The sequence below is a fragment of the Rhinopithecus roxellana genome, chromosome 15 (genome assembly GCF_007565055.1).
Source record: "Rhinopithecus roxellana isolate Shanxi Qingling chromosome 15, ASM756505v1, whole genome shotgun sequence".
NCBI classification, from domain to species: domain Eukaryota; kingdom Metazoa; phylum Chordata; class Mammalia; order Primates; family Cercopithecidae; genus Rhinopithecus; species Rhinopithecus roxellana.
Genome location: NC_044563.1, coordinates 41,579,527 through 41,723,705, shown reverse-complemented (window position 1 = coordinate 41,723,705; position 144,179 = coordinate 41,579,527). Strand labels below are relative to the sequence as shown.

General features: G+C 36.4%; 2 protein-coding genes, 1 long non-coding RNA gene and 1 other non-coding gene across 7 annotated transcripts; 2 read left to right on the top strand and 2 right to left on the bottom strand.

Moving 5' to 3' along the window:
- Positions 1 to 35,651: 35,651 nt before the first annotated feature.
- LOC115893755 lies at positions 35,652 to 35,722 on the top strand. Its single transcript, XR_004053810.1, has one exon. It is a non-coding gene; the product is annotated as a small nucleolar RNA SNORD56 (small nucleolar RNA).
- Positions 35,723 to 52,601: 16,879 nt separating this feature from the next.
- Positions 52,602 to 106,992, top strand: NAALAD2 (N-acetylated alpha-linked acidic dipeptidase 2). Of its 3 annotated transcripts, none has more exons than XM_030917573.1 (19): positions 52,602 to 52,821; positions 53,551 to 53,662; positions 64,490 to 64,676; positions 65,020 to 65,121; positions 66,498 to 66,623; positions 68,341 to 68,527; positions 73,034 to 73,127; positions 74,122 to 74,220; positions 78,121 to 78,206; positions 78,487 to 78,606; positions 78,712 to 78,794; positions 83,766 to 83,829; positions 84,905 to 84,972; positions 88,883 to 88,974; positions 91,034 to 91,124; positions 93,057 to 93,150; positions 96,692 to 96,773; positions 98,256 to 98,348; positions 105,662 to 106,992. In XM_030917573.1, exons 1-19 carry the CDS (start codon positions 52,740 to 52,742, stop codon positions 105,849 to 105,851), a joined length of 2,052 nt encoding a protein of 683 aa, XP_030773433.1. In that variant the 5' UTR covers positions 52,602 to 52,739; the 3' UTR covers positions 105,852 to 106,992. The 3 variants fall into 3 exon arrangements, with proteins under 3 accessions (XP_030773433.1, XP_010374965.1, XP_030773434.1); XM_010376663.2 differs by having other exon boundaries at positions 92,886 to 93,150; XM_030917574.1 differs by lacking the exons at positions 52,602 to 52,821; positions 53,551 to 53,662; positions 64,490 to 64,676; positions 65,020 to 65,121 and having other exon boundaries at positions 66,563 to 66,679; positions 92,886 to 93,150.
- Positions 74,986 to 95,411, bottom strand: LOC115893519. 2 transcript variants are annotated; one of them, XR_004053547.1, is made up of 5 exons: positions 94,909 to 95,411; positions 78,710 to 78,789; positions 77,629 to 77,660; positions 75,770 to 76,085; positions 74,986 to 75,175 (listed from the first exon to the last, which is right to left on the bottom strand). It is a non-coding gene; the product is annotated as an uncharacterized LOC115893519 (long non-coding RNA). The 2 variants fall into 2 exon arrangements; XR_004053548.1 differs by lacking the exons at positions 77,629 to 77,660; positions 78,710 to 78,789; positions 94,909 to 95,411 and having other exon boundaries at positions 75,770 to 75,882; positions 76,035 to 76,267.
- Positions 106,993 to 114,224: 7,232 nt separating the features above from the next.
- On the bottom strand, positions 114,225 to 137,455 carry CHORDC1 (cysteine and histidine rich domain containing 1). The gene is made up of 11 exons (XM_010356477.2): positions 136,987 to 137,455; positions 132,294 to 132,343; positions 129,239 to 129,295; positions 128,088 to 128,245; positions 125,306 to 125,409; positions 124,626 to 124,684; positions 120,377 to 120,447; positions 119,265 to 119,370; positions 117,117 to 117,236; positions 116,628 to 116,690; positions 114,225 to 116,363 (listed from the first exon to the last, which is right to left on the bottom strand). The coding sequence occupies exons 1-11, from the start codon at positions 137,048 to 137,050 to the stop codon at positions 116,217 to 116,219; spliced, it is 999 nt and encodes a 332-aa protein (XP_010354779.1). The 5' UTR covers positions 137,051 to 137,455; the 3' UTR covers positions 114,225 to 116,216.
- Positions 137,456 to 144,179: the final 6,724 nt, after the last annotated feature.

Genomic DNA, 144,179 nt, shown 5'->3' with positions numbered 1-144,179 from the left:
TTCAATTAAACATATTTTCATCATTGGTTTTCTTTGATGAGGCCAGTCATCAAATGAGGCCAGCCAATGTTACCTTTTTAAGTCTACGTAAAGTGACTTTATAAATCCCTTTTAATGATTCATCATTAAAAACCTGAAATATATTAATTACAATGTTGTTTTCTACTTTCATCTACAATAGTATATTTTGCATGAGTTTTAAAGTTAAAGACTTTTTTTAAAAAAAAGGCAGTATCTTTGAATGGTCATTTTTAGAGTTTCATGTTACCTTAGTTTTTTCCACTACCTCAACTTTTGCACCTTACATATACTCTCTTAGTTTCCCCATAAGCTGTATATAGTCAAATAATAAATGCAGCCTGTTGTGAGCCTCACCTCTCCACACCTCCTCCAACTCCTGAGTTTAACCCCTTTTTCCAGTAAATCGAGACAATCTATTCTTAAAACTTGACTGCAGATTTTATTTTTGGATATGTGTACAAAACAATAAAGATATTCCCTAACAAGGCAAACTGAATTCTTTCTGATGTATATATCAAATGATAGATCTCATTTACATAATTATATCTTTAAAAAGAAAAAAGAAAACAAAGTGCTTTGAGGAACAGTCTGTTTATAGATCTGATACTTTAATGTTTTCTTTTAAGTTTATGGATTTTTGACTTTAATAGTCTCAGCAAAAAGTCAAGGTTGGAGTAAACCACTGATTTATCAAAATTATTTTCATGTATGTTGTTTTATTTAATCTTTAGTTTACAATCTGGGAAAATGGACCTCAAAACATCAACAAATCTCAGTTATTAACCATCAAAAAGAATTCTCCCTCTTTCCTTTGTGTGTCTCCCATCTTTCCTTTGTTCTCTGCACAAGGAAGAGTTTGTGAGTCTGGTCTGACATAAATAAAGTTTAAGGATTCCTTTAAGAAATAGGCTAGAGCTACTCTGGATAGAGTACATAAAACCACCTAGCTTTAGTTCCATTTCCCTTTTGTCGTGAAGATCATTGACAAGGGTCCACAATAATATTAACTTTAGCTCTTTGGAATGTGCAGGTTGGTTAAGGCATTAATGCTTTCAATGAAGTTTACTTTTAATAAAGGTCTCCGTGACAATCGTCTTTCAAAAGTTATTCCCCAAAAATAATTTTAAAATAACTTTCCCTCGATGTCTGAAAAACGACTAAGTGGAGCTGGAGGAGGCTGCGAAAACTGCCGCCAAATAAGACAACAGTTGCAGTGCAATAATGAAGGCCCGGAAATGCTCTGGGGTAGCCTGGGGACCCAGAAGATGTCTGTGCGTGCGCCTTGCGCGGCTTTTTGAGCGTGGATCCTCACAGGTGATTTGTGCTTAGCTGTAGTTGGACGCTCAGTATCCTGGTCCCCAGATCCTAAAAGCCCTGTCATCCACAGTTCTGACAACGCATGCCTTCGTTTTCATTTTTGTGAGAAAAGGGAAACTATCAGAATTGACTTTTCCAGATTAGCATAGAAGAAACTAGGATGACAGAGTCAGTGATGAGATTAGATGTGGAAATATGAAACCGTTTTTTAGAAGAGAGTAGTTAGGCTGTGAACTTGTGAACACAACTAAGTATTCAGTAGCAACTAAAATGTGTCTCCATAACATTATTTTAAAGATGTGTATCTGATACCTGAAATTTGGGAGAACATTGTACTAATGTTCTCTAGCAAAAAAAAAACACAGCTGGAAAGAGGAAGGGAGGGAAGGTGAAGGAGGGAGAGATGGAATGAATTTGAGAGAAAGTGCTATTTAGACTAAGATAAAATACTACAGATTCCAAGACAAAGTGGTTAAGGTGAGTGTCAGGGAGCACAAATGGCAGAAAATACCACAGTAAACAGATTTACAATGGAATTGTTGGGTCTCACTTTTATTCCGTCAATGTTGTGGCCTCTAAGCATATCAGTGCTCTCCTTTGATCCATGTGCTAATTAACAACCAACACTCTGCCCCCCTCCCAGATTCTTTCGTCATTTAAAACCCAATCTAATTCTAAACCAGGTAGTCACTGTAACAAATGCAATCATCTAAGAATTTCAAAGACGTTTTTTGATGAATTAGTGAATTTAGCTTATTCTCAACAACAACAAAAATTATTTGAGCCTGGGCGCGGTGGCTCATGCCTGTAATCCCAGCACTTTGGGAGGCCGAGCCAGGTGGATCATGAGGTCAGGAAATCGAGACCATCCAGGCTAGCAAGATAAAATCCCGTCTCTACTACTAAAAAAAAAAAAAAAAAAAAAAAAAAAAAACAGTAGCTGGGCATGGTGGCGGGCGCCTGTAGTCCCAGCTACTCGGGAAGCTGAGGCAGGAGAATGGCGTGAACCCAGGAGGGGGAGCTTGCAGTGAGTCGAGATCACGCCAATGCACTCCAGTCTGGGCAACAGAGCGAGACTCCGTCTCAAAAAAAAAAAAAAAAAAAAAAAAAAAATTATTTGAGAGGACAGTTCCGTGGTACTTTCAACCATTTAAGCTCAAGTGCACACACAGACACAGATATAAACCTATATATATAATATATATATTTATGTATCTGAGTTGATTGCATGAATTAGAGTGGCTACTTGGATTAGGATTACACTGGGTTTTGCTGATGAAAGAATTCAGCAATTTTTCCAGTTATCCTGTAAATACATATATGAATATATTAACCCTGTAATTTTATTATTGCAGAAACTCCCTTAGATGTACTCAAGGATTATTGTATAGGGATGTATATTGCTGCACTTTTTCCAATCATAAAAGATAGAAAAATAAATATCTGGTAATATGGAAATAGTTTAGAAAACTAGAACGCATTTACTAAACATTATAAAAACAAACACCATCTAGATATATTAATATATTGATACTAACAGATTTTCTTTTATCTCTTACATAATTAGAATTACTATTATTTGCTAGTATTTTCATTATCATTTTATTATATTTATTTTTGAGATGGAGTCTTGCTCCGTTTCCCAGGCTGGAGTGGAATTGCAAGATCTCGGCTCACTGACCCCTCCGCCTCCTAGGTTCAAGTGATTCTCTTGCCTCAGCCTCCCAAGTAGCTGGGGTTATAGTCACACACCACTATGCCAAGCTAATTTTTGTATTTTTATTAGAAATGGGGTTTCACCATGTTGGCCAGGCTGGTCTTGAACTCCTGACCTCAAATGATCTGCCCTCCTTAGTCTCCCGAAATACTGGGATTACAGGTGTGATCCACTGCACCCAGCCTATTTTTATTATGGACATAGAAATAAAATTCTCTCTACAGAGGATATAAAATTAGTATTAAAAATATATTGGTCAAGTAAGTAATCTCTGTGTCCTTACTACCAATTTATTTAATTTAAAATGAAGTATATTTGTTGAACTGAGCAATATATGAAATCCTGAAATAAATAGCATATGTATTCTTACTCTAGGCAGAATTATCTAACAGATTAATCAGAAAAAATGAAATTGACTTAATGTTATACTTAGACATTTTCAGGGCATGTAGGCTAATTTATTCTTTTTCATTATAAAAAAATAGTAAATTTAAAGTTTCATTAAACAAGACCCCATGGTTTTCCAGATAATATATGTGTATATGTTCCCAACATGTCACCAATATATATCATTTAATAACCCTTCAACTCAACAAGATAAATACAATTTCTCTACTTAAAAATGGTTCCAAGCCAGGGATGGTGGGTCACACCTGTAATCCCAACAATTTGGGAAACCCGTTTTTGAGATTACAGGTGTGACCCACCATGCCTGGCCTGGAAGGCAGGGGAGGCAGGGAGATCCCTTGAGCCCATGAGTTGGAGACTAGCATGGACAACATGGCCAAACTCCATCTCTATTAAGAAAAAGATCTTTAAATCTACTTTTAAAAGATTTAAAAATTGGTTCACAAAATAAAAAGGCATTCAATGAAGGAAAAATTAAACAAAATATAAAGAGGATAACCTTTGAAGAGAAATAAAAGAAACAGCTAAGCAAGGAAAAAGAAGGGCTTAAATATATTACTAACCAAGAGCATCTAAAGAAAACACGGTTGTACAGTTTTGTGAAAAGTTAAAATAGTAACAATTTGGTTACTAATAATGGGTTTTATACAATTTACCCAGTGGTTTTCAAGGTATAATTTTTCATAAAAATTGTGTGGACTGAAAGGTTCTGTGTTTTAGAGATGGGCTAATATAAACCCGAGAATGAACCATAGATTCCTACATGAAACAGTAATCTTATCTTTTTATATTTATTTCCTTATACATTTGCATATCCTATTTGTCTTCCAGAGTCCTTAGCCTTAGAGATTGAGCTCCATGGATGACACCATCAGATCTCCCTTTCCTTCTGGTTTATAGTTGTGTTTAGTTATGGGGGAATCACAGAAGACTGGCAGGAGGAAGGATGATGAAGTCAGAGTCCTCATTTTCTAGACTCCTCCCTTACCTGGTAACTTGGGATCCTTAAAAAGTCATAACTTAAAAGACAATGGCAGTGTACCTTAAAAGAAGGTCAAAATTCCTATTAAAGGTCTACTTTATATGACTCCCTTCTAGTTCTCAGTAACCTCTAACTCTACTCAATCCTTTGGGTCTAGAGTAGGTAGAAGCATAAGTGTTGCTAGTCTTACTTTCTGCTCTATTCCTTAAAGTTTTTAAACCCAACACTTCTGAGTTCATAATCTGGATTCCAATGTAGGGAAAAGGCTAAGATCATGAGTCCCTTTAGAATACCTATGGCTACATTGGCAGGGGCTAGGAAAGAAGATAGGAAGTCTACTTCACATTACTCATTTCACTATTCTGTGCTATGAAACATAAATGTTAAATTGACAACAAACATTCAATTTTGGCAATAGATAGTGTAAGAAATGGATACTAAGCCAGATATGGAACAGTAAAGGACATGAATCTTCTGCCTACTGAATTCAGAGATTCACATAAAATAAAATATTCTGTTAACTCTGCTATGAAAATGTTTTGAGGCTGGAAATGGTGGCTCACAGGTTTAATCCCATTGCCTTGGGAGACAGAGACAGGAGGATGTTTTGAGTCCACAAGTTGGAGACCAGCCTGACCAGCAAAGGAAGACCATGTCTTTGCAAAAAATTAAAAAACAAACCTGGAATGGTAGTGCCTGCCTGTAGTGCTTGCTACTCAAGAGGCAAAGATGGAGGATGGTTTGACTCCATGAAGCTGAGGCTGTTGTGAGCTAGGAAACACCCACTGCACTATAGCCTGGGTGACAGAGCCAGACACCATTTCTAAGAGAAGAAATAAGAAAAGAAAAAAAAAAAAATGAAAAAAGTGTTTAAAATCTAGCATTCATGGTACTGCTTGTAATTGCTGCCTTCATTATTTTCTTATGGAATACAATCTCTTTGATTCTAATTTTTATAGGCTACTATCATGTTGCAGTGTTCAACAACTGAATGTTTCATTCATGAGAGAAATTAACCTCAAAATGTAGGCTGAACATCAGCTGAGCATACAAGCACCGAAGGAATCCTACATGTTTCTGTGGTTCTTGATAAGGCAATACATTGAAATATTTGAGGATATATGGAGTTGGTGACATGGAATTGATTCCTGACTCCCTCCCATATAGGAAATAGAACCAAAGAGAGATTATTTACCCTTTATGTGCTCATATATAAACTTGGGACAATTACATACATATTCCATATTTTCTGTGGGGATTATGGAAGATGTGGGTATGGAGATATCAAAGTATGTGGTACATCACAACCCATGTATCACATTGTTCCCTTCCATTTTCTAATGTATTTATCTTTGAACAAATAAACAAGGGATTTGAAGAGAAAATGACTGGGGTTTGCAGAAGAATATCTAATAAATGTGGTTTAAAAAAGACATAAAATTAAAAATACTTAAAAATAGTCTTGAACATTCAGAAGCCAGAAAGGAAAATATAATTTATAATTAAATTAATAATTTTTTATTAGCATGGATATAATTGTGCAGATGTCTCTCCATGTGAGCAAAAAAAAATAGCAATTAAAATTTCAATGAATTATAACTACTGTGTTTTAAATAATATTTAACATAGAATTGAATTTTCATTACAAAGTTAACATATTCAGAATGAAATAAACTTAGTTTTCTATACATATTAAGGAAGCAGAAATAGATCCCCAACTTCTGTACAAAAATTTTTTAAGGTGTTATGAAACCAAGATGAGGGAGAGAGTCTATTATCCCATTTTCAGAAATAGAATTGTTATTCAATAGGAATCTTTGTTGTATAGGAATATTTCAAGTGCTAGAATGGAAATAGACTCTCAGGTACAAAAAAAAAATAGACTTTTCATTGTAAAGGGAAGCAGTAGGAAATGAGAAAATATTCAAAATCAGTTAGGGAGCAAATCTTTATCCACATCATATTTTGTTCTTGGCCATACACACATCTCTAATGCCCATACCCATCTCTAATCCCTCTTGCGGCTGGGTTAGGACTTTTAGAACCTAAAAAATGCCAACTTTAAGGGGACTTACATTCTCATATTTGTTTCATGGTTTGAGACTCATGTAGGAAAATAAGTTGTGTCATTAATAATGCCACAGTAGAGAGAAGTAGGTGTAGAATTGAGAGCTCCTGATTTCCAATGCTCTAGCCATCACCTGCCTGAAGTTGACTGCTAGGATGAGTGAATAATGTGGTGCAAAAAGTGGTTGAAATGGAATTAGAAACTGCCCCTTTCCTTTTTTCTCCTTGCCCCAATTCTTTCCTGATACACATAGTCATCAGACCCTGTGATGGAATACCAGAGCCCCACCAGGGAGCCCCTGAATCTCAGCAGAGAATGTCCAGAGGGTCCAGTCCATGACAGAAGGGTTTGACTGGCTTCTCACTCTTGAGTGCAGGGCTGAGCCTCTAGTACTCTGCACATACCCAGGGCAGATCTCACCTCTGATAGGACACTTGGATTACCTCAATTTATTGAGTTACAAAATGTATATCCAGGGGGTGCAGTCTGTTGGTGATCTCGCACAGAAAACTTAGAAAGGACAAAGGAGTCCTACTTTTCTGTTTCTTAAATTTATGGCATATAACCTCTTGATGATTTTTCAATGTGTAAAATTGGCTAGGCTTAACTACAGAAAAACAAATGAGGGCAGCAGCCATTTTGTAGCATACACACATCTCCTTCTTAATGAAATGCTAACCTAGGCCCTGCTGGAAAGGTATTTTTCAGATGTAAGTGAAGGTTCTAACTATGAAACTAGGAAGTTTACTCAGATAAGTCTGACCTTCCCAGTGAAAGTCCTTTGAAGAAAGACTTAGACATTCCTTGAACAAGACTAAACAGTGAAAATGTCTCTATTTTTCCAGTTGCTCCCTATTGACTGTTCCATGACCACTGGGATCCACCCAGAAGAATTTTTTTTTTTGATTGACTATAACAGGGATCTTACACTTCCTTTGGAAGCATCCACAATTGAGTAAGCCAATTCCTTGTACTAAATCCATACATGAATCTCCCCAAGCATACATATATCTAATGAGTTCTGCTTTTGTCTTTGAACCTTGACTAATATAGGGCTGATAGATTTTTTTTTCACTGTTCCGACAGTTGTGACCATAAATCTTATGTTGTTGTTGTATTTCCTTCCTTCCTTCCTATTTCTCTCTTTCCTTCCTTCCTTCCTTCCTTCCTTCCTTCCTTCCTTCCTTCCTTCCTTCCTTCCTTCCTTCCTTCCTTCCTTCCCCTCTCTCTCTCTCTCTCTCTCTCTCTCTCTCTCTCTCTCTCTCTCTTTCTTTCTTTCTTTTTTTTTTTTTTGAGACGGAGTCTCGCTCTGTCGCCCAGGCTGGAGTGCAGTGGCCGGATCTCAGCTCACTGCAAGCTCCGCCTCCCGGGTTCCCGCCATTCTCCTGCCTCAGCCTCCCGAGTAGCTGGGACTACAGGCGCCACCACCTCGCCCGGCTAGTTTTTTGTATTTTTTAGTAGAGACTGGGTTTCACCGTGTTAGCCAGGATGGTCTCAATCTCCTGACCTCATGATCCACCTGGCTCGGCCTCCCAAAGTGCTGGGATTACAGGCTTGAGCCACCGCGCCCGGCCCTTTCTTTCTTTCTTTTTCTTTCTTTTTCTTTCTCCAGACAGAGTCTCACTCTGTCACCCGGGCTGGAGTGCAGTGACACGATCTCGGCTCACTGCAATGTCCGCCTTCAGATTTCAAGCAATTCTCCTGCATCAGCCTCCAAAGTAGGAGGCTTATCAAAGGATAACTTGAAGCCAGGAGCTAGAGCCTAGACTGGGCAACATAGCCATACCCTGTCTATAAGAAAAAATTTTAAAACAAATTAGCTAGTTGTGATGGCATAAGCCTCTAGTCTTTATTACTTCGGAAGCTAAAGTGGGAGGATTACTTGAGCCCTGGAATTCAAGGCTGCGGTGAGCTATGATTGTGTCACTGCACTCCAGAAGGAGAATTTCTCTAGAATAAATAAATAAATGTGCACTTAGAGGAATGTGTGTGTCTTGGAAGAAACTCAATAAACAGTATTAAGTGAATCTTAGTTAATTTCTATTATATGTTTACCCTGATAAAATTGATGTTATATATGCAGCATTCAGGGAGTGGTTTTTATAATGATAGTGTGAGGCTAATTTAATCAGTGGTGCAAAAGTGTGTGCTAAATATTGGATAAACGTAATTGTCTCTGTCTCCACCTTTCTGATACCCTAAATACCCCTAAAGAGGTGGGTGTGGTCTTCAACCATTCGTATAAAAGGATGTAGGGCCAGGCATGGTGGCTCACGCCTGTAACCCAGCACTTTGAGAGACCAAAGTGGGCAGATCACAAGGTCAGGAGTTTGAAACCAGCCTGGCCAATATGGTGAAACCCCGTCTCTACTAAAGATCAAAAAAAAAAAAAAAAAATTAGCAGAGCGTGGTGGTGCACGCCTGTAATCCCAGCTACTTGGGAGGCTGAGGCAGGAGAATCACTTGAACCCGGGAAGTGGAAGTTGCAGTGAGCCCAGATTGAACCATTGCCCTCCAGTCTGGGTGACAGGATGAGACTCCATCTCAAAAAAAAAAAAAAAGGATATAGAAGGGACAAGCCCATTTTTCTCCAGAGGATAAGGATAGCACTTAGAGTTAACTGCATTCAGCTGACCTCTGACAGCTAGTACTCAGTGAACGAGCTCCTGATCTTGAGGAGTACCTAACAGAATTTTTTTTTGAAGAATCACTGTGGAAAACATTCATAGAACCCTGAGGTGAGTGCAAATTATATGAAGAAAATTATTTCATTCTTCCTTTACAAAATAATAAATTAGAGTGTTAAAAAATGCCTAATTACCTTAAACCTATTTAATGCTATTATTTGTAACTCACATTATTGCTATACATTTTATAACATGAGGTTATTGTTGTTATTTAGTGTATTCCATAATTGTTCAATACATTTTTGAAGAATTTTAAATATCTAGTGTTTGTTGCAATAGATTTGTATGCATCATGAATATATAGAATTCACATTATAAAGCATTTATATGTAGGCATGTATATATATATATGTATGTGAGTGTGTGTGAGTGTGTAATACATGTATTAATATTGGTACATTTAATTAATTAAAAAGAGATAATTACTGAATACTGTAAACGTTGTGCTTTCATAACCTTAAGCTTTTAGACTTGATTTTAAATCACTAAGACAATGATGAGATTAAAATGGTGATACTACAGGAAATAAGAAGGCTCTCCAAAATATCCTAGCTTAGAAATCAAAACACAATTATTGAGTAGATAAATGTACAAGGCATAATTTGATACGTGATATTGGTTACCATTTAATTGTGGCTTAAATCAGATTAAACTATGAAAAATTCCTGGAAATAACACTGATGACCTCTGAAAAATATTTAGGACTCTAAGATTTTCACTTTTTACACTTAAATTCAGCAGTGTTTTTAAGTAAAAAAGAGTAAGGTAAAGGACTTCAAACTACCAGAGCAAAGATTACAGTTTGTATTAGTCAGGGTTCTCCAGAGAGACGGAATCATAGGACATATATGTAACTATATATATACACACACACACACAGAAAATACTTACCATTGTGTGAATACTATGCAGCCATAAAAAAGAATGAGGTCATGTCCTTTGTAGGGACATGGATGAAGCTGGAAACCATAATTCTCAGCAAACTATCACAAGGACAGAAAACCAAACACCGCATGTTCTCACTTATAGGTGGGAATTGAACAATGAGAATACTTGGACACAGGGTGGGGAACACCACACACCAGGATCTGTCATGTGTGGGGGGAGCGAAGAGGGATAGCATTAGGAGATATACCTAATGTAAATGACGAGTTAACGGGTGCAGCACACCAACATGGCACATGTATGCATATGTAACAAACCTGCACATTGTGCACATGTACCCTAGAATTTAAAGTATAATAAATAAACAAACAAATAAATAAATAAAAGAAAATACTTACCATTGTGTTACAATTGCCTATCGTATACCGTACAGCACATGCTGCACAGGTTTGTAGACTAGGAACAATATGCTATACTGTATACCATAGATGTGTAGTAGGCTATACCATCCAGGTTTATGTAAGTATAATTTACAATGTTCAAACAATAACAAAACTGCCAAATGCATTTCTCTGATCATATATCTGTCCTCATTCTACACATGACTTTACAGGGGAGGAAGTCTACTAGGGGAATTGGTTCCCTTGATTATGGAGTCTGAGAAATTGAACATAGGCTGTCGTTAAACTAGTGTCCTGGAGATACCAATATTCTGGCTGAGTTAGAATAAGCCTCAGGAGAGAGAGAAAAGTGTCTTCTCTCTGCCCTTTTTCTTCTATCTGAGTTACCAGCTGAGTGGATGGTGTCCACCCCCATTGAGGGCTGCTGTTCCACACTCAGCTCGCCAACTCCTATGCCTCTCTGGAAACACCTTCACAGACTCACCCAGAAATCATGCTTCACCAAATCTCCACGTACTAGTTAATCCAGTCAAGTCGACACGTAAAATTAACCATAATACCATAGAAATATAATTATGCATATTTCAGGTTTAAAAAACTGACCAAATGTCAGTTCAGCATTTGAGTAGCCCAAGGAAGAGGATAATTTAATCCATTAAAAAAAAACCCAATATATTTTATTACTTATTTTCTCTCCTAGTGAATCTAGATTGGTTTATTGCTGTCTTTTTGTTTATTTGGTCCATTGGTTTGTTTTGGGGTTGTTTTTGCTTTAAAGAGCTGGGCTTCTGGTTTCCTCTCTCTAGTAATACTGCATAGAGCCCTCTGACGATCTTCTCATATTTTGTTAGTCAGTGTAGGTTTCCTACTCCTCTCCCATAGTCATTCAGTAGTTAATTGAAACAGGAATAGGGACAACCATGATTTATTCCAGAACACTTAAGACTAAAACCCAAGTATCATATCCACATCCAGGGAATAGGTAATTGAATAGATTTGCATTATGTTATGGGCAGAAACTTGGAGTAGAAGGGGTTGTGAGTTATCTCGTCAGTAATGTCTGCTGTAAAGCCTCAAGACTCTCCTTGTATATGAATTTTTCATTTTTGTTACAGAGGAAATAGTTTGTTCCGCTTTAATGAGCACTGTTGAGAAGAAAATATAGCTATCACATATCACCACATGTTCACAGATTTTCACCAACCCAGACCCCAAAATGACATGCTGCTCTTTCTTTTTCATAAACATGAATTCTGGAATCTTGCAAGTCTTCCAGAGGGTACTCACCTGCCCCATCTGCATGAACTACTTCATATACCCGGTCACCATAGACTGTGGGCACACCTTTTGCAGGCCCTGTTTCTACCTCAACTGGCAAGACTTCCCAATTCTTGCTCAGTGCTTTGAATGCATAAAGACAACACAGCACAGAAACCTCAAAACTAACATTCGTGTGAAGAAGATGGCTTCCCTTGCCAGAAAAGCCAGTCTCTGGCTATTCCTGAGCTCTGAGGAGCAAATGTGTGGGACTCACAGGGAGATAAAGAAGATGTTCTGTGACGTGGTCAAGAGCCTGCTCTGTTTGCTGTGCTCCAGCTCTCAGGAGCACCGGATCACAGACACTGTCCCATTGAGTGGGCTGCTGAGGAACACTGAGTAAGTGATGTCTCTGAAGATCTACTTCTATACAGGACACATAAAATTCTTTTAAGTCTATTTCCTTGGAGATTGGATGATGCCATCTCTGTGTCCCTTTAAGCATCTCTGTTACAAGCTTCCTTAGCTTTAAACTTCAGATTTGACAAACATGAAGATAAACAAAGCAAACACTATTTTCTATGGGCTGATTTGTCTCATTCTGGGCCCCTTCGTATATCAAGATTGTGAATCATACTTTGTCTTCATTGGTGCTCCAAGTCATGGCTCTTTTGCAGGAGAAGCTTCTAAAGGAAATGCAGTCTTTATGGGAAAAAGCTTGTGAAAATCACAGAAACCTGAACGTGGAAACCACAAGAACCAGATGCTGGAAGGTTAGTCCTGTACTACTTTACCTTCTCCAAGAACTTATGGTGAACAAATGGGTGACTCTTAAAATAGGAACTTGATCTCAAACTGTAATGTTTCTGGAATTCAATAAAAAAGGAAAAAAACAGTTGAGAAAAAGTAACCTAATTTTTTATGTAGGATAGTGTGACTCTTTCATAGGATTTCTAACCAAACCACAGACGTAACCCAAGCATGCTCATCTGTTTCCATACAAACCTATAGCAATACACAAAAAATACTGGTTGGTGGCCATTTCACAGTGTTCCTCATGGGCTGCCTGGATAAATCTTGGGCACAAGAGTTTTTGAGCAGTCATGGAAGTTTCAAGTGAAACTTCTGAGGCTGGGTCAGCATGAATTTGAATCCTGGTGGGCAAGCATATTTGGAAATGTGAGTTAAATTTCAGGCAAAAGGAGGAAAAGTGCAGATTTAGAGAAAGCATGAAATTAAGTATCTCAACTCATTAGTATTGAATAATGCATATTCAGTATGTGAGAATTGTAGGCTTGTGTCTTGATGAAGACATAAATATGCTAGAAATATGGGAACTAGTATTTAATATCAGGAGAACTTTAAGGACTTGAGAAGAATTCTAGAAATGATTTTCTCTTTGTGGATGTTTATCTTGAGGGTATGATATCTAATAATAATTCATTAATTTATTCTAATATTAATTCATTGAAAAATATTTTACGAGTACCTAGAGTATGTCAAATATCAACTTAGGAAATTAAGAGTAAAGAAGAAAGAAAACATACAAATCTTACAATGGAAATGAGAGAAGCAAATGGTCACCATTCAGATATGTGAAGTACATGATGTGTTAGAGTATAGTAGTGTCTTTGGAGAATAAACAAGCAGGAAAGTATAAAAGGAGAACAGAGAACAGGGACTGGGGATGAGGGTTTCAGTTTTAAATAGGGTGGTCAGAAAAAAGGCTACTGGAAAAATTCACACTGTATGTATGATGTATACATACATCCTCCTGTTTGCTTTCCTCTTCTATATATACACACACACACAGAGATACATATATATATTCCTCATATATATCCCTATATACACATATACATATATATACATATACATGAGGGATATATATATATATATATATGTCAGTATATATATGAGAAATGCACATATATGTGAAAATAATTCTAGGTGGAGAAAACAGCATGTACAATAATATTTCACTTGTGTTTATTTTGGGGGTTGAGGAACCACAAAGAAGCCCATGTTGCAGATTAGGGTGAGTGTGGAAGAGAATGAATGAAACCTTATTAGAATATGTTATGCTGGGTGAAATGCACTGAGCTGACAATGCTAATCTGAGGTCATTTCATCATTTCTCATATAACGTTTTATATAATTTGCCCCAATTCTCAGAAGTAGAAATAACGGTTTTCTGTCTAGTGAATATAGCTCTATAGCTTAATTCTTAAGCAAAAACTTTGTTTTATTTCTAAAAAAGTGGTTTGGAAGAGAGAAATTCATTTTGACGTAACTACCTTAGAAAACTTTTTATCATTTTATCTTTAATCAAGTAAATGTAACTGGGCAAAAACAACTAGTTGATATTAAAGTGGAACAAAAGGAGAGGAATAAAATTTTGTAGAATCTAAGAATTGGCAAGACTGAGAATTAAAATATTGGATGTTCAGATTACTAAGAGGAATCAGTGAAATTCAAGAGAAGATAAATAAATAGGTTTCTATTTTGACTAACTAATTGTCACTGCAGGATTATGTGAGTTTAAGGATAGAAGTAACCAGAGCTGAATTTCAGAAGATGCCTGCATTTCTCCATGAAGAAGAGCATCATCAGTTGGAGAGGCTACAAAAGGAGGGCGAGGACATTTTTCAGCAACTCAATGACAGCAAAGCCAGAATTAAACAAAGGAGGAGGAAATTTTAACAGGAATGTACGCGGATCTGAAGCAAATTTGCCATAAAGCAGATGTGGAGCTACTCCAGGTATGGACTGACCATGGGTTATCAGGATGTGGAACATTCACACGCATGGATGTTTTTCTTCTCTCCTGAAATCTATCTCCCCCTTTACTTCCATGATTTGCTTCCAAAAACACATTTCCATAATCAATGCTAGTTTGTTGAGAGGTTACAGACTCTCCTAGTGATTCTACCAGTCAAAAGGTCCCTCCTACTTTATTTTTTTTTACTCTATTTTATTTATTTATTTATTCATTTATTTAATTATTTATTTTATTATACTCTAAGTTCCAGGGTACATGTGCACAATGTGCAGGTTTGTTACATATGTATACCTCCTACTTTAACCACCAGCAACAAACCTTTGTGGAATGGTAAGATAACAGCCCCCAAAATATTTCCCATCAAAAGTCAATGATATATTTAGGATTTTTGAAAGTATATAAAATAAGAAGTGATTCATTGACATTTAGGTTAATTTGGAGACACAGCATGATGGAGAAATTGGGGAATCTAGGATCGCCTTAGTATTATTTTGGGGTCCACTCATTTTGGTAACAGGGCTTAGGGAAGATGTCTGAGTAGCTTCTTTACGGTTACAGCAGAGCATAAACTCTGTGGGCCTCCTCTCCCTTCACTTGTAGAGAGAATGTCTTCAAGACTTAGATTATATCAGAACATTAATTCATGACATATGATAGACTGGGATTTTCATTAGAAAAGAAATAGAAAATGCTTTCCACAAGGAAAATAATATCTTCAGAAACTGCCTCCAAATCTCACACTGAACTTAGTGGAAGATGCATCTTGTGGAAAGCACTAAGCCTTTCTATTTTTTTTACAAGCTTTTGGAGACATATTACACAGGTGAGTGCGTACCAAGATTTTAGCAGATGCTCTTTCAGTTTCCACAAATATCAAGCAGGAACTTTGATACTGAAGGCATAATTGATTCAGATATTGATACTACCTTGTCCTGGTTGTACTTTCTCCATCTCCCAACCCATGTGGTCACCTATTTTGTTGCCATACTCAGTGATTTTATTAGGCAGTTCAATGAAAGTTCTGCAAAACCAAAAAACAAAAAAGGAAAGAAAACAAAAAGTAAACATATGAAAGAAGAATAAAGAAAGTGAGCATCTCTATTCTTAATTTCCTTTTTATTGCTCAAATGCCTTCATGCCTGAATATTTGAAAGAGAAAGTGTTACATTTGCTACATGGCTACCAAGTGAACAAGGGGAAGCCAGAGACAAAAGGGTAAAGTATTTTAGCAGTGAAAAGTGTTGATGATTTATTGTTCATATTTAATACATGATTCTGAAAAAATAGATGAAACAAACTATTCAGAATGTTAGAACTGTGTAGGCCTCCAGAAAAACTCAGCTATGAAAGGCAGCTCTCCCTGCCTGGAGCAAGTTTCAACACCCTGACCTTGAAAAGGAAGCAACAGATGCAGTGGTCTTCAAATAACGCCACTTTTCCGGACAGTGATTTCAGGGGAGCCTGGTGTGGTCTGGAACCAGAATTTCATCTTTGAATATTCTCCCAGCCTTAAGACTAATGATCCTTACTAATTTGGAGCAATAAGAAGAAAGATTAGATTGAATTCTCACTCATAGACTTTTCCGTCCTGCTTGAAAATCAGGCATTGTGAATAAGAATGAACTTGAGAAAGAAAGTGATAATTTTGGAATTAGCAAATGAGTGGGTTAAAGGGATTCTCATTAAATGTCTTTTAAATAAAAGTAGCGATTTTTATGTTTTTTTTTTTTTTTTTTTGCTGTAGATGTGGTAACATCATCTTTTCCTTGCAGGTATGAGTCCCTGCTACTGCAAGTGCTCGAGCCTGTGAATCCAGAGCTCAGTGCAGGGCCCATCACTGGACTGCTGGACAGGCTCAATGGATTCAGAGGTGAGTGTCAGCCCATTGGCGGAATTCCTTGAATGTATCATTCCTTGTTACAGTCATATGGGTAGTAGTTTACCCTGCATCAAATTTTTCTTTCTTTTCAGAAGTAAGTGAACAATATGGCTATGCAACCCTTTTATATCTGTGTTTCTATCTATAGTCCAATGTATAACATGAAGAGAAAAACAGTGAAAAACAAATATGTTCTGGGCTCACATGTATTGAGTTATATATTGGGTAAAATGGATGACATAAGAAATAAAAAATTGAATAAATGGAACAATGTTCAGATGGAAGCTTAATTATCCAATGTTACATAAAAATTTTATATTACTGTATTTTATTTGAATTGTTAAAAAACATATCTTTTAAGGAATAGAGTTCACTGGAGTTTGTTGGAGTATTGGTATTTTCTTACAATATATATATTATTCATATTATGTAAAAATTTGACTTAATGTGCAAAAAAGAAGAAATTATTTTGTAAATAAGAAGTAAAAACAGAAACAATAATTTCAGTTTAGTTACAACATGAAGAGCTATGTGTAAAATCTAAAAATCAGTTTCAGTCCACAGCTAGCAGGGAAGACCACAAAGTGACTGGTAAAATGTTTTTCAAAACTCTGCCTTAAGTTACCATTTATAATGTGGACATATGGACTTTTACACAGTTATTTAGAACAGTGCTTGAGTAAGTGAAAATCTTCACATTGTTGCCAAAATTATGTCAGGAGTATTGTCATGAGTCAACTAAAGATATTTCTCAGGTATTTCTTTATAGTAATACAAGAACATACTAATACAGCTAGGCAGAGGCCATCAGGACCAGCAACAGTCTGAGCTGGGTGAGAGATAAAGCTAAACTCTGAGCAGCAGCAGGAGCTGCCAGGGAGACAGAAAGGAAGGAAGGAGCCCTAAATTCCAGGATGTCTCCTTTAAATCTTTAAGAAGCTCAGCCACCATCTCTTTACCTGACTCCTCTGGGAAGGAGTTTCCCTAGGTTAAGCCATACAGCGATAGGACAGGAGATGCCATTTGGATCTAGGAGCAGAGGGCAGAGACTCAGCAGGAAGAGTGTCATTATGAAAAGGAGACAGATTGGAGCAGGTGCATAGGTTCACATGGTCAGCTATGGGTAGAGTCGGGTGTACACTTTCAGAAGCTACAATTCCCAAAAGTCTCCTGACTACAGCATCAGTGCACAGAGCCAGTGAAAAGGAGGAGGAGTGGGTCCAGGCAATTCAGGAAGAAGGAAAGTAACAGATGAATGGTTGCAGGAGGACACTTTTTCTGTCGAGGTCACTAGACAGAACATTGTCTCCACCTCTTAACGTCAGAAGCAAGCAATGGAGGGTGAAAGTGTTGTCTGGGTCCTGGGGGCAAAGGCAGTAGATAACTTCTCTGTCATGTCCTCCACAAGGGCCCGGTTCAGCCTCACAGGCCGAGAAGTCTTTTTGGTTCCCAAGTACTAGAGATGCTGCTATAAGGGACCCCCGAATTTCCTGCCTGCACCAGAGGCTGCCCAGCCTTTTCTTCCTGTTTTATATTTTCCCAGGAAGAACCTTGCCTGTACAATTACAAGGTTCTACGACTCTAAATTCCAACCTAGCCTTCCACATCATTTTGAAGGTGTACTATTATTTGTCAAAGTGGGATGATAGAAGATATGTGTGGACGTAAAATTAAATTGCTGACAAGGAAAAAAACTAAAATAAAAGAAAGAGAGAAAAAATATATGTATGTACAGTGGTCAGCTAGAAATATGCCTTTTAAATATTTGGCATGTGGTATGTGGGCCTCAATGTGTACTATTGCACTAGCTTCACAAACATTAAAGGATGTCTTTTAAAAGAAAAACCTCTTGCTCAAAGGTTAACAGTCAAAATAACCTGAGCAGCACAGGTACCAGTCATTAAGTGAAACCTTCCATCTTCCCAGAATAGTACCTCTTCCCAAGCCAGCTTCTTTGAAAATCACTTTTCTCTCTTTTACTATTTAGTTTATAAATTGCATAGTAACAATACAGAAACCACAATAGTAGAAAAAAAAATAAAGAATATTTTTAAATGAAAACTCACATCCTAACTCTACCAAAACATGAAAATTAAACCTGAATGCCTCCCCTTCCTGATATATTTTTCACCTAAATATTCAGTTCTTGGATTGCATTTTTTTTGGATTGAGAGGAAATTACTGCCTGGTCTCAAAATCCTCCATAATATATGTGTGTGTGTACGTGTGTGTTTGTGTGTGTGTGTGTGGTGAATGTATTTCTTTTTGTTCAGAGCAAAATTTTTTCAATATGTATATATATTTAGGCAGATTATGCTAGTAATTTTCTACAAATGTGCTTTTTAAAAAATAATCTTTAATTCAAAAAAATAATTATTCTTACCCAGTGGCCCACAATTGTTAAAAACACTACTAATGGAGCTGGGTATGGTGACACACACCTGTCATCCCAGCTACTTGGGAGACTGAGGCAAGGGTATTGCTTGAATCTGGGAATGTGAAACCATCCTGAGCACCATAGTGAGACCCCCATCTCAAAAATCGATCAATAATTAAAAAATAAAGTAAAACACAACTAATAGCTTTTTAAAAAATATTTCTTTTTTTTTTTTTTTTTTTTTGAGACGGAGTCTCGCTCTGTCGCCCGAGCTGGAGTGCAGTGGCCGGATCTCAGCTCACTGCAAGCTCCGCCTCCCGGTTTTACGCCATTCTCCTGCCTCAGCCTCCGGAGTAGCTGGGACTACAGGTGCCCGCCACCTCGCCCGGCTAGTTTTTTGTATTTTTTAGTAGAGACGGGGTTTCACCGTGTTAGCCAGGATGGTCTCGATCTCCTGACCTCGTGATCCGCCCGTCTCGGCCTCCCAAAGTGCTGGGATTACAGGCTTGAGCCACCGCGCCCGGCCTAAAAACTATTTCTTAATCAATTTTCCTAGCACCTTCCTTTCCTCAATGAAGTATAGAAATATGTGGTCAGGCACTGTGGCTCACACCTGTAATCCCGATAATTTGGGAAGCCAAGGCATGAGGATCAGTTGAGTCCAAGAGTTCAAGACCAGCCAGGGCAACATAATGAGATTCGATCTCTAAAAATAATTTTTTTCTTTAATTACCAGGGCATGATGGTGCATGCCTATAGCCCAGCTACTTGGAAGGCTGAGGTAGGAGAACTACTTGGGCCCAGGAGGTCAAGGCTGCAGTGAGCCATGGATACACCACTGTACTCCATACCTGGGACACAGAGTGAGACACAGTATCCAAAAAAAAAAAAAAAAAAAGTGTTTGTTTTAGAAAAAAACATTTGGTGAGGTTTGGGCTTAAAAATGTATTATTCTAAAATGTTCGTAAACATTCCCTAGTAATGATAAGATTAAAGTGATAAAGACAAACTTTGTTCCCGTGCAGTTCCGTCTCTCACCTTTCCGTAATGTCTGTCCCATCCAGCTTCCAAAGGAAATTATTTACAAAATAATGTCTGCATCCTGGGTCTATATTTCTGTTGCCTATGAGGAAAGCATTTAAGAACTGAGCCATCTTCAAGTCTTATACTTTGTGTATGGCTGTCATGTTTATGCAGGTTAAGTAAGTTTGTATGTCCTTTCTCTTATTAATCTGTGTATGGTCAGTTCATCTTCAGAGGGTGAAAGGGGAAGATTTTCACTTCACTCCTACTGTGACAGTCAACTACCTGTTTACTGATTCAATTTTTTAGTATATATCAATACTTTTACATACATTTACTTTTAAACAAAATTTTGCATCATTACACTTAAAATTCTACTTACCTTTTAAAAAGAAAATTAAAAATAAATTTAAAAATTATAAAATTTTAAATAAAAATAAAATAAATGACTTTTATAAAAATTAATCTGTGAAAAACACTATCAAGAGAATAAAAAGACAAGTCACAGACTGGAGGTAAATATTTACAAAAGCTATATCTGCTGAAGATATATTTGTTATCCAAAATGTATAAAGAACTCTCGGGACTCAATAATAAGAAAATAAATAGTCCAACACAAATGTAGAGATCTGAACAGACATTTCACCATAGAAGACAGATGGATGATAAATAAGCACATTGAAAGATGTTCAACATCATTCATCATTAGGGAAAGGCAAATTAAAACCACAATGAGATACTGCTACCTGCCTATTAGAATAGCTAAAATTTAAAAGACTGGCCATAGTAAACATTGGTGAGAACTCAGAGGAAGTGGAATGCTTATACGCTGCTGCTGGAAATATTAAGCAGTATAGCCACTGTGTCAGTTTCTTTAAAAGTTAAACATATCACACCACCTCGTCATTCAAATTCTGCTTATTTACCCAAGACAAATGAAAGCGTATGTCCAAACGGTTGGACAAACATTCATAGCAACTTTATTTGAAATAGCAAAAACAACTGGAAGCAAGCCAAATGTCCATCAAGATGTGAATAGATACACTAACTGTAGAATATCCATACAATAAAACTATTTTTTAACAATTATGGGGCAAAAAACAAAAAAACAAAGAATCTAACCTCTTGGTAAATACATTCACTATTAGGGTTTTTATAACAGAGAAGTCATTCTTTATTAATACTCTTGACTATGAAAATATTTCGATATCAATAATCTGCAAAATACAAATAAGCAAACAAAGGATACACAATTTTTTTTTTTTTTTTTTTTTTTTTTTTTTTTTTTTTTTTTTTTTTGAGACTGAGTCTTGCTCTGTCATGCACGCTGGAGTGCAGTGGCATGATCTTGGCTGGCTGCAAGCTTCCGCCTCCCAGGTTCAGGCCATTCTCCTGCCTCAGACTCCCAGGTAGCTGGGACTACAGGCGCCGACCTCCACGCCCGGCTAATTTTTTGTATTTTTAGTAGAGACGGGGTTTCACCATGTTAGCCAGGATGGCCGGATGGTCTCGATCTCCTGACCTCGTGATCTGCCCGCTTCGGCCTCTCAAAGTGCTGGGATTACAGGCGTGAGCCACCGCGCCCAGCCCCAGGACACACAGCTTTAAAAGCGCTCCTTGGTCTTACCCCAGTGCCAACCACCTAAAACCTCTCATTTTCCCCGAGTCATTTCTTCTGCCTCCAGGATGGAGGCACAGACTCTTGGCCTTGGGTCACGCACTGAGGACCATGCTGGGCTGCCATGGTCAGCGACGGACTCAGGTTCTCACCAGGAGCCCCAAGATAGGCTCCTGAAAAAAAAATGGTACCCATCAGGTTGCGCTTCCTGATTCTTGTCTCTGCTGGAAGGAGGAAATCAAGCCAAGAACATTGTCAGGAGAGAGATGAAAATGGGGCTCAGGTTTCTGTCTCTCGTGATGTCAGACAAGCCTTTGCGCTCCTTCTCCTTAGCCCTCATGGAATTGTTTGGTGTGCACACATCGAGATTCTGAGCTGGGTCCCCACTCTCTCTGCCCTTCTCTGGGACCAGATCCTGAACTCTCCAATCTAATGTTTCCCCCAATTTGCCCTTGCATTTATTTATCTGGATTACTGTCTGCCTGTCCCAAAGAATAAAAGCTTTATCACAGCAGGGACCTTGTTTAAAAAATAATAATAACAGGCCGGGCGCGGTGGCTCAAGCCTGTAATCCCAGCACTTTGGGAGGCCGAGGCGGGTGGATCACGAGGTCAGGAGATCGAGACCCTCCTGGCTAACACGGTGAAACCCCGTCTCTACTAAAAATACAAAAAACTAGCCGGCGCGGTGGCGGGCGCCTGTAGTCCCAGCTGCTCGGAGGCTGAGGCGGGAGAATGGCAGGAACCCGGGAGGCGGAGCTTGCAGTGAGCCGAGATCGCGCCACTGCACTCCAGCCTGGGCGACACAGCGAGACTCCGTCTCAAAATAATAATAATAATAATAACAGTTATATTTTTAGGATCCATGACACTGTCCAGCATATTGGTGGTATCTGATAAAAAATGTTTGTTGAATGAATGAACAAATATATTATTCACAATGTCACATTATCCTGAACTGACTAGAAAATTAAATATCTGATGTCAGTATTGGCGACATTATGAAGTAAATATAATTCTGATACAGTGCTGGTGAAAATCTAATAAGAGATGCTCATTTTAAAAAAATTTTCTTGTAGATTTGAAAATGTTTAATCTCCATGAACTAGTTGTATATCTGCAAGTTGTGTGTCTTTGGGTTAGGCAGAATAATTGCCCCCCCACCAAAGACAGCTACATCCCAGTCTTCAGATACGGTGAATATGCTAACTTACATGCCAAAAGAGACTTTGCAGATGTGATTACCATTAAGGGCATTGAAATGGGGAAATTATCTTGAATTATCTTGGTGAGTCCAATTTAGTCCCATAATTCCCTGAGAGTAGAGAATATTTTCTGGATGCAGGGATTCAGACAGATGGCAGTATGAGAAAGATGTGGCCTGCGATTACTGACTTTTATAGGGGGCCACAATCCAAGGAAAGCCAGTGACCTTTAGAAGCTGGGAATGACCCAAAGTTTACAACCAGAAAGAAAACCGAGGATCTCAATCCTACAACCACGAGGAACTGAATTCTGCCAACAACCCAGATTCTCTCTTAGAGCCTTCAGAAAGAAATGCAGCCTGCCAACATCTTGATGTTAGTTCAGTGAAAGCCATACCAGACTTCCAACCAAAACAACTCCAAGATAATAAGTTTGTGTGTGTTTTTTAAAACAGACTCAAATCTTTAAAAAAGTGTTCTTTTAAGCCAATCGGTTTGCAGTAAATTGTTATAGCAGGAATAGAAAACTGATACAAACCTAGAGAAAGTCTTATACATGTGCCCTATAAACACACAGCAGAATTTTTTTTTTTTTGAGATTATACATATATATGTGTGTATATATATAACTTACCATCTGTACATTTTTAGAGGACAGTTTAGTGGTGATAAATACATTTAAATTTGCTTTCGTCTTCCCACTCCCCTTGCTGGCCTCTAGCAACTACCAATTTGCTTTCTATCTTCATGAGATCCACTTTTTTACCACCCACATATGAGTGACAACATGCGATATTTGCCTTTCTGTGCCTGGCTCATTCCACATAACATAATGGCCTATGTTTATTACATTAAGTGAAATGGCCAGCGCCACCTATGTTGCTACAAATGACAGAATTTCATTCTTCTTTGTATCTGAGTAGTATTCCATTATGTATATACATGACTTTTAAAATATATTCATTTGTTGATGAGCACCTATATTGATTCCGTATTTTGGCTATTATGAATAGTGCTGCAATAAACATGGGCATGTAGAGATGTCTTTGATACATTGATTTCCTTTATTTTGGACATATATCCAGTAGTGAAATAGCTGGACCACATGGTAGTTCTATTTTTACTTTTTTGAAGAACTTCCATATTGTTCTCCATAGTGGCTTTATTAACATAGATTCCCACCAACGGTGTACTAGTGTTCCCCGTTCTCCACATCCTTGCCAGCATCTGTTATTGCCTGTCTTTTTGATACAAGCCATTTCAACCAAGGTGAGATGATACTGCACTGTGGTTTTGATTTGCATTTCTTTGATGATTAGTGATATTGAACATTTTTTCATCTTCCTATTGGCCATTTGTAGGTCTTCTTTTGAGAAATATCTGTTCAGATCTTTTGCCCATTTTTAAAAATTATATTTATTTATATATATATATTTTTTAACTATTTTTTTTTAGAAGCAAGATCTTGCTCTGTCACCCAAGCTAAAGGGCAGTGGCATAATCATAGCTCACTGTAACCTTAAACTCCTGGGATTAAGAAATCCTCCTACCCCAGCCTCTTCAGTAGCCCATTTTTCAATCAGATTTTTGTTTGTTTATTATTGAGTTGTTTGAGCTCCTTATATATTCTAGTTGTTAATCCTTCATCAGACAGATAGTTTGAAAATATTTTTTCCCATTCTGTGGTTGGCTTTTAACTTTGTTGATAGTTTCCTTTGCTTGAGGCCTTTTAGCTTGATATAATCCCATTGTCTATTTTTGCTTTTGTTGCCTGTGCTTCTGAGGTCTTACACAAAAAAATCTTTGCCCAGACCAATGTCCTGGAGCATTTCTCTTATGCTTTCTTTTAGTAACTTCATAGTTTCAGGTCTTAGATTCAAGTCTTTAATCCATTTTTATTTGATTTGATTTTTGTGTATGGTAAGAGGGGTTTAATTTTATCCATCTGCATATAGTTATTCAGTTTTCCCAGGATCATTTATTGAAAAGACTGTTCTTGACCAGTGTATGTTCTTGATGCCTTCGTCAGATATAAGTTGTAAATGTGTAGATTTATGTCTGTGATCTCTATTGTGTTCCATTGTCCTATGTGTCTGTTTTTATGCCAGTAGAAATGCATTTGCAATAATTAGTACAGAAAAGCTGAAACAATGAAATGACAAAAGTGAATTATACTGATATAATTCATGCTCACTAAATGCAATAGCATACAGCTAGGAAAAACAATGTAGTGCACACAGTAATTAAAATAAAACACAACTCAATACACACAGTGCTCACAGTGGCCATCATTAGAGTGTTGAAGAAGGGGATGTAGTCAGCTAAAGTTGCACAGGTGACTTCAAAAGTAATCATAAGTACTTATGATTACTTTTGGCTTAATTTCTTAAACCAAGACTGGAGACACAGGTGTTCATTATGTGCTTATTTTATATATATATATAAAATTTATAAGTATATTGTTTCTATTCAGTATTTAATAAAGCAAATCAATAGAAAAGGTTAAAAAGCAATGCACACATATTTCAAATATTTTTTGCTCCAAATTATATAAACAAATTATATAAAAACAAATAGTTATTGCCCTGGGCCTGGCAAGGTGGCTCACACCTCTAATCCTAGAACTTTAGGAGGCTGAGGCAGGAGGATAGCTTCAGCCCGAGAGGTCAAGGCTGAAGGGACCGTAATCGCACTGCTGCACTCCAGCCTAGGTGACAGAGCAAGACACTGTCTCAAGATAAAAATATAAAAATATAAATAAGTTAATAAACAAATAAATGTACGTTTATATATTAACTGATTTTATTAACTCTCTATATATCTATATATATAGTTGTTGTCTTGATCTATAATCAATCTTACAGTGCTTAAGGCATTGATACTGAGAACAGTTCTCCTAGGTATATGCTGTGTTTCTGGGGTGACATGATCCTCTCATCTGGCCTCTGTGAGCTTAATTCTATCTTACATTTACCCCACTCTTCAACAACAACTTGGGGAGGTTTTCCTAAATGTTCCTAGGTGAACTCAAACCTATGGCCCTCAACACTTTTCTAGGTAAAGCAAGCTCCTGACATTATTTGTGGATATCCTCTCATTAGAAGAAGGGGAAAGAGACCATCTCAAAATAATTCATTTAATATAGCTTTTCAGCATTAATTTTATTTTGATAAAGAGATACAAAGTAAACAACATTTCTTAAAAACTATAAACTTTCAAGCATTCTCACACTAAATCTAGCCCTGCTCACATGCCAGGGAAATATAAAGGTGATCTGTTTCTCAACCTGACCAGGATGCTACAGTAATTAAAAATAAATTCAATCCCTGGATCCCTCCCAAAGGGTGATTTCATATGGATCAAAGTGTATCTAGTCATCACATTCTGGAAAATTATTTGTATGGAAATAGACAAATTATCCAAAATATAATTGAAATAACAGCCTCTGGAAAGGGCCAAATATGACTCTTAATGATAAAACAGCTAAATCTAGGTCTGATGCTTATTCTGTGTGGACAACAATAGCAGAGCTATTGGCTGATTTGTGGGAAGCAAACACTGTTTTTGCAGAATTGTACATGATTTCAGTAGAAGGGCAAGGACATTTCAGTTGGGAACAGATTGCTTCATGGTAATGTGATCACTGTGTACCCAACAATGGCTCTTTCCTCCTAGCGTCAATGCAGATGTTATTGTCTCCTTAACTACTTTCATTTCTGTTTCTAACCATATAAAAAGTGTATTCTTTATATATCTGAAGTATATTCATACTAGTGGTGTAACATCTCCAGCCGTTTAAGTGTAAAAAGAGAAAACGTATGATGTGTTTACTCACTGTTTTATACTCTGCAATGCATGAAGAGAAGATCCTTTTATTCATTGTCTATACTTTTATTTTTAAACTTTCTGAAACATTTTATCTTATATCCAGCATAGAATTGAGTTTTGCTTGTGATTTAATCTGACAATTTTTTTCCTCTAATAAGAGAGTCAAGCCCACTTACTTTTATTGATAAATTGTATTTGGTTATATTTTGATTACAGCATGTTATCCTATGATCTATATACATATATCTGTCTTTTGCTGTCTTGATTGTTTTTATTGCTTTTGTTTTGATGTCGTGATATTCAGAAGAGTTAAATTTTTATTCTGATGGCTGCCTTATGTAATTTCATAAAATCATCTCTTTCTTTAGACAGTAGCTAATGTCTCTAAACTATGAATAATGGTATTAACTGTATTCCCTTTCTTGTCCTCCCTATGCGATCTTTCATCAGACAATTTGATATAATAATATTAACTTCGTTTCCCGTGGTGCCATTAAGTATGCCTACATTTCTATAAACAATATCCTTTGACTCCCAGGCATTACAGATGAGCAATCAGTAAAATCATTTGGCAGAATATCTTCATTTTCCTTTCCTTCCATTTTTCTTAGTTGTATCATTTCTATATTGCCAGAGCACCTACAGTTGAATTTCTTTCTGTCAGCTTTCTCCAGTATTTGTTTTTGTCTTTTATTTGAAGTTAAATATATTCCCTGCTCACTACAACACTGGGGGAAGGAAGGTTTTTGTTGTAGTTGCTGTGCTTGTACAGTTGCTTATTTAAAAACATTGGCGAAAACAAACAAAACCTGTATGTAGATGGAATGGAGAAAAGACAGCAAATGAGAGATAATGATGATGAGTGGGCTTATTCTAGACTGGGAGGGGTGCTACACTGAGTAGTGTCTCCAAGGCTGCAGGAAAGGATGGTTGATTGTGAGCAATTGGAGTTTCCACTGGAGGAGAGAAGTCCTGCCCTCAACAACCTGTGCAGAATCAGGAACTGGTAATGGTTCAGATCAACTTACAGACCCGGAGGTAGAAATTTAAGAAAACTCATTTAGCACCTAGTTTCCTAGAAAATACCAGCTACTATTTGCTGAGCATCTGTCAGTCTGTCTGTAGCATGGCAGATCTGAGTACAGGGGAGAATGGATTAGTAACAATGGGTCAGAAGATAATACAATATTCAACCAAAATTCCTTCTTTACATACACAGCACCTGGTATTTCCAGAACTAGAAGGTAAAGAATTATTTGTGCTTGAACTTGCAGAAAACTGCCTTTTCCCTTCTTCTCTTGCATCTTAACCTGGAGCTTCTCTTTTCTTGAGCCTTAGTGAACTTCCCAATTCAATTTATAATTGACTTCTGCAGTTTCTCCTTAGGACAGGGCTTTGTTTTGGGGATGGTTAATTTATAGGGTTCATAGGATACAGACCACTCACAGCACCTGCTTTTTGTCATCCTTACTCTCAGCTATGAGTTGAGGCCCAGGAAGCCTTCTGCCAGCCTCAGCTGCTGTTCTCAGATTAATCTGCTGAGTTCTTGTTGCCTAGTAGGAATCTCTGAATTTAGGAACATAGATGTTAGCATTTGTATTTCTAGGTTTTCCAGTTCCCAGGGCCATTAAAGATTATTTTCCTTTCCTTTCCTTCTTCCAGAAAAAGTTGGTGATGCCCCTGGGTCCCTGTGGTTTAACCTCACAAAAGGTTCATGATGACACCCTGTTACATTGTTTTGTCATAGTTAATACCTTGTTATCCCAGTTGCTCAGTCAGTTTTTGTGAGAGATTCAGGGATATTAATAAAACTGTGCTGCTGCTACTAACATCTTGCATAAAAGCCGTATTAATTAAAATGTTTATTTTGCATGTGATTTGAACTTATAATTTTTATTCAAAGTTTTTCAACAAAAATACGGAAAAGACCCCCCTTGTATTTGTAGCTTCACGCATTGCAACACTTTTTAGTGGAAAAATATATATATATGAGAACAACAGAAGTGATTTTAAAAGAATAAACCTACAATCCAGTAATTATAAAATGAAATACTATGCAGCTGTTAAGAATGAGGGAATCAATAAGAACTGTGTGGGGTAACTGTAAACTTCTAAAGTATATGCTCACATAACCATATTATCGTTAAAAAAAAATACAAGCATACTTACACACACCTTCAAGCAAAATGGGTACATGCATTTAAAAATATTTAAATTAAGTAAATGGTCCAATAATTTAACTTTGTACAATTCCATGTTCTCTGATTATTTTATATGCTAGAAACAGGCATTACTGTTTCATGTATTTCATTTGAAATAATTGTAGAGTCACATGAGGTTTAAGTTATAATACAGAGAGGTCACATATCCCTATTTTCTAATTGGCTATCTTATTTATTACTATTGAGTTTTGAGAATTCTTTACATATGCTAGATGTAAGTTCTTTGTCAGATAATGGTTTGCAAAGTATTTCTCCCAGTGTGTAATTCATTTTTTCAACCTCTTTACAGGGTCTAAGTTAAAAAAAAAAAAAAAAAGATGTTTATTTATTTTAATGAAGTCCAGTTTTATCACTTTTTCCTTTTGTGGATTTGATATCAAGCCTAAAAATTCTTTACCTAGCCTGAGGTCTCAAGAGTTTTCTTCTATTTTTAAAAGTTTAATGAATGAATGAATTTATTTATTTATTATTTTTGAGACGAGGTTTCTCTCAAGCTGTAGTGCAGTGGTGCCATCATTGCTCACTACAGCCACGAACTACTGAGCCTTCCATCTCAGCCACTTGAGTAGTAACTGGGATTACAGGCAAAAGCTACCATACACAACTTAAAGTTTTATAATGTTACATTTTACATTTAAGACTGTGATTTATGTGAGCTAAGTTTTATATAAAGTATAAATTTACGTCAATCTTAGTTTTTGTACCTATGAATGTCCAATTGCTCTAGTACCATTTGTTGAAAAAGATACCCTTCCTTTAAACTGTTTTTGCATCCTTGTTTAAAAAAAAAATCAGTTGAATATAGTGTGGTCTATCACCTTTTAATAAGATAAAAACATTAACACTCACCAGATAACAAAGTCTGGAAATTTTTTTAAAGCCAAACTTCTGAAAATAGAATTAAAACACCTTCATATGTCAAATTAGTCAATTTGCATAGGACTAATTCATTTAAATATATTTAAATACAAAATAATTCAAGCCACTAATGTGATAATCCAAGACTATAAATTTAAAGACTAATTATTAAGTCAAATTGCTGTATTCTATGTGTTAGAGTGAGTTCAGAAAGATCCATTGTATTACTGAATACGCACAAGTTTTAATTTCAGAGGATGAAACTGATATAGTACTGCCACCTTGTGGATACTCTCCTATTACAAGCGATTATAAAAAGCAATGAGGGTATGTTACATGTTCTAACAGATAACATTGTCTTTGTCGTTTTTATTATTATTATTACTACATTTTAAGTTCTGGGATACATGTACAGAACAAAGAGGTTTGTTACATAGGTATACACATGCCATTGTGCTTTGCTGCACCCATTAACCCGTCACCTACATTAGGTATTTTTCCTAATACTATCACTGCCCCAGCCCCCCACCCCCTGACAGGCCCCGATGTATGATGGTCCCCTCCCTGTGTTCATGTGTTCTCATTGTTCAACTCAAAAAAAATTTTAAAAAAAAGGAAGCATTTTCTGCTTTCCAATTTCTTAAATACGATGCAACTTTATGTTTAATTTAAATTAATGTATTTTAATTTTTGAGACAAGGTCTAGCTCTGTTGCCCAGGCTGGAGTGGAGTGGCATGAATATGGTTCAGTGAAACCTCCACCTGCCTGGCTCAGGTGATCCTCCTTCCTCAGCCTCCGGAGTAGCTAGGACCACAGGCATGCGCCATCATTGCCAGCTAATTTCTTTTTTATTTTTTGTAGACATGAGGTCTCACTTTGTTGTCCACACTGGTCTCAAACTCCTGGGCTCAAAGGATCCTCCTGCCATAGACTCCCAAAGTGCTGGGATTTATAGGTGTGAGCCATGGGCACCAGGCCTATGCAACTTTAGAGAAGTCTTTTTTTCTTTCATAAAAGTTGTAGATATTTTCTTTCATAAAAACAGTTGTAGATAGTTTCCTTATGGAATTTATTTGTGGCAATATATTTTAATAGATGGTTTAATTTGTTAAATAATTTGTCTCAGATAATAATAATTGATTAATATTAAAACTACAAACCAAGTAGGGTCTTCTTTTTCCATGAAAAATGAAAGTTGATTCTGATATTTACATAAACATTTTAAATATTCAAAGTATATAAATGTGAAGTCCTATCAAGTGTAATTAGACAAGAGAAAGAAATAAAGGGCATTCAAATTGGAAAGGAAGACATCAAATTGTTCGTCTTTGCAGATGACACCATCTTATATATAGGAAAACCTGAAGACTCTACCAGAAAACTTTTAGAACAAACAAATTCAGTGAAGTTGCAAGACACAAAACTAATACACAAAAGATGGTAGCATTTCTATATATGAACAACAAACTAGCTGAAAAAGAAATCAAGAAGCCAAACCCATTTACAATAGTTACCAAAAAAAAAAAAAAAAAAAAAAAAGCCTAGACATAAATGTAACCAAAAAGGTAAAATGAAAACTACAAAACACTGATGAAAGAAATTGAAGAGGATACAAACAAATGAAAAGACATGCATGCTTATGGATCAGAAATACTAATGTTGTTAAAGTAACAGTACTACTCAAAAGCAACCTACAGGTTCAATGCAATCTCTGTCAAAATACCAATGAACATTCTTCACAAAATAAAAAAAAAAAAATTCAAAGAGATTGTATGGAATCAAAAAAGACCCTGAATAGCCAAAGCAATCCTAAGCAAAAAGAACTAGGCTGGACATATCATGCTACCAGACCTCAGAATATACTATAAAGTTGTAGTAACCAAAACATCATGGTATTGGCATAAAAACAGGCACATAAACCTATGAAATAGAATAAAGAACCCAGAAAACCCACATATCTCAGCCAACTGATTTTTTAATTATACTTTAAGTTCTAGGGTACATGTGCACAACAAAGATACCAGATGCCAAGAACACTCACTGAGGAAAGGATAGTCTCTTCAATAAATAGTGCTGGGAAAACTGGATATCCATATGCAGAAGAATGAAACTAGACCCCTGCCTCTCACCCTATACAAAAATCAACTCGAAGTGTCTCAAATACCCAAATATAACACCCAAAATGGTAAAGCTGCTAGAAGAAAACATAGGGGAGATTCCTCAGGACATTGGTCTGGGAAAAGATTTTATGAATAAGACATCAAAAGCACAGGCAACAAAAGAAAAAATAAATCGGATCACATTGAGCTAAAAAGCTTCTGCACAGTAAAGGAAATAATAAAGTAAGTGAAAAGACAACGTACAGAAGGGGAGAAAATATAAACTACTCATCTGGCAGGAAACTAATATCAAGAATATGCAAGGAATTCAAACAAATCAACAGCAAAGAAACCCAACAAACTAATTAAATATAAGCAAATGCTCTGAACAGACATTTCTCAAAAGAAGACATACAAATCACCAACAAATATATGAAAAAATGTTCAACACCACTAATCAGCAGGAAAACGCTAATCAAAGCCACAATGAGGCATCATCTCACCCCAGTTAGGATGGCCATTATAGAAGATATAAAAATAACAAATACTGGCAAAGATGTGAAGAAAAGGGACTTTCTTCTTCTTTTTTTTTTTTTTTTTTTTTTTTTTTTGAGTCTCACTCTCTGTCCACGGTGGAGTGCAGTGGAGGTGTAATCTGGCTCCCTCTGCCTTTAGGTTTCAAATAGTTCCCCTGCCTCTGCCTCCTGAGTAGCTGGGGAAAAAGTAACTAATATACACTGTTGGTAGGAATGTAAATTAGTGCAGCCACTATGGAGAACAGTATTGAAACCCCTCAAGCAATCCCATTACTGGGAATTTATCCAAAGGAAAGAAAAGCATTATATTGGAGTGACATCTGCATCCCCATGCTTTTTGCAACACTATTCATAATAGCCGAGATATGGAATCAACCTAGGTTTCCAACAACAGATGAATGGATTTTAAACATGTGGTATATATACACCAAGGAATAATATTTAGCCATAAATAAATAAATAAAATCCTGTCATTCTCAGCAACATAGATTGAACTGAAGGATATTATGTTAAGCAAAATAAGCCAGAAATATACATGATCTGATCACCATCTACATATATTGAAACATCCCCATATAGCCATGAATATGCATAATTTTTTTTCAATGACCTGCTCTCATTCTTCTTCTTTTTTTTTTTTTTTTTTAGTTATACTTTAAGTTCTAGGGTACATGTGTACAACATGCAGGTTTGTTACATATATATACATGTGCCATGTTGGTGTGCTGCACCCATTAACTCGTCATTTACATTATGTTATCTCCTCCCCTCTACCCCACCCCACAATAGGACCCAGTGTGTGATGCTCCCCTTCCTGTGTCCAAGTGATCTCATTGTTCAATTCCCACCTATGAGTGAGAACATGTGGTGTTTGGTTTTCTGTTCTTGCGAGAGTTTGCTGAGAATGATGGTTTCCAGCTGCATCCATGTCCCTACAAAGGACATGAACTCATCCTTTTTTATAGCTGCATAGTATTCCATGGTGTATATGTGCCACATTTTCTTAATCCAGTCTGTCACTGATGGACATTTGGGTTGATTCCAAGTCTTTACTATTGTGAATAGTGCCACAATAAACATACGTGTGCATGTGTCTTCAGAGCAGCATGACTTATAATCCTTTGGGTATATACCCGGTAATGGGATGGCTGGGTCAAATGGTATTTCTAGTTCTAGATCCTTGAGGAATCGCCACACTGTTTTCCACAATCGTTGAACTAGTTTACAATCCCACCAACAGTGTAAAAGTGTTCCTATTTCTCCACATCCTCCCCAGCACCTGTTGTTTCCTGATTTTTTAATGATTGCCATTATAACTGGTGTGAGATGGTATCTCATTGTGGTTTTGATTTGCATCTCTCTGATGGCCAGTGATGATGAGCATTTTTTCATGTGTCTGTTGGCTGTATGAATGTCTTCTTTTGAGAAGTGTCTGTTCATATCCTTTGCCCACTTTTTGATGGTTTCTTTTTCTTGTAAATTTGATTGAGTTCTTTATAGGTTCTGGATATGTGCCCTTTGTTAGATGAGTAGATTGCAAAAATTTTCTCCCATTCTGTAGGTTGCCTGTTCACTCTGATGGTAGTTTCTTTTGCTGAATATGCATAATTTTATTTGTCAACTTAAAAAGAAAAAACATAATCTTAAAGAATGCATTTGAAGAACTTGTACTCAAGAAACCAACTTATTTTAGAACTTGAGTCTCCTTGGAATTTGTGTTTTCTAGAACAATACTTCTCCAAATTAAAGCAAATTTAGGCTGGGCATGGTGGCTCATGCCTGTAATCTCAGCACTTTGGGAGGCCGAGGCGGGCGGATCACCTGAGGTCAGGAATTCAAGACCAGCTGACCCAACATGGTGAAACCCTGTCTACTAAAAATACAAAAATTAGCTGGACGTGACGGCATGCACCTATAATCCCAGCTACTTTGGAGGCCGAGGCAGGATAATTGCTTGAACCGGAGAGGTGGAAGTTGCAGTGAGCCAAGATTGCACCACTGTGGGGAAAAGAGAGGTCAGCCTGTTACTGTGTTATTATAGAAAGAAGTTAAGTTTAAGAGACTCCATTTGGCTCTGTATTTGAGATGCTGTTAATCTGTGACCCTACCCCCAATCTTGTCCTTACAAGAGACATCGCTGTGGTAATTAAGGTTTAAAGGATTTGGGGCTGTAAGGAATGTGCTTTGTTAAACAAATGCCTAAAGGCTGCTTGTGGTTAAAGGCCATCACCATTCTCTTAAATCTCAGTAAAAGAAAAACATCTGTCTCCTGCCCGTCCCTGGGAAATGGAACATCTCCGTGTATCTGTATGTCTTACTGCTGATTTACTCCCTTATCTTTTGAGCAATAAATACTGAGGGAACTCAGAGACCGGTGCCGGTGTGGGTCCTCTGTAAGCTGAGCACTGGCCCCCTGGGCCCCGCTTTTCTTTCTCTATACTTTGTCTCTGTGTCTTATTTCTTTTCTCAAGTCTCTCATTCCAGCTAATGAGAAGCACCCACAGGTGTGGAGGGGCAGGCCATCCCTTCACACCACTGTACTCCAGCCTGGGCAACACAGCAAGACTCTGTCTCAAAAAAAAAAAGTGAATTTAGGTCACTTTGGTATTGTGTCAAAATGTAGACTCTTTTAAAGTAAATCTAAAGAATTTAGATGTAGTTGAAGCTTGCAATCTGTTCTTAATTTTTTAAATAAAAATAAAATATTCAGATTTAGAGTAAATCTAAAGTGAGGCCTGAAGCTGCTCCCAGGTGATACTGAGGCTACTCATTTTTGCCCCGATTTTGAGTCACAAGGTTCTAAATTAGTGGTTTGAAGTCCTACATGTGTAATCACTTGGGGAGCTCAATTAACACCCAGCAACAGACTAATTATTAATAAATCAGAATCTTCAGGATTAGGCTTCAATCTTTTTTTTTTTTTTTTTTTTTTTTGAGACGGAGTCTCCCACTGTCTACCAGACTGGAGTGCAGTGGTGAGATCTAGGCTCACTGCAAGCTCCGCCTCCCGGGTTCACGCCATTCTCCTGCCTCAGCCTCCCCATTAGCTGGGACTACAGGCGCCCGCCACCACGCCCGGCTAATTTTTTGTATTCTTAGTAGAGACAGGGTTCCACCGCGTTAGCTAGATGGTCTCGATCTCCTGACCTCATGATCCGCCCACCTCAGCCTCCCAAAGTGCTGGGATTACAGGCGTGAGCCACCGCGCGGGTCAATCATTGGCATTTTTAAAGGCCCCAGGTGATTCTAATGCGAGGTCTTTACAAACTTCTTGTAAGTTAAAAACTATAAAGTGTAAAATTGTCTTTGCCTCCCTTTTGGAAACCACAAATGAATGTCGAAGTTGGAACAGAGGTAGTAAGCAAACAAAAATGAACTTCACAATACCCATCTAAAGGTCATTGATAGGCATTTGTGTACAACTTGACCTACCTGACTTTTAAGGTCAGTTTGCTCAGATTATTATTAAGAATAAAGTTTGCTACAATGATGGCAATATTTTTCGTCGACAACAGTTCACCCAGTGAGTGCTGATACCGTGGGTCTGAGTGAAGCTGAGGGTGGAGGAAATACAAGGCCAGGGAGTGGGATAGTTTGGCCCTTCAAGGACTGTCAAGGACTGGGTGGGGCGGGGCAAAAAGAATAAAGAAAAAAGTCCACCTTCTGAGTACAGCAAAGCAAAGTGTTCTCAGCCAATCCAAGTGGCACCTGTAAATACATATCTAGAGAAAACAGGATTAAAGAAGTGGCTCTTTTGTGTAGGAAGGTAAGAAGTTTCCAGATATTCGTACTGAGTAGGAATCAAGATTTCTGCGTAGAGGTGCTGGAAGAAAATCAGCGTCTTGTCCAGGAAAAATAAAGAAAAGATCTCCGAATTTTTCTGCTTGAATTCTTTGAACTCAAAGTTGTAATTTAGTCTTTAAACATAATAGTGAGTCATAATATTGCCTATGTATAAGAGGAAGAAAATGTTTTACTTATCTTTCCAAAGGGGAAAACGTGGCTCATATAGAAGCCTCGACTTCCAACTAACGTGTCATGTTGCTTAGCCTCAAATCCATTCCACTAAAATATAAGTGTGTGCTGTAAGTAGAAAGCGGAAGGATGGTTACCAGAGGCTGGGGTGGGCGAAGGGGAGGAAGGGAGTGGGCGCTGTTGATCAAAGGGTACAAAGTTTCAGATACAGGAGGATCTATTTTTTGAGATCTATTGCACAGCAGAGTGACTGTAGGCAATAATAATGTACTACATACTTCAAAATAATAGTAAATTTCAAGTTTCACCATAAAAAATGATGGATTATTCTCACTCATAGGTGGGAATTGAACAATGAGAACACTTGGATACAGGATGGGGAAGATTACACAGCGGGGCCTGTCGTGGGGTGGGGGAGGGGGAGGGATAACATTACGAGACATACCCAATGTAAATGAGGAGTTAATGGATGCAGCACACCAACATGGCACATGTATACATATGTAACAAACCTGCACGTTGTGCACATGTACCCTAGAACTTAAAGTATAATAATAATAAAAAAAAAAAGATGGGTTAAGTGAGGTGATGGATATGTTCATTAGCTTGCTTTAATCATGCCACATTATATATGTATATATATATATACACACAGACACACACACATCAGATTGTACCTTATAAAGGTATATAATTATGGTTTGTCAATCAAAAATATTTATATAAATTTTAAAAATATCTGTATGCTAATAGAGATATTACAATCAGTGCCCATAGAGGAAGAAGGAGGATGTTGGATGAGTCTATTTTCTTTTGATCCAAGTGACTCTGCATGAAGCTTTAAAAAGTCAATTACCTCTTTTCCAATTTTCTAAATAGCTTTGTTGAGGTATAGGTGACATACAATAAACTCCACATATTTAAAACTGCACAATTTGAGACGTTTTGACATACATAAATATACATGTGTAAGACCACCACCGTAATCAAGACAATAAACATCAATCACCTAAAAACTTCCTTGTGCCACTTTTTGTTTTGTTTAAGATGGGGTCTTGTCATGTTGCCCAGGCTGTTCCTGGGTGCAAGTAATCGTCCTGCCTCAGCCTCCCACAATGCTGGGGATTACAGGCATGAGCTACTGCGCTCAGCCTCCTTATGCCACTTCGTAATCTCACCCTCCTGACCTTCCCTGCTGCTCCTCTCCAAGCAACCACTGATCTGCTTTCTGTCACTATAGATAAGTTTGCACTGTCTAGAATTTTATATAAATGGGTCATAGAGTATACACTTGTTGTTTTTGCCTGGCTTCTTTCACTCAATATTTGTTATGAGATTTGTCCTTGTTATGTGCATACATTTTTATTGCAAAATAGTGTTTGATTGAGTGACTATATCAGTTTGTTTAACCTTTTATAGTAATTGTTAATGGAAATCTTTGTTGTTTCCAGTTTAAGGGTATAATTGCTTGTTTGTTTGTTTGTTTGTTTTGAGATGAAGCCTCACTCTGTCGCCCAGGCTGGAGTGCAATGGCATGATCTCGGCTCACTGCAACTTCTGCCTCCTAGGTTCAAGAGATTGTCCTGCCTCAGCCTCCCGAGTAGCTGGGATTACAGGTGTGCACCACCCCGCTGGGCTAATTTTTGTATTTTTAATGGAGACAGGGTTTCATCATGTTGGCCAGGCTGATCTCAAACTCCTGGCCTCAGGTGATCCACCCTCCTCAGCCTCTCAAAGTGCTAGCTGGCATGAGCCACCGAGCCCGGCCTGAGGGTATAATTTTTTAAAAGTTTCTGTGAACACTGATATATAAGCCTTTATATGGACATATGCTTTTGTTTCTCTTGGGTAATACCTAGGAATGAAATGGCTGGACCATCTGCCTGTTTTCTGACAGCATCCAATTAGAGTAAACCCCTTCTTTCTTAGACATTCACTCATCTCCCAACCAAAGGGTAAGTCCCATAATAGGTTCCTTTTAACATCCTATTCATCCTATTACTGAGACACCCATCGGTTTCTCTGGGTATGTATTCTCCTTGTAGCAGGCCAGGCACGGTGACTCATACCAGTAGTTCCAGCACTTTAGGAGACCGAGGTGGGCGGATCACTTAAGGTCAGGAGCTGGAGACCAGCCTGGCCAACATGATGAAACCCCGTCTCTACTAAAAATACAAAAATTAACCCAGTGTCATGGTAGGCACCTGTAATCCCAGCTACTAGGGAGGCTGAGGCAAGAGAATTGCTTGAACCTGGGAGGAGGAGGTTGCAGTGAGCCGAGGTCCTGCCATTGCACTCCAGGCTGGGTGACAAAGTGAGACTCCATTTAAAAAAAAAGAAATAAAACAGAAAAAACAAAGTTGTAGCAAATCTAATTAATTACGAGTGTGTTTCTAGAGGTCTTTGCCTGTAATTATTGTCTAGAGTTTTTTTCTATTTTACTTAAATCATCTGGTATATTGGCATAAAGTTCTTCAAAGTATTTTCTTACTACTATTTTAGTATCTGTAAAATGTACAACCATATCACCTTTTTCATTCCTGATATTGATAATTTGTGTCTTCTCTTTATTTCCTTATCAGTTTTACTAATGGTTCATCAAGTTTATTGATCTTCTCAAAGACCAGTAGGTTTTGGGTTTATTGATCTCAATTGTTTTTGTTTTCTGTATCACTGAATTATGCTAAGATTATTACTTCTGTGATTCTGCATACTTTAGCTTGAATTTCTATTCTTTTTCTAGTTCTTATGCTAAAATGTGAAGTTATTGATTTTAGATCCTTTTTTTCTTTTCTAATATTTGGCTTTTAGTGCTAAAAATTTCCCTCTCAAGTACTGCTTTACTTGCATTCCATACATTTTTGTATGTTGTGTTTTCACTTTAAAACACTTCCTAATTTCTCTTTAGATATCCTCTCTGAGTCATAGGCTATTTAAAATACGTTATTTAGTTTCCAAATAATTGGGAATTTTTCAAATATCTTTCTATTACTGATTTCTAATTTAATTCCATTGTGCTCAGAAAATGTATTTTGTGTAATTTGAACCATTTCAAACTCAGTTACTTCTGTGCCCCAGAATATGAACTATCCTGTTAAATGCTTTCTGTAATGTTGAAAAAAAATGCATGATCTGCTGTCGTTGGTTGACAGTATTGCGCCATCTTATATGTTTCTATTGATTTTATATCTACTTTTTCTATCAACTGTTGACAGAGAAGTTTAAAAATCCACTATAATTAGGAACGTGTTCAAGTCTTCTTGCAGTTCTATCAGTGTCTGCTTTATGTATATTGAAAGTTTGTTAGTAGGTGCATAAATGTTTAGGATTGTTATGTCCACTTAATGAGTTGATCACTTTATGATTCCAAAATGACCTAATTTTATCACTGCTAATATTCTTTGCTCTTAAATATACTTCCTCTAATGTATTAATAATTACTCTTGCTTTTTTCACTGGTGTTTTCAAGTTACATCTTTTTTTCTATTCTTTTCCTTTTAACCAATTTGTCTTTACAGTTAAAGTTCATTTCTTATATGGCATATATAACTGTGTCATTTGTATCTTGTTCTTCTTAACCTGGCTTTTTATTGGAATGTTTACATCATGTACCTTTAATGTGATTATTGGTATGGTAAAGTTTAATTCTATCTTCTTGCTATTTGTTTTCTTTTTTCTTTCTTTTTGTGTGTTTTTTAAATGTGGTTTTTTGTTTGTTTGTTTTGTTTTGTTTTTTTGTCCTGACCATGGCGAGCACAGCTATTTGTTTTCTATTTGTTACAAGTATTATTTTCCTCTTGTTCTTCTTTTGGATTGAATATTTTATGATTAAATTTTATCTACTTTTTTGCTTGTTAGCTGTATGCTTTGTTATTTTAGTGACTGCTTTAGGATATATATCTTTAAATTATCACTTTACCTATGAGTAATATTATACCACTTCATGTATAGTATAAGCATTTTATAATAATATACATCCATTTCTTATCTACATGTATATTGCGATAATGTACATCTATTTCTTGTCTACATTCAGTACAATAATATACATTCATTTCTTAAATCATATGGGTAAGATATTTGCTGACTTAATACATACAGCACAAAAGACTAGAGAAATTCGGCCGGGCGCGGTGGCTCAAGCCTGTAATCCCAGCACTTCGGGAGGCCGAGACGGGCGGATCACGAGGTCAGGAGATCGAGACCATCCTGGCTAATACGGTGAAACCCTGTCTCTACTTAAAAATACAAAAAACTAGCCTGGCGACGAGGCGGGCCCCTGTAGTGCCAGCTACTCCGGAGGCTGAGGCAGGAGAACGGCGTAAATCCGGGAGGCGGAGCTTGCAGTGAGCTGAGATCCGGCCACTGCACCCCAGCCTGGGTGGCAGAGCAAGAATCCGTCTCAAAAAAAAAAAAAAAAAAAAAAAGACTAGAGAAATTCAAAGAATGATAATTGAGGGTAGCTGCCTCTAACAGCAAAGGGTATCCCAAAGAAGGATATAAATAGACTAAAGTCTCTGAATTATCATTCATTAACATTCTAAAACTTTGCGACTGACATCCTCCTTTTCCCTCACACAAATTCTTATTTCTTGCAAGTGAAGGGCTGAGGTTGTTATAAACAAATGCCAAATTTGTTTCTGTCACTTGACAAACTGCAAGGGTGGTTGAATCCAGGTTTTGGAGTCTCTTAACTGAAAGTCTGAGCACTGATTTTAAAAGAGCGAGATACCAAACACTGGAATGTGAACATACAGAGGTACTTGCAGGATTTAGAGTCCAGCTTTCCAGTCTGTGTGGCCCCTCCTTTCCCTGAGGAAAACGAGCCTCCTAGACTCATTCAAAGGAATTTTCCTACTTCTAAAGAAAACATCCATAGTCTTCATAACTCACTGTCTCTCCAAATAGTAACCAGGTTAAAATGGAAGCAAACCCAAGAAGACTTTTTCCATAGCATATCCTTATAAACAATGCTTACACATTGAAAGAATTACAGATTTTAGCAATTTATATTGGCAACTATCTTGCAAATGCATGGATTATAGATTCTGGTGATACATGACAAAAATGAAACTTTTGGATTAGGGTGAATTTACCAATGTAATGTGTTTACCAGACATTGTATGTTCAAGGTGCTAGCTCAGGTATCTGGAAGTAGTCTTAGTTAATTGATCATCATTGGTCTTTGTATGTACTTCTTGATTCACAAAAATCTAACCTTATAGAACAGTGGAATGCTTTTTGGTGACTCATACACAGTAACATTTTCTAATTTAAAACAAAAACAGAATCTCACTCTGTCATCCAGGCTGGAGTGCAATGGCACAATCTCAGCTCACTGCAACCTCCACCTCCTGGGTTTAAGCGATTCTCCTGCCTCAGCCTCCTGTGTAGCTGGGATTAGAGGTGCCCACCACCACACCCAGCTAATTTTTGTATTTTTAATAGAGATGGGGTTTTGCCATCTTTGCCAGGCTGGTCTTTAACTCCTGACCTCATGATCCACCCACCTCGGTCTCCCATAGTGCTGAGATTACAGGCATGAGCCACCACGCTCAGCCTACAGTAATGTTTTCTAGACAACATTTTGTGAGTTTGAAGGGCTGTCCTGAAGGACACTTTATGAACTGAGCAGCAACTAATACACATGTAGTGCCATTTCTCCCACAACCAGAATATATATCTCAGGAAACCAAGCATGGAAAAAAGGTAGTACTTCTCATGATTACATTTGATGATCCACTTGTAGTCCCCACAATTCTGGACTCTGATGATTTAGAGGTTCCAGCCCCTACAGAGCAGATGTTTCTATCAGGGAAAATAAAAGTTACATAGATATGGCGTTTAAAGCTCCAATCTGGGTCTCTTAAGCCTCTCATGCCACTGAACAGAAAACAACACTATATGCAGAAAATGAGTTTACTGTTGGCTGGGGTGGAAAATTCTCATGGTAAGAAAGAACTGAGATTCTTGTCATGAGGAGATAAAGAAGAGTTACCATTAAACTGAGATAATAATCTAAATCACCTCCTCAAACCTACATTCAATGCAAAAGGTTCACTGAGGTTACTAAACAAGAGGGTACAACAAGGGCTCAGGTCCCTTTGAAATGAAGGTAAATAATTCTGAATAGCTGAGATACTTGCTGAAAGCAAAGGGAATATGGGAGAAAAGTGGTAGAAGGAAGTTATAAGTGACTTTATAATGAAATGCTGAAACAAAAACTATAATCTCATCTGTCTCATTTCTTACTGTAACATGTATATATTCTTACAGTTTATCTTAAATTTCTTTTGTCCCTCCCTATTATATATATAAATTTTTTAATTTTATTATTATTTTTTTAATGGAGATGGCATCTCACCATGTTGCCTAGGCTGGACTCAAACTCCTTGGCTCAAGCCTCAGCCCCCAAAGTAGCTGGGACTATAGGTATGAGCCACCATCTTGGCTAAATTTTTAGTTTTAAGAGACAGGGTCTCACTTTGTTGCCCAGGCTGGAGTGCAGTCACATGATCATGGCTCACTGCAGTCTCCAACTCCTGGACTCATGCAATCCTCCTGCCTCAGCCTCTTAAGTAGCTGGAATTACAGGCACGAGTCACTGAACCCAGCCTCCTATTGCATATAGGTGTAAACAGGATGTGAAAGTAGTAGTTAGCTTTTCAGTTTTGTCCATAGGATGTGACAACTGAGATGGAATCATGACAGAAGAAGAAGAATGAGCATCAACTAGAAAGCTAGATTTGCAGCTGGATGCAATAACCATAAGACTTTGGGTCGATTTGTCCCATTGTGTAAAAGCAACTATAAAAGTAATAGTTATCTTCATTTCTGAAGAAAGGTTTGATTCAACAGCTCTAGAATTGTCCTGAGACTTCACTTCTAACAAGTTGCCAGGTAATATTGATGCTGTTGTGTGGGGACCTCACTTTGCGAACCAGTGCTCTAAATAATACTCTAATGCATTTTTTTTCTTGTCTGTTTAGAGAAATGATGAGTGTAGCCCTGTTTCCTAAATGTGAAAATTACAAAATACCACTAGGAATGTGTTTTTTGTAAGTTTATTGGAAGATCAATGAGTACAGATATTGGGTGGGCAAAAAAAAAGAGACTATAATTGTTTGCTGGTGTATTTTTGACTGTACAGCATTTGAACACCCTTTCTATGTTTGTGGAATGTTCTGCTGTGTGATTCTTCATGGTCTCAGAGAATCTATACAGTCTAGACATCTGTTTTCCCTGCCCCTGGTGCTAGAGGACAGGCGCATGATCCTCACTGTTTCTATGGTGATGGTGATCACAGGGATCGTCTCTAAAACAAGGAGTGCCATCCAGTGTCCCGCTGCCACAGTCACACCAGCCTCACCAGATTGTTCCTCTGTCATCATTTTTGCCATAGTTATGGTTGACTGGACCACTTTAAAAAAAAAAAAAAAAATTCGCTAATCTTGCCAGAGATTCTATGAGCTACTATTTCTTTTCTGTTCAAGTTAGAGTAATGTATATTACTTGCAAAATAGAAGCCAACAGAAACCAAAGCGCAGGCCAAAAATGATATAGATTACACACAATACAGTTTACAATGGAGTCATTTTAATGATAGGCAAAACACCCTTTCACTTAGGTGAAATGTCACTTCCCAATGCTTACAGATCAAGTATCCAAAGATTTTTTTAAAGAGGAGGGTAAAAAAGAATCACCTTCCTCTAAATTCTTTACTCATAGACGAGTCTTAAATTTGGTTTCACCAAAACTAATCAAATGGGATAAAAGTATAAAATGCAGGAAAGCTGACTGTCTAATAGGTTAGAGTCTTTCTCTCATTGTATTTTACTGAGTGGGAGGTGGGATCTCCTCAATGAACTGTAAAGACAGACTCTTCTCTAAACAATATATAAAGTGCAATGTTTTGATGTTGTAACACCAGTTTTGTAGTATACCTGCTCACCATGCCAAAGATGACAACGGGTAGGACAAAAATAATAGTCCTAGAGTCCCTGTATCCTTCACTGTTGACTAAAGTTAAATGCTTTTTAAATCTTTTTGAAGAAAAATTTTTAACAGTGTTTTCATTTGACTATAATTATCCTCTGATTATTATACATTTAAAACTCTGCTTTATATATTTAGCTTGAGGGGATTTTATCCCATTTCTCAATATGGCAGTAAAAAAGAATTCTATGAAATAGTCCAATAAAATGTTTATCCTATATATTTAAGGTGTGCAACATGGTGTTTTGATATATGTATACATAATGAAATGGCCACAACAGTCCAACAAATTAAACTACCTATGACCTGCCATAATTACTTGTGTGAGTGCGTGTGTGTGTGTGTGTGTGTGTATGGTGAGAGCACCTGAAGTCTACCCTCAACAAATGTTTAGATGCAATACAATATTATTAACTACAGTCGTCATGCTGTACATTAGATCTCTAGATTAATTTATCCTATAAAACTGCAATTTTCTACCCCTTGACCTACTACTTTCCATTTCCTCCTCCTTCCTGCTCCTGAAAACCACCATTCCTCTATTTCTATGTGTTTGACTTGTTTTAGATTCCACATAAAAGTAAGCTCATGCAGTATTTTCCTTTCTGTATCTGGTTTATTTCACCTAGCATAATGTTTTCCAGATTCTGGGCCCTTTTTATGAAAAGAGATTTTAAGGAGAAGTAAAACAAAAGTTTGTGTTTGTTAGAGACTTAGTTTTGTTGTAGACAGATGACTTGTGTGTGTTTTGGGAATTAGAATAGGTAGCTGGGTCTAGTTTTGGTCTTTGTGAAGGCCAGAGACCATTCACTGAACCAGCTATTTTCCATTTTCTTGGGCCCCACCACGATTCTCTTACTCTCTGTGTCTTCTTTAATATTTTTTACCTTTGTATTAGTCCATTTTCATGCTGCCAATAAAGACATACCCAAGACTGGGAAGAAAAAGAGGTTTAATTGGACTTATACTTCCACATGGCTGGGGAGGCCTCAGAATCATGGAGGGAGGCAAAAGGCACTTCTTACATGGTGGCAGCAAGAGAAAATGAGGAAGAAGCAAAAGCAGAAAGCCCTGATAAACCCATCAGATCTGAGACTTATTCACTATCACAAGAATAGCACAAGAAAGACCAGCCCCCATGATTCAATTACCTCCCCCTGGGTCCCTTCCGCAACATGTGGGAATTCTAGGAGATAGAATTCAAGTTGAGATTTGGATGAAGACACAGCCAAACCGTATCATTCCACCCCTAGTCTCTCCAAATCTCAATTCTTGACTTCTGTGCAACTGCAGGCTCAACATCACATGGAAGCTGTCAAGGCTGGAGGGTGGAAGCCTCCATAGACACAGTCTGTGCTCATGTTGGCCTCTTTCAGCCACAGCTGGAGTGGCTGGGACACAGGGCACCAAGTCCCTAGGCTGCACACAGCACGGGGACCCTGGGCCCAGCCCACAAAAATCGCGTTTTCCTCCTGAGCCTCGGGGCCTGTGATGGGAGGGGCTGCTGGGAAGTTCTCTGACATGGCCTGGAGATATTTTCCCTATGGTCTTGGGAATTAACATTAGGCATCTTGCTACTTATGCAAATTTCTGCAGCTGACTTGAATTTGTCCCCTGAAAATGGGTTTTTCTTTTCTATCACATTGTCATGCTGCAAATTTTCCAAACTTTTATGCTCTGCTTGCCTTATAAAACTGAATGCCTTTTAACAACACTTAAGTCACCTCTTGAATGCTTTGCTGCTTAGAAATTCCTTCCACTAGATACCCTAAATCATGTCTCTCAAGTTCAAAGTTCCATAAATCTCTAGGGCAGGGGCAAAATGCCATCTGTCTCTGATAAAACATGACAAGAGTCACCTTTGCTCCAGTTCCCAATCAGTTCTTTTTTTTTTTTTTTTTTTTTTTTTTTTTTTTTTTTTTTGAGACGGAGTCTCGCTCTGTCTCCCAGGCTGGAGTGCAGTGGCCGGATCTCAGCTCACTGCAAGCTCCGCCTCCCGGGTTCACGCCATTCTCCCGCCTCAGCCTCCGGAGTAGCTGGGACTACAGGCGCCCGCCACCTCGCCCGGCTAGTGTTTTGTATTTTTAGTAGAGACGGGGTTTCACCGTGTTAGCCAGGATGGTCTCGATCTTCTGACCTCGTGATCCGCCCGTCTCGGCCTCCCAAAGTGCTGGGATTACAGGCTTGAGCCACCGCGCCCGGCCCAATCAGTTCTTCATCTCCATCTGAGACCACCTCAGCCTGGATTTTATTGTCCATATTGCTATCGGCATTTTGGACAAAGTCTCTAGGAAGTTCCAAACTTTCCCACATTTTCCTGTCTTCTTCTGAGCGCTCCAGACTGTTCCAGTCTCTGCCTGTTACCCAGTTCCAAAGTTAATTCCACGCTTTTGGGTATCTTTTCAGCAGCGCCCCACTCTACTGGTACCAATTTACTGTATTAGTCCGTTTGCATGCTGCTGATAAAAACATACCTGAGACTGGAAAGAAAAAGAGGTGTAATTGGACTTACAGTTCCATGTGACTGGGGAGGACTCAGAATCATGGCAGGAGGTGGAAAGCAGCAGCATGGCAGCGGCAAGAGAAAATGAGGAGGAAGCAAAAGCGGAAACCCCTGATAAACCCATCAGATCTCGTGAGACTTACTATCATCAGAATAGCACGGGAAAGACTGGCCCCCAGGATTCAATTACCTCCCCCTGGGTCCCTCCCATAACATGTGGGAATTCTGGGAGATACAATTCAAGTTGAGATTTGGGTGGGGACATGGTCAAATCATATCAACGTGTAAAAACCAGTGTGCCATAACTTCATCACTAGATGATCTGAAAAACTCCTTTCACTCATTCACTAATAGCCTTGCTTGTCTGAGCCTAAGAAAAATAATTTTGCATGGAAGGTGGGATAGTAGTGAACAGTGCTGGCAAATGTTTGGCAGCCTTTCTCAGAGTGGTCTGAGACTTAGCAGGAAATGAATGCTCAAGCATCCCAAATACTGCCAATACGGTTTAGGGAACTATGAGGTTATGGATATGGCTTGCAGAATAGGGATTATATTCCTCTTGTTATGAATTAGACGTCCTTGGTCAGGTTAGCTGGTCAAGAAAAGTAACCAGTTAATAAAAATAATTCTCTTTTAAAACAACAAATGAATTTCAACTCACCACAATAAAAATATGAAATAATTTTAGTTTCTCCAATAGTTACCTCCAATTGTAAAATTGTTAAACACCCCCTTCTTGCTAATTTACTTTGTTAGGGATCCTTGAAAAATACTATAGAAGACTGGGGCTTTCTTAGCCATTTGCCATATAACAAAGCCTCCTTTATCTACAGTCATATGAATATATTACATTTATCACTAGGAGGGCTTAGTGCCACACGCCCTCCCTTTGGGTTTGTCTGTTTCTTTATGATGCTGGTGATCTTTATTGATTTTGTGGTTGCCTGGTCTCCATGTATTTGGCTTGCATGTATTTCCTTGGTGCAGTTTTCCTTTTGAGGGGAGGTGAGATTCAAAAGCTAGATCATGTGGGTTTTTGGTAGCCACTTTAATGAGTCTAAATTTGGGGGAAATTGGAGTATTTTTTAATTTATATTTTTCTTTTTCCTCAGAGATCCTTGTTCTAATAAATTTTGTTTTTTAAGTTTAAAGACAGGGCTTTGGAAAATTTTAAGTTATAACGTGATCTGAATATTGCCTTAAGAAGGACATTCTATTGAGTCAAAGATGGTCTGCAAAGGTGGAGAAAGAGAACCCAATTAAAAGGCTTTACATGAGAGGTTATTGTGGCTAAGATTAGAATAATGCTGGCGAAGATGGTAAGCAGCTAGATTCAAAATACGTTTTGATTGCAGAGCCAATAGAACATACTAAAGAATTCTATGTGAGGTGTGAAAGAAAATGAGGAGTGAAGTGCCAAAGAATGGGCACACTCAAATTCTACAATGTAGCCATTAAAACCACTGGAGAAAGTAGGAGGATAGCTTGGTGGGGACAATGATGAAAAAAAGGAAGCAAATTATATAATCAGATGGAAGTGACTTCAGAAGAAAATGCACAGGGAATAATGGTGGCAAAGCAAAGATCTGTCCTTTCTCTCTGACCCCATGAGTCAATGGAGAGGCAAGAAAAGGAAATGTCCATTTAACTGGTTTTCAGAAAAAAAGTGGTATCAAGTGAAAATAGGTGTCAGAAAAGAGGGGGTAGAAAAAGATATGTTAGAGAGAGGATTCTAAATATAAAGGGATTTATTCACAATAAAGTGATACTAAAGGGATGCAGGGACCGCAGCTGTAAATGAGGCTATAGGATGAGAGTTGGTGAAGGAATAGCACTGGAGGTACCCTAATCATGGCACTATTAGTTAAAGCTATTATGGAAAATAGCTTGAAGGCGCATGTTAATGATAAGGGGTGAGCAATGTTGAGTCAGAAAATCTGATTTAAAGGCCAAGTTATACAACTTACCAGTGTCAAGCTTCCAACTAGAATGTTAGCATGATAGAAGGCATATTCTACATTGATGAGAAGGTATGGATGGTCTATTTTACACATTAACCTGGTAGGTCTTTTCTAATTTCTACATTTATTGTTGAGTAGAGTAATTATGACATCAGAAGGAAATCATCCAATCATGGTTTCTGCTTTTCTTTTAAAATTTCTTCTCACTTTTAGTAGTCTTTCACCTCTTCTCACTATCTAGACTTCTTCCTATGTCTCACCTCTCCTCTGTTATATAGGTTCTAGTATATTGTTTAATGTACTAATTTTTTAACATCTTATTTTATGTTTGAAGCTAATTTTTGACAATTTTGGAACCCAGAATCTTAAAAATACTTATCCACAGTGGCTCATGTCTGTCATCTCAGCACTTTGAGAGACCACTTTGGGAGGATTGCTTGAGCCCAGGAGTTTGAGACCAGCCAAAGCAACATAGTGAGACCCCATCCTATAAAAGAGAAAAGAAACACATACCCAACTGGAATGTAATTCTTGTGCTGAATCACCGCTATCATAACATCAACTATTCACATTTTTGAAAGTGAGCATTGCTTTCTGGATGACCACAACATCATGTGGGCCTATTAGCATTTCCCTAGTAATGCCACCTTGTGACATCACTAAAGGCATAATGTCTGTATCTACACAGTGAGCCTCTCATATGCAGCTCATATGCAGAATAAGGCAACATTTTCAAGCAAAACATGAAATTTTGTGGCACAGCACCTGGTGAGACTGTGGGTTTGACAAATATCTCACCAATTTATCATCAAGTTAAACATTATTCTTTTTTATTAAAGCTTAATAATTAAAGCTTAATTCTGCAAGTGAAATTTATATATACTTCTTTATTAGTACATATATGACACTTTGTTTTCAAACCTTGCCATAACCCATTTGAAGGAACTTAAGCTTTGGAGTTACAAAATTGCCTCTGCTGACAGAGAAGAGGAGGAAAAAATGCTTAGATAAGAGCAATTTAACTTGAATGGAGGAAGTGGTGAGTTTTGTCGTGTTAGAGGCTCACTGAATCATGAGCAGGTCAAATGTGCCAAATAGCTTCATTGAGAGACTGGTTTTCAACACTAAAAGTTTTTATATACCATTAGCTTTGATGGAGAAATTGAAAAGGATTGCCCACGTCAAGTGTTGCTTTGTTAAGTGTGCTTTGCAAAGTAGAAGTATCTGCCAAGATGGTAATAATTAGGAATTACTTTTTGATAGCAGCCTTCTGTTACAAATGTAATTAACATAGAATTTTGAATGCTTGCAGTGTCTATATTGACGAAAGGCCAAAGACTTGTTGAGCCAGCTAACTGGGCTTTTTACAATGGCTGGTCAAGATTGCAGATGCCGCCTACAGAGACAAAAGTCATATTTGAGGTAACATTGCTCATTCTTGGAACTCTTTACATTTAATTTTTTATTCAATATTTGCCTTCTCATTGAATTATAGGCTTCATAAAAACAAGGATCATATTCTTGGAATTTTGCATAATGTGTGGCATGTTATAGCCTCTCAATAAATGTTGGTTAAATGAATAATCTAATTTTAATTTAGGAAGATTATTCAAACTGGCAAACTGTGTTAAATAATGCATTGATTTCTTCTATTACTCAAACTTCAATTAGCAATCAAAACACAAAATGAGAAGGAAAAAATAAATTTAATAAACAGCTTGGCAACTTTATTTGTTAGTTTCTACCTTCTCTTTCTTCAATAAATCTTTTCCTGGAGATAATTTTGATCTGCCTCTTGAGGGCTATGTAGTCCACAGAGAATGGTCCCATGGGTAGCAAATAGAAAAAGCCAAGAGTCTAAATTGACAAATTACACAATCAATCCCCAAAATGTTTATATGTACAAAAATAACATTTGCTATTGTTTGAGACCTTTGTGTGTCACCTGTTAAATACTGGAGAGTTATTAAAATCCCAGTATTATTTCATAATGCAACACATAAAAATAATTCTGAGTGGTCTTGGAAGATGTTTCTTAAGCCATATTTGAGGGGTTTAGTTACTTCACTGGATACTGACCCTTTTGAATAATTCTATTCTAATTCCCTATATATGCTGTTGTGTGTATGCATATAAGGGGGCAACAAACTTACTTTGTTATGAAAATGTTTTTTGAAAGATATTTCTCTCTAAAATAGAAAACATTGGAGGAATCAGTCAAAGAACGTCTAACGGGCTAGTAGCTAAAAAAGCTAAAGTTAGTTAGGACTTAAATTGCATGCCAACATTTAAAAATCAATAGTTCATTAAGGAGGTTTGCTTCCAAGTTAAATATCAGGTGTGCTACAAAAGTTTCAAGAAATAAGTCATTAGGCATACCTATCAACAATTATGTTCAATTCGTAGCCATTCATTACAATGACAAAAAAAAAAATTATGTCCCAGAAAAATAAATTTGACTCTTCCAGTCACTTGTTAGGAGCAAAGGTGCATTACCTAAAGCTATCAGGGCTGCAGATAATGCTGTGAAGTTTATCCTAGATATCCTACCGTCTTTGAAATCAACTCAGCAATTTTGTTTTGGCTGAAAAAACTACTTTTAGTTAGATACGTGAAGCCAATCATAAATTCCTAAAATTTTTCTCTGAGGTGAGATGGTTGATGCAGGCTATTTACGATGGCCACGATTTTGCAAACCCATATTTAAAGAGAAATGCTTCATGAATGTAATATGGTGAGGACAGGGGAATGACAGGGGCCATTGTTAATGCAGGGGAAAAGCTTCCCTTTCACCCTCTGAAGTTTTGCTGGAAAATCAACTCACAAAACGCAGACTATTAGGAAAAAAGACTTACAAATTTATTGAACAACATAGCATAAGGGAATCATAGTAGAATGATTACCCAATAGCCCAACAGGTACAGATGATAATATACGCATCTTTTTAGAGGAAAGGAAGATGGGAATGTTTGTATAATTTTAGGAGGGTAGTAAATGAATTTCAGGGGAATTCAATGGGCTTGAAGAATATACAATGGCCTGGGACAAAGTCTGTTGGCCCTACAGAGCAGACAACGGTTTGTAACAAAAGTCTGCCAGTTGTGTTGACAGACTGCAGTCCTTCTTCCTGTGAGTTCGGTTAATTAAAACTCAGGAAAGAAACTGTTTTTTCGTTTGTTTACTTGTTTTATCCTTTAATAGTTCTGGACTTTAGGCAGATAAGGGAACTTTAGAGAGTAGCTTTATTCTGTGCTTTGGAAGAGACAAAGGATTGAGAGGGAAGCGCTGGAAGAGAGGGGTATGGCCAGAGAGACCGGCTAGCTTCTTCAGTTTAGCATCTCAAAGCACCATATTTTGGGATATTGGTGTCTGAGCCTCAGCATTAAGAACCTACTCTCAGTAACTACTGGCAGTGCAAGGTCCTTTCAATGACTACTTTTAGTAATGTGAACCCAAAATATTCCAGTGAGGTAGGTAAAAACCTCACTTAAATGAGTGGAAACAGAATTACAGAAATGTGGAGTTTTGTTTAAGTAAAGGGGAACAACAGAACGCAATCCCATCGATTTTGATGCTGACAGTGATTGAGGTATTAGTGGTGTTAAAAGCTTTAACAGCGGAGCACCCAGGACCAGAAATTCTTCCCAAGTTTGACGAGTGGGAAATTACAGCAGAGAATCTGGAAGAGGAATAACCAAGAGGTCAGGAAAAGCAATACTTAAATTCACTTCTGAGCCGAAATTGGGCATTTTGGGGGATGGGCGTGGCAAACAGCAGTCGAGTTCTTTGGAAAATAATTAGGGACATTTTCAGCAGCTCCCGCCACCTACTATGTCCGGGTTACTGCGGGATCCACAGAATGGAAGTTGCCCGCCAACAGGAAGAATGCCTCCTCCCTCTGCAGGGCCTCCTCTCTCCCCTCCAGGGCCCCTGGGGACCACAGGCACCCGGAGGAGCTCGGCGCTGCCTTGTTTTCCTTGTCTCGGGACTGGCGGGGAGGGCGGAGGCGAGGCCTTGCGAAGGTCAGCGGAGGCCACCCCGCGCTCACAGGCTCCTGCCCGCGCGCTCTCTGTTTCTCTGCAGCCCCGAGGCTCGCGAAGGTAGTAGGCGCCCCAAGCTCAGCCCTCAAGAAGCCATGGCGAAGTCCAGGGGCCATCTATACCTTTGGATGTGCTTGACTGCTGCGCTGGCATCTTTCCTGGTGGGGTTTATGGTGGGTAAGTGAACGAAACACTTTCCCCTTACTCCGGGGCTCGTGACTCTGCAGAGATAAAGGGAGAAATCCTGGAGCTGGAAGGGACTGGGCTGTGCGCTAGCTCTGACCCACTGGGCTAGATATGATAAACTCTGCAAATTTCAGCAAAACTAGAAACCAGACGGAATGTATTTTGAGGTTCCTAATAGACAAAATGTGCTTGAAATTCAAATTTATTAAATGTTCACTGAGTTCACTAAAGACAACCTAGAGCTGTCACTATCTGCAGGGATGAAAAAAATTATTTTATTTCCAAGCAACATTAGTGAGTCAAAACTGTCAACTAATGCGGGCAGCGCTAAAAGCAAAGCAAAACAAAACGAAACAAAACAAAACAAAACAAAAACGCTGCTCTGTATTTAAATAAATATGTGTGGAATATTCCCTATGTGTCAGGGACTAGATACTCAGGGAAGAACAAGAAAAGCTATGCCTTCATGCATAACGTGAGAAAATGAAAGAGCTTCCCTTAAATAAAACTCCTTTTAAGCATCTCAAAATTATATTGCGTATCAGAATTTATAGGTTTTCTGCATTTAATATGAACATTATTTTTTAAAACCCACCATGATCTATTTGTCAGATAAAGACTTTTTGGGGGAAAGGAGAGAGGGATGGCTTCTAGTTTTAATAAAGTCAAAGTGATTTTGTGGATGTTTGTGTATGTTTGTGTATTTTTTTTTTCCCTCAGGCTGGTTTATTAAGCCTTTCAAAGAATCAACCACTTCTGTGCGCTATCATCAAAGTATAAGGTGGGAACTAGTATCCGAAATGAAAGCTGAAAACATCAAATCATTTCTTCGGTGAGTTTTTTTTTTTTTTTTTTTTTTTTTTTTTTTTTTTTACATATTTGATCTTAAAACTCATGTTTAAAATATCACAGTGAGAAGCATATTATAACTGGTTATATTCATGAGGACAGTGTTCTCTGTGTGAAATTACAAAATTGGTCATCAACTTATGTTTATGTGTGTGTTTTTTTTTAATGTCTCTTTAAACCACTCTTGGGGTGAAATCTGTTAGAATGTTATAAAAGTAGGTCTTTCTTCCCTAACTTTACATAACAAAAAGTATCTGGTTGGCTTATTGAGAGATGTTTCAACTTCATGTAACTTTGGATCTAACTGAATGTTATTCTTTGTTCATCAGTGCCTGGGTTTTAATCAGCAATTTTTTAGCTACCATATTCTGTCAGAGAAAGTTAGATACTGGTTGACTAAGTGATTTAGTGGAAAAGTGATCCAAGTGTCTGATTCTGTCTGCCAAAAGTTAAACCTTTATCCCATCTTGCAGGTATAAGTTTGTTATTGACAAATAAGACAAAATGAAACCAGAAAGAGTCATTGCAAATCCTCTAGCTTCTAACCATGAAAAACAGTGGAAATCGGGGGAGTGATCGTAAACTCCTTAAGAACAATGGCCATAGTATTTATTTCTGTATTCAGACTCTTTCAATCAGTGTTTTTTTAAAAATCAGCATTAGTGAAGTGTAATTTACATAAAAGAAACTGCATCCCTATGAACCCTACAATTTGAGCGTTGTGACAGATGTATGCTATACTGAACAAACCGCCTCCTCCATCATGCTACAAAAATATTCCATTATGCCCTTTGCAGTTTATTCCCCACCCCCCTCCATCTCTGGCACTAGGCAATCACTAATACATTTTATGTCACTGGAGATTCATTTGCATTTTCTAGAATCTTATTTAAATGGAATCATATAGTACATGCTCTTTTGTATCCAGCTTCTTTTACTCAGAATAATGATTTTGAGATTCATCTAGATTGTTGCATGTATTAGTAGTTCATTATTTTTATTGCTGACTAGAATTCCATTGTATGGATATACTGCAATGTGTAGTTGATGGAAATTTGAGTTGATTATAGTTTTTGACTATTGTGAATAAAGCTGCTGTGAACAGATGTTTACAAGTCTTTCTGTGGATATGTGGTTTTATTTCTCTAGAAATGATTGAGTTTGATGATAAGTATAAGTTTAACTTTTTAAGAAAATGCCTAAGATAAGTGAAAATGGTTGCATCATTTTGCATTTCTACCCCAAAGTAAGGAAATCAGTATTCCAAAGAGATATGTGCACTCTGATGTTTATCACAGCAGTATTCACAATAGCCAAGATACCGAATCAGCTTGATGATCAACTTCCATCAACAAATATTATGGTGTATATACAGGATGGATTATTACTCAGCATAAAAAAGAAAAAAATCCTATCATCTGTAGAAACATGAATGGAACTAAATGTCATTATGTTAAGTGAAATAAGCCAGGCACAGAAAGATACATATTGCATGATCTAACTCATATGTGGGAGCTAAAAAAAATTGATCTCATGGAGATAGAGAATAGACTGATGGTTACCAGAAACTGGAAGGGCAGTGAGGAGGGTGGACAATACTGAGAGGTTGGTTCAATGGGTACAAAAATATAGTTAGATAGAAGGAATAAGATCTAGTATTACATAGCACAATAGGGCAACTATAATTAACAATAATTTATCATATATTTCAAAATAACTAGAGTGCACTTGAAATGTTCCGAACTCAAAGAAATGATAAATGTTTGAGGTGATAGATATCCTAATTACCCTGATTTGATCATTACTTATTGTATGTTTGTATCAAGATATCACATATACCCTATACATATGTACAAGTAGTAGGTAGCCATAAAATTTAAAAATAAAGAAATAAATTTAGAAGTCTATTCACAGCTTTGGCTTATTTTCTATTTAGATATATGTTGTTTTCCCCCTGTGGAGTTTTTTGTTTGTTGTTGTTGTTGTTTTGAGACAGAATCTCACTTCATCACCCAGGCTGGAGTACAGTGGTGTGATCTCAACTCACTGCAACCTCCATGTCCTAGGCTCAAGGGGTTCTCCCACCTCAGCCTCCTAAGTAGCTGGGACTACAGACATGCATCACCCCATGCAGCTAATTTTTTAATTTTTATTTATTTGTTTTTTTTTTGTTGTTGTTGTGATTGGTAGAGACAGGGTCTCATTATTTTGCCCAGGCTGGTCTCGAACTCCTGAGCTCAAGTGACCCACCCACCTCACCCTCTCAGAGTGCTAGGATTATAAGCATGAGCCACCATTCCCAATCCCCCTATGGAGTTTTTAGAGTTCTTTATATGGAGTGGACTCTTGAATAATGTGGGCATAGTGTGCTGACCCCTCCATGCAGTCAAAAATCCACATATAACTTTTAACTCCCCCAAAACTTAACTATTAATAGCCTACTAGTGACCTTAGCAATAACATAGACAATTAACATGTATTTTGTATATGTATTATATGCTGTATCCTTACAATAAAGTAAGCTAGAAAAAATAAAATTATATTAAGCAAATCATAAGAAAGAGAAAAAACATTTACTATTCATTAAGTGAATGTAGATTTTCATAAAGGTCTTCCCACAGTCTTCATATTGAGTAGGCTGAGGAGGAGGAGGAAGAGAAGGGTTTGGTCTTGCTGTCTGGAGGATGGCAGAGGCAGAGAAGGTAGAGAAGGGGAGGCAGGAAAGGCAGTCACATTCCATTTAATTCTTAGACATCATGTCTGGTTTTTACTTTTTCTTTTCTCTAAACATATTTTTATACACTACCAGTTCTTCTTCCAGAATTTGCTTTAGTTTTAGTGCCCGTATCGTATAAAGGACCTTTTTGTAAAAGAAGTCAAAAGCAGTCTTTAATAATGTAAAACCTTCTGCCAGATTGTCTAATGTCATCTTGTTTTCTGGCATTGCTTCTTCTGTCTTCTTCCTCATCATCTGGTACTGGTTTAGAAGTACTCATCTCCATCAAATCATCTTCTGTTAATTTTTCTGGTGTCTGTTACCTTTGAATTTTTCCAAGATTACTAACATGAAACTCTTCATCCCTCAACCTGTTTTTACTTTTTTTTTTTTTTTTTTTTGCCATATTCACAATCTCTTTCTTTTTTTTTTTTTTTTTTTTTGAGACGGAGTCTCGCTCTGTCGCCCAGGCTGGAGTGCAGTGGCCGGATCTCAGCTCACTGCAAGCTCCGCCTCCCGGGTTTACGCCATTCTCCCGCCTCAGCCTCCCGAATAGCTGGGAGGCGCCCGCCACCTCGCCCGGCTAGTTTTTGTATTTTTTAGTAGAGACGGGGTTTCACCGTGTTGGCCAGGATGGTCTCGATCTCCTGACCTCGTGATCCGCCCGTCTCGGCCTCCCAAAGTGCTGGGATTACAGGCTTGAGCCACCGCGCCCGGCCCACAATCTCTTTCATGATTACCTTATTTGGTTCTGTCATCAATCCCGTGAAGTCATGTACAAAATCTGCACACAGTTTGCTTTAGCAGGAATTTATTGTATTGGGCTTGATGGCTTTCACAGCATTTTCTATAACAATGATGGCATCTTCAACGGTTTTAATTCTTTCAGAATTTCATGATGTTCTATTGGGGTTCTCTTCCATAGGGCTGACAATCCTTTCAATAGAGTGCAATGAGCCTTAAAGATTCTTATTATGACGCCTTGATCTAGGGGGCAAATTAGACAGATGTGTTTAGGGGCAAGTAGACTACTTGATCTCAGGGTTTCTGGGTAGCCAGAGGTGTCTTCCAATACCAAAAGAACTTTAAAAGGCAGTCCCTTCCCGGCAAGGTATTTCATGACTGCAGGAACAAAGTATGGGTGGAATCAATCTAGAACATGGGTTTCTGTTGTCCAGGCCTTCTTGTTGTACAACCAAAACGCTGAAAGCTGGTGTTTATCTTTTCCCTTCAAGGCTTGGGGGTTAGCAGCTTCATAGATAAGGGCAGTCCTTATCATAAACCCAACTGCATTTGCACAAAACAGTAGAATTCCCCTATCCCTTCCTGCCTTAAATCTCAGTGCTTACATCTCTTCCTTAGTCATAAATATCCTTTGTAGCATCCCCCTCCACCCCCAGAATAGGGTACTTTCATTTGCATTAAAAAACCTGTTCAGGCAGATATCCTTTCTCCTCAGTAATTTTCTTCATGTCATCTGAGAACTTGTCTACTGCCTCTTGGTGAGCAGAAGCTGCTCCTCCTTTAAAAGTTAAACTTCTTTCTAAATTTATCAAACCATCTTTTGCAGGCATAGGATTCTCCACCTTTACCTTTCTTTTGCTTTAAATTATCATAGAATGACTTTTCTTTTTCTCAAATCACATTAATTAGAGTCTATAGATATGCCTTTGTTATAGCAATCCTATACCCACATAAAAGCTACATTTTCAATACAAGAGAAAAAGGTAATTTGCAAAAGTACAAGGTTTTCACACTTGTTGGCACAGCTGCCATGACTGCTTCACAAATTATTCCTTTTTTTTTTTTTTTTTTAACATTAGTCCTTATGCTGGATTTATCTTGAAAACGGAGGGCAATCACAGCTGCAGACCTCAATCTATGGTATACCAAGCAGTTCATCTTTTTCTTATAATGTTTCATTAATGGCGCTTTGTATGGATCCCATGGTGTTATTCAAGGTTTACAGTGTTGTAGTAAACATGGTGAGAACTACATGAGAACCATGAGACATCATTTTTTTTAAAACTTCCACAAGCCATTTACTGGAGAAAGAAACTGTTCATGTAGTGATGGTTAGGGAGATGATTAGCATCACACAGTGGTTTAAGCAGATAGTCACCGCAGGAGCTCACTGCAAGAGCAATAAGCTGTGGCTACAAAAGTATTACTGTAGTACACAATGTATTACAGTTAATTTTACATAATTATGATTTTATATTGTATCTTTATGTTTGTTTACATTTCTGTAGACTGCAAATGGCACCATGTAGTCTGTAAGTGTATGAATATGTTTTGATACATTTTAACTTTTTATAATAGATTAATGTTATTTTAAAATAGTAAATGATAAAATAGATATTATTTGCATGTACTTCACGCATTCATGACAAACCTCTTCTTACTTTTTAAATATTTCTAGGCTATGTGGTTCGTTTATGAGTTTTTTTAAAATTGCTGCAAATCTCAAAAAAAAATTCCAATATATTTATTGGAAAAAAAATCATATAGAAGTGGACCCATGCTGTTCAAACCTATGTCGTTTCAAGGGTCAACTCTACTCTAGATATAAGTCTTTTGTTGGAAATGCAATGAACAAATATTTTTTTCCAGTCTATAATTTGTCTGTTTGTCCACCCTTATTTGCAGATCAGAAGTTAAAACCTTATTTTGATGAGGTTTGATTTATCAATTTTTCTCTTTTGGATCATGCTTTTGGGTTCATATCTAAGAACTCTTTGATCTGGCCTTTGACCAATTTTGTCTTCTTTTTTCCCCCAAAGGTTTAGAATTTACCTTTTACATTAAAGTTTCTGAACTATTTTGAGTTATTTTGCGCATAAGGAAAGGTTTAGGTTGAGTTTATTCTTTTGCTTAAGAATGTCCAGTTGCTCTATCACCATTTGTTAAAATGTTATCCTTCTTTCATTTAATTGCTTTTGCATCTTTGTTAAAAATTGATGGGGCTTATTTGTGTGAGTCTATTTCTAGATTCTCTCTTCCATAGAGACAGAGTCTTATTCTGTTTCTGAGTTTTATATTCTGCCCTATTGATCCAGTACCGTGCTGTCCTGATTATTAAAGTGATATAGTAGATTTTAACAAAACATAGAATGATTCCTCTTACCTTATTCTTTTAAACTATTATTGTAGCTATACTATATCCCTTACCTTTTCATTTAAAATATATAATAAACACATATTTGTCTAAAAACTATTGGTGGAGTTTTGATAGGAATTACATTAATCCTATAGAGCAATTTGGGAATTATTGACATTTTTGCTATGTCCAGTCTTCTATTACATGAACATGGTATGTTTCCAATTGTAGATCATCTTTCTTTTATCAGCATTTAGTAATTTGCATTAAGCAGATGCTTTATATGCTTTGTTAGATTTACATCTAAGTATTTCATTTTCTTTGGAGCAAATGCAAATTTGCAAATTTGTTTTAATTTCACTTTCCACATACTCTGTTGTTAGCATATAGAAATACAGTTGTGTTTGTGTATTGATATTGCATCCTGTGACCTTGCTGAACTCTAAGAAGGTTTTGTTTGTTTGTTTGTTTTGATTTTGGGGGTGTTTTCTGAGACAGTCTTGCCATATTTCCCAGGCTGGTTTCAAACTTCTGGGGTGAAGCGATCCTCCCACGTTGGCCTCCCAAATTTCTGGGATTACAAGTGTGAGCCACTGGACTTGGCTGGAAGGTGGGAAAGAATTTGGTTTGTTTTTGTTTGTTTGTTTTGGTTTGTTTCTTGTAGATTCATTGGAATTTTCTATGTAGACAATAATGTCATCTTCAAAAAGGGAACGTTTCATTTCTTTTTACTTTCTAATCTGTGTGCCTTTTACTTTTTTAAGAAAAGTTGCCTCTTTGTGCTGACTGGAACTTCCATTACTCTGTTGAATAAGAGTAGTAAGAATGGACATTCTTTTCTTTTTTCTGGTCTTAAGGAGAAAGATTTAGTTTCACCATTAAGTATGGCGTAGCTGTCGGTATTTTGTTGATGCTCTTTGTCAAGAAAGCTCCCCTCTATTCCAAGACTGCTGAGGGTTTTTTTCATGAATGGGTGTTGAATTTTGTCAAGTGCGTTTTCTGTATCGATTCATATGATCATATTATTCATATTATTTTTTCTCTTTTAGCTGGTCGTTAGGGTAATTCCTTTATTTCTTTACTAATTTGGGAGGGGGTCAGATTTAATCCAGAGGTATGTTATAGTTTTCTCCACGAATGCGAAGTTGTCTATTTGTCCCATTAATTTGGTCACTTTTTGCTCTATGTATTCTGAGGCTCATTCATTAGGCATATACACATGGATGTTGTTACGTCTTCAAAACAGAATGACCTTGTATTTTTATGAAATGTGCTTCATTATCTTTAGTAATAATGTTTTGTTGTTTTTTTTTTAGTAATAACGTTTTAAAATCTATTTTATTTCATATGGATGGAGCCATGTCAGCCTTCTAATACTTATGTTTATATAGGATGTCTTCTTCCATCTACTTACTTTTAACTATCAATTTCATTAGAATTAAAATGTACCCTCTATAGAGAGAACACAATTGTTATTTGCTGTTTTATCCATTTTTGTAATCTTAATTTAAGTACGCCCTCTGTGGGCAACATATAATAGATATTTGCTTTTCTGTCCACTCTGGTAATCTCCGCCTTGTGAGTGTTTAGTCCATTAACATATAATATAGTTATTGATAGATATAATTAAACTTAAGTCTGCCACTTTATGGTTTGTTTTCTGTTTTCTTTCTGTACTTTTACTCATTTTCTGACTTTTTGATAGTGGGGAAAATATATGAAATTTTATTTTATTTCAATTTATCTTTTGGCTATACCTCTTTGGCTATACTTTTTAGTGGATACTCTAAAGGTTATATTACACATATATAATGTTTCACTGTATGCTTAAATTTACTACTGTCACTTAATATAAAATGGAGAAACTCACATTTCTGTATGTCCATTTACTCTCTCCTCCACCATCCTTTATAAAGTAGCTGTCATATGTATCATACATACATGAAATATAAACCTCAAAAAATGCTATATTAATGTTATATTTTTTCTTCGAACATTTATATGTATAAGATAAGAATCGCTTGCACCTGGGAGGCAGCGGTTGCAGTAAGCCGAGATCGTACCACTGCACTCCAGCCTGGGCAAAAAAAGCAAAACTCCATCTGGAAAAACAAATTTAAAGAAAGAAAAGAAAGACAAGGAGGTCAGGGAAACATTCAGGGAAGGTGCTGAAGATATAGGCTAATTGTTGATTGCAGATCTAAAGGGTTAATGAAAACAGCAGAAGAGTTTAGAAGGCAAAGGAGGGCTTGAAGATTGAGTTAAAGGGCTTAAATGTGGGAACAATTTTATTTCTCCCAGCCACTTTCTTATTAACAGAGCCTCAACTGTGCGTGTTCTCCCTCCCTCAGGAGGGTATGTGTTCAGTAAAGGTTACCTTCCTCCGAGCCCAGGAATCTCTTGATTGGTTTGAAAAGGGGTAAATGACCCTATTTTGCCTAATGAAATGGGAGAAAAACTTAGCTAAGATCTTCTACAAAAATGTTCCTTTGTTAAACACAAAAGAAGGAATAGTTATTCTAGTTTGTACTTGTTTCTCCTGAAGTTACTGGGTGAATATGTATGCCTGGAGCTGTAATGCCCATCTTGGGACCATACGGAGAAATTCTGATATAAAATAAAGGATGTTATACCTTTCTACTCTTGTTCTGTACTTCTCTATTTCATTTCAGGGGGTTCTTGAAAATATGGGAGGCAAAAAAGTTCATGGCTAATCCTTCCTCCTAATTTAAATAAATATTTTTTTTCTAATTACAAGAATCATATCTGCTCTTTGTAGAAACTAAAATAATGAATTGTATAAATTAGAAATTAAATGTCTCTGTTTTGCTTTTTTATTCCTATACATATAAAATAACTTCCATCTGAACACATATGTACTTTTAAAAAATAAATATAGTAAGAAATTAAACATCTGATACGTTCAGTTTTCATTTTATGATATAGAGAAGGACATCTTCTCAGAGAAGATGATGCTTGAAGAGTCCTTATGGATGATTAATAGTTTGGAGATAAGAAAGGAGAATGATTAGAAGTGGTAATAGAGGGAGAGTCAGGTAGATGGGACAATATTTTTGGCTGAGATAAGACATTGTGCAAAAGTATTAAAGATCTAAAAGGTATTAAAGATCATAATCATTTTATGAGAAAAGTAAGTATACTCAGTGACAGAGAGCAGAAAAGTTTATAAGAGAGTGATGGGAAATTAATCTGAAAAGACAGAAGAGAGGACCTAACCTAAAAGTGCTTTAGATGCCGTGTTAGAGTGTGAACTTTTTTTTTTTTTTTTTTTTTTTGAGACGGAGTCTCGCTCTGCCGCCCAGGCTGGAGTGCAGTGGCCAGATCTCAGCTCACTGCAAGCTCCGCCTCCCGGGTTCACGCCATTCTCCTGCCTCAGCCTCCGGAGTAGCTGGGACTACAGGCGCCCGCCACCTCGCCCGGCTAGTTTTTTGTATTTTTTTAGTAGAGACGGGGTTTCACCGTATTAGCCAGGATGGTCTCGATCTCCTGACCTCGTGATCCGCCCGTCTCGGCCTCCCAAAGTGCTGGGATTACAGGCTTGAGCCACCGCGCCGGCCTTGAACTTTCTAATGCAGGGTACAGGGAGTTGTAGAAGAATTTTAAACACATGGGTCATAAGAGCAGATGAATTATTTAGAAATATCACTATTTCTCAAGATCAGATAACTAAAATTTTGGATTCCAGTTCCAGCATTTATAATTTTAGGTGTAAAATTATGAGTAGATTATTCAGCCACTCTGTCAGTATCCTCATTTGCAAAATGGGGATGATGAAAGAAGGATTGTGATGATTAAATGAGAAAACACGTATGAAAGTGACTGTAGAGTGCTTGTCATACAGCAGGTTTTCAATACATGTTAATTTCCCTCTACTGCCATATATTTTGTGGCTGTCGTCTGGTTAACTAAAAAAAAAAAAAAAAAAAAAAAAAAAATTAAAAAGTGTTTATTTTTGTTCTACTGATGGTGGGAGACTTTAATTTTCTTTTCTTTTCTTTTCTTTCTTTTTTTTTTTTTTTTTTTTTGTGACATAATCTTACTATGTCACCCAGGCTGGAGTGCATTGGCATGATCTCGGCTCACTGCAACCTCCGTCTCCCAGATTCAAGCAATTCTCCTGCCTTGGCCTCCCAAGTAGCTGGGATTACAAGCACCCGCCACGACGCCTGGCTAATTTTTTGTATTTTTGGTAGAGATAGGGTTTCACCATGTTGGCCAGGCTGGTCTTGAACTCCTGACCTCAGTTGATCCACTCTCCTCAGCCTCCCAAAGTGCCGGGATCACAGGTGTCAGCCACCACCCCTGGCCAGGGACTTTAAAAATATTATTCACCCCAAGTAAAATAAATCTTACTAAGAACTAAGTTTGTGAGGTCACATAAATGTTACAACTCATTTACATCCAGAACCAAGAGAACACTGCCCAAATTAAATTCAGCAAGCCTGTACTTTTTGGGTAAAAGTCAAGAACTAAGCACTAAGGGGATATTAAAAATAAAAATGCATGTACTTTGACATCAATGAGATAAATAAGCAACTGCATACATGATACAATCAACAGTAGAAATATATAAGTTAAACATGGAAGTGCCCAAGTGGTCCCTGCGAGATATTAAGATCTAATTTTTTTCCCAAAATGTCTCTGTTCTCTGACAAGCAGCAAAAAGGAACATTATTAGTACAGGAGTATGACATTCTTCCAGAGTGTCTTCTCATAGCTGAGCCTTTGCTGATTGTGTCTACCATGAAATGTGTTCTTTTCTGAGGAAGCATAATATGAAAACTGCAGTTGTATACAAATAACTTAAAAATTGGCCTGTCTAGAAACTGGTAACATTAGCTAAGTTTCTTTTATCTGTCATATAGGAACAATAACTTAATGCCCAAAGCATAAGTAGTGCATTTAGAGTAGTTTTTAGGCACATCATCTGAGCATAGTCTTTAACTCCCTCCTATACTTTATTTTCATTTTAGTTCTTTTACAAAGCTTCCTCATCTGGCAGGAACAGAACAAAATTTCTTGCTTGCCAAGGAAATCCAAACCCAGTGGAAGAAATTTGGACTAGATTCAGCCAAGTTAGTTCATTATGATGTCCTCTTATCTTACCCTAATGAGACAAATGCCAACTATATATCGATTGTGGATGAACATGAAACTGAGGTATGTGAAATTGTTGGTACTTTTTATGTTTTACAATCTGACCATTTTATGTGGATTGCAATGTAGGGTCAAGTAAAAGTAGAAATTTGTTAAGAGTGAATTATTCAGTATCCATTATGTGTTTGACATGGTGTTAAGTCCTGAGGCCAGTTTCTATTATTAGGAAGACAATAATAATGATAAGGCCCTTTCTCATTGTTGTCAGTGTAATTTATCTATTTAATTATAGAACCCAGTTCCAGGATGCTTAATCTGAAGTATATACTTGGAGGCAAAATGAATTATATCTTAATAATAATCTGGATTTTTTCTCTCCAACTTGACATGTTCTAATTCTTGCTAGATTTTCAAAACGTCATACTTCGAACCAACACCAGATGGCTACGAGAATGTTACAAATATTGTTCCACCATATAATGCTTTCTCAGCCCAAGGCATGCCAGAGGTAAAATAAAATACATTTGTAATCCAAGTCTTTAAATGATTCTTTTGCTATATAAAATCTGTATAGAGGACTAAAATAAAGGAAATTAGGTGAATCATACATGCTGATCCATTGTTTGATATTCAGTACTATGAAAACCTCATCCCCCAATTAAAAAAAATTGTAATAAAATAGAAAAGAACACCTGAGAAAAAAGAAACAAAACAAATACATTAAAAACTGATCCTGCTGAAGCAGATGCCACTCTTTGAAATAACAAAGAAACTGCTGAACATGCTTTTAATTCAGTGAGGTAGTAGGTGTTTTTTGTTTGTTTTTTGTTTTGTTTTGCTTTGTCTTTTGAGATGGAGTTTCGCTGTTGTCACCCAGGCTGGAGTGCAGTGGTGCAATCTCAGCTTACTGCAACCTCTGCCTCCCGAGTTCAAGCAATTATCTTGCCTCAGCCTCCTAAGTAGCTGGGACCACAGGCGCGCGCTGCTATGCTCGGCTAATTTTGTATTTTTTGTTTTAGTGGAGACGGGGTTTCTCTATGTTGTTCAGGCTAGTCTCGAACTCCCAACCTCAGGTGATCCGCTCGCCTCAGCCTCCCAAAGTGCTGGGATTACAGATGTGAGCCACTGTGCCCAGCCGGCGGTAGGTGTTTTTACAAGCTTCTTTCCATTGTTAATAGTTTGAATTTTTTATGGATTCATAGATAGGATTTTATAGATCATACCACAGAGGTTCTTAAGGTAATGCAATGGTTGGAAAGTAAATAAATATAGTTAGGATCTTTAAAATGACATTTATTTACTCTATTCCCTATGGCTTAGTATACACTGATAATTTCTTCAACACAGGATACACTATTTAAATACGTATGGCTGGGTGCGGTGGCTCACACCTGTAACCCCAGCACTTTGGGAGGCTGAGGGGGGCAGATCATTGGAGGTCAGGAGTTCAAGACCAGACTGGCCAACATGGTGAAACCCCATCTCTACTGTTAAAAAATACAGAAATTATCTGGGCATGGTGGCGCATGTCTGTAATGACAGCTACTCTGGTCGCTGAGGCAGAATCGCTTGAACTTAGGAGGTGGAGGAGGTTGCAGTTAGCCGAGACAGTGCCACTGCACTTCAGCCTGAACGACAGAGTGAAATTCCGTCTCAAGTATAATAAATAAATAAGTAAGTCTTATACATTGTCATTTTTTAAAACCTTTTCAGGATTTTAAAAGATTTTCTGACGACTTCTGCATAATTACCGTGGGTCTGTTTATTATTCCCCAAATAAAGAAAGGAAACACTTTTGATGATGTAGTATTGTGAAGCAAACTTATTTTTTGGTTTTTTTCCTTGAATTTTAGCAGCATTATATATATTTTCTTTTCCCTATAGGGAGATCTTGTATATGTGAACTATGCTCGCACTGAAGACTTTTTCAAACTAGAAAGAGAGATGGGCATCAACTGTACTGGGAAGATTGTTATTGCAAGATATGGAAAAATCTTCAGAGGAAATAAAGTACAGCATTATTTGTTTTTCTACAGAGAATGAGAGGATATATATATTCTGTAAATGTAAATGACCAATTTGCTTCTCAGTTTCCAAATTGCTTTCAAACATTTCCTTTCTTTTTTTTTTTTTTCCTATTTGCCATGGGTACACAGAAACTCATGTTTTTATGTTTTCTCACATACCTGGAAAAGAAAAGTATTTTTTAATCATTTTTGTTACAAAAGTAATATTTGCTTTTTGAAATTTAATTGAAGGAAATTTATGTAAAGTAAAAAATGAAGAGCTCCCCTGCATTACCCACTTCTTATCCAGATATAATCAATTTTAATAGCTTTTGTCAAATCTAATTATGTGAAATATAAATACATCTGTCCCTATATGCCCATTTTACACATATTTATTGATTACCTTTTACATTGTATATTACAAGACTTAATTTTTTTCATTCAGCCAAGACTCATATTCTTCATGTCCGCACATTGAGAGTTATGTAATACATTGGTTAAGAGTATAGAACCCTAGATCCGTATCACTTGGGTTCTGATCCTATTCTTTCTAGATCTTTTACTGTTACTTAACGTATTAAGTAACAGTAAGCATGTTAAGTTAAGCATGTTACTTAACTTCTCTGTTGCAAAGTTTCCTCATATATAAAATGCGAATGCCAATAATAGCACCAATTTCATAGAGTCCTTATTGAATGACTTTGTTTGAAAGCACTTAGGATAGTGGCTGGTACTTAGTAATTTCTATATAACTTCTTATTAATTACTTCACTATTTTGAATGATGGCATCGTATTTCACAGAATTAACATGCAATTTATTTAACCATTCCACTACTGATGATGTTGTCTTATTTTGAATTTGTTACTACTACAAATAATTTAATTGTGAACATCCTTGTCAATATATGCTTCAGAAATTTGTGTGAAGATTATTGTAGTATAGATTCATATAAATTAAATGGCTAAATAATAGTGTATATTCTTTCAAAATTTTGATAGACATCATCAATTTTCCTTCAAAAAGTTGTGACAGATTATACTCTTAGTGATGTAACAGGGTGCTCTCTGAATATTGGAATGCATTTTTATGAATCAAGACTGTTATCCATCTTCTGCTACAATACTTTTGGTGAAGAAGAATTTAGTATCTCACAGGGTACATTTTCCTATTCTTGGCCAGTTTGAATTGTTAGAAAGATGTTTACAAAAACCCTGGGCCATTTTTCGCAAAATATGACTGCTCTGCATACAATTTTAAATCAGTTTAGTTCCATAAATATTTGTAGAATGCTTACTCTATGATGTGTAAGATTTTAGAGTAGTTTAAAATTAAGAAGACATGGTTCATGTTTTCAAAAACATCCTGAGCCTAATAGGGGAGATAGACATTTAAAAGATATTTTAATACATTATGAGCTATCCTATAATATAGAAAATGTAGAACTACAAAGAAGGAACATTAATTCTACAGTTGCGGGTTATAATAGGAATGTTTCACAGAAGAAATGATAACTTGTTTAGAATTCCATGGAATAATGGAAGTCTGTTAGGTCTAACAGGTGGGAAATTCTGTTCAAAGCCAAGAGAACTGAATGTGTAATTGTATGATAAAAGGCAGTGTCTAAAGATCCTTCCATTATTAAATTAATGTCTTTCTTATATGAATAAGCCAACCATTTGCTATATCTGCATTATGAATTGCACATTGCCCCTGCAGGTTAAAAATGCCATGTTAGCAGGAGCCATAGGAATCATCCTGTACTCAGATCCGGCTGACTACTTTGCTCCTGAGGTCCAGCCATATCCCAAAGGATGGAATCTTCCTGGAACTGCAGCCCAGAGAGGAAATGTGTTAAATTTGAATGGTGCTGGTGACCCACTCACTCCAGGCTATCCAGCAAAAGGTGAGGGATGAGCCTATCAGTCCACTAATTTTGCAAAAATACTCCTTGCCCTTTTAAAAGGAGGAAAAGCAAGCATGTTCAGAATAATATTAAACTAAAATTGAGTACACTTATATCATTTTGGATTACTGCTGCTAGGGATTTTAAAACATTTTTTCTTGTATTATTTTAAATTTTCATGCGATGTCGGCATGGGGAGTAAACTCATACTCTCCTTCTTCCTTTATTAGAGTTCAGAAATACTGATCCTCATACCTAAAGTAATGCTCCTTTTAACAAATGACAATTTAGGTTCCCTGAATTACCAGTGGATTGTATTCTTCTTCATACATACATTTCTCTTTAAAAAAAAAAATGAGTTTTTGTATTATTTAAAACATAAAATTTGAAGTTTTACATACGTGAAATGACCTCTACAATCAAAATAATGAACATATCTATTATCCCAAAAAAGCTTCTTCTCGTCTTTTTATATTCTCACCCTCTCAATTCTTCCTTCCCACTTCATGCCAATCCCTAGGCAACCATTCCTCTTGCTTTCTGCTGTCAGCATGATTATTTTGAGATGTGTTCACGTTGGCATCTTTGTCAATAGTTTTTCTTTCTTTTGCTGAGTAGTATTCCCTTGAATGGCTATACCGCAGTGTACTCCTTTACTTGTAGGTGGACATTTGGATTGCTTTCAGTGTGGGGACTATTGCACATAAAGGTACCATGAACAGTTGTTGTACAAGACCTTGTATGTATGTGTTCTCTTATTTCTCTTTGGGAAATATTTGGAAGTGAAATGCCTGAATACTATGGTTAGTTGGATATTTAACTTTCACAGAAATTTTTAAATTGTTCTCTGAAGTTGTTTCATTTTATATTTCAACAGTAATGTATGAGCGTTCTATTTGCTATGTCCTCACTCATATTTAGTATGTCAATCTTTTCAATTCTACATTCTAACAGATGTGTACAATTTCCAGGTTACAACGCTTCTATTTTTCAAAACGTTGTGCCTAATTTTGGTCTTTTCCATGTGAGTTTTAGAACTAATTTACAATTTTCACCAAAAAGCCTCCTGGGAGTTTGATTGAGATTGAATGAAATATATAAATCAACTTGGGGAGAATTGGCAATATTTGGGAGAATTGAATTAACAATATTTACTTTTCTGATCCATAAATAAAATGTAACTTTGTAATCTTTAATTTCTTTCAGCAAAGTTTTATGGTTTCACTGTATGAATCATGCATACCTTTTGTCAGATGTATCCACAAACATTTCATAGTTTTATGCTATTGCAAAGTCTCAATTCCAACTTTTCATTACTAGGAAATGAAAACATTGTTCTATTTCTAGAAGAAATACATTGGTCTTGTATCCTGCAAACTTGTTAAACCCATCAATTCTGCTAGTTTTTGTAGCTTCTATCAGCATTTTTACATACATGATTATGTCATCTGCAAACGAAGATAATTTTTCTTGGTTTTCAGTCTACATGCCGTTCCTTCCTCTCTCTCTCTCTCTCTCTCTCTCTCTCTTTCTTCTTTTTGCCTTATTGTACTGGCTAGAACCTCCAGGACATTTTTTTTTTCTTTCTTCTTTTTATATACATTTTATAGAGGTACTCCAGTACAATATTGAATAGAAGTTGTTACAACAGACATACTTGCTTTTTACTTCTGTTCCAACAGGGAAGTATCCACTCTTTCTCTGTTAAATATTATGCTAGCTCTAGGTTTTTCATAGATTCCTTTTGTCACACTGAGGAAATTTACTTCTATCCTAATATACTGGGCGTTTTTATTAGAAATGTATATAAGATTTTGCCAAATGTTTTTTTCTATGTACATAGAGATGATCATATGTTATTATTTACTTTTGTCAAATTATATGATTGTTTTTAATGTTAATCCAACCCTGTCATCCTAAAATAAATCCAATTTGTTGACAATGTATTATCCTTTTACATACTGTTGAATTTTTGATATATTTTTCTTAAGAATGTTTCTGTCTATGGTCATAAGGGATGTTAAGCTGTAGATTTAGTTTCTTGTAATATCTTTATGTCATTTGGTATCAGAGAAATGCTGGCCTCTTAGAATGAGTTGGGAATCATTTCATCTTCACTTTTTTGCAAGAGCTTATAAAGAATGGGTTCAATGTTGTCTATAAATACTTGGTAGAATTCTCCAGGGATCTATCTGTGCCTGAAGTTTTTTATGTAGAACTGTTTTTTCACTACAAATTGAATTTCTTTTATATATAATCTATTTATTCTCAAGTCAGTCTTGGTAGTTTGCATTTTTACAAAGATTTTTGTCCATTTCATCTAACTTGTTGAATTTATGAGCATAGAGTGGTTTATAATATTTTCTTACTATTCTTCTGTCTGCAGGTATTAGAGTGATATTCTCTCCTTTATTCCTGATGTTAGCAATTTAGTCTTTTCTCCTTTTGTCCTGATCTGTCTTGTTGGAAGTTTGTTAGTTTTATTGATCTCAGATAACCAGGTTTGGGTTTCATTGATTATCTTTACTATTGTTTTTGTTTTCTATTTCTTTTTTTAAATTTAAATAGAGATAGCTCTTGCTATGCTACCCTGGCCAGTCTCAAACTCCTTGACTCAAGCAATCCTCCTGACTTGGCCTCCCAAAGTGCTGGGATTACACACATGAGCCATCAGGAACCCAGCCAGTTTCTATTTCTTAGATTTCTGCTGTGATATTTACCATGTCCTTTCTCCTGCTTATTCTGGCCTTTATTTGTTCTTTTTCTAGTTTCTGAAAGTGGAAACTGATGTCATTTGTCGGAAACTTAACTTTTTTTCTAAGATGGATTATTTAGTGCTATACCTCTCTCTATACGCACTACTTTAGCTTCATCCTACAGATTTTAATATATTGTAGTTTTACTTTATTTTAGAGACAAGATCCCACTCTGTCACCTTGTCTGTCACCCAGGCTGGAGTGCAGTGGTCCAACCACAGCTCACTGTAACCGCAAACTCCCAAGCTCAAGTGATTCTCCTGCCTGAGCCTCCCTAGTAGCTGGAACTATAGGCATGTACCACCATGCCCAGTTAATTTTTTAATGTTTGCTTTTAGAGATGGGTCTTGTTGTGCTGCCTAGGCTGAGTGTTTTTATTTTTATTTGGTTCCAAATACTTTCTAATTTCCCTTTTCATTTCTACTGTGACCCATGGTTTATTTATAAAGGTGTTATTTAATTTTAAAATATTTGAGGATGTTCTAGGTATCTTTCTAATATTGATTTCTAATTTAATTCCACTGAGGTTGCAGAACATACTGAGAATTTACTGAGACATGTTTTATGGCCCAGATATGGTCTATCTAATATGTATTCTATTTGCACTTGAAAATAATGCATATTCTGCTTTTGGTTGGAGTATTCTGTAAATGTCAATTAGGTCAAATTAGTTAATAGTGTTATGAAAGTCTTATATGCTTACTGATTTACTACCTAATCATATTGTTAAAATTTTTGTTTCAGCAGTCAATTATCTCATGAAGCTACTTACCTAATAAAAATCTCATGATAGAACTATTATTTTACATATTTTATTATTTTTAAAGTGTTTCATTTACATAAAATAAGGTGAATAAAAAATAAGGTGTTTCAGGCATGAAGGTAAATTTGGTCCCTTTAACTCTATCTTGGCTGAAAGCCACAGTTCCAATGAGGTTTTAGGGCTGGCAATAATTTTCAGTCTTCCTTAAATGATAATATATTACATTACTATTTGAATAAGATGTTTCTCATTTATTCCCAAGATTGCATATGTTCTCTTGGGTTTTTTCCCAATTACTTATAGTTTCAGAATCTGGGACACATTTTCTAAGCATCTTGTTAATAACGTTTCTCTGAGAAAGATTCAAAAGATCCTTGAGGAAATAAAATATTCTTGTAAAGGTCAAGAAAATTATGTGAAATGTCAAAACAAATTTGGAAAACTGTCATCTCTATAATTAACATTACCTTAAAATGTAAATGATTTATTGAATAAGATGTATAGGTAAAACAATTATCTGACTTTGGGGGAACTTTTATTATTTATTATTTATTAATTAATTAATTAATTTTTTTTTTTTTTTGAGACGGAGTCTTGCTCTGTCACCAGGCTAGAGTGAAGTGGCCTGATGTTGGCTCATTGCAACCTCTCCCTCCTGGGTTAAAGCAATTCTCCTGCCTCAGCCTCCCAAGTAGCTGGGACTATAGGTGTGCACCACCACTCCTGGCTCATTTTTGTATTTTTAGTAGAGACAGAGTTTCACCATGTTGGCCAAGATGGTCTCTATCTCTTGACCTCATGATCTGCCCACCTTGGCCTCCCAAAGTGCTGGGATTACAGATGTGAGCCACCATGCCCGGCCGGGAACTTTTAATTTTGGCATAATTGCAAATGTATAGCAAATCTGCAATGGTAATGCAAAACATCCCTGTATATCTCTTGCTCAGATTTTTAAATTGTTTTCATTTTATGCATTTGATTTTTTAGAATACACTTTCAGACTTGATGTTGAAGAAGGAGTGGGAATCCCCAAAATACCTGTACATCCTATTGGATATAATGATGCAGAAATATTATTACGGTATAGTTTTCTTGTTGGATATGAGATTAAGATATTTTGCACTAGGTGTCTATTTTCTCATCAAAAACCAACATGGCATTCTTATGTTAAACATAAAGGTTTATAACTAAATTACTCCTAAAATAGGTATAACAGAGTATATTATCTTTTTATGTCATAAAAGTAGTCATTTGGTGACTAAGAAATAAAAATAAAATAGCTCTCTGTTTGCTGCAGATGAAATTCTCAAATACAAAACGATGTCCAAAGATAATTCTGATTTGAGATTTTTCAAGCAATTGAATTTTCATAGGTATTCATTAGATATTTATATTCAATGTGTATTATAAGAATATGACAATGCCCCCCACTTACTAGAGGTATGACCTTGGACCAGTTGCTTAAACTTTCTCTGACTCAGTTTCTTCATTTGTAAGATGAAGCTAGTAACTGTTTCTCCTTGATAGTGTTATTATGAGATCATATGTGTAAAATACTTAGCACCATATTTAGAATATAGTAAACAATTATTGTATTCTATAACTGATATTTCTTTACATATCTTTCAACTGCCGTTTTTAAATGCCTGTATGAGTATTACAACTTAATAACTGTTTGAGTGCCTACTATGTAATCAGCAGCTTCTTTACAAATTAGTTTATTCTCCTTAATGGAGTCATTAATTTCCTATATTTAGGATTTCTTGGATTCAGTGAATCCCCACATAAATAATTAAGGTCAAAAATAAGGAGATGGGCTTCCCATTTGCCATCACTATTTTATTTTTTCTCTTTGCTCTTATCACTAACATATTACATATTTTACGTATTGATTTCAGTATGGCTCTCTCACTAGAATATGAGCCCCACAAAGTGGGGACTTTTTGATAGTACCTGGCACAAATGACAAATATTTGTGTTATATATGAATGAAATATTGTCATCAAATTTTATAATTTCTCCTTAGAAATGGTGATAGTCAGCCTTTTTCTGTCACTTTCATTTTACTTTGACAGCCACTTGGGAGGAATCGCTCCACCAGATGAGAGCTGGAAGGGAGCCCTTAATGTGAGTTACAGTATCGGACCTGGCTTTACAGGGAGTAATTCTTCCAGGTAATTTTGCGTTACTTTAATAGTCTGAAAAAGTTTTATATTTTTAATGGAAACATGTCAAGATAACTGTTCTGCCAGGGATAATTTGCTTATCTCTTTTTCTCTTTTTCATTACTAAACAATTAACAATTTTACATTACTTAAGAAGTACTTACAAAATGAAATATTGAATTATTTCACTAGTAATATCATAATATTAGTTTCACAGAATCTCAAAAATTACTACATTTGAATTCTAAGTTTTAACATTTCAAAGATTTTTCAAAATTCTCTCTTCACCTAGTTTCTAAAATCGTTTTTCAAATGACTTTCAAAGTGATATACATGTGAAAAACTAGGTGAAGGTGCTGGGTGGGGTGGCTCACGCTTGTAATCCCAGCATTTGGGAGGCCGAGGCAGGCAGATCACCTGAGGTCGGGAGTTCAAGACCAGCCTGGTCAAAGTGGAGAAACCTCTTTTCTACTAAAAATACAAAAATTAGCCAGGCGTGGTTGTACATGCCTGTAATCCCAGCTACTTGGGAGGTTGCGGTGAGCCGAGATGCGCCATTGCACTCGAGCCTGGGCAACAAGACTGAAACTCCATCTCAAAAAAAAAAAAAAAAAAAAGAAAAACCTAGGTGAACTTAAGGGAGAAGGAAAGATGAAGAGAGAAGGGAGCCAAAGTTTATAGATCACTTACTGTGTGCGTTAAATGAGTTCAAATGGATAAATCACATAGCTACTATAAGGCTCAATAGAATTAATATTACAATTATTATTGTTATTAAAACATGATAACACTCTTCTAGAAGAGATGTGATCACAAATTGCGTGTTTATTGAGCTTAGTCTTACAGAAAGAGAAAAAGTTTACCACTGGGTCAAGGCAGGCAAGAAATGCCAACTAGAGAAATCAGCTTGTACAGAGTTGTTGAACAGCATGACATGATCAGAACTTCAAGAAGTTTGATTTGCCTGAAATGTGATGGGAGAGAAAAATGTAATACTGATAAATCAGAGTGCATATAACCATTTTTATTAAACCAAAAGTATTAAATCAGTCTTGTTTGTTAACAATTTACCCTTAACTATGTGAATTTGGATTCTCAGAATATTTTTTTAGTTTCTGTAGGATTTCTTTTATTCCAGAAATTTTAAAGTATTAGAAGTCCAATTTCCTTGTTTTAAAATAAGTTTATAAATGTTTGATTTATATGTGTTTATCTCTATAACTCAATCAGTGCAGTGTTCTTTTAATTTAAGAGACTTTATTATCTCATTTGTTTATACCCTCCAGAGAAAGGAAAACATAACTTACTCAATGAAGGGTAAAGCCCTTTCTGATTTATAAGCAGAAACTTATGAACAGAGAAAACATATAACTTCAGTTCTATACTTTTAGTCACAATTAAAGAGTAAACTCAAAAACATAAACATTCCTAGGTCTAGATACAAAACAGCCATGCTCCTTCACTGTGAGCACGAAATTCTCTATTGGTTAGAACTCAGAATGGACAAATACACAAACAACAACAACAAAACTAAAAACTGGATTCTCTCATGTCTCACCTCACAGAGATCTCGATAATCCATTAATCCATTTACAGATATTATCAAGTGACAAGACATAAAGGCAAACTCCAAATCATTGCTGCCACCAATGAGGAATAACTTAATCTGCCCTGAGCAATGCAGAAACATAAAACACAACATCAGTAGAGAAAAATAAAGCTAGAGATACAGAGTATCAGCAAAGTTAAATTTCTACTGTTGCTTGGAATTTACATGTGAGAGCCAAAAGAAGATATGAAGAATTGGTTTAAGCTGCCCATACCTGGTTCTGCAAAATGAATCCATTGTACTTCAAAGTGGAACCTCCAAAAATCTTCCGCAGTGAGGAAGGGAACACAAACATTCACTAGACAGATTGTACATTTCAGTGGATTTGAATTATTTGCATTACTTTCATGTTTCTACAAGTTAACTTCTTTCTCTGGCTCAAGCCTGTAATCCCAGCACTTTGGGAGGCCGAGACGGGCGGATCACAAGGTCAGGAGATCGAGACCATCCTGGCTAACACTGTGAAACCCCGTCTCTACTAAAAAATACAAAAAAACTAGCCGGGCGAGGTGGCGGGCGCCTGTAGTCCCAGCTACTCGGGAGGCTGAGGCAGGAGAATGGCGTGAACCCGGGAGGCGGAGCTTGCAGTGAGCTGAGATCCGGCCACTGCACTCCAGCCTGGGCAACAGAGCGAGACTCCGTCTCAAAAAAAAAAAAAAAAAAAAAAAAAAAAAAAAAAAAACAAAGCTGTAAAATAGTCTAGTTAAGAACACTGACAGGTAAAGGTGACCATAATGGATGAGCCAAAGTTTTTCCCAATTTTTCCTTACAGGATTATATTCATTTATTTCACGAATATTTGTTGAGCATTTCCTATGCCCTGGGCACCATTCTGGGTTCTGGTGATTCCTCAGTGAACAAAGCAGGCAAAAAATCTCCCTGTGGAGACTCCATTCTGGAGTTGTTTATTTGAACCATGATAAAGTAATAATAGGACAAATAAATATTCTTCTGGAGCTCGAAAATACTAAAAACGAGAAAGACATAGGTTTAAAGACGGAGATGTGGTTCTTTGAGAATCTTAGCAGATAGCCTATGTTTTTGTTTAGACTAATATCAATTTTTTTCATTCCTCATATGTTGCATTTTTCTTTACTTGATTTTCTTCTTTTAATGACACAATACCAATGAATTTGGGTTTCTTACTAATCATATATCTAAGGCCCATATTTTTAGAAACACATGCTAAACAATATTTCTTCTCTTCTGCTATTAATTTTCATCTGTCAGTAGGAAAAAGAAATCATTTACTTAATGCCTTAAAATGAAAAAAAAAAAAAAATACCCATCGATTAGTTTTCCTCTGAGGTAATCTCAGTTGAATATTGCAAATGGATTAAATATCAGAAGCACAGTATATTTTTGGTGGGGGTGGGGGAAGCCAGAATTTGTTCTTAACAATATACAAGTTTCAGGGTCTTATTCGTTTTTCCATCACAAACTAGAAACAACTGCGGTCTCCCTACCCTTAGAATAAACAATGATTAATTTTGTTCTCTTGGGGAATAGTAGTATTTTCCCATGTCATCTTGGATACATAAAATGTGTGTGACACTTTTTTTTTTCTGTCTGGCTGAGCCTGATTGTATTTTCCCTTGTTTCCTAATTCAGTTGATTGTAACTCATGAATGAATATTTAAAAGCCTGACCCAAATCAGAATCAACAATCATGGCCTAGAAACATTTCATTATGTAGTTGTGCATTTTAGCAGGAGCTTCCCAAATTCTCATTTAACAACAGAATTTGTTATGTTTTTTATAGGTGGCACTAAGCCAGCTCTTAAACTTAAACTCTTAAACTTACTTACCATTTCCACAATCATGTAGAAAATTACTGAACCTAGAATTTAATATAAATATAAACAGATACATTGAAATAATAAGCTTATAACTTCTTTCTTTATTACATAATGGGCTGTCTTCTTTGTTTTCATAATTAACTGGGGTATATTTTTACATTTTAGAATAAATATTGAAGACATTTTGAATAATAGAATATTTTGAATTTTAAATAGATAACAATTTAGCTATGAGAAAATAACATAAAATAGACAGCTTTTAAAATTTGGCTTCAAGGCGCATACTTAGGTGCTTAGAGGTAAATTTGCATAATGTCTGTACTTTACTTGCAAATGCTTCAACAGTGTTAACAATTATTGAATTTAGGTGGTAGAGATTATGAGAATCCATTATGCTATTGCATATATAAAGCACTATTATGAAGATAGTTTTTTATAATGAAACACTGTAAAAAAACATAATTTTCTATACTAAGTAATTTATTCCTTTTAAAATTCTAGGAAGGTTAGAATGCATGTTCATAACATCAATAAAATTACAAGGATTTACAATGTAATTGGAACTATCAGAGGATCTGTGGAACCTGGTGAGTCAGATAATTTTTTTTAAAACATTTTGTTTTTACAAAAATTAAAGAGTAAGTAAAGATAAATTGTAGGCAACAATTGATGTGGGTTTTTTTGGCTGATTTGAAACTACTAAATTTTGAGAAAAACTGGTACAAGCCTAAAAGAAGATTTTACTTTAGTGTTTCTTGTCTTCTATAGAGGAAACTCAAGCAAGATAATTTTTATTTTAAAAACATAAATCACAAATATTTATAATGTATTCAAAGTTGTAGATTTTTTGAACATATTATTTTCCAGACAGGTATGTTATTCTGGGAGGTCACCGGGACTCCTGGGTATTTGGAGCTATTGACCCAACCAGTGGGGCTGCTGTTTTGCAAGAAATTGCCCGGAGTTTTGGAAAACTGATGAGTAAAGGTAAACAACCTTTCTTTCCTAGATGATGACAAAAAGTGACTTGCTTAATTTTCTTTTATTATTTAGGCAGTTGTACCTAACCACCTGTGTTAACAATACTTACAGGCTGGAGACCTAGAAGAACTATCATTTTTGCCAGCTGGGATGCAGAAGAATTTGGACTTCTGGGTTCCACAGAATGGGCTGAGGTAAATAAGACAAAGAAGGTTCTTATTATTTTTTCTTTTGGTCAACAGGGAACAAATATGTATGTATCTCAGGATGATCAAAAATACATTCCAGGCTGGGCGCGGTGGCTCAAGCCTGTAATCCCAGCACTTTGGGAGGCCGAGACGGGCGGATCACGAGGTCAGGAGATCGAGACCATCCTGGCTAACACGGTGAAACCCTGTCTCTACTAAAAATACAAAAAACTAGCCGGGCGAGGTGGCGGGCGCCTGTAGTCCCAGCTACTCCGGAGGCTGAGGCAGGAGAATGGTGTAAACCCGGGAGGCGGAGCTTGCAGTGAGCTGAGATCCGGCCACTGCACTCCAGCCTGGGAGACAGAGCCAGACTCCGTCTCAAAAAAAAAAAAAAAAAAAAAAAAACATTCCATTACCTAATATGGTTTTGATTTGGAGAATGACTCAAGAGAATTTAAGAAGTAGTTTGTTTTTACTTTCACATCACTTTGGCAATAACCTCTCATGACTAGGCTACAAACAAATGTATTGTGTCTGGTCAAAATATTTTAGTTGCCATTTGTATTTGTTTTATTAAAAAATACGTAAAATCACTAAGCTCAGAAAATAATCAAAATTAGCAAGATGTTTCTGATAAGAGAATTAACATATCTAAAAACTGATACAGATGCTTAGAGCTAATTTTCAAGTTTTTGAAGTTTCTGTAGAGTTCTTCCATCTGACAAAATATAAGATGTTCTATTAAGATGGCCATATTTTGACTATATTTTCACATTTACAGATTCCATATAAAATGGCAACCATAAGTATACTTTAGCATTTACAACAGATAGGTGCTTCATTGTTAAGTATAAAGTGATAATTCTGTGAATTGAATTACTTTAATAAATTGACCTGTTTTACAATTTCAGAGGTAGGTTTTTTTTTTTCACATATGATTGATTGTCATTTGTCACTGACTCTTAATTATTTATATTTAAGTGTCTCTCCTAGGGCCCTTTTCTTTCAACTTCTTCCTTTAGTCTCTCTGTCAAGTAATCTCTAAGTTCCTAAATGTAAAAGGTAAGCACATACTTTTTTTAACTTTTATTTTAAGTTCAGGGGTACAAGCGCAGGTATGTTCCATAGGTAAACTGTGTCATGGGATTTTGCCATGCTGTTCAACAACTCTGTACAAGCTGATTTCTCTAGTTGGCATATCCTGCCTGCCTTGACCCAGTGGTAAACTTTTACTCTTTCTGTAAGACTAAGTTCAATAAACACACAATTTGTGATCACATCTCTTCTAGAAGAGTGTTATCATGTATTAATAGCAATAATAATTGCAATATTAATTCTTTTGAGCTTTACAGTAGCTTTGTGATTTGCCCATTTTAACTCATTTAACCCACACAGTAAGTGATCAATAAATGTTGGCTCCCTTCTCTCTTCATCTTTACTTCTCCCCTAACTTCACCTAGTTTTTCACATGTATATCATTTTTAAAGTTATTTGAAAAACTATTTTAAAAACTAGGTGAAGAGAGAATTTTGAAAAATCTGGTTTGAAATGTTAAACCTATAACTCAAATGTAGTAATTTTTGAGACTCTATGAAACTAATATTGTGATATTACTAGTGAAAGATTATTTCCTCACCCAGGTATTAAGCCCAGTACCCACTAGTTATTTTTCCTGACCCTCTCCCTTCTCCCACCTTCCACCCTTTGAAAGTCCCTAGTGTGTGTTGTTCCCCTCTACGTTTCCATGTGTTCTCATCATTTAGCTCCCACTTACAAGGGAGAACATGTGATATTTATTTTTCTGTTTCAGCATGAGTTTGCCAAGGATAATGGTCTTCAGCTCCATCCATGTCCCTGCAAAGGACAGTCTCATTCGTTTTTATGACTGTCTAGTATTCCAAGGTGTACATGTACCACATTTTCTTTATCAAGTCTGTCATTGATGGATATTTAGGTTGAATTCATGTCTTTGCTATTATGAATAGTGCTGCAATGAACATATGTGTGTATGTGTCTTTATATAGAATGACATATTCCTTTGGTTATATACCCAGTAATGAGATTGCTGGGTCCAATGGTATTTCTAGGTAGGTGCACTACATAAGTATTTACCTTCCCTCCTCCATCTGCTATTTATCATTTATAAGTACAGATTTTATAGAGCTGTTTTAAAATATGGTGTACCTGTCTTGCCCTTGTGTTTAGTTTTAAAAGTGCTTTCCGGCCGGGCGCGGTGGCTCACGCCTGTAATCCCAGCACTTTGGGGGGCCGAGACGGGCGGATCACGAGGTCAAGAGATCGAGACCTTCCTGGCTAACACGGTGAAACCCCGTCTCTACTAAAAATACAAAAAAAAAAAAAAAAAAAAATTAGCCGGGCATGGCGGCGGGCGCCGGTAGTCCCAGCTACTCAGGAGGCTGAGGCAGGAGAATGGCGTCAACCCGGGAGGCGGAGCTTGCAGTGAGCCGAGATTGCGCCACTGCACTCCAGCCTGGGCGACAGAACGAGACTCAGTCTCAAAAAAAAAAAAAAAGGACTTTCCTCCTAACTCATTTTCTCTTACATTAGTTTAAAATACTATGATAGGAATAATATGAATTAAACAAATATAGAGGGGGTAAAAATCCCACTCATAGTTACTTGTCTGGTATCACTTATCCTTTGTTGATTACATTTACACTGCACATTGTTATTTTCACATTGGTATTATTAATATGCATTTTGAAACGATAACATTAACTTGATGAATCAAATTTTATTAGTTCAGGTCATTATCTTTTTCCTCCTGCCCCTATGGTGCGTGAGGTCATTTGCTTTTAGAAACATGTGATTTAGAAACGTGATTTCTTGTGATACATATACAAACACATATAAACACATGCATCTGTTTTTTAAATTTTTCAGCAGCTGAACATAAAGAAATCTAATATATAAAATAATAAAAATGCTTTGCATTAATTTATAAACATGTGCATCAAAAGGCAATTGCAATACACTTTTCCAGTTTTGTGCCAGGTTTTTGATTATATTCAGTAGCATGCTTACCTTCTTTAAATACACATGAGGAATCTTCTTCATTTTTGCTATAAATCTGTTATAATGTAAATTCTGATTTTATATTTCTCTGTAATGGAGTCAACTATCACCTGGCCGATGCAGGCCAGTGCAAATAGGTAAAGTTTTTTTTGTGTGCCATAACCACACACAGCTTTAGATGTTTTTGCTAAAACATATTTTTTTTTTTTTTTTTTTTTTTGAGACGGAGTCTCGCTCTAGCCCGGGCTGGAGTGCAGTGGCCAGATCTCAGCTCACTGCAAGCTCCGCCTCCCGGGTTTACGCCATTCTCCTGCCTCAGCCTCCTGAGCAGCTGGGACTACAGGCGCCCGCCACCTCGCCCGGCTAGTTTTTTGTATTTTTTAGTAGAGACGGGGTTTCACCGTGTTAGCCAGGATGGTCTCGATCTCCTGACCTTGTGATCCGCCCATCTCGGCCTCCCAAAGTGCTGGGATTACAGGCTTGAGCCACCGCGCCCGGCCAAAACATATTTTATAAAGCTAACAAGCTAGAGAGAGAGGTGGAGGGCTCTCAGCATGTTCCTCTCTGTGTGTAAGTGCATTAGTCTTGCTTTATCTTTCTTGAATCTGTGTCTCTGTGTGTGTGTGTGTGTGTGTGTGTGTGTGTGTGTGTGTGAGAGAGAGAGAGAGCAAGAGAGCAAAAGAGAGAGTCTTGTTTTTGTCCTTATGTGTGCCTCCTCTCTAATTTTTTGTATTTGTTTTTTGTTCTTTCACTTCTCCATATACATAGTAAATATAAACAAATGGAAATTTTCTATGTCTTACTTTTGGAATGATAAATTTACTTGGGTATCCCCTCTATAAATGGATCTCAAACTTCAATGTATGCAAAAGTCAATTGCCAGTTATATCTATTAGAAAATACAGATTTCCAGGCCGGGCGCGGTGGCTCAAGCCTGTAATCCCAGCACTTTGGGAGGCCGAGATGGGCGGATCACAAGGTCAGGAGATCGAGACCATCCTGGCTAACACGGTGAAACCCCGTCTCTACTAAAAAATACAAAAAACTAGCCGGGCGAGGTGGCGGGCGCCTGTAGTCCCAGCTACTCGGGAGGCTGAGGCAGGAGAATGGCGTGAACCCGGGAGGCGGAGCTTGCAGTGAGCTGAGATCTGGCCAGTGCACTCCAGCTTGGGTGACAGAGCGAGACTCCGTCTCAAAAAAAAAAAAAAAAGAAAGAAAATACAGATTTCCAGCCCGGCGCAGTGGCTCATGCCTGTAATCTCAGCACTTTGGGAGGCTGAGGTGAGCAGATCACCTGAGGTCAGGAGTTCAAGACCAGCCTGGCCAACATGGTGAAACCTCGTCTCTACTAAAAATACAAAAATTAGCCAGGCATCGTGGCACACACCTGTAATCCCGGGTACTGGGGAGGCTGAGGCAGGAGAATTGTTTGAACCTGGGAGGCAGTGGTTGCAGTGAGCTGAGATTGTCCCACTGCACTCCAGCCTGGGCAACAGAGTGAGACTCTGTCTCAAAAATAAAATAAAATAATAAAATACAGATTTCCAGGCCCCACTTTTAGCCTCACTGTGAGTTCTGATTCAGTAGATCTAGAGCAGGGCCCGAGAATATGGTAGCCACATCCCTGCATATTCTGATGCAGGGAATCAAGGAACCACACTTTGAAAATATTTTCTTTTTCCTTAGGGCTCTCTGCTATTTCTGTAAACAGTAGCTATTGCTTCAGAGTATCCTTAATTCTTATATTAATTGCATAATTGTTGTTGTTAACCAACTGGTTTTCTGCATTTTCTCAGAAATTATGGTCACAGATGGACATAGCTATTTAATTCTGAAAGATACTTGTAAACCACTATTCCACAAAATTAATTTGCTTATTTTGTTGACATTTTCACAACTGTAAGTAATGTGAATTAAGCAACAACTTTGCTTCAACTGTAGGAGAATGTCAAAATACTCCAGGAAAGAAGCATTGCTTATATCAACTCAGATTCATCTATAGAAGGTAAATTTTATTTCAATTTGAAGTAAAATTTTCAGAAAGGAAATTTTATTTCAAGCAACTTTTATTTATTGTTGAGTAGTTTACCATCTATTAAGCCTATAAATTCTAACTTATTAGGCACCTCAGATATCCCCTTCCTATGAGATGCCTCAGTAATACCTTTATTTTTCATTTTACCACAGAGAAAATAATTAGGATTCATATGAATTGATAATCATTCATAACTAAGCTATTGCTTTTAATTTCTTTGATATATTTACTATTTGTTTATATTAAATTACCACTTAAAACTCTAGTATTAACCACATATTTTCACAATGAAGCTATTAATAGAATTTGGCTAAAACAGTTCAGAAGAAAGATTGTACAGAATATTCTGTCTAGAAATATTTCCTGTATTCGTTGTAACAAATTTGAAGTAAGTGTACTCACTCCTTTTGAACTACAAACTCCCTTTCAATATGGCTCAGGATCCCCTGAGCCCAGGAGTGTAAGAGAGACCCTGACTCTCAAAGAAAGAAAGAAAAAAGAAAGAAAGAAAAAAAATGATCTGGATTGTCTAGCCCAACAGGATATGATTTCTGATTAGCACTACTATGGAGACAGTATGATTCAGAAAATGAAGAGATTTCTGTCTCTAGGCTTTCACTGTATTGTGATTATTTCTAAATAAATGTCAGAACATAATAATTACTGATATGGCTTTGTCTAATATCTTGATATATACTATTGCATAGAATGAAACAAGTAAAAAATTAATGCTACAGACTTACAACTTCCTTTGCCAAAATGCCCCTAAGAAATGCTGCCATAAGGATGACCCTTATAATCACTGTGAGAGCTGCTGCCTTAGCAACCAAAGTCCACCAAGACCTTCTTCTATTCAAAATATGTGGGGCAGCCTCTCTTGCTCCTGAAGAACTAGTTCCACCCTGTTTTATTCTTTGGGAATAAAATCTTTGATTTGAAGATCATTATATCTTGTTTAAAATTAGAAAATAAAGTTAGAATTAAACATAAATGGAATTTCATTTAGAAGTATGAAGTAATGTTCTGTGTCTTATTTATTTTTCAGGCAATTATACTCTCAGAGTTGACTGTACACCCCTTCTTTACCAATTAGTGTATAAACTGACAAAAGAGGTATATAAGGAGATGTGTCTTCATATGTTTTCTTTTGAATGGATAAATGAATAACATGTGTTCCCCCCTAAATGAATGGTACTTATTTTTAAGCTGGTGAGAGAACATGATTGAATCATATAAACAAGTCAAAACAGAATCTTTAATATGCCATTTACCTATACAACATAAGAAGATATTATCACCAGCTTCTTTGTTCTAGTAATAGTTCTTATTAATAATTGTGTAAACAGTTGTAACATGTATTTATCTGGCAGAGGTATTTGATATAGCAGAAAGAACACTGAGCTGGAATAGAAAAGCGTATGGTTCAAAAACTGTCTTAGCTACTCTTTCATTCATTCAACAAATATTCATTGAGTGGTCACTATATGTCAGGCTCTATAAAATGAATTATAGCAGCAATAGTGATAAAGGGACAAGGTCACTGAATTCGAACACTCTGTAATCTAGAGAGGACACAGACTGGTAAATGAGGAATTAGAGTTCACTGGAATATTTGATACTATGTATGATGGAGAACAGTTATGGAATAGAGGATATTAAATCCTGGGGCTGGGGGAAGTTGAGGAGCATAAGAGGAGGTTTGCAGAGTCACTGATGCTTCTGTCAAATGAAGGGATGTAGAAGGGAGAGGACATTCTAAGCAGAGGACACAGTATCTAAAAAAGATGTGGAAGTATAAAAGAATATATTTCCTGATCTGAAGGGAGCTCAGCATGACCCAGCCAAAGGCGTTGGTGGGAAAGATGGTAAGAAATGGATTATAATCAATGGGCCAAGGAGTTCAGAAATCTGTTATGGAGAAATCATCAAAGAATTTCTAACAAGGTTGTTCATTGTTTTATGTCAGTGTAGTAAATACATTAAGTAGTTGTAAGTCTAAAGGCAAAAATGGAAATAATTCTGCAGGCTTGCTAATCTCCCAGTAATTTATACATATTAAATGAGTTATAGAATTTTAAAAACTCTAAAATATAAAGCACTCTAAATCTCTAAAACTTATATAATCTACTCATTTAATATCTGTGAACATCATTTAAATAGTTCCTTGCCAAAGAATTTACCCGTGGAAATGTTTGCTTCAAGGTCAGCCTTAGATAGCAATACGAAGTAGGTATCATTTCTCTCCGGGTACTATTAATATTTCCTGCCTTAATCTTACCCTCACTTTTTACTGTTCATGTCTTTAAAAACTAGTTTTCCAAATGAAACTCCTCTCATTTTCCTCATCACAATGCTGTCACCATCTTGGGTAGCTGATGTCTTTGATCCTTTCATTGGAATGTTCCATAAAAACATCTTATCTAAAAGCAAGTTGAAAAGAAAATCTTTACTGAGAGAACCCTTTTTGGAGCAGGAATTTATGATTTGTGCTGTCCTAGAGAGATGATCCCTGCCCTTGATGTCAGGAATGATAAGAATTTGGTGGTTGATAAGGGAGAAGTTGACGTCTATGCCCCTTTGTACAAAGATAAATGCTTATCTATGGGCATACTAAGACCCAGTAGACAAAGGAGACTTGTTTTTACTCTCCTGTAAACTGATTATTACAATTTTATTAATCCCTAGTGCGTGTTAGCACAAATAGTCAAGCCATATTGGTGATGTGAGGATAGGGTAGGGATGAGAGACAAGGCTGAGCTTGGAGGGAAGGGCAGCTGCTTGATGGAGCAAGAAATGGGGCAAAGTGTTGCTAAATAAGAGGAGGGCTATCAATTCCGACAGTGCATATAGCTGAGGTAAGACTGATCTAGCTGAGTGTGGTGGCACATGCCTATAGTTCCAACTGAGGCAGTAGGATCACCTGAGCCCAGGAGTGTAAGCCATAGAGAGACCCTGACTCAAAAAAAAACAAAAGAAGGAAAGGAAAGAAGAAGAAAGAAAGAAAGAGAGGGGGGGGGGAGAGAGAGAGAAAGAAAGAGGGAAAGAAGAAAGAAAAAAGAAGGAAAGAAAAAGAAAGAGAGAGGAAGGAAGGAAGGAAGGAAGGAAGGAAGGAAGGAAGGAAGGAAGGAAGGAAGGAAGGAAGGAAGGAAGGAAAGAAGGAAGGAAAGAAAAGAAAGAAAAGAAAACTGACCCGGATTGTCTAGGCCAATGGGACATGACTTCTGATTAGCACTACTATGGAGACAGTATGATTCAGAAAATGAAGACGAGTTTACTGGGAATTCAATTCAAGCAGGATCTAGGAACCGGAACAGAATCTCTCTAACCATTGCAAATTGGCAGGAGCAGAGTAGAGAGCAGAACCCAGTCAGCTGGCTAGAAATGAGCAGAACATCTCTGCAGCTGCCTCATGTTGGTAGGGAAGGGTGTGGAGTGCCAAGACTATTTCTAAGCTGTGGACCCTCTATGCAGTGATAAAGTTTCATCTCATTCATGCTAAGCTAAGGGCAAGTGACCACTTCCCAGCCCTACCATTACTCTATGGAAAGGGGAGTTACCTTCTACTTGAAGGGAGATGAGGGCTTGTGTTATCAGTAAACACAACACATTCATGCCTCTAAATAAGTGGGATGAGATTGAAACAGGGAAATTGTTCAAAAACATGTGCCAATAGCCAACGTCTTTATTAAATCCTCTTAAATTTAATTGCCATTTTCTCAGAAAGGTCTTACCTGGAGACATATCTATCTCTCATCCCCACATCTCTTTATAGCACTTTGATATTTTCTTTTGAACTGCTTATTATATTACAAAATTTGTTTGGTGTGTGTATCCCCAATTAGATTTCATTGTGAGGTCCCAAAGGGTAGAGACTATGTCTCCATTTCCGCATCTCCTTTCTGAGTTCAGTCCTTAATAAATATCTATAGAAACATTTTTAAGAATAGTGAAACAGAAGTTAGAATAACCAACTCTATCTAAAGGCCAGAGAAAATATCAGATGTTTATGTTCAGAAAGTTACCATTATCCCCATTTTCACAGGTGAGAAGACTAAGGTTCAAAGAGGGGAAGCAACACACCAAGTTATAATGCTTTCACTGTTACTTAAGTAGGGTCTGCCTTAGGTCTATTTTTGAGCAAATCAGGGTTATAAACAAACAAGCAAACAAAATATAGTCAATATGTGTAGTAGTCTAGATTTAAAATAGATGAATTTGACTCCACAGTCCACAGTCCACAATGTTTTCACCACATGGCTCTGCTCTTCTTAGAGTGTCAAAAGACAAGGCAAGTATAAGTTTGTAAATGTACATTTAATGAAAGGAATAAAAATATGACACTTGTGATATTATGTTGGTGCTCAACATGATGAACACCACACACATACACACACACACACATACACGAGCTCTTAAAATTCCCAAGTAGAAATCTGAGGTTATATAGAGTTTTTTAAAAAAAAATCCATAAAATTTTAACTTTGTTTAAACATAATAAGACTGTCTAAAAGAATAGTCCTGGCACTAACCCCTGCTGCCCTACAAAACCAAGACTTATAGGTTAAGAAGCTGAGCTTGAAATTATGTCACCTCTATTGTTCTGAGACCTCTTTGTAGGTCTTCTTAGGCAAAAATAATTTACAAAAGCAAATGTTATATCTGAAGTTTTCTCCAATGTCTTCCCACAAATCTAAGCTGCCAAACATTAAAATGGCATTTGTAAAAATTTTAAGTTCTATTTAAAAGTTTACCAAAATAAGTAGGAAATTATATCTTAGGTATATGGCAAAATTACCAACACAGGTAGGCATCATGAATAAAAAATAATTTGGGCTAGATTTATTTCTTGCCATTTGCAAAAAGATAATTTTTCTATAAATAAACATATATATACATGTGTATAAATATATATGTACATATGTCATTAAAAGTAGAAGTTGATGACAAATAATATATAGTTTTATTTTGGCATAAATGTAGTTGCTTCTACCCCTCATTTCCACTATTTGATTTCTCTTTCTAGATCCCTAGCCCTGATGATGGGTTTGAGAGTAAATCACTGTATGAAAGCTGGTTGGAAAAAGATCCTTCACCTGAAAATAAAAATTTGCCTAGGTAAGTTACTGGTGTGCACCTTTTCTACCGTAGGATAAATTATAAATTCCCCTCTGCCTCTTGTTTCTCCAAACATGAAATTCTCAAGCATTTCATTAATAATTTGAATCAGAAAGGATACTAACGAATTCCTGGCTGAGCACGGTAGCTCACGCCAGTAATCCTAGCACTTTGGGAAGCCAAGTCTGGTGGATCACCTGAGGTCAGGTATTCGAGACCAGCCTGGCCAAGATGGCAAAACCCTGTCTCTACTAAAAATACAAAATTAGCTGAGTGTGGTAGTAGGCGCTTGTAATCACAGTCACTCAGGAGGCTGAGGCAGGAAAATTGCTTGAATCCAGGAGGAAGAGGTTGCAGTGAGCCAAGATCGTGCCATTGCATTCCAACCTGGGCAACAAGAGTGAAACTCCGTCTCAAAAAAAAAAAAAAAATTCTTCTGTCTAGTTTTGTTTTGCTGATTAGCCAGCATGTGAAATCTTTCAGCCTGTATTAGAGCACAAATAGACCTAGTTTTGCAAATTTTTAGTCGAAATAGTTTCACTACATTATTAGCCATTAGTTGGCATTCTTGCATAAAATTTCATTTAGTTATGTATTAGGCGTGTTAATATGTAATATAACTTCAGATGATAATGATGAAATAAAAGACAAATGCTAGATTATTTGCTTGTACATTTATTAAGGAGCATTATCAATAAACACCAAATTGTGTCTTTACCTGTGATTTAGAATTTATATAAATATTATTTTATTTTTTACGTCTTCTCATTCATGCTATAGCAGCTTTCTTAAATTTATTTTATATTTATTTGTTCTTATTTTCTTTTTTCTAAACATTATGGAATAAAAAGTTTGTATTTTTTTTCTACTGCAATGCCATTTCTAATACAGACTGAGCATTCCTAACTCAAAAATATGAAATCTTAAGTGCTCCAAAATCCAAAACTTTTTGAGCACCAACATGATGTCACAAGTGGAGAATTCAACACATTATAGTACTTAACACAAACTTTGTTTCATTCACAAAATTACTTAAAATATTATGTAAAATTAAGTTCAGCCTATGCATATAAGATATATATGAAATATAAATGAATTTTCTGTTTAAACTTGGGCCCCATCCCCAAGATATCTCATTGTATATATGTAAATATTCATAGTCTGAAAAAAATCTGAAGTCCAAAATACTTCTGGTCCCAAGCATTCCATGTGGGATACTCAACATGTACAAGCAAATAATAGTAACAGTTTATAGCTTTATTCCTCATTTCAAATTGGTCTTGTGAAAGTTTGAATGTGGGTCCATTATAAAAGTTTCACATGCCAATTCAACAAAAATAGTAAAATACAAAAATGATTTTTAAAATATTGAAGAGGTCAGTCTCAAAAACACATCTACTAATCTAATAGTTTGGAAATGTATAGTTATGTTATAAATGCACATGCAATTCTATATTCTGTTTTCATGACTTACCATTATTTTACTAAAAATTTTTCATGTCTTACATCTTATTTATGTATATGCATCTATATGTGAGAGATAGATCAACAGATAGAGGTTTCCTAATCATATGAAAAGAAATAAATTATAATTAGATTTATTTCTAAAATGAAATAAGGCACATTTAGATACTTCATGATTTTAAAAGTAGATTTTTTTGTGGCAATTTTCTTACTAGATGATAGTTCTCTGAGGGCAGGGCCCATGTCTTCGTTGTTTTCCCCTCTAAACAAAAATGTAAACGCTGAAAATATGATGGAGGGCATCATCACCAGATGCAGTCTTTGGTGGCACAGCCCAATTCTTGTTATAGGTTGGTGCAAAAGTATTTGCAGTTTTTGCCATTACTTTTAATTTTACAGCAATTTTCCTGCAGATTACGGGAAATGTCTTGAGGGTGGTTGACCTTTTCTAAATTCTTGTAAATGTAACATTTAATTCCTTGCTATTCTTGGGACAGGATTCCTTGTCCCATCTATTTAAACTTTGTATCATTTACCTGTTTATGCGTGTGTGTGTGTGTGTGTGTGTGTGTGTGTGTGTGTGTATTGCATCTAGAATCAATAAGCTGGGATCTGGAAGTGACTTTGAAGCTTATTTTCAGAGACTTGGAATTGCTTCAGGCAGAGCCCGTTACACTAAGAATAAGGTAAGCCATTTTATCATTTTGAATATATAACATTTCATCTACAGTCCTTTGGCAAAGAATGTCACTGAGTTGTTTGGCACCAGACACCTGGTGGATGTGGCCTGGGAAGAGTTCCCAAGGATGGAGATAGACTGCATGTCCCTTTCCAGATGAACAAGGAAGTAATTTGAGTAATTTTGTGAAAATTTTATTGTTAGGGTTAATCAAATAAACGGTAATTCACAGAGTAATGCCAGACACTTAGCTGGGTATCAGAACCAAGTAGTCACATCCTTTCCCTGATTTGTCAGAAAACTCTCATTCTCTAGACTAGTCTTGCAGGCTCTGATGTACTTTCCATGAGGAAGAACGCAGTTGAACATATTTTGGTCAAGAGGAGCATTAGGGTAAGATTCATTATGGTCGGTAGCTCCTCTTCATATTCCCACTTCTGCCTGTCACCTGAGTCAAGGGCTCTTGGTTGGGAAATACAGCAAGTTTCTCTTTTAACTTGATCCCCTTTTTTTGCTCTGCACTGACTGGTTTCACCTCTGTCACACAGATATCCTGATGATATGCAAGTACTTGGATATAACCAATATATACCATGTTTGCTCATCAATGTTATAAATTATTTCATAAACCAAATTGAAGATTACAGTAGCAGACACAGATTTGTCATAGATTTTAATCAATCTTCAAATCATAATTGCAATACACCTAAATTTTGCTTGCCCATTATATGTATATCACTTGCAAATCTGACTATTCAGAATACAATAAAGAACAAAGAAATAAAAGTAACTCCAGAGTAACCCAAAATAGATAGATAAACTCAGAATACTAACATTCATTACACTTAATACATAAAAGATATGTTTTAACTCTTTTTCAAGGCCTGTTCACTTTTATACTCTGTCTTCTGTAATTGGATCAAAGTTATCTAGTTTCTAAGACCACTTTAGATTAGAAGCAGACAATTAGATAGAAGGAGAAGGACTGATACGGGGATTGCTTTTTAATGATACTAAAAGCAGGAAGAATGATAGCCCTATAACAAGATGGCAAATGGTAAAAACTAAAATTACAATAGGCAAACCGAAGAACTAAAAAGAATATTTATACAGGATACTACTATGTAATAATTCATATTCATAATGGTACCTTTAATTATGTAATAAAGTTTAGATGACATTTAGATATACACTGTTTGGGAAGGAAGGGAAGTTACTTTAATAAATCATCCTTAAGTTGTATACTTAGCTGGCCAGAACCTTTTTTTAACCAATCGATAGGTAACTTTGAACTATGCTGAGGCGCAATTTGAATATATATTCCCTAATTTTAGTTATCGAAGATACAAGAAGAATGTTCAATGTGTAGCATTTTGAATGAAGTTTATATAAATTATAAAACAAATAATGAGAAAAAAATTAAAATCAGTGAATATTTGGCTATAGTATTTTTGTTATTAGCATTTTGCCTCATTGTGATAAAACTCAGGGTGTAATAAGGTTGTATTTTTTCTTTTTCATTTTTCTTTTTCTTTTGGATTTTTAGTAGAGAAAGGGTTTCTCCATGTTGCCCAGGCTGGTCTTGAACTCCTGAGCTCAGGCAATCCTCCTGCCTCGGCCTACCAAAGTGCTAGGATTACAGATGTGAGCCACCACGGCTGGCTGGTTGTATTTTTTCTATAGTTATTTTTATGCTTACATAAAAATTAATTATGACGTGAATATGTAATGTTTATTTATACTTGCCTCCCTCCACTTTTTTTTTCAGAAAACAGATAAGTACAGCAGCTACCCAGTGTACCACACAATTTATGAGACATTTGAATTGGTAGAGAAATTTTATGACCCCACATTTAAAAAACAACGTTGTGTGGCTCAATTACGAGGAGCACTGGTATATGAGCTTGTGGACTCTAAAATCATTCCTTTCAATATTCAGGACTATGCAGAAGCTTTGAAAAACTATGCAACAACTATCTATAATCTTTCTAAGAAACATGACCAACAACTGAGTGACTATGGAGTATCATTTGGTAAGAAATAGTTGGGCAGATATTTTACAATCTTCAATTTAGAGCTTTAAAATATTATCTCCTATGATGATCAATGCATATTGTTTCATCCTAGAATACATATTTGCCTTACTTATTTTGACTTCTACACAAAAACTTTAAACAAACACTTATTAAAGAATCTGATTTAATCTGGCATGTATAGAATGAATCCATTATGGCTATTACCACAAACATTGGGATGGTAAACATTTTTCGTGTATTATGGCCTTTAAAAACATTTTTACTGGTGAGGCGCGGTGGTTCACGCCTGTAATCCCAGCACTTTGGGAGGCCAAGGCGGGCGGATCACGAGGTCAGGAGATCGAGACCATCCTGGCTAACACGGTGAAACCCCGTCTCTACCAAAAACACAAAAAATTAGCCGGGCGTGGTGGTGGGCGCCTGTAGTCCCAGCTACTCGGGAGGCTGAGGCAGGAGAATGGTGGGAACCCAGGAGGCGGAACTTGCAATAAGCTGAGATGGCACTACTGCACTCCAGCCTGGGCGACAGAGGTAGACTCTGTCTCCAAAAAAAAAAAAAAAAAAAAAAAAAAAAAAAAAAATTTACTGTCATAGAAACAATATTAGAAAAATGTAACATTATGTGTAAAAGATTGAGAAGTAGAGAAAGCCACAAATTCTATTACATACATATTTTTAATTATCAACAAAGTGATTATTACTGCATACATCTTTTAGTGTTTGTCTATATGAAACTTTTTTTTACATGGTTATAAGCATTCTTTCCTTTTATTAATGACTGTTCAGTGGTTGCTCTTCTGCACTGTGCATCTCCTATACAGCAAGGATGAATCATAATGTAGTGTATGTAGTAGCATTGAGGATTGAGTTTGGAAGCGGTTTGCCTGGTTCAGATACTAGCTTTATCATTTCTTCATTGTGTGACCTTGGGAAAGTTACTTAACTTCTCTATGTGTTAGCTTTCATACAATGAAAAGATAAAAAAGAACATATCAACATATCATGTTTCAGAAATCATTGTGGAGATTCAGTTTGATAGTATATAGAAGCTGTGGTGGGTGGCACTTACTGTTCATTAAATGTTACCTATTATTACTGTTTTATTACAACCATTGTCTTTCATTATTCTGGGGGCACATATTTTAGTATATACCCAAATTATCAAATATGCACTGAGTTTCTTCTGTGTACCAAGTACTATGTTATTACCTGGGAGATATAAGTGTGTACAAGGCTTGGTCATAGTTCTAAGGAAGCTTAAAGTCTAACGTGGGGAAGAAGGTAATATGTAGATAATAGGTTATTATGGGGATATGTAGAGAGTACTATAAGAACGCAGAGAATGGGTATGGAATAGTAAGGACTTCTGAATATTATTATATAAAGGATTAGTAAAATTTATATAATATTATTATAGAAAGGATTAGCAATTACAGCAAGTCTAGAAAAAAATGGTCTAGAAAAAAAATTAAGTAAATAAAGTGTGTTTATATCAATACAATTGGAGTAGCTTTGCAATGATGGGGGAAATAAGGAGAGATAAAACCAGAGAAATAAGCAGATCTTACAGCAAAATGGACATTTGTAGTTCTGTGACTATTCAGCAGCCAGTTGTCTTCCTAAACGCCTTGATTTCCTTTTGGTGAATGATGTCTCATCAGTTTTTATAAGTCAGGGTCCAATTAAGAGACAGAAACTACACAGTTACAGTGGAAGGGCTCGCTTTATACAAGGTTAATTCCTCTACCTACTTACCTTCTTAGAGGCCTGGTTTGATCTGTTAATGCCTTTCTCTGTCATATTTTCAAAAATCACCATTACTATTGGTGACTATCCATTAGATTAATTCTTCTTACAGCTTTTCTATTTCAAAAACATTTCTTCTGCCTGATGTGCTCCACTTCCTTCACAAGCAAAATTCTTCATTTAGTGCCAGGCAAAAACAGTTCCTGAGAAAATGTATTAGTGTAGGAATGAAGGTATGATTAATGAATGAATGAATAGATAAATGGATACATAATCTACACTGTCTATAGTTTTTTTTAACCTCTCACTAGCCAATCCACTGTACTGTCTTATGTCCTTTCTACTCTAGAAAAATTGCTCTTGTCAATGTCCTCATTGACATGTGTCACTAATCCCAGGGACACGTTTCAGTTATGTGTCTTGACTTCTGTCCTGCATTTAAAATTTAAAATGCTGTCTTCAGCATTCTTTTCTCATAGTTTCTATTGCATCTGTTATTGCATTATTTAGTTTGAACATGGCTTAAAAACAACAATTAAAACTTAAGGAAAATCTAGGACCAAAAGACTAGGACTAAAATCTAGGACTAAAATCTGGGACTAAAAAGGTTTTTAAAAATACTGAATATACTTATACCGAATGTACCACTTACTAGCTAAAGCATTTAGAGTTCAGGATTTCTATTAGGTCAGACCTAATAGAAATTAAGTAATAGAAATAGAAATAGAAATCCTTTCCATTAGGTGTTACCTAATAGAAATCCTGAGCTGTAAGTGCTTTATCTATAAAATAAATATCGTTATCTCCTGGTTTGCTTGCACCACAGGATTGATGCAAGCAACAAATCAATAATGTATGTTTAAAGTCCTGTGTAGCAAATATGGAATATAATAAATACATTATTGTAATAAAAATATAATATACAGTCACCCCTCTATATCAGTGAGTTCTGCATCCACATATTCAACCAACTGCAAGCCAAAAAAATCAGAAAAAAAAATCCACTAAGTTTCAAAAAAGCAAAACTTGAATTTGAATTTGTTGTGCTCTGAGTACTACATTGAATCCACATGAATGAAGTGATATATAGACATTTTATTAGGCATTATAAGTAACCTAGAGATGATTTAAAGTATAGGGGAGGATGTATGTAGGTAACAGGCAAATACTACGCCATTTTATATTAGGGAGTTGCTTCCATGGAATACGGTATCAGCAGGGGATCCTGGAACCCAGGCCCCACTGATACTGAGGTATGACAATACTGAGAACCTAATTACTTTTCGTAGAAGCATTGTGCATTAAAGAAGAGTTTGACAAGACCAAATCTGATCCTCTTTCTCAGTATCTGGATATATGTTTGTCACAGGTTGCCTGTTGAACAAGATCTCAAATGCACTGTCTGAAAACAAGAATTGATATTTTTTTTGCCCTGTAGTAATTACAGAATCATACCTTAGCATAGCTGTATCCAGTGTCTAGCATCTAGTTGTTGTCCCAATGAATGAATGAATGAATGAATGAATTCTGGATTTCTGGTAAACTATGGGTTAACGAGTTATTTATGTCCTAGATTTTTGAAAGTTATTTTAAGAAACAATTTTACCATTTTTTGTTTTCATACAATATTTCTTTGTTATATTCTACTAATTTTCATGGATCTGCAAGAAGACTCAGTAGAAAAATGGCTTCGACATTTATGTGGTTATATCAATCTGGAATAGGGAGGGTGGGAAAGCGAACCTCTGAAATATGAGCTAATTTCTCTTCTGCTTTTCTATTTTTAAAAAAGACTCCTTATTTTCTGCCGTGAAAAACTTCTCAGAGGCTGCTTCAGGTTTTCATAAACGACTTATACAAGTTGATCTTAACAAGTAAGTTTCAAATCCCTACTTTAAAAAAAAAAGCAATCTGGTTACTAGAATGAACTGTTTTCATTCATATTAGCATTAACTTCTAAATCACTGCTATTCAAATTATAGTATGCAAATCATAGCAGCAGTAAATGGGAACTTATTAGAAAGGCAGGCTATCAGACCTCAACCGAGACATGCTGAATCAGAATTCATTTTAACTACCACCCCTGCCCCCCCCCAATGATTTATACTAACAGTGAAGTTTGGGTAGCACTGCTCTGAATGGTAGACTAAAAACTCATCCCAAAGAGACAAGGGCCAAAAGGACCTGTCATTAGGAGTTTGCATGATGAAAATTCTAACTATAGCTGTAAATTCATAGCTTTATGAGTTTAAGTGCGTTTGTAATATATTTTACAAGTCCTTTGTTCAGTACTCCTATGTACCCGTTTAGAAATTCTTTTTTCATTGATGAGTTTTTTTTGCATTTTATTTAATTTCTTGCCACTTTCAGATTGAAAATAGTTTCAAAGTATATTCAAAGTAAATACCATGTAACAAGCATAAATTTATCCACAAACGTGTCCATGTCACATTTGTGTTTTTCAGACGTAATCAGAATAAACTTTGCCACTTCCCATATTGGAAGAAAGCGATAAGTAGTTTTTTTTTTTTTTTTTTTTTTTTTTGAGACAGAGTCTCGCTCTGTCGCCCGGGCTGGAATGCAGTGGCCGGATCTCAGCTCACTGCAAGCTCCGCCTCCCGGGTTTACGCCATTCTCCTGCCTCAGCCTCCCGAGTAGCTGGGACTACAGGCGCCCGCCACCTCGCCCGGCTAGTTTTTTGTATTTTTTAGTAGAGACGGGGTTTCACCGTGTTAGCCAGGATGGTCTCGATCTCCTGACCTCGTGATCCGCCCGTCTCGGTCTCCCAAAGTGCTGGGATTAGTTTTAAGGGACCTCATTCTCCTTCGGATTGTAGGGGAGCCCAGGGAACTTATTCAGCTCCCCAAAGGGGTAGTCTGAGTGTGAAAAGGGATTCCCTACCCATTGCATGCAGCTATCTCTTATGTTTCTTACAGACTTCTGAAACCTTCATTCACTCTTTGTTGTCCAGCCTTTATCTGCTCCTTTCTTCCGCAGTAGAACTGAATGACTTATCAGGAATAACTTGATAGCTCACTTTGTCTACCTTTCCAGGAGGCCTGGCTATCCTCCTAGAAGGAAGTATAGAATGTCTTTGAGTTCTTTTTGATTAGTGTGTGATCTAGAAAAATATAACAAACGATTTCCCATTAGGTCTCTCTGCTGACTGTAAATATTAGAAGGATGACCCTATTGTTTGTAGCTCACCATGTAAAGTATTACTGTGTTAATATTCATTTTGTTAAAAATTGATCAATTTTAGAAATGTATTTTCCCAAGCCTTGTTTTTATTTAATATTATTTTGAAACACGATTCTGCGGTTTGGGTTATAATTATGTGTATGTTCTTCTCAAAGTCCCATTGCAGTGAGAATGATGAATGACCAATTGATGCTCCTGGAAAGAGCATTCATCGATCCTCTTGGTTTACCAGGAAAGCCGTTCTATAGGTAAGGAAACAACAGCTGCCAAATACATCACTTTGACCAAAACCAGCATACCTAAAGTTGGCTTTAAACTAATGCCGTTAGATGGGTGAAAGACAAATATGTATACTCCAGGGAATTTGGGTAAGATTGTACATCTGATAATAGTATAATACATATTAGAAAAATAAATTTCATATTGTTTATTGCTTTGCTGTGAGTGAAAATGGTAAAGGCTAGTTGAAAAAGAACTCTAACAAAATCTTCAAACTGTAGAATCTTAAAGGGAAGTTTAGAGCTCATCTAGTTCAACCTTCTACATAAATGCTTTTTATAGAATCTCAGATAAACAGTTATCCAGTCTTGGAATCTTTTAGTGATGAGAAGCTTACTACTTCATGAGGAAGCCCATTTCACTTTATGAAAGGTCTAATTATTAGAAAGTTTTCTCCATAAAGATTTAACATCTATTTTCCTCTTTGAGTTTGTTCTATTAAAGTCAAATAAGTCTAGTTCTATTTCCATATAATATTTTAGGTTTTTGAGATGGTTCTCAACGATGGTTAGATTTCATTTTTCAGCTTTATGATGGTGCAAAGGCAATACACACTAATTAGAAATCATACTTCAAGTACCCATAAACCACTCTGGTTTTCATATTCAGTGTAGTATTCAGTAAATTTACATGATATTCAACAATTCATTATAGAATAGGCTTTGCGTTAATTTTGCCCACCTGTAGGCTAATGTAAGTGTTCTGAGCACACTTCAGGTAGGCAAGGCCAAGCTATGATCTTTGGTAGGTTAGGTATATTAAATGCATTTTTGACTTGTGATATTTTCAGTTTATGATGGTTTTATCAGAAAACAACTCATCGTTAAATCACGAAGCCTCGGTATCCTATTTCCTTTCTGTATCTCTACATCATGTTCTCTTTCAGTATCTTGGCTGCATCCTTTTGGATGATCTCTATTTTCTCAAGGTCCTTCTTAAACAGTGGTTCTCTGGTGGAAATTATAAAGGTCCTAGCATTCAAAGCCAGAAACTCTATATTGTATTTTCTATATTCTAGTTCACTTGCAGATGGGTGATATAGAGCAAGTAACTTCTAGGGTTTTCCCATCCGAATTAAGATGATGATAATTGGCTGGGCGCGGTGGCTCAAGCCTGTAGTCCCAGCACTTTGGGAGGCCTAGACGGGCGGATCACGAGATCAGGAGATCGAGACCATCCTGGCTAACACGGTGAAACCCCGTCTCTACTAAAAAATACAAAAAAAAAAAAAAAAAAAAACAAAAACAAAAAAAACAAAAACAAAAAACTAGCCGGGCGAGGTGGCGGACGTCTGTAGTCCCAGCTACTCAGGAGGCTGAGGCAGGAGAATGGTGTGAACCCGGGAGGCAGAGCTTGCAGTGAGCTGAGATCCGGCCACTGCAGTCCAGCCTGGGCCACAGAGCGAGACGCCATCTCAAAAAAAATAAAATAAAATAAAATAAAAAGATGACGATAACTGCTACTTTGCAAAGCTATTTATCATCAAATAATACGCAAAAAAAAAAGGTCTATATGTTACCTTTCCTATAAATGTTAATGATTAATATTAACATTTAGATAATTACAAGCACAGGCTTTTAGAACCCAGCTCTGCCATGTACTTCATGTCACCTGGAAAAATTATTTCTCTAAGCCTCAGATCCCTCAGCTACTAAGTGGAGATTATAATTGCTTTTACCCAATAGGCCTGTAGATTTAAGGCATGTAGAAGATTTAGCTCAAGAGGGATGCACTCAATAAATGGCAGCTATTTTTATAAATAATAAATAAGAACACAAATGTGTTTCTTCATTGATACAAATGAAATAGCAATGATCAGTTATTTATAAGAATCAAACAGAAGCCAAAAGCAATATCTACAGTGTTCGTTAGTCCTCTCAGTTGTTATTAGTCTCTCTTTATATATTTTTTATTTATAAGAAAAAGATCTCTATTTTGTCATTATTTTAAAAACTCAGGCTCTATAGAAGCACATAGAATAAAAAGGACCAGTGCTTCTTCAGCATTCCCCCCTACTCCCTACACCCAGTTCTGTTATTCTCTTCAGAGAAACTCAATGTTAAGAGTTTGGTGTAAATTTTAATGCATTTATATACATGTTTATATATGTAGTCAGCCCTCTGTATCTGTGAGTTCCACATCTGTGGATTCATCAACTGCAGATAGAATATATTTGAAAAAAAAAAATGAATGGTTGTGTCTGTACTGATTTACAGACCTTTTTTGGGTCATTTGTTTACCTAAATATAGTAAACAACTATTTACATAGCATTTACATTGTATTAGGTGCTGTAAACAATCTAGAGCTGATTTAAAGTATCTGGGAGGACTTGTATAGGTTATATGCAAATAGTAAGCCATTTTATATAAGGGACTTGAGCATCCTTAAATTCTGGTATCCAAGGGGGATCCTGGAACCAATCCCCCATGGATACTGAGGAGTTACTGTATATAGTTCCATATATACTCATATATACATAATACATTTATACTATATATTGCAAATATTTGCATAAAAATGTACACAACACACACATATAAACATTTATAGTTACATAAACATTTATATTTACATATATTCATATAAATTTACATACTCATTTATATTTACATGTATAAATATGTAAACTGTTTATGTCTACATAAATAATGTATGGGACCATACATTATTTTATAATTTTATTTTTTTTCCGTAAGAATATATCTTAGGCTAGGCAAGGTGGCTCACACTTGTAATCCCAGCGCTTTGAGAGGCCGAGACAGGAGGATTGCTTGAAGCTGGGAGCTCAAGACTAGCCTGGGTAACACAGCGAGACCCTGTTTCTACAAAAAATTTTTTAAAGTAGCTGGTGTGGTGGTGCATGCAATCCTAGCTGCTTGGGAGGGTAAGGCAGGGGGACTGCTTGAACACAGGAGCTCAATGTTACAGGAGCTAGGACCATGCCATTGCACTCCAGACTGGAGGATCTCTAAGACTTTTTAAATTTTTTTTAGAGAAAACGATTTGACTCTTGTGCAAATATATATCTACCTCTTAGTTTCAGATTAGATTTTTCCACGATTATTATTATGAAAAATATTGGTATTGTATGGATGTCCTTGTATCCTATTTGAACATTTGTTAATATCTCTATAATCAGGACCTGGGATTTCAGGGTGAAAGGGTAAACACATTTTAAATTTTGATTAGGTTACTGCCAAACTGTCCTCCAAAGACTACCATATTTTTAAAGATGCATTTTGAACTATTAGCTCAATGTTAAGATTATATTCTAATGCTAATTCATATTATTATGTTTTAGTCTACTGCAGTAGTATGGAAATAAGTTCTTCCTTAATGTTTGTAAGGATTACTTTATGGATTGATATGACATATTGCATATGCACACTTTTCCCAATAACTGCTAAGATAAATGTAGCTATAATAGCAATTCCAGATACCCAGAATTTTTCATTTGTCTTAAAGAATTTATTTCAAAATGATTTTTTCCTCATCAGCAATGTAGATCAGGTTAAAAATGATCTTGTAAATCTTATAAAACCTAAGAGTAAAAGTTTTCAGTATGTATAATGGATCAATGACATTTTTAAGCTCTGCTATTTCATGAACCTCAAGAATGGACAGATTACCAAATTTGTAGTGTAATAAAATTATTCTACCATGTAGAATTGATAGACTAAGAAAATTAGACGAATCTGATGTACATATATATAGCCATTGTATATATGTATGTACATTACATATGTATGTATTGTTAAAAGAAAAACCTTAGCCAAATTATATTTAACAGACTTTAATTAGCAAAGAATGGCAGACTCAGAGAGACTCCAGTGCAGTCATGTGATGGATGAAGAGTTATAGACAGAAAAAGGAAAGTGACATACAGAAAACAGAAATGAGTGACAGAAACAGCTAGATTGGTTACAGTGCAGAATTTAACTTATTTGAACAGTTTGAATTGACCCCCTTTAATTGGCCAAAACTTGGTGACTGACACAAGAGTAGACTCAGTCTGTTGACAACTCCATTTAGGTTATAGTTCACTATGTACAGAGAAACCTTCAGACTGAACTTAAAATATTTAAGGAGGCAGCTTTAAGTTAAACAGTTGAGATTCAGTAATGAATACATCAGAAAACACTGTACATATTTTAAAATAAAATGTTAATGTGAAATATATAAAACATTCATCTTAAAATCTGGAAGTATAACTAAATGTTTATTGAATAAAAAACATATGTCTTAGTTCATTCCTGCTGCTGTTTCAAAATACCTGAGACTAGGTAATTTATAACAAACAGAAATTTATTCCTCACAGTTCTAGGGGCTGGGAAGTACAAGATCAGTGTCAGCCAATTCAATGTTTGATGAGCACCTGTCCCATATATGGCATTTTTTTCAGGGTGTCCTCAGTTGGCAGAACAGATAGAAGGGCTAGTTAGCTTCCTTCATTCACTTTTATAAGGGCTCTAATCCCTTAATACTGTCACACTGGAAATTAAGTTTCAACATATGAATTTGGGGAATGAACACATTCAGACCATAGCAGCATGCCTGATAAATATTGCAAACTTAATTATTTTTGAGTTGTGGGTAATATATCGTAACTATCACAACAAAGGCAAGTAAGTAATGAATCCTTCCTTATCTACTATCGAGCTCATTTTCTTTATTCTATTACTGCTCTTGTTTTTTCCCTAATGAAAGTTCCACATAAATTAATTGCTCTGTGTGGTAAGCATAACAATGGCCTCCCAAAGATGTCTATTTTCTAAACCCCAGAACCTCTGAATATGTTAGGTTACATGACAAAGAGGAACTAAGGTGAGAGATGGAATTTAAAGTTACTAATCAGCTGAATTAAAATAGGGATAGTATTCTGAATTATACTGGTGGTCCCAATGATGCAATCACAAGGGTCCTTAAAAGTCTTCCTGCAAGAGGCAGGCAGGAGAGAGTTAGGGTGATACCATTGCGAAAGAAGACTCATTCTGAAATGCAATTGTGGATTTTGATGGTGGAGGAATGTGGGAGGCCTCTAGAAGCTAGAAAAGCAAGGAAAAGGATTCTCCTCTAGTGCCTCCAGCAAGGAATGGGGCCCTGATCATACCTTGATTTTAGCTCAGTGAGATTTATGTCAGACTAACTGTAAGATAATTTTACAAACATCAAGTGAAATACTGTAAAAGTCTTTACAACCTGCAAAGCATTTGATTATGAAATTCTAAAAACATTTGTGGCCGGGCATGGTGGCTCATGCCTGTAATCCCAGCACTTTGGGACGCTGAGGCGAGCAGATTACCTGAGGTCAGGAGTTCAAGACCAGCCTGGCCAACATAATCTCTACTAAAAATACAAAACTTAGCCAAGTGTGGTGGCAGGCACCTGTAATTCCAGCTACTTGGGAGGCTGAGGCAGGAGAACTGCTTGAGCCTGGGAGGTGGAGGTTGCAGTGAGCCGAGATTGTGCCACTGCACTCCAGCCTGGCTGACAGAGCAAGGCTCTAAAAAAAAAAAAAAAAAAAAAAAAAAAACAAATTTGCATTATCATAACCCATCAGTGAATATTTACTATGTACCGAGGGAAAGGTTGAGGAAAAAAGACTATGAGGTGTTGACTGTATTCTCTAGTCTGCTACAGTAGTTCTTGATGCCTCTTTAAAATTCAGAAATGTTCATTGTGGAGGGTAATTAAATCATCATATACTTGAAACCTTGAGAACTAGACCAGAGTTTGAATCCTCATGGGACTAGAATAGCTATTTGAGTTCACCATTTCATAAAAGTGTATTTGAGTTGCTTAAGCATTACCAATTGATCATTTCTTTTAACTTGCTGCCTGCTTCTCATCTGAGAAAATTATGGAAAGGATTTAACTTCAGAATAATAGCTAATATTTACTGAACACTTATTAAATGTCAAGCTACGCTTTTCATCCAATATTTGATTCTCACAACAATCGTTTTAGAACAGTACTTTTATCACCACCATTTTTAAGATAACAGGCACAAGGAGGTTGAATAACCAGTGCAAAGCCGTTAAGGCTGATAGTTGATAGTATTATGATTTTTAAAAAACAGGCAGTCTCACTCTACAACCCGCTCAGATACTACTCTATGCAGAGTCTATATTATTTCAGTTATTTTACACATCTGGGACAAGTTTAGACAACTTAGGCAATTTGCCAAAGGTCACTGAGATATTAAATGCCAGATCAGTGATTCAAAGGTTATTCGCTTCCTACATCAATTTTTTTTTTTTTTCTATACTCTTCCTTTACAATTCTCCAGAAGAGGGTAAGTATACTAAGGAATATCTATGACTTGCATCTCTAATTTCTTGACTCATATACCCGTCAGGATACCAATGCTTATAAACAACTTGGCACATATTACTGATTTTAATTAAAAAAAGATCCGAGGCCATCTGAGGCCACATTAAGATTTAAAAGCCAAGATAATAAATCCTGACGTACTTTGGTAAATCTGAATGAGTGTTATAGATTTATCATTAATCATTATTAATGACTTATATGGAGGTCTATATTACTTCACACAGATTTACTCTAGAATAAGCTCTGGGGTTTGACTATTGGACCTAATTCCTGATGTGAGTATTTAATAAAATATATCCCTTTCTGGAAAGCAAAATTCTACATACTTATTGCGGAAAGAAGTAGCTTGCTCCCTTGAGCTACTTATGTTGAAGTAGAAAAGCAATTATACAACTTTCTAGATCAAAAGTTGAGTGTCTGCGGGAAACCCACATATAACTGTCTTACCTTTGTGGAATGGACTTCATTATCCTTGCCATTTGTGACATTTTGAAATACAGGCTTCTTTAAATACTTGCTTTTTAATGTCTAAAAAGTATTGGGAACAACTGTCATTCTTGTTTAATCTATTTTTAAAAGGCAACACAAAAATAAATTATCTTTCTCAATCTCCTATTAAAAATATCCATAAACTTACATGTTATCACCATGTTTGTGGACGCTCACGGGCCGCTTAACGATTATTCTGCACAACCTACAAGAACCTACTTTCTTCCATCTGTTTTGGGTTCGCAACATGGTGTATGATTTCTGAGATATGTCTTAGTGAATGCATATCGTTAGCTCCTTTCCTGACTTAAAATTATGATTTGCATAAGTATCTCAAATTCAATTATCTTCTTATAGGAACAAAACTGAATGTCACAAGGAAACATAATGTGGATTAAACAAAAAGCATATAAAATGTACGTATACACTTCAGTTCAATTTGCCTTTTCTTCCTTTTAGGCACATCATATTTGCTCCAAGTAGCCACAACAAATATGCTGGAGAATCATTTCCTGGAATCTATGATGCTATCTTTGATATTGAAAATAAAGCCGACTCTCGTTTGGCTTGGAAAGAAGTAAAGAAACATATTTCTATTGCAGCTTTTACAATTCAAGCAGCAGCAGGAACTCTGAAAGAAGTGTTATAGGAAGGTCTCAAGTGGCTAGCCATTAAAGGTGTTGCTGAAAGTCTGAGGATAAAAATTCACCCTTCTGATAACTTACGAAGCCAGGGCGTTCTAAAATCTTTTCGTGTCATGTTTTGATTATAGGCTTTGGTCTTTTCATCTGCAAAGCGTTTTTTTTTTTTTCCTTTAAACTTTAATTATATTAGCAAAGTGTTAATCTAATGAAATAAAAAACTCTTGTGTGGCAAAAAATGAAAGAAAATTCCCTAAATGATAGCAAGGAACGTGAATTCTCAGACATTGCAGGTGTGGGAATGTAAAATGGTTAAACCACTTTTGAAAACAGTTTGGCAGTTTCCTATAAAGTTAAACATATACTTTTACTTTAGGACTCCAGAATTCCACTTCTAGGTATTTATTCAAGAGAAGGAAAAACAGTGATCACAGCAATACTTGTATGCATGTTCACTGCAACTTAAAAGTGTAGACAACCCAAATGTCCATCAACAGATGAATGGATAAACTGTGGTATATCCACAAGACTACTTACTACTCAGCAATAAAAATGAAGTAACTTTCAGTAAATGCAATATTGGCAGACATTGTTGAAGGAAAAAAGCCAGACAAAAGCTACATAGAATACGCTTCTATTGAGATGAAGTGGCAAACTAACCTGTAGTGTTAGAAATTAGATTAGTGGTAGCCTGGGCAAGTGGCAGGTTGGGGAGGATGGCTGCAGAGTAGTATGAGGAAACTTTCTCCAATAGATGAGAATTTTCCGTATCTTGATCTGAGTGGTAAATTGTAAACTTAAAATGTACATATAATTTATTGGTAGGAGAATTAAGCCTCGATAAATGTGATTACAAAAAACACAAAAAACAAGTCTGGCAAGGAAACCAGAATCATATACCTTCTCTTGTGAAATCACCATGAAGTGTGAATGGTCAGGAAAAAGCCAGTAATGTTCATACATTTAATAATTTCAGCTCTACTGAATAACCATATAAGTCTGATGGGTGATGAAAATAGCTACTACAATCTTCACACTCTAACTCCTGTAAATGTCAGAATCTGCAAACTTTTATGCAGATCCCAATGACTCAATTACATGTTAAACTATGATTAAAGCTTCAATAAACTTGGTTGTTCATCTACTTCACCAAAACAAGAATTAAAAATTAGAAGAGCCTTCATAGGCAGGCACAATAACTAAAATAAGAAACGATAGCTCAAAGCTTAACTACAAGGAAAAACTATTACCCTTGCTCCCAGGCCAACAATACAGTTTAACTTAAAACAGTGGGGGCATTTAGTTTAGGGGCATTTTCTATACATCTCAGTATTACTAGAGGTATTTCACTGATCCTCCACAATAAAATAAGTTGCAAGTATAGCAATGGTTCTGTCATCAAGGTAACTTTTAAATATGTTCCATTCCTTCTGCTTAAAGAGGCAATAAGGTGTGTTATTTATGAAGTATAAATAAATATACACAATTAAGACTTTTGTAAAAGTTTTTCTCAAATCTAGGGAGTTAACTTCACTACCACGCTACACTACCAAAGTATACCACTTTAACTTTAGCCTTGAAGCATTGTGTTGTAGAAAAAATACCCATGAATCATACTATCTAGTACCCAACTGAGTAGACCACTACGTATCTCTGGGCATCAGTCCCCTCCACTTCTATCATTTCTAAAGGAGACAAAGCACAAAGGTTTGGAAATCTCTTGGTTGTTCTTCTTACCATAGTTTTCCTGAAGACAGATGTGAGCTGCCAAAACAGCATAGGCGGTTTGAAATATGAGTTTGGGGTAAAACAGCAATCATTGCAATTTAATTTCTCCTTAAATTCTTAAGTTAATTTGTTTTTATAATTTTTAATCAGTATCTGATTGTTAGCAACAGAACAAGTGATTGTGTGGCATGCACTATAATCAATTCAGGATATTGAACACAGAATATGTGTTATCACATGTTAAATAGGGCATATGTTTGGACTTTTTAAACTTTCCCCCCTAAGCATTTGAGATCAGCTGAATTAGGCAGCTAATCATTATTCCCCTTTCATCTCATTCCTTGGTCCAAGTCCTGAGAGAGATACTATCTCTCTTAAGGATACTTAGGAAATAATGACAAGGAAATATTTTGCTTGTCATAGTATATTGCCTGTTTTAAGACCTACTTTTAAAATCAAATAAGCCATAAATTATTATTATGCCATACTTTTAATCATTTAACCTAAATATGTTTAATCAGAAGTTGTCTAATATAAAAACTAATAAGCAAAAAGCATGTGAAATGTATGTATATACTTAAACCAAGAAATTCTAAAAATCGGTTTCTACAGAGAAAACTGGACAGAATGACAATGTATGTGACACAACAGTGTTTACTACAGCATTTTTTTATCATAGTAAAAAATAGTAAAAAAAAAAGTCACAAGCTAAATATCAATGGAGAATTGATTATAGTATAAAAATGAACATAAAATGATTATATATACATTTTTCATGTATATGGTAAGTTGTCCATGACTTAACACTGGTTTAAAAAAGTGATAAAACTAAATATATGAATATCAAACAAAATATCAACAGTGCTTGCATTTCGGTGGTAGACTTTTATGTGACTTGTACTCTGTACTGAATTGCTAAAATTTTTTACATCAGAGTATATTCCCTTTTATAAGGGGTAAAATAATATAATAAAAACTACTGTTTTCATTTTGAACAGACAAAAAGTACAGAGTTCTGGAATTCAATACAGTTCACAAATAGTAATCCTATTTTATACCCTTGAAATTTATTATTCTGAGGATACAAATAACACTCATTTATATATGCACACATGAGCCATCTTAATATTTCCATTTAGTTCATAATTTCAAAAATATCAATCGATCCTTGAAAGTACAGAAATGAATTTAGGGTAAAATAGTAACCTTTGAAATAATTACGGTACTGTATTAGATTTGTCTTTTTCTTGTAATTGCTTTTTAACTTTATGAACTCATTGATCTTTTTTCTCTTTTTAACAACTTTTATTCATCTACTTTTTCCAATCCCCAATGTGATTAAATTCAGAAGAACAGTATCTTTCAAGTAAATGATGCAAAACTTCCTTTTACATCATCTCACTTCCTTTCCCCCTTTGTATCACAATTATACAATCCTAGCCAGAATGATCTACCTAAACGTCATCATGCTATGTGCTATGAAAAAATCCTTCAATGGGGACCTCCATTACCAAAATGATGTGGTAGTACTGGCAATGGCTCCCAGGTTCAGTAACTAGGAAAAAATGGATCAAATGCAAAATACACTAGAGATATCAAAGAGCTGTGGAAGCATTTAACACTAGATGTACTAAAAGTCTTTGAGTCTTCTAGCTAGCTGAGACTACCAACTGTTTTTTTTTTCCTGGGAGCATTTGCCAATTCTAGGCATGGACTAAAGATCAGGCTTGGTGTGGACTAAAGCACTTTATTGGGGAAAATCAGCAGGACTTTTACTGACTGCATGATCTATCATGATGTACTAGAATCTAGAGGAGCCCCAAACCCAATGCTGAGTGAGACTAGAGCTTAGGGGCTAGGCAAATAAGTTTTCTTAACAGGCCAATACCACCTCTCAACGCCAGGCTTCTTCATACCCTATTCTTTCTCCCTTCCCCTCTCTTGTATTTGGCCACCTCCTGTCCTTTTTTTTTCCCCGTCAGGACTTTTATCCTTCATGAAATCCATCCATAAAATCTACCAAATATGCACCACAGAAACTTTCTACAGGCTTATCTTTGGCATAATTTTTATTTAACAACCTCTTATTTTCCTTGTTGTATCCTTTCTTGGAAGCGCAGTCTGTTTATCTCCAGCACACAGGAAGTGACCTGGGTGCTGAATAAAACAAAGTATTTAAGCAATGGAATTGCTATAATATTAAAGATGCTTACAAACTTTCATCTTATTTTCAATAAAATCTCTAAATTTTACACCTATCAACTCAGAACAATTCATTGGAAGGGGAAATACTACTAAAAAGTCTAACTTCAAATGAACTCAGAATTTCCTGCTAAATCATAAATATGAAAAGCAGACCATCCATGTATGCTAGAGGATCTCTTTCGGAGAAGTGTCCTACAATTTATAACATTTTACAAGTGGTTAAATCCATTAAAACTTCAAAAACTTTTAGATTGTCTTTCTCCTGTAATGTGATGGGATATCTTCCCTAACTTGCTAAAACAGAGAACCCCGCTAGCTTTACATAATTGAAATGAGTGAATGTTTGCCTAATACACTAATACTTGATTTTAATGAATTCTCTCATTCCCACAAAGTGTCTTATGTTAGCTGCCTTCGTTTGTGGCCTTTTAATAAATCCACATCTAAGAATACCGAGATGCAAAAATTGCTCAGAGTCCAGATGATAATAAGGCTAAGGTTATTTCTATGCACAAGCATTTAGAACTGCCTGCAAGGGACAAATTTACCGCCATGGGCCTTTTACTCTGACTCAGTCCCTACAGCTCCAGAATCCATCACTAATTTTTGTCAACTGCCCATTGGATCTTTAGAGGTTCTTAGTAAGAAAATCAATGGCTCAACTGACTATTGCGAAAACCGAAAGCACATTATCTTCTCATGGTAATTTAGTCATTTAACTAATATTAGGAAATAAAGAAATAAGCACTAATAATAAGCAAAGGGCCGTTTAGATTCTGGATTTTGTGTGGTGACTTAGATATCTTCAGTGTCATGCTTAAGAGTGTAAGGACTTTGGAATCAATTTCTAATTTTTAAACTAAATTTCACCATTTGCTATCAATGTAACCCCAGAGGCAAGTTATGCACCTTTGCCTATGTTTCTCCATCTGTAAAATACAGGTTATACTGTAAATAATCATGGTGATGTTCTGAAGAGAAAAGCTATCATAAGCGCTTAGCAAAGTGTTTGGCACATTCTAATTACGCAACAACAAAAGCTATCGTTATATCCACAGCTTCAAGTTACCTCTTATAATACTTCCTAATTCCTATGGCTAAATTACAAATTTCTGTTCAAGTGAATTAAGTCCTGTGATTAGACACCTACTTTCCCTGAAGGTTTTAAAATTATCTTCAGTTTCTGGCTTTGTCTTCCCAATGGCTTTCTGTTCCCTTAAATTTGTTCTCCATCTCTGCCCCCAATTATTCAGCTCTTCCCTACAGATGATTTTAAGTAGCTTTACTGGGGGTATGGCAGAAAGGGGACTTGAAGGAATCTTCAAGGCATCAAAAATAGTCTAAATTGATCTCTAACATGAACTGAGTAGCCAGGGCTCAATTTGTTACTGGAATTCAGCTTTCTTTAGTAGGAAACCTTTTAAGGTTTTACATAAAATTATAGTGATCCCATTTATTACTGTCAGCCTAAACAACCATTTAAAACTTGTGGATTTTCTTGACACAGACAATTTCTACATTTTTCTGTACCTTAACAATGTATCATGCCTAGTTTTATCAACCATGTTTTATCATTGATACTAACAGAATCAAGGGTCTGTGGTAGATTTATTTTCCTTTTGCCCATCCAGCAGCCTTCCTTGCCCATTCTGGAAAAAGAATGTTTTCGTAAGGGGACCCATAACAGATTGTTTGGGTGGCACACTGAATATTTAGCAGGTGAGCCTAAATATTCCTTTATTGGATTTACTTATTCCTATGCTTGTATACTCCAAAGCAGGGATTACCAGTTTTTTCAATGAAAACAAGATGCCCTCAAAGTTCAGAGTGCTATCAGTGTTGCATCCTCAAAGTCAGCTAGTGAATTTACATTACTGCCCATTATGATTCTAAATCCTGACAGCCAGACAAGGCCTGTGAACCTCGTATCTTACCAACAGCCTGGAACACTTCATGAGGATTTGTAAACATTCCTTGGACTCAGCAGTCCCTTGAGAAAATCATTTCCTCCAAAACCTGTGTCTATATTCTCTATCTTGTTTAAGCTCTCCCTCCATTCCCAAACCTAGGAATTATCCTAAATTTTCATCTAGACCCTAATTCCTTTCAAGATCCTCAATCTCTCTTCTCTTCCTACTGCTTCTGCTGTATTTCATGCCCTCATGTTAAACTGGTCTGCCTCTACACCAACTCTAATCGTTCCCTTCTATCAAAGCTAAATTTGATGCTGTTTTATTGCATGTTTTATCTAACACAGAGGTAAGAATTACTATTTACAAGCTACATATCACTATCAAAATGGCAATGAAAACTTTTGTGCTTTTTGCAGTAAGGATTCTGAAACTTCTTTGGAGGCTGTTAAGAAAAACTAGAGACCCTAAGAGTCATCAAATCACAAGTAATGAATTGGCTATTATATCCAAAACCATCCAGGCAAAAATGACTACATAATTTTATAACTTAACACAATATAAAATTTGTTCCTGGTTACCAAACACATTAAGAGTTTTCCATGCTATATGCCCATTTTATATAAAGCCTATTCACTCAACTGACAAAAGCAGCACAGAATAGTGGTTAAGAGCAGGGAACAACACGGAGTCAGGCTACATGAGTTTGAAATCTTTATACCACAACACATTACTGTGAACTCTGGGTAAGCTACTTAACCAATGTCGTAAGTCAGTTTCCTCATCTGTAATATAAGAATAAAAGAATCTACCTCATAGGGTGGTAAGGAAGATTAACAAGTTAATCATAAAAATAAAATCTGAATACATATGAAACTGCAAAATGAAATAAGCAAAATGAAGAAAAGGATCAGAGTGTTAAAAAATATTAATACACCAATCTAACCTCTTTAATGAAGGAGGGGAAAGTGCCTCAAGTTCAGGAAGGTTTCCCTTTTCCAGACTCTAAATCACTAATCTTACTTTTATTAGCAAAGTCTTTAAAAAAGAATTTAAACATTTAAACAACATCTCTGCCAAATCAAAAAGGAATGGCAAATTGAATTATTTTGACACATAATCTTTAAGCAACATAAAAATGTTTAAGGCTGGAAGTTACATTTCTTTTCAACGGACATTAAAGGTGGTGCAGTAAATGGAAAAACTAAGAAAAGTCATTGAGTTTTTAGTGAAAACATGGTCTTCAGAAAAACTGTTCTTAAAGATAGTCTTCACAATGAAGAATTCTGTTAAAAAGTTAAAATCAAACAATATGCAGAAGAAAACCTATGCAAGCCCGTTATTTTAGACAGTGTCATACGTATAAAGCCATAGGCATATACATAACTAAAGAAGGCAAGCCATCCACCACCACCAGATTAAGTTTTAAGATACCTGGGCAGTAGGCAAGCAGTCAGGGATAATGAACACCACCACCAAAACCCTATCTATCAAACAATCAAAATAAATGAAACAGAAAAACCTATTAACAAAACCTAAAAACAAGCTGGACTTAATAGCTTGCATTTCAAAACTAAGGCCATAGAATGATACTGGCAAAAACAAAGTAAATACCAAACACGAATGCCAGATCAAAATAATTTTCAATTAAAAGAGGAACAAAAAACCTGTTAATGTTCAAATAGATAATTTAAAAGTACCTGACTGCTAAAGAAAAGAATTTACAGAGTACATACTCATATATCCTAAAAGGGACACCAGCCCTCATAAATGAGCTTTTAAGAATTTACTTACTGTGAGTATATACATGACATAAATTTTTAGGCTGAGGAATAACTCATTAAAAAAAAATAGGGAGTTTGGAGAGAGGAAATAACTCAAAGTTCCTTTAAAATATTTGCAAGAACTCTTTAAAAGTTTCTCTTCACTTTGACGGTTGAATAATTTTCTTAAGAAAATTCTTAATTAAATCCTTGTAAAAAATATAAATTAGAATAAAGTAAAACCATTACAGTCCTTTGCCAGTATAGTTACACCAAGAAGTTACATCTTCAACCTATAAACATTTGTTGATTCCTAATCATATCTTAATTGTTTATAAATTGCTGGCTTAAATTATTACCAAAAAGGACAAGTCTTAAGACCTTGAAGAGTTCCACTAAAAACAGATGGTAAAAATAAAATATTCTCCTTTATTTAATAGTATTATACAAAGGTTAATTTCTTAAGTTTTATAAATGTTCTATGATAACGTAAGATTATAACATTAAGATTAATATAAGATATAAAGAACTCTTGTATTATATTTTTACAACTTTTCTGTAAACCTAAAACTAGGTCAAAGAGGTTAAAAAAAAGGCTCAATTTATTAGGACCTTACTTCCTTTATACTAGTAAATGTGCTATGAAAGAAAAATAGCATTTTAGATTTCCCATGTTTAGTCACCAAGTACACATATAATACACCTAACTTTGACTGCTTTGCTACAGTAATTATTTTTAATGCTAAAAAAAGACAAAGCAAATTTCTAGAGAAACAAATCAATAAGCATTTTTTATTAACTTTTTTGACAAACTGAGAGTAAAACATATGCTACCTAATGATACAACTGTGTCCCTTTAAGTCTAAGATAAGTATCATTCAGATTTTTATCTGGACAAGAAATTCAAAGGCTCCTTAAGAAGAAAGAAATGAAATACCATGGTCACTAATGCAACCAGACTAAATATAAAAGCCGTGTGTGTGTGTGTGTGTGTGTGTGTGTGTGTGTGTGTGTGTATAAATCAATGTTTTGATCAATGCAACTAATCTGAGGTTACAGTAACTCACTGCTTTAAATAATATTTCAATTACATGTAAAGATTAAGATACTGTTTAGGGGAAAACAGCCTCAGAAAGAAGTATTAACAAAAAGGCATATTAATCATTGCCTTTAATCAAACTAAGTATCAACCTTTCCCCTAACCCATAAAGACTTTACGTCTCTAAATGGTTCCTAAATCATGGAAGATAACTTGAAAAATTTTAAATACATCTCAAGGTATTAGATGCTTATGTACTCCATGTGGGTCCAACATTTACTGCCCAGATTTCTTGTCATGGCAGTGTAATGTCATGAAAGTCTGGTTGCCAGATCTTTTTGTTTTTATTTGTAACAGAGCTAAACCTTTTAACAATTATATTAACTACATCTAAGTTATTTGCTATTGGTAGTAGAATGACATATATGCTTTATTAACGAACATAGTACTTCTACAAATTTTTCTTTGTAAGAATTCCATAAATACCAAGGAAAAGAAATGATTCAAGGGGTTTGGGAAATAAACCCCCTATAATTTTAAATCTACATAAGTTTAATTTATTCCCAAACTTTCTAAGTTCTTCCAGAGTTCTGGCCTTCAGAATATTTCCTAATTTTTCTTCTTGAGCTCTGCACTGCCTCAAACGTATCCAAATGATCTAGTTCTGTGTTACGTATATTTAATATAAATAAAGTACAATATATAATCAACACTGTATCACTAGAATTGTGAAGCTCTTCATGACTTAAAAAAAAAAATCCAAAAGAATTAAGCTATTTTATTTAACATGTAATAGTCATAAAGCAACTCCATATATTTAGTTTTCTGATATCCTAATGTATTTCCACAAACCTTTTAAGTCTACAATTTTATATAGTTTTCCATCAGGGAGGCAAGGTATATATAATTTCTTTTTATATTTAACTAAAGGTTTTAAGAGGGCTTAGTCTCTAAATCAGTAACAATCAGTCATAACACCATACAAACACATTTAAATATTCAGGAAAGAGGTTTTTAAGATTATTGCTTAGTCTTATAAAATGGTGAATTGTAACCAAATTGGTATCTCTGTATTCTTATTTATATTTCCTATACTCTTACATCATACTGCTTGGCAAGTAATGTAAGTTTTGACATAATTTAAAAATTCAAGTAGTTGTAAACAAATTCTAAATTTGTTAAACAATTCACATATTCCCCTTTATTTACTATACTACCTCAGAATTAATCCTCCTTAAAAAAGTAATCATCCCACATAGAAAAAAACTGCAGAGCTTCATGTCTTCCTTAAATATTTTCAAGTACTGTAAGAACACAAATCCATGAAAAAACTGATTGAAATTTGATATTTCATCTTGCTTTACTAATTATGGAATAATACGAAGACATAAAAAAAAAGTTCCTTAATATTTCTTTGCTTAACAGAGAAATACAAAGAAATACCGCAATTATGGTTAGGGGCTATTTTCCAGCCTCTTCAAGTATAGGACACAACTATGGTTCCTACCAGTAAGGAGAAATGAATAATCAATCAATCTTACATAACACAAAAGAAAGATGAGAGGCACAAAAAGACAAACTGGCTTTGGCTTTTAAGAACTTAATGTTAACCCTGAAATGCCACATTCAGTAACACAACAACAAAACAAAAGATTACAGCAGCAAGCCACCACTTCACACAGTATTAAGAATTCTGAAATATGTAATAGCCTTCCTCCCATCTCCCACTCAATCTGTTGTGTCGTCTTTTTGTTTTTCCTGCTTTTTAGCTGCAGGCAGTTCAAGGCTTGCCCACTGCATTGGTTCAGCTTTTCTCATAGTGATTTCAATCTTTGTTGCAGTCATAGTTACATAACTTCGCTTTACATCAATCACCTGTAACATATCAAAGAGAATTACAGGAAACTTCGGTGGTTCTATTAGTCTCAGAGGAAAACATCAGACTTGCTTATGCCACTAATCTCAAATCCAAGCTTCTAAAGGCTTCTTTTATATCTAGACTTAAACTTTTTGGTAGGATACACTGTTAAGTTATGGATCTATACTTTGCATCAATGTTTACTATAGCACTGTCTTTTATTCTACAAATGATCTCTTAAGTTATCAGAAAAAAAATTATTATAAATTTGTAATACTTACACCCCATAATTTCACATTTTGATCAAATTCCTTCTCTCCTTCAAATACAATGTGCACATTTAACTGAAAAAGATATACACAGTTAATTGATCAAATTCAAACTGAAGATTTATGGTATCAAACACTGATTATAAAAATAAGACTGACAAAAATGAATTAAGCTATTTTAAGAAACTGCCAATACTGTATTGTTTCATATGAGAAGAGCTGCTGACAAAAAAGAGTAATTGGCTTCAAGTTTCACACGGATAACTAAGTACTGTATTACTTGATAAATCTACTACAGTATCTCCAGAATGGTTCAGCAGTAACTCTATTATGCAGAAATCTTCATTTAAAATAGTTTCATAGATTTAATTTTTTTTAATGGGAGTCATATAAAATCTTACCCACAAATCAGCTGAGATATAAACAATACTTTAAAATATAGTAACATAAAGAATGACATATAGAAAAGAATTTTTACTCAAAATTTTTAGATGTACTTACCAATGTGCTATTTGCTTCTACTCGACTAAGTTCTGGAAGTGAATTTTTAGCATATACTGAAATGGTAACTTCACCTCCAGTCTGATGCCAGTCATGTCTACATGGAACAACTTTTTTCCCCTGTAAATAAAAAGAAACGTTTTAAGTTAAAAAAGTGCCACATAATTTCTTAAAAAGAGGAATCTGACCCATCTAACTGAGAAAAAAACTACCGCGCACAACTAAGCACTTATCTTTAAGCACAAAAAAATTCTAAATTTCCCTAGAGGCTTAAACAACAAAATATATCATGATATAAAGATTCTTCATAAATTTTATGATTTGAGAACACACTTACTCCTTCCCTTTGTTTTTCTCTTTTAGGACCATTAATATTGATGCACATTTAAAAAGACAACTTAAGAACTCCTACTTAATTTAATCCAATTTTAACATTCTGTAACCTACTAAGTACTGTCATCAAAACACTCTTCGAAGACTGAAATGAAAGACATTTGTTTACTGGGATAAATCAGATAACACCTTAACCTCATGCATGAGAAACCTTATTTATTTTCTACAAATCAGAACCTAGGAAAAAAAAATCTGACCAGTTATTACTTTCTTCCCATGTTAATAAAGAACAAATGATTTTTGGATTTTTCTGATTATGAAAATAATCCTTACATACCAGTAGTATACCGCCCTACCAGTATATTTTTTATAGAGGCAAATGGTGATTTGTTACATAAACGAGAACAATTTAGTTACATAATTCAGGAAACTCTGAGACACTACTCTTGTAAACGGTACTATTTTCGCTTTGATAAAATTACATTAACTAAATTTAAATTATATATATCACTTACATTTTTGCCCTTAGCTACTAACTTACTTAAAACTTGCATACATTAAAAAACAAGAAAAATTACATCATTTTATCTAGGATTATACTTCCAAACTTAACATAAGAGAAAACAGTATTTTACTTTCTCAAACTTAAATTTTCAAACTTTTGGACTAATACAGATTCCCTCACTTTTTATTTAAAAACATTTCTGATAGTTTTGTGCTAGATGAATTTTTATAACTTCAGGGTATTTTCATAATATCCAACCATGTGTCATTAAAAAGCAGCAACTAGGGCCGGGTGCAGTGGCTCATGCCTATAATCTCAGCACTTTAGGAGGCCGAGGTGGGTGGATCACGAGGTCAGGAGTCCAAGACCAGCCTAGGCAAGATGGTGAAAATCCGTCTCTATAAAAAATACAAAAATTAGCCTGGCATGGTGGTGCGTGCCTGCAGTCCCAGCTACTAGGGAGGCTGAGGCAGGAGAACTGCTTGAACCTGGGAGGCAGAGGTTGCAATGAGCCTGCACTGCACTCCGGCCTGAGGAACAGAGTGAGACTCTGACTCAAGAAAATAAAAGGGCAGGGAGGGGCAGCAACTACAGAATACTCAAATATTGAAATCTCTAAATTAATTTGAAAACTTAATACATTATAAAATACATTAATAGCTAAAAGACAAAAATTTATTGAGCAGAAAGTTGCTCATCCTCTTACAATTTAATGGGGTTTTGGGAAATTATTTGCATAGCCCCGAAGTCTTTTTAAAAAGTTGTCCAAGGAAGTAGGAAATGATGCTTCCCCCCCACTTTTTGATAAATATCCCATTAGCAAACAGAGGCATTCAGAAGAATTCCACTGAAGCAAGACTGTAATCCTCGTGTCTGGCCACTAGACGGAGGATTTGTGCATCTGTAAATGACTGAAGTTTTAAGTGGCCAAAAGAATAATCAGGTCTAAATGCTGTAACATCACCAAATTCACAGAAAAGTAATTTTTAAAAAACAAAAAGCAGGAAGAGGCCATGGAACTAATTTTATTAATTAAAAAAGACAAAAATGCTTCAATTTTGTCAGGCTTAACTATTTCACAAAACCCCACAAGCTTGCATCAAAACAGATGATGGCTATTTTGCTCAAAAGGCAGTGCACTGGCAGCTTGACTCATACTCATTTTATTTTGCAGTCATATTAAAGGTCTATGGTGAAAAAAGAAAACTTTTAAAAAAATATCTAAAGACAGAATAATTTCAAATCTTTAAAAAATGACTCAGATGAATATAAACACAGTGTGCTATTTTTGGAAGAGTTACGTTACTTACAGCATCTTTTTTAGTCCACATGTGTTTCCCTTTTGTACAGCCCTCTTGGGCTAAGAATGTATTAAAATCAGAAGTTTTTCTTCTACAACAGCTCCAGTATTTCATCCTTTAAATTATCACAGAAAAACTTCAGAAATAAAATCTCACAACCAATTAAATCCAGAAGTATTTTAGGGATAAATCTGATTTTTAAGAAGTCAGTAAGTATACAACTCTACTAATTTTACAAGTGTCTAAATTACTAAACAACTAAAAATGAATGGACAGTATATCAGGAAGACTATATTTTAAAACCAGGTTGCCATTTATTATAGTAATCTTGGCGTTCCTGAGTTGACACTTACACAAGCGATACCTGAAACATTTAGTCTTCCTGAATAAAGTCAATTAAAATCATCACCTATTCCAAATCAGCTTTTCACTGACGGCTGACACTCTATTTTCCTTGTGAAGCTACCAAAAACTTGTATGACCAAAGATTTATAATCTATTTCAATAAACCAATATAAACAAATTAAAAATGAATGATTATACAACAAATCCCAAAGTAGGTGAAACCTACTTATTGTTTACTTGAGATAAATCAAAAACAGGAAGTCAAAAATCACGGCAAAACTTCAGGTTTCAAGTCCTGAAGAATGTGGAAACAGAGCGTAAGATGTTTACATAGTGCTGCATTTCTGTAAACTAGAGCATAATACAGAAGAGAGGCTCTCAACTGCAGGATGTGGAAAAGTATGCGTCTTCTTGGGATAATGGTGTCTTAGTGCCCCAGGGCCCAAATTTCTAAATGCCCTGCAGTGTGTAGGACAGTCCTTCAAACAAAACATTTACCCTAAATAGACAGCATCACTTTTAAATACAGGATATAAAGAGAAACAGGTGGTTTATATCACAATGACCACTTAAGAACTGTAACCTTGTTTCTGTTTTCTCATGTATAAACATACAACATACAAACCCCTGTGTTTGTGTAGGCTATTGTGAAGATGTTAATGACAATGTAAGTAAAATGCCTAATAACCCCGCATGGCAAACAATGTTTAAAGACAGAAAGGTTTAACTTTTTAAATTCTACCATAAAGTATTTTAATAAGTCATGCATAAGTTACCCCTCATGGAAAATGGGTACTCCAGAATGATATACACAGACTTCTTCTAGACTCTCTAGACCCCGATATGTCTAAAAATGAAACAAAGAGAAAAAAAATTAGCTGTGCATCTCACAGTTACATATCATACATATTGCAGTACTGTTGACCTCTATGAACTTTGCAAAATACTTAAATGACAACTACCTAGAAAATCCATAAATCCATCCCATGCCATTCTGTTAAAAAATGAAAAATGATTCCCTTTTGGACTTGGTTAAGTTTTAGGTCCCTGTGAGAAAGTCATATTAAGATACTTTCAGCTTTTTGAGTATGAGATCCCATCCAATCATATTCAAGTACTTACTTAGTACTAATTTAGAAAACAATGTTGAAATCAAGGGATTAATACTCTCAATAGAAATACAGTTATGGCATGACTTATGTGTACAGTAAACTCCATGTAGGTATTATCAAATAATATGAGAAATCTAATAAGCAATTCTGGAAGTTCTAGAGTGATGGTGATTTCTTATCCCTATAAAGGGTAAAATGAGCTGCAGACCTATATATATATCCAGGGTTTGTCTGGAAGATCCGGGCCCCATTGCTGCTGTAGATGGAGGCTCTACAGATGAATTCACAAAAAATTATGTTAATAAAACATGGATGTAGCCAGTAGTATATTTTCTATTTTTGTATTTATAGCACTACCTACAAACAGAAAAATAAAATTCTGTGTTCATCTTTTATAAATCCAAAGTACAGTACTAGATGTGTATATCTCCTTAAGATATTTCATAAGAACACAAAACTCGGTATGTTAGCATCTACTAAACTTAATGTTATTGCCCCCACATTCTATTCTTTTCCCCATATTATTTGATGGCACCATACAGACCCAGTTTGTCAAAGCAAAATCCATTAGTTCCTTTTCAGCATCTCCTCTCCCTCTAGCCATAGGTAGTCTATAATGAAATCTCATCAATTTTACCTGAATATATCAATTTGTTGATCTTCCTCATAAGCTAGCAGATTTTAAGCAGACTATACTAACAAGTTTCTACTATTTCTCAGTCTTTGATTTCTATTTTCTACTATCTAATTATCAAATTACTATCACCCTCTTGTTTAAAGTTCTTTACATCCATGTCACACCTTATACATTAATCAGTTCTAGGTCATTTACATATTTAAATGTGCCTCCATATGAGAAAACACTCACAGCCCTGAAGTTAAGCAATGGTTCTTAAATAGAACATAGAAAGCACTAGTCATAAAGAAAATGATGGACAAATTGGATTTTGTTAAAATTAAAAAGCCTGTGTTTATCAAAGTCATCATTAAGACAGTGAAAAAGCACAAAATTTCTGACAAGAGTCACAGATAAAATACATAAAGAATTCCTACAAATTGGTAGGAAAGAGACATTAGACAGACAGGTAAAAGATTCTGCACACTTCACAAGAGGATACACAAATGGCTAATAAACATACATAAAAGCAGTCATCATGAAGGAAGTACAAATCAAAACCACGATGAAAAGACTACACACACTAGAATGGTTAAAACACACACACACACAAAATGGTATAACAAAACGTTAACAAACTGCAGGACAAGTTGAATCAGCCTCACATACTGCTGGCAGAAATACAACCACTTTGGAAAACTATGTAGAAGTATCTGTTAATGCTAGAGATATACAGATGGGCATACCTAATCCAAAATGTGTTAACTTTTTGAGAGCCAACATGACAGTTAAAGAAAATACTCAGTGGAGCATTTCAGATTAGGGATGCTGAACTAATTGATAAGTATAATGCACATATGCCAAAATTTAAAAAAAATCCAAAACACTAGAAATGGAAATGTGTATATGTGTCACAAAAGTCATGCACAAGAATGTTCATAATATGCCAGATGCGGTGGCTTCACGCCTGTAATCCCAGCACTTTGGGAGGCCAAGGCGGGTGGATCACCTGAGGTTCAGGAGTTTGAGACCAGCCTGGCCAACATGGTGAAACCCTGTCTCTAGTAAAAATACAAAAATTAGTCAGGCGTGGTGGGGGGCGGCTGTAAACCCAGCTACTCAGGAGGCTGAAGCAGAAGAACTACTTGAACCTGGGAGGTGGAGGTTGCAGTGAGCCGAGATCCTACCATTGCACTCCAGGGTGGGTGACAAGAGCGAAACTCCATCTCAAAAAGAATGTTCATAATAGCATTATTAAAAAATTTTTTTAAATTAAAGGACAAATAAAGTAGAAATTATTTGTGGCACATTCAAATAATGACGTACTTTAAAGAAATAAGACAAAACCATAACTACATGCAACAAAGATAAATAAAACAAGCATTATTATGCAGAAGAAGACAAACAAGAGTACATATTCTATGGTTATTTTTACATTAAACTCTGAAACAGAAAAAAACCTATGTTGATTGACAGAAAAACATTTGAGGGAGATAATGAATGAGAAAATACATAAGGAGTGCTCTGCACTGCTGGTGTGTTTAACTTTGTGAAAATCCCTTCCACTATAAATTTATATTGATATATCCTTTAACAAACTTCAATGCTATGTTTCAATGAAAAAGACTAAAAATTTCTTCAATTTCAATGGCCTCCACAATCTAACGTACGATCTAACTTCCCTGCACCACTAAACCCTTTTAGGATCTGGCCAGGTCTACTTATCTCTATTAATCTCAACTCCACAGCAGCAAATTTGTACCATTACATCATTTTCTCCATACTTCTGCTATCACTTATGCTTGAAATACCCTTTCTCTGTTTTTCCTGTCATTCACTTTTCAAAACGCATCTGATACCTTCTCCTTGATCTTCCTCTATTACCCTACCATTTGCACTGCCTTCCCCACTCCAGTAATTATTAATTCCCTTTTATCTACTATTTCTACCTCATACACATGTAAATACAATTATATCTCCATTCCTTAAATGATCTAAAATTTAACATGAAGAAAAAGTACAAACCTGCCCCCACCCCATTTTCACCTTGTTGGTCAATGGTGTCACCAACCACCCAGATGCTTGAATTCCCTTCACATCGAAACCATTAGCAAATCCTGCTAATACAGGCAGATGCTCCTTTGCTTACAATGTGGTTACAGCCTGATAAGACCATTGTTAAGTCAAAAAAATCTTAAGTTACACCATGGTAAGTTGGGAACCATCTGTACTTTTAAATTCTATCATTCATTCTACATGCACTGTTCTAAGCATTGAAGATACAAGAACAACAAAAATCCCTATCCTCACAACTTTTACTCAGCGGGGGGTTAGATGGTATAGATCAGAAGCAAAATAAGTATGCAAAATAATATAAAGTCGTAAAAGCAATGGAGAAAAACGGAAAGGGAGAAGAAATGCTGGAAGATATGCAAGTTTTATATTAAGTAGCAAGAGGCAGGAAAAGGCCTTGCTGGTATGTTTGACTGCAGCCCACATTTAATCACTTCTCAACAAACTACTCTCCAATCACATTATCTGGTCTTCCATAATAGCATCCTAGCTGGTTTCTCTTCTTCCAATTCCACTCCTGCTCCGTCACCACATATTTACCACTCACCAGTCACAGAATCTTTTTAAAACCCTTCCGTAAAGCAAGTAATAGCTTCTCATAATACTTAGAATAAAGCCCAAATACCTCATCCTGGCTCAAAAGAACCACCATAATTTTGTCTCTCTCTCTTACCTGCTATCCTTGCCCAAGCTCCACAGACCTTGTTATTCCTTGAATAGCCAAGTTCTAAAGCCTCTGCTCATGCTACTGCATCCAAAACACTTCACCCAGGTTGACATAATCCATCCAGTACAATATGAAGATTTCCGATTTAGTGTTACTATCTCAAGAAAGGCTAAGCACTCGTTAGTATGTTTTATTTTCTTATCATCCTGATTTTGTAGTATCTACCTACCTATTTGTTGCTCTTCTCCCCATTCTAGAATATCAGCTACATAAGAACAGAAATGTTTGCTTTATTTGATACTATGTCTCCAGCCCATAAAATGTCTGGCACATAATAAGTGCTCAGTAAATGTTAAGTAAATTGGAATTACTTGTTTTCATTATTCTACTGGACATGATGCTACTCAGAGTCTCTTACCCATGATTGTAGCCCTAGTCTCCAGCATAATGTCCAATATATAACATGCATGCAAATGTATGAATTGAGTCAGTGAACTGCACTTTTCTCAAAATTAAAATTTTACTTCATAACACATCACGAATTTTGTAATATATACCTTTGAACACCCTCCATTCTTACATGAGGTCCCAATCTTAATTTCATCATTGTCTTCTTCTGAAACAAAGAAAAAAAAATCAAGTTAAAAAGTTAAAATAGAACTTCACTGTGGCATCATTCTTAAAAAGTAGGTTTTTCCAGAAAACAGTAGTTTTTAAAAAATGACTGTGACTAGGTTTTGCTTATATCCACAAAATGATATATGACACATTTCTTCTTCTTCTTTTGAGTATCTGGTGTCTTCGACAATGCAGGAAACAACTTTTTTCATAACAAAATGTTATATCCAATATCTTAACTTTGTAAAATAAATCATGAAAGGGTGTTTTCCTCCCATGGTACCAGGTATAAAGTCAGAGAATAGTGAATATATTTTGTATAATGTACAAGAAAACATTTTAAAATATCAAAGAAATTTAGCTGATTCTTAAAAAAATAATGAACCATAAAAGAAAAAAAATTTAATATCGGTTCTCATTTTGAATAAAGACATGGAATTAAACTATTAGGTTCTAGAGTATTTGTAGTTTTTCATATCTGACATTTAGAAGAAAAAAGTTTCTTAACTACAATTTGCTACTTTTCCATATTTATATGCAGTAAACTACTGTTCTCTCTTTTGGATAACTGCTTAACTGCACCATAAAATAATTACAATAAAACAAAATAAAATCTTACCTTTTTTATCTTCTTCATTCCCTGATGACAGTTTAAGTTTATCAAGTGCTTGTTTTAGGGAGGCAGATATTTTTAATTCCAAATTTGTCATTGGTTCATCTGGGCTGGAGAATTTTGAAACCTTATTACCATTATTTACATACCAAAATATTTCTTTGTACTCCAAATTAATAACCTTAAAAGCTTTTTGAGAAACCAAATGCTTTGGGAATCAAATGATTCCCATTAAAAAGTTAAAAGAAGGTATTTTATAAATAATTGTTACAATGTACTACATTCTGTCTTAAAAGAAAAGCTCCTTATATTAGAATAGCAAGTCTCAAATAATCATGCTATTGTCAGCATATTTAATTATTAATCAGTTGCACTAACGAGAAGGGAATAGACTAGGAATTCAACTTTTTCAAGATGAGTAATGCTGAGGAAGGGACCATAATGTAGTTTTATATCCCATGTCCAAGCCAAATGCTGAGCACATAATGAACATGAAATATAAATAAGTTCTAAGTGAATCCATGCTCACTTTTACCAGTGGGGATAATTTATGTGGACACTGGCATATGGATCTGTAAATTCAGATATAATCGTATTGCAAGGCAATTTCAGTAGGGTTAAAAAAACATCTAACATTTCATAATGGCTAAGTGTTGTATACACAATTTATTTAAGTCCATTCAATAAATAAGGATTAATATTAATAAACACAGCAACAAAAACAAAAATTGCAGGCTATTCATTCTATATCCACAATGAAAAATCTGACGAAAGAGGCATTTTAAAAGTACATAGGCAAGGCATGGTCGCTTATGCCCATAATTCCAACACTTTGGGAGGTTGAGACAAGAGGACTGCTTGAAGCCTGGGCAACAAAGAACCCTGTCTCCACAAAAAATAAAACACATTAGTCAGTCACTGATATGGTTTCCCTGTGTCCCCACCCAAATCTCATCTTGAATTCTAGCTCCCATAATCCCCACGAGGTGTGTGAGGGAGCTGGTGGGAGATAACTGAATCATGGGGATGCATTTTTGCCATGCTGTTCTCATGATAGCGAATACGTCTCAGAAGATCTGACGGTTTTTTCTTGCCTGCCACCATGTAAAACATTCCTTTATTACTCCGTCTGCCTTCCGCCATGATTGTGAGGCCTTCCCAGCCATATGGAACTGTGAGTCCATTAAACCTCTTTTTCTTTATAAATCACTCAGTCTCGAGTGATTTCTTTATAAATCACTTTCTTCATAACAGTGTGAATACAGTAATAGTAGCATACACCTATAGTTCCAGGGAGGGTTAGGCAGGAGGATGGCTTCAGCCCAGGAGTTCAAGGCTGCAGTGAGCTATAATGCCACTGCATTACAGCCTGGGTAAGAGAGGGACTGTTCCTCTTAAAAAAAAAAAAAAAAAAAAAAAGTGAAAACCTACATCCTCATAATTTGTATAATACCACCAAATGAATTTAGGATAAAATATTTAATTTTTCTCATCTCACTGCCTTTTTTCTTTTCCTCTTTTAAAGAGTCAATCTCAAGATCCTCCTGCCTCAGCCTGAGTAGCTGCAACTACATGAGCATACCACCAAACCCAGCTAATTTTTTTTTTCTTGGAGAGAGGATCTTGTTCAGATTGGTCTCAAACTCCTGGGCTCAAAGGATCCTTCCTCCTAGGCTTCTCAAAGTGCTGGATTATGAGCTTGAGCCACAGTGCCTGGCCTCTTACTGCCCTTTAGTAAAATAATGGCTCAACATTTAGAGATAAAATTAACTCATACTATTATAGTACAGACTCTATTATATTACTAAAGAGATTAACAACGAGCCATGACAGAAGTTTTGTCTTTTCCCAATTATTTTTCTAACTGCTAAATTGGCCAACAAAGCATTCAAAGGTCTCTTCTATGAAGATGGAGAGAGAATAAAATCATCCTGAGTAGTTTCCTTAGCAATAATCTGTACTCAGAATGTAATGAACAAATAAGTATCTAAAGTTTCTTAGGGTTCTTATCTTGGTTCTATATTATTCAATACTCTATAAATTTAAGCAGGATCAATGCAGAATAAAGGGAAAATCATGAGTTCATAGCATGAATAAAAATTACAATAGATGCCTACTTGCAACCAAAAAAAAAATTCACTTTTTTTTAAGTTCTGTAGTTTTCTTCTAAAACAATTTAGTACTCAAGTGTAGCATGAAGAAGACCTGGTTCAACAAAGGTACTCAATATACATGTGTGGGAATACAGAGTCTGGTTATCAGAAGGTGAGTATGAAGAATCTGTACAATTCTATCGCACAATGAGCAAAAGCTTTTTTAAGACTTTCACAAATATGTCACCTAAATCAAATGCACTAAAAATTGACCAGTAGTAATGAGATTAACAGGAGTTTTCAGGGATCTGAAAGTAAAGATGGATGATTAGGCCTCTGCATTATTTTCTACTTCAAACAGATTCCATGACATGGAAAACTGCTTCAAAGAATTTTACCATGCCACATCACTGTGCACAAGAAAAATGTGTGACTTCCCCACCCTGATGATACATGTCCCTGTAATTATGACAATACAATATGCAAATCTGTTACATAGCTGCATTGTGTACATGCTCTCAAGTTGAAGAGAAATAAAAATTTAAGGCAGATTTAAGGGAGAAACCAAATGGTTCAAAGCTTGGTGGCCTACATAGTAGCTACAAATGGTATCATGCTAAATCATAAAGGAAAGTACCATGCACAAGTGCTACTTATTCAAGTGTGACAAAAATATGTAACTGTATCAAGTGTACCTTGGTCTTTTTATTGCTTCTACTGGCTTAGGGGCTTGAATGATGTGTTCCTGAAATTTAGGTTTTAATTCAGATAGTTCCTTCTTCTCAGTAGTCTTGACTTCAGGTTTGACTGGCTCAGGTGGCTTCTCACTATTATGTCTACCTTTTGTACAGCCCTGTTAATGAAAGATATTCATTAAGAGCTATATATTTTACATTTCATGATAGAAACACTATATTTTCAATTCTTTATTGATTCTATTTCATGTTTTCTCCAGTTTCATTACATTGAATTTAAGAAATTAAAAACAGAACTCCAAATGTGCTATATTTGTTGAATCTCTGAATGCTTTTTAAAAAAGTTTTTGAATTACACTTCATAAACATCTACTTATTCGATTAAAAATACAGCATAAACCTCTTGTTTACAGAAGAATTCTGGAGAATCTCACAAAGAACTGTAAAAAATAGTTACACATAAAAATCTGTTACACAAAAAGGCCTCAATTTGAGACCTAGTTCTCAACATACTCATTAGTTACATGACCTTAAGCAAGACAATCTTTTTAAACCTCCATTTCCTCATTTGTAAAATGGAGGTAATCTTGGGTAAGATATTTTCTGAAAGGGTTAAATAATATAATGCCTGGCACATTTGGCAGGTGATAACCTTCAACAAATGTTAGTTACTTTTCTACTACATTCTCCTGAATTATATATACTCTTTAACACCTCTGAAATGATGCAATCAATAGCATTATCAGTTTGTTAGTAGCTTTAGTTTTCTTAGTGGTAAATAAAATGGTTTTATATAAAAGTGGTATATAAAATATTTCAACAGCATCTTAGATAAAACTTTATCGTTCCTAACTGAAAAGGCTTTAAACTGTTGCTCACCACTTTATCCTTCTTGATGTTCTTTCAACACAACAGAAAGAACAAATCTAAAATGATAAGCAGGTAACTAATATCTTAAAACGTTAACTTCCAAAACAGATTCTTTATTTTACAAGCTGTGGAAGGGAGATGAGCTGCTTTTTAAAAGGTGTTATCTGGAAGTTGATGAAGACACCAATCAATCTGTATCAGAAATCAGACTCCTCAAATCTGAAGCTTTCTATGACATGTATTTTCAGGAAGATAATCTAGAAAAAAAAATTAATACTTACTACAATGCTTAAGAAATCAGAAAAATCAGTTGTTCTTCTCTTACAGCAAGACCAACCCTATGGAAAACAAGAGAAAGAAATTAAAAACTCTATTTGCATGGGAACCACGACCCACTAAAACACTCTACTTGCACTTATCTACTTGAATCCTGCAGTAACTTGCGTATACATAGAGTGCAAAATTTCAGTGTTGCATATAATTCACCTAATCAAGTAAAATGAATATTAATCTTTGATTTTTAAAAAACCAATTAACCAATGTTAAAGTGATTTGTGCTGTGCCCTATCATCAAGGGAAGCACCTTTATAAAACAAAAATGGCTTTTCTTTTCAACAATCGGGTCTGCTTATTAGAAGAAAAACACGTTATAATTCCTAAAACTATCACATAAACAATATTCAAAATAAGTATAGGTATTTAACTTTTAAAATCTATTAAGTTAATGATAATAACTATAATTTAGTTTTTAAACCAAAATCTATTACAGTTTCACAATAAGCATTCTATTTTCAGAACAACAAAGATTAACTAACATAGCAGCCAAAGCACTAATAAGTCTTTGAAGGTGATCTTTTCAGCGAGAAGCATAAAGACACAGAAACTATTACTATTTGTAACTTTTGAACAAACTATCAAGCAGTTTACCAAAAAATGGTTTTAATAATTATCTCTTAATTCCAATGTTTACAGAGAACAGGGAAACAAAAATGCAAAATCTCAAAACTTGGAACTTCAGATGAAGATTTGGGACTAAATTCAGATTAAGAGGCAACTTTGCACACATCCACTTGGACCTCGCTGATTTTCAAAAGACTGCATAAAAATTTGGTAGTGATTTTTCTCATAATATGCACCTGTAGGTCCCTTTTCTTTAAAGGTAGTTTCAAATATCCTATAATTCAACTTTTCCTTTATTTTGAAATTTAATTATCTTTTACTCTGAGATGTAGATCAATCACTACAACCTTAAATATAGGGTTTAAATAGCATCAATAATATAGTCAACAGAAAAGTTATTCTACAAGAAAAAAGTTCTACTGTCTTAATCATGTACTGAATTATGTCAGATACTGTGATACATACATGTAAAATATGACATAGGCCAGCTGTTTCCAAATGCCAATCTGGATTCTATGCTAGTCTTCAGTACAATAAGAAAAGGAAAGATAAATTTAAGTTACATGAATATAAGGTTGCTAGTTGTCTTTTTTCAGCAAGATTGTCCTTTTCTCCGAATATGGCCCTTCCGATACTAAAATAGTCTTTCTTTTGTCAATGCAATGTTTAACTTCTTACTTGGTCAATCAACTAGTATCCCTTTATTGATGTATATACATTGTGTCTGAAATCTTCTGGACTGTGAAATCCAATAACCTTGGAAAGTCTAGGACTTTAAGAAATGGTTATAAAATAGAGACCATAATAAACACTACAACTGCAGAAGAGAGAGAAGCAAAAATACTTCCAAGTGAAATCATTAAGACTTGGAGTGATTAACAATGAGGTAAGAGAAAAAACAGGCAATGGACCAAATGATCAGAAAGTCAGTAGTATCATTACTAGGAGCAGTAAAGTTGAGAGGTAGACTGCTTTTGGAATAAATGGTACACACTAGAAACTGGTCTGACGTTGCCAATGAGACACATAAATAGAAATGTGTTGTAAGAGCCACCAGTGTAGAGGTGACATTTGAGAAAACGAATGAATGAACTGAATGAGAGAAAACAGCCAAAGGTTACCTTTAAGAGCTAAGAGGAAAACAGAATAGGGAAAAAAAGAAAAAGATACAGTAAAACAAAAACAACAGAATAAATGTCAGTCTAGGAAAGATAAAATTCCCCAAAAGGAAAAATAAACATTTCCACAGCACCACAGTTTCCACCACCACAAAGATTTGTAAAAACTAAAAAAATGTATAGAGGAGTAAGGTCTCAACTTGCCCTACTTGTCTTCTGTTTTCCTCACTCAGGACTAACCAGACTAATACATCTTTTGTTAGATTTGGTGGTGTAACAGTGAAGTGCCAAAACAGTCTAACTACTCTCTGGAAGGTATAATTAGACATTTAAAGGGCACCAACAATATTTAAACATATTAAGACTGCTTATGTTCCTGAGAACCAAAGTTGCAGAACCTAAAACCATGGCAGCCCTACCACAGCATTATCTTTTGAGATACACAAAGGAAACTCTTTAAATGTATCCTATTATCATGAATTTTAAAAAGACAACCAGCAAAAATCTAGTCAAACAAAATTCTACTAATTCTCCAGAACATCAAAGAAGTATAGCTGGAAAACAGGTAACATTTCTTTGAAGTAAAAACACTCTAAATTTACATGTCTGTTCCGAGACTGGCACTTCTGTCCCGAGACTGGCACTAAGTGTTTATAACAATCTTTTCTAAAATTCAGAGCTGTTATTAGCCAGTAGTGACAGACTGAGATTCAATATGACCACTCTATTTCCCCCCAAAATTAGGAAAGTGAAGAAAGGGGTGCAGAAAATGAAAATAAAGACCAGGCACCGTAATCCCAGCACTTCGGGAGGCTGAGGCAGGTGGATCATCTGAGGTCAGGAGTTCGAGACCAGCCTGGTCAACATGATGAAACCGTCTCTACTAAAAATACAACAATTAGCTGCGCATGGTGGCGGGTGCCTGTAATCCCAGCTCCTCAGGAGGCTGAGGTGGAATCGCTTGAACCCAGGAGGCGGAGGTTGCAGCGAGCCGAGATCGCGTCACTGCACTCCAACCTGGGCGACACAGTGAGACTCCATCTCAAAAACACACACACACACACACACACACACACACACACACACACACATACGAGAGAGAGAGAATTAAAACACAATTTTGTAACTGGAAAAGACCTGAAGATCACCATCTACTCTCTTTTCTTTGCCTTTAGTGGAGTATACACTTAAAGCACCCCCCCTCCAAAGGTCATTAAGAAGTCACTAGCTGACAAAAAAAGATGAGAAAACAAAGATTTAGTATTACATCTCTCAATTTACTACACAGATATGAAGAAAATGAAAATATACTTCCTACCTTTAATGCATCGTGAAAGACTGGAACACCTGGGTGGTATGTGCAAGCATCTGCAGAAAACAGAAGGAAAAAAGTGCTACTCTTTTTACAATGAAGAAAAATGTATACATGATCATCTCCTTAAGGTGTTAACCTTTAATCCTTTTTCCAAATGCAGGTACCTTAAAAAGGTACAAATGACTGAGTTTGATGCGCAGCACAAAGTGTACTATATTAAAATAGTAATAATTCTAATTCAAGAGTATGATGACTAAGGATAAAAATACAGAATTGTTTACGTGTAACAATTATATTTTATATTCCCCTAATCTTGGTAGTAAAATTTGTTTAGTACCAAAACTTCAAACCCCCAAATTTTGACCAGCATTTTTCAAATCTGCTTTTACAAATATACTATCAAACTTGAAGTATTCTTACGTGCATTAATCCATAAAAGCTTCACAAGAGATTTCCTAAAAGGCATTTTGTAATAACAGGCTCAAGATTTTAAATACTGTAGATTTTTTGCAGTATCTAATTGCTAATTTAACTTTCCTAGACAGCAGTCAATTCCAAGCTACAAACCTCACTAAAAAGATGACTAGGGTGCCTCTATCCGCACCCCCTCTCCCCCTCCCCGCACCGTCTGGGAAGTGAGGAGCGTCTCTGCCTGGCCACTGTGCAACCTTCCAAGTGTGAAGTGACAGCCGTGTGTGTGATCTTTCTGCCTTCCCCAAGTGTGAATTTTTGACATTAAAGTTTACTTTTTAATTAAAAAAAAAAAAAAAGTCGTCTAGGCCGGCCCGGTGGCTCACGCCTGTATTTCCAGCATTTTGGGAGGCTGAGGTGGGCAGATCACCTGAGGTCAGGAGTTTGAGACCAGCCTAGCCAACATGGTGAAACCCCTCATCTACTAAAAAATACAAAAATTAGTCGGGCGTGGTAGTGCATGCCTGTAGTCGGAAGGCTGAGGCCGGAGAATTGCTTGAACTTGGGAATTAGAGTTTGCAGGGAGTCAAGATCAGGCCACTGCACTCCAGCCTAGGCAACAGAGCAAGACTTCATCTTAAAAACAAACAAACTCTGAACTTCTACAGGCTATTTTCAAGATTCTCACTGGGTGTTATTCTGTACTTCCCTCCCCACTACACCATCAATCTTTACTTCTCTTATGTAAAGGGGTTTATTACAATTTGTGTTGGGAACAGGCTCCCAAATCTGGCTATAAACTGGCCCCAAAACTGGCCATAAACAAAATCTCTGCAGCACTGTGACATGCTCGTGACAGCCTTGACGCCCATGCTAGAAAGTCGTGGGTTTACCTGAATGGGGGCAAGGAACCCCTGGCTCACCCAGGGAGGAAAACCGCTTAAGGCGTTCTTAAACCACAAACAATAGCACGAGCGATCTGTGCCTTAAGGACACGTTCATGCTGCCCACACCTAGCCAGAGCCCATCCCTTTATTTTCGGTAAGGAATACTTTTAGTAAATCTTATGATTGGCTTGCTGTCAATAAACACGTGGGTAAATCTCTGTTCGAGGCTCTCAGCTCTGAAGGCTAAGAGACCCCTGATTTCCCACTCCACACACTGTATTTCTGTGTGTGTGTCTTTAATTCCTCTAGCGCCACCAGGTTAGGGTATCCACGACCGAGTTGGTCTCAGCAATTTGCAAGATGGAGTACCATGTTTTTAAAAATCAGGTAACAGTCAGCTTCATCCCTCCGCAATCTGCTTATAAGACTATCTTTCAACCTTTCAATTCTATTTAGCTTTCAATGCTCTACAACAACCTTGTCCAACATGCCACCCCAGACGACTCTGAATGTAGCCCAACATAAATTCTTAAACTTTCTTAAAACATTATGAATTTTTCTTTTTTGTTTTCTTTTAAGCTCATCAGCTATCATTAGTGTTAGTGTATATTCATGTGTGGCCCAAATTACTCTTCTTCCAGTGTGGCCCAGATAATTCTTCTTTTTCCAATGTCGCCCAGGGAAGCCAAAACATTGGGCACCCTTGCTCTACCACCTGATTCCTGGTGCTGCCTCAAAGTAATTCATTAATGGTGCTCACAGAAATCTCCCCGCTCCGTTATTAGCCAGTATTGCTTCCTTAGTAACCATGTGCTGCATAGATACCAGCTAATGTAGAAAGTGTTAGAGGTCTCTTCCCGATATAGTAAGTAAACGCGTGGATCAGAAAGATGTTATTAATTAAGGGTAGTTGTGGAATTAAGGGCCGAAAAAGGAGGCTGGAAGTAAAAAAGGATACACAAAAGGACATGAAGTTGAGAGGGGAATGGAAGTAGAGAATAGATCCAGTATTTTCAAACACTAAACTTAAACATAAAACACACAATGTGTAACAGAGTCAGAGGCATAAAATGTCACAATGATAGTCAATTTTGGCAGCATGGCAGCAGGAATGAGTCAGATCTGAACCATACAACTAGTATGAACACAATTTGAAAGCCACTGCTTTCAAAAACAAGAAGTAACAAGCAAATGGACATTCTTCATCGTTTCTTTAATGTCCATCCTTTCTTTATCAGTTTTAAGAGTTTTGGTAAAATTAATATTTTATGGGTGAGAAGCTACAACACAGTAGTAGTGGTTAAGTGTCCAGGGCTTCTAACATTGGGTCTGACCCTGGCTAAATTTCTCACTGAGCTGCTCGCTAGTAGTTCCCTCAGTTTTCCTTGTATACGTCGATTAAATAAAATACTGTTTGTGAAGCTGTGTTTATTATAGAATAAGTGTTTAACCTATGTAAGTTACCAACTGTGTCTCCCTTAAACACCTTTTAACTTGCGTTAAAAATTTAAACGTTCCATCAGCTTTAAAGGGAGTCTAATTTCTGTCCCCAGGAGAAAAAATAAATCATGAGACTAAGTCAACAAGCATGGTAATTATGCCATAGCACCAAAAAAAAAAAAAAAAAAAAAAGGATTTATTGTAGATTAAGAAATATTTAAAGATAACGGATCGAGCATCTGGCTTACGCAAAATGTAACTTGCTTGTGTATTTACCTCTTTTAACTTACTTCCGTCAACTGTACAAAGGCAAACCTCTTCCTAAAAAACCTCCTAACCAACCTTGTAGTTTTTGTCTCCTACTCCGTATCTCCATTTTCTTCTCCTTCCATTCACTCAATTTACTTGAAAAATTTATTCTAAGTCTCTTTAAAAACCGTCATTTCGCAAAAGTAAATATACTTTTAGCGATCTTATTGAAATTTCTCTGCTGTAACTGATACTGCTGACCACCCAATTTTTGAGACGGTTTTCCTGGTCGCTTTGTTTCCTAGGCACTGCAACAGTTCACACATGGATACAGACTTCCAACAAATGACTATCTCCCCTGAACTTTACTCTTTCATAAGCAAAGCGTCAGTCTTTCTCCTGTATTCTATATTAAAGCAGAATATCTGCAGACATAAGTGCAATTAATTTTTTACATAGGCTGCCAACACCAAAGGGCTTTAAAATCATTTCTCGATTTTGTCATCCACTGAAGTCTCACAATTTTCCTCTTGAATAGCATCATATTTGCATCATAAAATTCTCAGTGGCGGTAACCTAAGTATTGCATAGGTTGGATTTTCCTTTTCCTTAAAACCCTGTATCAATGGTGTTATTTTAAATAGCGCCATCAATTTACTTGTGTTCCAAAAACAAGTATTTCAAACATCTCAGAGGTGAAGAGTTCAAAAGGCATCAGTTTTCATCTCCACAATAATGAAAGATGTTATTAATACTACCTCATTGAACTGAGCTCTCTATCAAAAGGGTCTAAGTAACACTGCATGCGTCCCAGGGTTGTTATGAAGATTAAATAAGATGATAAAGCGGTAATGTCTGGCATGCAGAAAACATAAACTAAATGCTAATTCAATCTGAAAACGTGTTGTCACTTCTCACAATACGCAAGGAATCATCTTCTTTATCAATCAAAACTTCAATTCACTGATCACTTCCCGTCCTTCATCTAATACTCATTTTCGCTTTGTATCCTTAAATCGACATCTAGGTGCTGTAGATGACATTCGCTCATTTTATAGTGGAGTCAGCATGGTAGTAAAACGTGGAGGCCACAACAAGAACAAGCAACAAATGCCGCTAGTAAGAAAAAGGTAACTAACGTGCCACCAGGATGAACCTATCAAAACAGCGTAAAAATACAGAGTATTGTGCCTTACCAAGAACACTTGTAAGAGGTCTGTAACAGTGGATCGACTGAACACAAACTTCTACAAGGAAGAGCTTACATGCTAGGGCAACCCGCTGCTCATCCCAGCCACCCCTCCCTCTCGCGCAGGCAATCACAGCCAACACTCCTTGGGGAGCTACAAAGCAAGCTCACCAGCACCTCGTTAACTTTTGCTTCCCCTAGGAGAAAGGTGTTCTAAATTCCAGGCGACTTAAAAGGAGTGAGAGGACGACGGGGAAACACGTGGATCCAGAGGTGCGTCTCTCTCCGCAGAGGCAGAGGGCAGTCAGGCGCCGGGGCCCGGCGCTCGCCAAGGGAACGCGGCGCACCAGAGGGGCGGCCGGCGGGCTGTGCGGGCGGCCAAGAGAGGCCCAGGAGGGGCATGGACCTGGGGCCGCGCGAGGAGGGCTGCAGGAGATCCGCGGACACGCTCGGGCCCAAAGGGCCTCCCCTACTGACGAGGTGGAGAGGGGCGGGAGGGCTGGCGGCGCGTTCCTCTTACCGTCGGAATTGGTCTCGGGATCGAAGCGCTGACCGCAGCCCCGGTTGTAGCACAGCAAGGCCATTTTCTTTTCCCACTGTCACAGGCAAGGGCCAAGCACCGGGAACGGCGAGAGGATGCGTTAGCCACTCCCGAGTCGCTAGCACCGGTCTGACGACTGAGGCGGCTACCGGCTTCCGGAGACGATCTGTTGCGTTTCAGGAACCTTCGCGAATTTTCCGGTCGCGCAGGCGCAGAGGAAACGGGAAGAGGCGGAGGTAGCTGCGGGAGGCCGGCGCTAGCCCCAGCCGCAATAGGTTGGACTACTGCTGGTAGTAACTGGGGATCGGAAGTGGAGCCCAGACAATAGCGGAGGATAAATGTACCGGGCAGAAAATGAAGGTGTCCAAGAGACTGATAGCTCTCTTCGCACTTCCTCACTGCTCACTGGCTATGGGTATCTTCCGCAGCAAAGTGGCCGCCCCGCCCTCACATCCCCTGCGACCCAGAACCCTTCTTCTTGCCTTGAGGCTGCGCTTTAGACAGCCCGGTTGGTATCTGCTTACCCCTTAACAGTGCACATTAAGTGCACAATTGTACAGTGTTTCCAAATCCTCAGGCTAGACGTGTGAGCTTAGTAAATGAGGAGAGGAATAGCGGACGAACTTCTCCGTGTGTCTGTGTTTCGGGTGTCCTCATCTCAGGAGCAATTTTAGTAACAGTTGCGGTCACATTACTTGCAGAATACAAAAAAAGTAAAAATTAGAGTAGCAAAGAAAATTATTGATTTGATGCTGTGCCAGAATTGATCACAATTGCTCTAAGGCCCTGGGGTAATTGTTAATATTTCATATGAGCCTCCACTTAAGCTATTTATCAATACTCAGTACTCCACTTTTGGAACAGCTAGTAAAACTTCAAGTGTGTTATAAAAAGTGCAGTAATGCCTTGGCTTCAAATTGCATATTTCCCAAACTTGGGGCATTTGCAAGAAAAGCAAACACTTTTTGATAACATATTCTGAAGTATCTTAAAATAAGATCAGTAGCATGTAAGTAAACCTAAAAATCTATACACTGTTTCCATTGATCTCAAGGTTATTTAGAGATCTGCTCACGTCCTCCTACCACTGAAGACTTTTTAGTTTTTCATATTCTGCTTCTCTTCTTCTACCTAGAAGTATTAAATTTTCATATTGTAATCCTAACATAGATACATATGTTTTCTTCTTCATTTAACCTAACGTGAATATTTTTCTATTTGGTTTCATAATCATTGTTACAAATGACGGAGTATTCTGTTGAATAAATGCACGGTAATTTAACCTTTCTCTGATTTTAGTATATGTAAGTTACAATGATCAACTTGTGTATTGTTTTTCTTATTTCAAATTTCCCCCTTTAGGAAAATTTTTGGAAAGTGACAGTTCTAGGGTAAAGTGCATAAGCCTTTTTAAATAACTTTTAAGAGTTTGAAGATGTATAGAGCCAACTGCTTTCCAAAAGGTGGTACCAATTTACAGTTTCACCAGCTGTGAATGTAAGTAATAGACCGTAGAAATTAATCATACATAATTGGAAATGAATAAGTGGAGAGCTCTAAAAAGTTTTAGTTGTGACCAAATCTGTTGTCTTGAGTATCCTAGTATCAATGCAACATTGCCAGGATTGTTAGTGAACTAAACCTTTTAAACAGTTTTAATGTTTATTTCTAGTTTTTCATCTGTAGCATTTTACAATCAGAATATAATTGCTTAAGGTAGATAATTTGGAAAATGAAGAAGTATACTAAGAATAAAGTCAGCGATAATTCCGCCACCCAGCAATAAGCACTAAATGGCTAAAATAACTCTTTGGTAAATTTATTTTCAGTGTTTCCTGTCACCCCAAGCATTTGTAGGTATACATGTTTAAAAAGAGTCATATTATATATAGGAGTTTATGTTCCTCCCTTGGGTATTTTGAGAAACTATAAAATTAAATCATTCTTATGATTAAGAAAAACAGTGATACAGCAACAGCCTGTTTCAATCCCACCTCCACTTACATTTCCATTCCAACACTTCAGTGCTGACTACCACCCACTGTTTGAAAAACTTTCTGGCATTTACATGTATATTTTATGCACACTTTGAGTATATCTTCCCTTCCTTCTTTACCCAAATACATATCAAAATTTGCTTTAACTTTGACTATCTTGTTATTAACAAAAGACTTAAATAAATATGTTAACATAAAACAATTGTCAATTATTCTTGTTGCAAAGTGGATGTTTATCATATTACTCTCTTTTTCTGCATTTAAAAATATTTCCTAAAAAAATTTCAGTTAAGTTTAATTAAGCTCCGTTATCTTAGGCTGGGTGCTGTGGCTTACAGCTGTAATCCCAGTACTTGGGAGGCCAAAGTAGGTGGATCACCTGCGGTCAGAAGTTTGAGACCAGCCTGACCAACATGACGAAATCCTGTCTCTACTAAAAATAGGAAAAAATTAGTCGAGTATGGTGGCGCATGCCTTTAACCCCAGCTCCTTGGGAGGCAGAGGCAAGAGAATCGCTTGAACCTGGGAGGCAGAGGTTGCAATGAGCTGAGATCACGCCATTGCATTCCAGCCTGGGTAACAAGAGCAAAACTATATCTCAAATAATAATAATAATAATAATAAAGTTCCATTATCTTAGAAACGATCATAGATATGATGTGTACGTATCTATGTAAGTGTATAAAATAATATTTGAAAAGACCACTAATCTTTTATAATAATGGCTATGTATAAAGACAAGGATGAGTTTAAAGGAGTAAAGTTAATATTTTATTTTATACTCTTAGATTTTTTTGAAAATGTAAATATTCATTTTTGATATAGTTAATGTAAAGAGGACAAAAATCCAACTTTTCAATGACTATTTTTATTTGGTCTACTTTATCCTTAGAAAGATATGAAAATTTCATCCATTATGATTGTGCTTTGAGCAGTTTGTGGTTTATGTATTTTGAACATGTATTATTCATCCTATAAAGGTGCATGTCTTTTATATTTACATAGTTTCTGTTTTTAATATAAAAGACCTTTTTTGTATCATTTTGTATTTTTGTCTTGAAATCTACCTTGATATTGATGCTTCCACTTTTGCTATGTTTCTCTTTGTTTTTGCCTAATAAGCCTCATCCTATCCATTTATATTTAACCTGCATATCTGCTGTAAGCAGTAGATAGATTTCATCTTGTTTTTCTTTTTTTAATTCAAATCTGAGAATATTTTTATTTTGCAGAGAAGCTTAACCTTTTTTTTCCTATTAATGCTTGAAAGTTCAGGTGCCAAAGTGGCCCAGAACTTATTAATGGTTTTGTAAGTCAATTAATGTCAATAAGCCTGAGTTTTCTTATCTGTAAAACATTGGTAATAGAGTGCTGTGAAGATTAAGTTAAACAATGCATGTAAAACATATAGTTTAGTGTAAGCACTGGATATTAATTTCACAAAAGTTTAGCAATGAAAATGGTCAACTAAGATATTTACTTCTATTTGGTTATTTCACTTTTCCCTTTTGTATGCAGTTGTGTCTGCTTCCTTGTTTTTATTTTATTCTATTTTCTAAGTAAAGCATGTGCTTGCTTTTTTATTTTGTCCACGATTTATTTTTTATATATATATAGGTTTTAATTTATTTCAGTAGGTATTAAGTAGTTAATGTGTGTTGGTACATTAGATGCAGGATACAGTTGTGAACTGAAGTGACATTTTACCTGTCTTCATTGTATTTGAATTTTATAAGACAGATGTGAATCAAATATTCCCAATTATGAATTCAATCACGGATAATTGCCATAATTGCTATGAATGAAAAGTATATGTTATTCTAAGTTAGTGGAGATGGGAATTTGCCTAATCTTGAGTTGGGGGTGCAGGCATGGGTGTTAGTATAAACAGAAGTCCTACAATGAAAGGTAGTGTAACATTAAAGAAAGCACAGAGTCATCAAGATAAACCGATGCTCAGAAAGAAAGAATGCCAGATGTATTAGGACATTCTTGCATTGCTATAAAGAAATACCCAAGACTGGATAATTTATAAGAAAAGAGGCTTAATTGGCTCACATTTCTGCAGGCTGTCCAGGAGGGGCTCAGGAAACTTTAACTCATGGCGGAAGGCAAAGTGGGAGCTTGTACTTCACACTAGTAAATGCAGGAGCAAGTGGTGGGGGAGGTGCCACATACTTTTAAATGACCAGATCTCATGTGAACTCAACTGGAGAGCTCACTCGTCACCCAGGGGATGGCCCAAGCCATTCATGAGAGATAACACCCCCGTGACCCAAACACCTCACACCGGGCCCCATCTCCAAGATTGGGGATTGTATTTCAACATGAGATTTGGGCAAGGACAAATATCCAAACTATGTAATTCTTCTCCTAGCCCCTCCCAAATCTCATGTCCTCACATTGCAAAATAGAATCATACTCTCTCAGCAGTCCCCCAAAATCTTGACCTTTGCCAGATTTAACTCAAAAGTCCAAAGTTTCATCTGAGACAAGACAAATCCCTTCCACCTATGAGCCTGTAAAATAAACAAGTTAGTTACTTCCAAGATACAATGGGTGTGTAGGCATTGGGTAAACATTCCCATTCCAAAAGGGAGAAATTGGCTAAAAGAAAGGGGCTACAGCCTCCATGCAAGTCAAAACCCAAGCAGGCAGTCATTAAATCTTGAAGCTCCAATGTAATCCCCTTTGACTCCATGTTCCACATCCAGGGCACACTGGTGCAAGGGGAGGACTCCCAAGGCCTTGGGCAGCTCTGCCCCTATACCTTTGCAGAGTGCAGCTCCCCCATCTGCTCTCATGTACTGGGGTTGAGTGCCTGTGGATTTTCCAGGTACAGAGTGTAGGCTGCTGGTAGATCTACCATTCTCATGTCTGAAGGATGGTGGCCCCCTTCTCACAGTTCCACTAGGCAGTGCTCACTAGATACTTTGTGTGGGGACTCCAGCCCCATATTTCCCATCCACATTGCCCTAGTAGAAGTTGTCTGTGAGGACTGTGCCCCTGCAGCAGGCTTCTGCATGGACATCCAGGCTTTTTCATGCATCCTCTGAAACCTACACAGAGGCTTCCAAGTCTCAACTCTGGCACTCTGTACACCCACAGGCTTAACATGGCATGGAAGTCATGTAAGCTTATGGCTTGCATCCTCCAAAGTGGCAGCCCGAGCTGTACCTGGACCCTGTTATGCCATAGCTGGAACTGGAGTGGCTGGGATTTGGGGAGAGCAGTCTGCCAAGGGCTTGGCCCATGGTCTCTCCTAAGGTCTCTGATGGGTGGGGCTGTCATGAAGGACTCTGAAATGCCTTCAAGTTGTTTTCCCCATTGTCTTGGATAGTAGCACTTGGCTCCCTTTTAGTTATGCCGATGTATCTAGCAGGTGGTTGCTCCACAGCCTGCTTGAATTCCTCTCTACAAAAAAGCTTTTTCTTTCTCTGCCATGTGGCTAGGCTGCAAAATTTCCAAACATTTATGCTCTGTTTCCTCTTTAAATATAAATTTCTACTTTAAGCCATTTCTTTGCTTCTGTATCTAAGCATAGATTGTTAGAAACAGCCAGGCCACATCTTGAGCACTTTGCTGCTTAGAAATTTCTTCTGTCAAATACCCTAGGTTATTGCTCTCAAGTTCAAATTTCCTCAGATACCCAGGGCATAAACAGAATGCAGCCAAGCTCTTTCCTATGACATAACATGTGTGACCGTTGCTGCAATTCCCAATAAGTTCCTCATTTTCATCTCAGATCTTGTCAGCCTGGATTTCATTTTCCATATCACTATCAGCATTTGGTCACAATCATTTAAGCAATCTCTAAGAAGTTGCAGACTTACTCTTATCTTCCTGTCTTCTCTAGAACTATACTCCGGCTGGGTGCAGTGGCTCAAGCCTGCAATCCCAGCACTTTGGGAGGCCGAGACGGGTGGATCACGAGGTCAGGAGATTGAGACCATCCTGGCTAACACGGTGAAACCCCGTCTCTACTAAAAAATACAAAAATCTAGCCGGACGAGGTGGCGGGCACCTGTAGTCCCAGCTACTCCAGAGGCTGAGGCAGGAGAATGGTGTAAACCCGGGAGGCGGAGCTTGCAGTGAGCCGAGATCCGGCCCCGGTGACAGAGCGAGACTCCGTCTCAAAAAAAAAAAAAAAAAAAAGAGACATACTCCATATGATCCTAACCTCTGGCCGTTATCCAGTTTCAAAGCTGTTTCCACATTTTCAGGTATTTTTATAGTAATACTCCACTCTGAGTACTAATTTTCTATATTAGGTTGTCCCGACCTGCAGGACAGTCGAACGGGCCCTGGAAGGGGGAGTGGGAATGGAGGAGACAAGAAAACACAAAAAAAGGAGACAAGACAAACAGCCTGATCAAGTCTCGTTTATTGAGTGTAGGGTCATGCCTTATATAGGCTGGCAGGGGAAGAGGTTGGGCCAGGGCGGTGATAGGGGGCCGGGTCTTCTCAAATTACAATCGCGCATGCGCCGTGGGTTTGTACTTTTCCCGGGCGCGGGATCGCGCCTGCGCCCTGGGCTGCATATCTTCCTGGGCGGGAAAATGTTTGCGCCCGCGCCGGAAAGGTTGGCGCGCGCCGGAACAGTTTTGGCGCGCGCGGGAGAAACTTAGGCGCGCGCGGGAAAAGCTTTGGTCGCGCGCGGGAAGGGTTTATAAATAAAGAACCCGGGAATGTGCCCTCTTGTCTCCGCTTTGCGGAGATCAAGCAACAGAGGTCGGCTAATTCCGGGCCTCATGGCTCCGGACATTAGGTCATTCTTTCATTACTGTAAAGAAATGCCTGAGACTAGGTAATTTATAAGAAAAAAGGTTTAATTGACTCACGGTTCTGCAAGCCGTACAAGAAGCATAATTTCTGGTGAGGCTTCAGGAAGTGGGTAGAAGGCAAAGCAGGAGCTTGCATGTCACAGAGCAAAAGCAGGGAAAGCGAGAGAGAGTGGGGGAGGGGAGGTTCCACAGACTTTTACATGACCACCAGATCTCAGAGCAAGAGCTCACCTATCACCAAGGGAATGGCCCAAGCCATTCATGAAGGATCGACTCCCATAATCCAAACACCTCCCACCAGGCCCCACCTTCAAGATCGGGGATTATATTTCAACATGAGATTTGGGTGGGGGTGAATATCTAAACTATAACATCAACTGAGGCCGGAAAG

Excerpts from the sequence above, each read along its gene's own strand:
- NAALAD2 (XM_010376663.2), top strand. The coding sequence starts at position 52,740 with ATGGCGAAGTCCAGGGGCCATCTATACCTTTGGATGTGCTTGACTGCT. Across the intron at positions 84,973-88,882 it reads TGTATAAACTGACAAAAGAG|ATCCCTAGCCCTGATGATGG; the intron begins GTATATAAGGAG and ends TTCTCTTTCTAG. Across the intron at positions 98,349-105,661 it reads CCAGGAAAGCCGTTCTATAG|GCACATCATATTTGCTCCAA; the intron begins GTAAGGAAACAA and ends TCTTCCTTTTAG.
- CHORDC1 (XM_010356477.2), bottom strand. The coding sequence starts at position 137,050 with ATGGCCTTGCTGTGCTACAACCGGGGCTGCGGTCAGCGCTTCGATCCC. Across the intron at positions 129,296-132,293 it reads TCTTTCACGATGCATTAAAG|GGTTGGTCTTGCTGTAAGAG; the intron begins GTAGGAAGTATA and ends TGTTTTCCATAG. Across the intron at positions 120,448-124,625 it reads AGAATGGAGGGTGTTCAAAG|ACATATCGGGGTCTAGAGAG; the intron begins GTATATATTACA and ends TTTCATTTTTAG.